The sequence below is a fragment of the Pleuronectes platessa genome, chromosome 1 (assembly GCF_947347685.1).
Source record: "Pleuronectes platessa chromosome 1, fPlePla1.1, whole genome shotgun sequence".
In the NCBI taxonomy this organism is placed as follows: domain Eukaryota; kingdom Metazoa; phylum Chordata; class Actinopteri; order Pleuronectiformes; family Pleuronectidae; genus Pleuronectes; species Pleuronectes platessa.
In genome coordinates this window covers 12,504,845-12,649,023 of record NC_070626.1, presented here as the reverse complement: position 1 = coordinate 12,649,023, position 144,179 = coordinate 12,504,845, and the positions used below count along the sequence as shown (strand labels likewise).

Here is a 144,179-nt window from a genome sequence, read left to right as displayed (position 1 = left end):
TGTCCCTACAATAATTTTTTGGGTCAAATTTACAAAATGTTTCTACCGAGACAAGAACACAACAATGACTATGCATTCTCAAATAAGCATGCTGGGCCAAAAGGTGGCGATAAAGTCTACATCAATTGATCTGTCAAATACCGGAAAAGAATGCTGTGGTCCAAGCACAAAGTACGTGGTGACAGTGTTTCCTCAGAAGCTCGGTTTTACATGTAGAGTACGGATACACAAGGAGTCTGGAGGTTTAAAAAAAAAAAAAACACTTTGGAAGGTGTTTGTAAAAATCTGTTTTAGGTACTAAAATGACATTTGCATGTGAACAAGAAGCTCAAACACAGAGGAAACCGTTTATTTGCGAAATATCCGGATTAGTATGTGCATCACATGCTTGTGCCTCCGCTGCATGACACTAAGCATGCGAGTGTGTGTGTGTATGAGTTTGTAAGAGTGTGTTTGCATTGGAACTCGTATCTGTGGCCTGCACCCTGGGTCACGCCATCGAGGATGGGATGTCACAAGACATTACATCACTCCTCATCTCCTTGAATCTCCCTCCATCCAGTTGAGGATGTGTGGGCGGCAATAATGAGGAAAGAAAATGCCACCTCTCACCAGGAACATGCCCGGGGCACAGTGATGTCTCACGATGGAGACTTGACCCCATGAAGAGTCAGCTTCTCACCTCACACACGCTTACAGTAATACAAAAGTGACTCATTTTTCAGCCGTCACTTGCATCAGATCTTTCACAGGCAGGGAATTGAAATTGCAATCCATGCAAATCTGTGACTGCTATGGTGACAGCAGGTAAACTGGTGTTTGGCACTTGTTGTCAAAGCAGGTAAGTAGGAAGAATAGAACCTTTTGTTCATGAAAGCAACCCAGAGAACACTGGGGTTGCTTTGCAATGGCTACTTGTCAAGAGATACAATGGAGCAAACTCATTGTTACACTTTCTTGTTTGAATTAAACAAAGAAAGATATAACATGTTAATAAATACCGTTAGACTTGTAGTTGGCCGATTTTGTCGCCTTTGGACTAAGGACATCAGGATTGGGTCTTCATCCATTGAGTCTGACATGTTGCAACACCTTTATTCTAATAGGCCACAGACCAGCATCTTACCTGAAGGCCAAGGTATGCTCTCTTCCAGGCTTTGAACGAGAGGGTTATGCAAGGGGAGATCACGTAGATTTTATAATTTCAATATCATTGATATTCTTTTTCTGTTTCTATGACATTTAATTTCCTGTAATAGATACATCCTCAACACACACCCTCTCGTTTGCGGAGAATCCATTGTGGGGTCGTCTTCTCACAACAGATTCTCAGAGTTTTCAACAGACTGTTTCATTCTGCTCACGGAATGACCAGTCAGGCTGGAGGACGAAACACAACATTTTAATTACAGACTTTTTATACTTTATGCGGCTTATACTCAAACTTTGCCAACTACTAAATCCAATTATATTGTTCTTTGCATAAAAGCAATTAGCACATATCCGGGTGCACCTAACCACCACATTAACCTTCATCATCTTCACCCTGTTCTGTACCAATTCTTCTTAATATTTAGCTTGATAAAATCACATCTTTGAAGAGTTCACACATAATGATTATTGATAGAACCCTGAGTCGGCCTCGATCTTGGGCTTTTCTCACTGACTTCTGAAACCAGGGTTACAAATCGTACAGTGTTAGCTATAAGGTTTGATTACATTTAAACCTGCATACATTAATTTTGGCTAAGTGGAAGCAGAAACAGATTGTAAACACAACACAGACAAAATCTAGGTTTTTTATATAACTTCTCATTCTGGTAATTCGTCACATTTAGTACATTAAAGGGTAATTTGTGACATTTCATGGACTTGATGATGATGTGTTGATCCCATTCAATTTACCTTTCTTTTACTTTTGCTAATGCAAGTCAAGTTATTCTCCAATTTTCAACAGCAATAAGAAAAGGCAATATTCATGCATTTTCAATTTGATTATTCTTTTAAAACTGCACAGAGCCCATAAAGGTAAACCCGTCGTGAAATGATTATGGGACTATGTTGAGACCGTCTATTCATTGTAATGTCTTAGCAAGTAATGATTTAATGCCCTTCAGATTTTTTACTCACAATAATATATATGGCACCGTTTTTACACATTTTAAATATATAATCTTCATTCTTTTAATCCTGTAACATTTAGAAGACATTCTCTGATTTATCTGTCATCCTGCCAACACCTGTTGCACCTGGCTCATCATCCATTGCTTTGTCAGGTGATAAGTAATGACATGGATCCTCAGGTAGATAAATACCATGCACAACTTCCTGGGTCTTGATTTATTGAATCCATAGGAGGGTGTTTAAAGTTAGTGAAAGGTTGAAATGATAGAAGTGAGGAACATTAGATGTTGAGTGAATCAAAGGGGCGCCGTTATTATGTTAACGTCAATTATAACATGGATACTGTTACGTCTGTAGCCGTCCCCTGTCCATGTTAGTGTGTATTGTGTCTCTTTGTGTCCGGTGGAAGCCTGGCAAATACTCCTCCTCCTTCCTGGCTGGTGGTGGAGACAAGGATCCTGACTGGAGCGGCATCAACCCCAAGCCTCCAATCATCATGAATCATTTAAGACTGGCAGAATAAATTCTGTCCAGCTGGTCAGCCGTGGCGGCTGTAGTTGTGTGTGAACAGCTCGCCACTTTAGCTCTGTATTTATACTACGCCTGCTGTTGTTGTGAGACACTTGTTTCTGTTGTCTGATAGTCAGCCCAGACTAGAATGATTTAATACTGTTCAGTGACACTCATAATGGTTTATTTAAGATTTGAGACATTTGGAGCTGGGAGCTATTTTTGTTTGGTGATTTGAACCTGTTGTCTGGTTTAGGTTGTTTATAAAGCTCTTGTTAAGAGTCCTATTTTTGTTACATGTTTTTTTTATTTGAAATAGCATCGATCGGTTTGTTTTTCTGTTAGTTCACTACCTGTGCTATGATTACAATCCTTAAAGCAATTATTATAATAGAATAAACTTTATATCCCAAATCCACCTCATCCCTGGCGAGCTGTGTCGTAACAGATACCATAATTCAGATTTGAAGATGTTGATGTCACTCATTTTGAATTTTTTTAAGTGAAACAAATAACTAACTGATACTGCTTCATGTGCGGCTCAGCATGTACAGCGACGGCGGGACAGTGATGCTGAGGGTGACAGTGATAGTGGTGTTAGCAGCCGTGATGACTCGTCATGTGTCAGTTTCAAGCTGATCCACACAGATTGGAAATCCAGCCTGACCTAATCTGACCCTTTAACAGGAAATGGATTTTCCATAATGAAATTCCTCTGAACTAAACCCAGGGACTGAGACTCATTGACAGGCTCGTCTGAGTGCGCTCACAGCGAGTCTTGATCCAGCCCCAGCAATCTGATCCACCCTGTCATGCTTTGAAACCCATTCCTGTAGAGATGCTTCGAAGTGTCTCACTGTTTCCTTGGTAACAGCATTGCCTGCACTGTCAGGACTGGTTGGGATGTTCATGGACCAACTCCCAAAACACATGAGAAAGCTGGAAGCACAATCTCCTTACTACTGACCAATCTGAAAGATTACTGGTTCTGGAAGGTGAACTACACTATATGGGTACTTTCTTTCATAGAACCAACAGGTGGACATGGATGTTTATAGTGACCACAATTAAAAGCCGACTGCAATTTACTATTTATTGTAAAGTGCAAGCTGAAGTTATAGATAAACAGTAACAATGACAGCATTATCCTTACTGGAAAACCCACATTCCCATATGTTAACTTAAGTCTAAACTAAAGTGTTTCAAGGTGTGAAATCTACAATAAAATACATTTTGTTAGAACTATTTACGATTTTCTCTCATGCCAAACCGGAAGAAAATTTCAACGCTTGAGTTTGGCCGCACGATCACTTGTGTTCACATATAATAGATTTTTCATTTATAGACTTCTCATACGACATGGAAAAGCTATTGTTTTCCAGCAGTTATAAAGTCATTTCCTAGTTTCTTTCTATGACTTCTACTCGACAGCTGAGTGCGAACACCACGTTTGCAAGGCAGGAGCGGAAGCCTCAGTGCTCAGTGTGTACACTGGAGGTGTACACAAAGAATATCACTACTGTCTCCAGTAGATATGGAACAACAAAATAAGATCTTTTCACAGAAAACAAATACTGTATGTAGCCTATGAAGATTTTACTGATTCGTTCAGTGACATGTTTATGATTTGCACAAATATGTAAATTAACAATGTATCTTCATTACATGAATAAAAATGTAAAATGGTCACATTTTAGTTTTGACACCTCCTAGACCCATACCACATAATTCCACCAAGTTTGGTAGTAATCCATCCAGTAGTTTTTGTGCAATACTGTAAACTAACAGACGACCAAATTGAGATGAAAACACAACCTCTGAGGTCAAAACAGTAGTTGTTGGCTGTTATTGATACAAAAGCATCACATGATTCCGCCTCTCCTCCTGACAGGAGTCATATTGTTAATTAAGGTGGATACAACAATGAAGGCAGCTATAACTGCTCCTTGTCAGGAAAATGGAGACTTACAGTAAGTTTTGTCGGCATCAGAGCAAATTACTTATGCAGAGCAGAGGGAGATAAGACAATCACATTCAACTGATCAGGGAATGTTACCATATTCATTCATGTGATCTGCTGGATCTCATCTTCTGCAGCTCTGTCTTCATCATCTGAAGCTGCTCATCCTTATTCCACTTTTTGAAGTGGCTCAGTTTCAGGCGCGGATGATAATGTGCAAGATTTATAGTGATTACTTTAAAAAGAGGAAAGAAAAAACGTGCCAAACAGGTTTCATTGCCCATTTTTGTGCGAATCATCTGTAGATGTGAGCTTGATTTTTTCACCTCCATCGATCAAACAGCAGCCCTGCAGCTGTAGAAGTGGTAATATCTGTTGATCGCAGCATCTTGTCATCCAGGGGCTGTTAGTGAGTTGGAGATGCAAGGCTTATCTAACCTCCAGAAGACATGGCAGACAGCAGCCTGTTCCACGGTCGTTGCTGCAAAACTGTCAAGCTGGTAAAAGGTTTTCCACCAAACTCATTTCCCCCATCCTACCTCACCCTTACCTCTCAACTACTTTCCCACTTCTCTTTTATGGCCTCAAAGCCAGCGGAGTGTGAAGCTGTTACAGATCCTGGATAAAGATGTTGGTCTGCATGCAGCTCGCTATCTTAATGTCATCTCTCTTTCATTCATATTTTGCCAATAACACGGAAATCAAGAAAGGATTAAGAAGAAAGCATTAACCTGCATATTCAAACTAGCTTATTGCTGTCTGTCCCCCGTCCCCCCCACCTCCCTTTTAACCTTCCAATCTATTTAACAGTATCCGATGGTCGTTCAGAGAGCGTGGTGTTTTCAGTGTTGCTGCGCCAATCATTCAACAGAAGCAACATTTCTACTGCTGCTCAGGTGGGAGTTTCAGCTGATCCAATGTCGGTCACATAAGAACTGAAAAACTACAGAGAAGATCAAGCTTTCTTGGATGGAAGGTCAAACAGCCAATAGAAAAGTCTGGGTTTCTGTGGAAGTATATAATATATATATTCATTCTCATTTTCTTCTGCTTAAAATCAAACCAGTAAGCAAAACTCAGTTTCATGGTATCAGTATTTTTCTCATACTAAATCAGTTGGTACTAAATAAATACTTTAAAACTTCTTACAGTTACTTCAAATACAACACGTTTAATTGTTTGAAATTTGTGTTTAATGATCCTTCAAATCTATAACTGAGGTTTGGTGAAGCTTAGGGAAAGTACACAAATTGTATTAAAGCTGCAATTAGCAGTATTTTAATAGTAGCAATGTGTATTGCCATTAGCAGCATCCTCCAGAGCTCTCTCCATCAGCTGGTTCTGTCCAACGCGTTTAATATGTTGAGTGTAATGACCACTGTAGCCTCTAGGGTCCACTAGCAGGGCTTTAGGATTTGGGTCATGTTATGTGTCTGCTCGATGTTCATGTGATCACAAGATGAAACTTGATCCATTTCTTCCTCCAGTGTTGACTACGAGTGGTTTCAGCGGGGGAGGGTGCAGAAAGTGCAGAGGCAACAGGAAACCAGCATAGTGATCTCCCAACCATGTATTTGTGTTTTCTGATTGGAATATCCTTCAGGAAACAGAGAAGCACTATGCTTGGCCATCGGGGATTTGGAAGGAGCGTTAAGGAGGTTGAGGAGATAGGAAGTGGGGGAAGGAGAGCCAAGAGAAGGGTTCATTTCCCGGGGAGCCATGGTAGATGCTATCAGGTTCTGACAAGTGCTCTATGAGAGAAATATTATCACCCTTTGTCTTTTGTACACAGTACTTCTTATCTATCCTCGCCTTCTTTTCTGCATCTGGAAAAGAGATGCTTTTTTGGAATTTGTATGAGCTGCATTATAAATCCGCTTACGCTGCAGCGCTGTTAGCTTTAACCGAATCACGCTGCTTTGTCGATGCATTGTTAAAATCGAATTTTTCAAAACAACTTTGAGCAAAACTGAATCTCCCTTGTGTTTGTGCGACTCTGTTCTCTCTCTGTGTCTGTCTCTTTCTCTTTCCTTTGCAATTTGTTTTGTTCCCTATGTACTCCTGCTGTCGGCCGCCTGTGTGTGTGTGTATGTGTGTGTGTGTGCGTGTGTGTGTGTGTGTGTGTGTGTGTGTGTGTGTGTGTGCATGGGAGCTATGGAGTTGCGGAAACAAGATGTGGGCGAGTGTCAGCCCGGATTACACCCAACCGGTCTCATCACTCTGGCACCAACACAACAGGAGCTTCTGACGTAATGGAAACAGTCATTCGGCCTAAGGAGGAAGACTGCAGTCATCTTCATCATTACCATGAGTCTTATGATCATAATCTTCCCACCTCAACGCTGTGGCCCCTTTAGGTCTCTTCAGAAGAATGCAATAACTCTTGACATGAAAAAAGTACAGGTTCAATTGACTAGGAGGAGGCCAACACTGAAATTTAAATCACGTTTAATGTGATATTGAATTTCTGTGAGCCGTGTCCTCGCAGAGCCTTCTACGTCTCATGTGAAACCACAGATAAACAATATACAATGCAGCTATGCCCAACTGTCACTTTTATTGCATTTTCAACTCCACTGCTGAAATATATGACGCGAGCATCAAAGAAGACGAGAAAACTATGAGGTGAATCAGCTCTTGGTTGAGCAACAGAAAAGGAACACCATAGATATCTGTCATTACCCCTGTCTGTTTGTTTGTCTATCAGCAGGATTGGACAAAAACTACTGAACAGATTTTCAAATAACTTGGAAGAAGGAGCGTGGGCCTAGAAAGAACCCATTATATATTAGAATAAACTAAATACAATCACATCTCATTTTCATGTCAAGTAGATCTATCATTATCTCTGCCAAAGAGGTTATGTTTTCCACAAAACTTTATGGAAGAATGGGACGCAGAGTCAAAAAAGAACCCATTAAATTGTTGCGCACATCTGGATGTCAGGGACCATACAAAGAGACACAAGGAAAAGTTGTCAAGTCTGACATTTTCTCCTGTCATATTGGAAGTTTTCAAAAATTGCTAGCAAGTGACAAAAGTAAATACATTCTGTGTAATATAAGATACTAGAGAAGAGCTACAAAACGAAGGGCAGTTACTCCAAAAGATGTCAAGTAAGCAATAAAGAACACGAGTTTAATTCAGTCAGTCATGGGTTTACCCTAACCCCAACCAAACTGACCTCCTCACAAATGACACAGGGAGCTTATAAAGACATGGACTAGTCTTAGATGAACACAAAGGGGGGACTGTCCTTACTACCAACATTTTTCATGTTAAGATGTGCAAACATAAATAAAATAAACCTATCTACAAAGACGTTTTATCGTTAAGCAAAGGATAAATAAACCATAAAAAGAAAGGATTTGGAGATTCAGTCTCTAATGGTGTCTTCCATTTTCTTTAAAAGGCCATCTTGCCAGGGGAGCTCAGTGAGAAAAATAACAAGATAAGTGTTAGCTAGAACTCAAAAGACCATGTGACAGATTGTTAACTCAATTGTCTGCACCCAAATTACAAACTGACTAAAGAGTGTTACATTTAAAAATAAAGGACTATGTGTTTCGTCATTATTTGTAATGTAATGTTTGGATGTAAAATATATACTAACACTGGTGCACAGCGGCTGATGTGGCCGGCATATGGATAAAGTGGTTTATCAAGGGAATGTTTAATATTCTCTTTAATATAGCAAGATGGAGCAATTTCCTTTACATTTCCAGGCAATTATTTTATAATGCAATGTGGGGTGAAAGAGGACATTGATAATCATTGTGAGATTCCAATGTTTGTTAAACGTTCCATAAAATTAAGTTTCTTTGAGTCCCGTGTACACAGTGTTGCAAATATCCCTTTTTCATAGTTTGGTATTTTAATATCATTTTTCACACACATGTATTTTGAGCTATGGGGACATAGAAAATTACATTCCAATGAAAAAAACCTGCAGGTCCACCAAACAGCACAATCAGCAACAACATGGGCCACTGGGGAGTTAGCTATCAACAACATCCTCAGCATCACTGGGAGTTCTTTCCTCTGCTGATACAGAATATATATATGGCTTGACACTGGCGATTAAAGCAAGTATTGAGCAATGCTCTCTTCCTGCTTGCTGCACCTCCTCCATAAGTGGGGGTGAAGGAGGAGGAGAGTAATGCTCAACATCAGAGTGAAGCTAACATTAGTGTCTCCGACTGTATCTCTCCTGGCCAAACATCCTGTTTCATGTGGGAACATCAAACCACAGCAGGAAAATCGTGATCTGAAAACCCTTTCATGAAATCTTGCATGAAATGACGTGTGTGTTACCTTGTGTGTTACTTAGAAGTTTGAGACATGTGGCTCGTACACAAATATTTGAATACCCTCATGCAGGCTTGCCCATGCATTTAAATCATGCACAGGTAGAAAACAGAGTTTAGATTTCAGCTTGGAGAGGAACAAAACACAGAGCTCGCAGTGGTATTTATTGCTGTGGAAGGTTTAAGCAATGGTAAGAAAGTCATTAGTATTGATTGCTCTTCTAAGGAGTCAAAGCCACTTTAACTTCAGTTGTCTTTGTTTAATTCCATTCTGTCCCCCTCAGCAGTTGGTGCTCTTTATTGTGACCTCTAATAAGTGATGTCATCAGCCATCACAGCTAGCGGTGGGACATCCCCTTTTCCCGTCATTTGCAGTTAGAGAGGAACTAGGAATGCCCTCTCCCTGGGCCCTGATTACACAGAACTAAAGCCAACCCCATGAGCAATGTAGCCTCTCTCTTCCTGTGTGTGTGTGTGTGTGTGTGTGTGTGTGTGTGTGTGTGTGTGTGTGTGTGTGTGTGTGTGTGTGTGTGTGTGCGTGTGTGTGTGTGTGTGTGTGTGAGAGAGAGAGAGAGAGAGAGGGAGCGAGATAGCTGCATACAGACACATGCACATTATTGTGTAAACCACATGAATATCTTTGCTACCTTGTCACATAAACATTCACTGTTCTGCTGCTCTAGCCACAAACACACACTCGCCCACGCACACACACCGTCCCCACATATGCCTCGCCACATACACCATCTTCCAGTCACATCCGAACCAAACTGACAAATTACATGCTTCAGCAGATGGCTTTTGTTCTCTGAATCAGGGTGAACCCCCGCTGTCAAGCACGCGAACAAACAACATACACACTGAGTCTGATTTGTTCAAGGTTCAACAGTGGAAGTGTAGTGAGCAGTCAAATTACTGTTTTCTCTAAAAAAGCATTGGTAGAAAGGGAGCTGAATGTTGTGATTTGTGATAACGTTTTACAAATGACTGTGTTTGACCAGTTGTGGTTTGGCAGCTTGTGATTTTCAGTCTGCAGCAGATCTACTGGCAGATGTGTTACAATGTGTGACCTCAATGAATGGGCTGCAATCTATTCAAGCAATCCATCATTTCTCCCAATGAAATCTGACTGTGCTCCACCCCCCACAGGTGGCCCAATGCAATATATAACAGAATGTACTGTTTTGTGCATTTACGGAGACACTAATCTACTTCTTGTTTTGTAAAGAGTAGCAGGCCAGAGGTTCAAAGCAGACAAGGAAAAGTTCCTGTGGAGTTGTTGTGACACGGAAAATAAATGCACCATGACCAGTATGAAGTGCAGTTCAGTCAACGAGGAAGTGTATTCAAATTCACAGGGTCCGATGGTCAGTGCTGGTCTCACAGACAACGTGCTCATCGATGCTGAAGAAGCATCAACAAACATGACAGTCAGTGGGCAAAGCTGAGCCACTGAGCCAGAACACTGTGCAATTTATCTGAGTCACTAAGAAGGACTCTGATGAATGGCTAATATTTTTATATTAACTAGTTAATGAATTTCTAATGAAGCTGATAACTCATCCTTGTTTGGACCATTATTTGGACTTTATAAAAACACTGTTTTGAACCAACATTCCTTCTAGGTGTAAAATAAACTGAACAATGATCTTCATCGTTTAGGAGGCTTTCACATCTACCTTGTTTAGTCTGAACCTTCGCACGTTTCAGTTTAATCCAAAACAAAAGAGCAGGTGTGAAAGCTGCCTTAGACAAAGAGGCGGTCTCCGTCCAAATCAAATTGAACCATGGCTTGTTTTTTCTCCTTTGTAAAAATCATTTTTGGGATTGTTTGGACTTTTGGACCAGTTGCAGGGAGTTGAGATATAGTTAGAATATTTTTTCTGCGGCTCTAACAATTACACATAGCTTCTAAAGAAATGATCTAGGGGCCTCATATTTCCCGTTAGAATAAAGGATTGTGCTCTAATGATCCCATCGCGTCCATTCTTCACTTCATTATCTCTGTTTCAGTCTAATGAGTATATTCAATACATTCAACATCTATTGTCCTTTTCCTTTTCTCTGGATATGCTGGCCACCAATGCACAGAAGGGGAAAACTAATACTGTTGTTTTCAATTAAAAAAATGTACAGCTACTTTACATTTGCAAGAAGACGGAGACAAAAGAAAAGAAAATATACTGTGGGTTCATTGACATCGCTTACTTTGAATACTGATTCTGTTCATCAAGACTAGAGTCACAGGTCAGATGCTCTATAACCCACTCACTCTTCCCCCCTCTTACAATCCACTCCAGATCTTGTCTGCTCTAATGGAGCCTCAACAAGCTTTATGCACGAGAGGATCCTAAGGCTTGATCGCAGAGCTTACTGTTTACATCAAGAGGTCGTAAGGTGGTGTAAGGCAGCGAAAGGAGGACATTGTTAGACTGACGGTATAGGAAAGCAAGGGGTGCCACAAAATGAAGCAGGCATTGAAATTCCCCAGATGGATTAATCTGTGTAAATGATAAAGCATGGATTAACCCCCTCATATCTTAGGCTCAAAAGACCTTGCAAAAATACACTCATGGGGCTTAAAAGATGAGATTTTCATGCAATTCTAATGAGATGGTTCCAAGCAAAGCATACAAATTAGTATAATTACAACTATATCAAGTAGGGTGTAAGGATTCTGAAATCACAATACTGTGGCGTGCACTCAGGGGTGTGTCCTCTCACCCAGTGGGTTGATGGGTAATGTTAGAGGCTTTAGCTATATATACTTCCCGTATGGGGAACATGTGGAGTTCTGAATAAACCACAGTAAACAGTACCTGCGTCTCTGCCTTTCCTTGTCTTGCCACATTGGTGACCCTGTTTTTTGGACATGTTCGAGGTAGAGGAGGATAGTGTCCCTTCCTCATCGGGGGAAGACGTATTTTCTTCCCCGGCGCCCGTGGACCGTGTCTCCACAACGACCATGGCGCCGCAGCTTCCGCGACCGACCAGCTCCGCGACCGACCAGCTCCGCGGAGCACGTTAAACTGCCGGAGTTTTGGCAGAACGACCCCGCGCCGTGGTTTCTGCACGTCGAGGCTCTTTTCCATCTGCGAGGAGTAACGGCAGACGACTCCAGGTATTTTTTGGTGGTCGCGGCTTTGGACCAGCAATCCACCCGGCGCGTGATGCAGCTCCTGCGAGCCCCGCCGCTGCGCGGAAAGTACGCCGCCCTCAAGCAGCTTCTCCTCCGGCGCTACAGCTTGTCAGCCGCGGAGAGAGCGGACAAGCTACTGTCGCTTCCCGGTTTGGGCGATGGTTCGGCAGTGGACCTGATGGACGAGATGCTGTCGTTGCTGGGCTCCGAGGATGATGGTTTCCTTTTCCCGCACATCTTTCTGCGTCAGCTCCCGCTGCAGGTGCGCGCAGCCCTCGCCAACTCTTCTTGTTTGGCGGCCGGCGACTTCCGTGGATTGGCTGAGCAGGCGGACCGGATCCTGCTGACTTCGAGGAACGTCTCCGTGCAGAGTGTGGCCGTGGAGTCCTTGCAGCCGACGTTGGAGGACGAGGTTCCGGACTTGACGGCTGCAGTTTCCACCCGCAGACAGCGCGGCCAGCTGTGTTTCTTCCATCAGCGCTTCGGCAGCAAGGCGCGCCGCTGCGTTCCTCCGTGCGCGTTCGAGGCACCGGGAAACGGAAGAGCCGGCGCTCGGTAGCAGCCGTGGGCGCTGGCGAGCAAGAGGAGCTGCTGTTCGTTCATGACTCCATATCAGGTAATGAGTTCCTGGTGGACTCCGGCTCGCAGAAGAGCCTTCTCCCTCCTGCAGCTACGGACCTCTCGGCCTGTGGCAGTGGTCCGCGTCTGACAGCGGCTAACGGTTCGGCTATAGAGACGTTTGGTACAAAGTCTGTGACTGTGTGTTTCAATGGACGCAAATTTCTGTGTGACTTTGTTGTAGCTTCCATTACGGTTCCTATTATCGGAGCAGATTTTCTGTGCACTAATGGGTTGTTAGTGGATGTAGCTAATCGCAGGCTCATTGATGCTGTGTCTTTTTCGTCTTTTCCGTGTCAGACAGGGGGACCCGGGCCGTTAACACACGCTAATTTCGCGGCGTCAAAGGATGTCTTCCAGCGCTTACTGGCGGAATTTCCTTCGCTGACAACGCCCGCATTTTCTGCCGCGGTTACTAAACACGGCGTGGAACATTTCATTCCCACTGCGGGTACGCCCGTTTTCGCACGTTCGCGTCGACTCGACATCGTGAAGTTAGCCACCGCGAAGGAGGAGTTTGCTACCATGGAGCGTTTGGGATCGTTAGGCGGTCCAACAGCCCGTGGGCTTCGCCGCTCCACATGGTGCCCAAGGCGGACGGGTCTTGGCGGCCGTGCGGTGACTTCCGCCGTTTAAATAACATCACGGCCCATGACCGTTATCCCATTCCGCATGTTCAGGATTTTTCGATTCGTTTGGCGGGCATGACAATTTTTTCTAAAATCGATTTGGTGCGAGGTTATCATCAGGTGCCTGTGCGGGCAGAGGACGTGCCCAAGACTGCAGTCATTACACCGTTTGGGCTTTTCGAGTTCCTGCGAATGCCGTTCGGCCTTAAAGGCGCAGCGCAGACGTTTCAGCGCTTGATGGACTCGGTGTTAAGTGACCTCGCGTTTGTTTTCTTCTATTTGGACGACATCTTGGTGGCCAGCCCATCGGTTGATGAGCATTTGTCGCACCTTAGGCAGGTTTTCCAGCGCCTTGATGGACATGGTCTCATTGTCAACACAGCCAAGTGCCAGTTTGGGCTGTCTGTCATAGACTTTTTGGGCCATCGCATTTCGTCGCAGGGTGCGGTTCCTTTGCCCTCGAAGGTGCATGCAGTTGCGGATTTTCCCCGTCCAGTCTCGGTCAGGTCGCTACAGGAGTTTTTGGGCATGGTAAACTTTTACAATCGTTTCTTGCCTCGTGCGGCCCAACTCCTGCAACCATTGTATGGTGCTTTGAAGCTTAAGAAAGCCAAGGACCAGGTTGACTGGACCCCTGTGAGGATCCAGGCTTTTGAGGGGGCTAAGGCTGCCCTGGCTAACGCGGCGCTTCTGGCGCACCCCGCGTCTCGGGCGCCCATCGCCCTCACGACCGATGCTTCGGATGTGGCTGTCGGTGCAGTTGTTGAACAGCGTGTTGCGGGTGCGTGGCAGCCCCTTGCATTTTTTAGCCGCGGTTTGCGAGACAGTGAGCGAAAATACAGCGTGTTTGACTGGGAACTGTTAGCGTTGTACCTGGCTACGCGTCATTTCCGTTTCCTGCTGGAAGGCCGCCCTTTCACAGCCTATGTTGACCACAAACCATTGACGTTTGCTATGGCGAAGGTGACAGAGCCATGGTCTGCTCGCCAGCAGCGCCATCTAGCGGCGATTTCCGAATTCACAACGGACATCCAACATGTGGCGGGTAAAGCGAACCCGGTGGCAGACTGCCTGTCGCGGGTGCTGGTGTGCCCTGTGCATCTTGGGGTTGATTTTTCAGCACTGGCTGCCGATCAACCTGGGGACCCGGGTATCGTTGCACTGAGAGCTGCGAGTAACGGTCTGGAGCTGGAGGAGGCAGTGGTGCAAAATGGTGGGCCTGCCCTCCTTTGCGACGTCTCCACGGGCCGCCCCCGCCCGGTGGTGCCGGTTGCTTGGCGCCGTCGGGTCTTTGATATGGTGCACTCTCTTTCTCATCCGGGTGTCCGGGCGTCGGTGAAGTTGGTGTCTTCGAAGTTTGTGTGGCCTGGCCTTCGCAAAGAGGTCAAAGAGTGGGCGGCCACATGTGTGGCGTGTCAGCGCGCAAAAGTTCACCAGCACACTAGGGCGCCCCTCGAGCCGTTTTTGATTCCAGCCAAGCGTTTTGATCATGTGCATATCGACCTGGTGGGGCCTCTTCCCCCTTCCCAGGGTTTTACACATCTCCTTACCATGGTAGATCGGACCACTAGGTGGCCAGAGGCGGTTCCTCTGTCTTCCACGACATCTGCGGACGTGGCACGCGCTTTTCTTTCAGCTTGGGTCTCACGTTTTGGTGCACCGTCTGATATCACCTCTGACAGAGGCCCGCAGTTCATTTCGGATCTCTGGTCGGCGCTAGCAAAGTCTCTGGGCACACAGGTTCACCGTACCACTGCCTACCACCCCCAGGCTAACGGCTTGTGTGAACGTTTTCACCGGTCGCTTAAGGCGTCATTGCGGGCTGCGCTCTCAGACGCGAACTGGTTGGATCGGTTGCCGTGGTTGATGCTCGGGTTGCGCTCGGCTCCTAAGGCTGACCTGGATGCCTCGCCTGCAGAGTTGGTGCTCGGTCAGCCGCTCCGCGTCCCAGGGGAGTTTCTGCCTCAGAGCTCGGCCCCCCTTCCCGTTTCCTGTTGCGCGTCCTGCGTCACAGGCCGCTTGTGCACCGGTGCCCGTGCATCATTTTTCTCCTCGGTCTTTCGTGCCAACGGATCTCGCGACCACTCGGTTTGTTTTCGTGCGTCACGATGCTCACCGGTTTCCCCTCCAGCCCCCGTATGACGGCCCGTTTAGAGTGTTAGAGGCGGGTTCTAAAAGTTTCATTCTGGACATGGGCGGGCGAAGGGAGCGCGTTTCGTTAGACAGGCTTAAGCCAGCTCATCTGTTGGCCGGCGAAGAGGTGCTACCGGCCCGGGTTCCCCGTCGTGGTCGCCCCCCTTCTAAGACCCCTGTGTTGTTTTCTCCAGTTGTGCCTCCTGATCCTGTGCCTGTTGTAAATGATGTCCCTTCTGCCTGTTCCACCCCTGCGTTTGTGGACGGGGGTCGGCGTAGCCGTTATGGTCGCCTCGTTAAACCCCCTGAGAGGTACTGACTTTTGTCCCATTTTTTTTTTCTCCCTCTGGGTGTTCGGGGGGGGGCTGTGTGGCGTGCACTCAGGGGTGTGTCCTCTCACTCAGTGGGTTGATGGGTAATGTTAGAGGCTTTAGCTATATATACTTCCCGTATGGGGAACATGTGGAGTTCTGAATAAACCACAGTAAACAGTACCTGCGTCTCTGCCTTTCCTTGTCTTGCCACAATACAAGTGATAAAGGACGATAGAACCTCGATACACCAATCCCAGCCCCCCTTGAGTGCAGCCTGGTTCACTTCTACATAATGACATTTTCTCAATCTTTATAAATGAAAAACAGATATGACAAGCTACTATACTTTATCACACTCATACATATTTGGAACAGTACCTCATATGTATTGTATGATTCACATTAGTGTTATAAAACTGCGTTAGGAGTTTGATAACTGTGTCATTATTTTGGCATCTAATGTTTACCGCTGCATAACCCATGGTCATCCCCCAGGGCTGGCAACTGACAATGTTTAGTGAGTTCAACTGTATAATCTATTTAAAGACCACAAAGCGCATTGCATGCAAACACTGGGAAAAATAATGAGCGTCCAGCGCAGTGAGAATTCTGAATAAAGAGATTGTTACATGTTCACAAATATCACTGACGTGCATGACTCTCCTCATATCAGGCAGATAGAAACTAAAAGCATTTTCTAAACCAAACTGAGAATTTTTTTACACACAGAAATGTCCACAACTCTTATAATGTCCTTGTGTTAATGTCAACTCAGATGAATTAGTTTTGAACCTGAAGCCCTGGTACAATGCAGAGGTGAAATGTACATACAGTGCTATTGATTGGTTAAGGGTTTAAATCAAGTACTTTAATATCAGGCTTCTGAGGAAGTGGTCATTCAGGAATTTGAGTGAGTGCAGGTTGAAGTTCAATTCACATTCCACAGTGCGCACACATTCATCATATTTATATGAATCCATTGTGCCGATGAATGCAGAAAACATTTGCATGCTTGGTTTACTAACCGACGGCCATTGGAATGGATTGGACCAAGTTCTGATTGATAATAAGGATTTTGCTTGATAAATGTAAGCCATTGCAATGATTGGAGAAAGCTGTTAACCCGAGTGTCGACAAACTCTAATCAAAGGCTTTAGTGTAAATGTTGACTTTACCCACTGCATTTGTCAAAGTGGTTTAGAGCTTTATAGGGAGGTCTGTTGTGTTGAAGTGTTGTGACCATATGACCACAAAAGCAACTTAGATGGCTGAATGCAAGAATTCAATTCCTCGGTTCTTCCACAACTCCATATCTTTTGGGAGGGCAGTTTTGTACATGTTGGTAAGTTCTTTCTTGGAATAACATTTCTTTAGATAATTATTACAAATGTATTTTGGTGAAACAAGTTTGTGGCCTCATGCATCACTTGTTTAAATTAAATTGCAAAGAAGTTCTTGAATGATAAATCATAATTTAGAGAGTTCCCTTCAGCTTTGCTCGCTCATACAGTGTCTAAGGAGTTGGTTTGGAGTAAGAGCCTCAGCAGGCACCTTTATTGTGATCTTACAGCCCCAACGGCACCCTGCGTTCTAGTTTGTTCTATTTATTGCAACAATACAAAAGAGCTTTAAGACCAGACCTACAATTACTATCGGTTAACAAGGGGGAGGTTACATGTTCAATGAACAAGCTAATTGCTGTTCAGTAGAGGAATGTTTCAGATCTCGTTTTATGTTCCCTGGTGTTGGCAGAAAGATGATTACCGACCAATTTAGTGACTTTTTCAAATTAGTCTCCTTTAGCTTTGAGTGAGTAAGAAAGACGACAGTAAGGGATATGTTGCGATAATGGCAATTTTCTGTTTAATGGAGGAATGAATTAGGAGTAATATTTGAGCAGTTAAAATACAGTTTTGTTATTTTCACAGTTTTTTCATCGGCGATGGGAAGAAGCTTCGCAGCAGTGAACTGACCCCAGAGCTTGAAGTGATTCTATGTTTCTTAGTGGCAAACAAACAGGACACTTAATATCCTGATCATCTGTGATACCTCGACAGGCGAGTGCTCGAATACTTGCTGTGAATGTGCTTGTGTGTGTTAACGAACAGAAGCCTATGGACACAGTCCAGGGAAAGGCCATCTGTTGCGATATCGCCTCGACTCTCGCTCCCTTTAGTAACCCCTGTTGTTTACGCTGTCACAGCTTCCTCCTCCTCCCTCTACCTCTATGACCTGACTACTGTCTGTGAAAAATAATGAAAATCCCAAGTGCTCCACACTGACATGACGGAGGGGGCTGAGAAGGATGTGATCAGATTTCAGAGGTGGAAACGAGGGATTTGTGTAAGAAGTATGAACTGCTGTATACTGATTAAAAGGAAATTGTGTAGTGTTTTTGTCAATTCTATATATCTATATAAAATCCACTGATCACGTCCTTAAGAATAAAACAGCAAATCCAGTTTCCTTTGACCGTTGCTTTCACACCCACCTTGTTTGGCCCCACACTGTGGACTTTTTAGTTTAAACCAAACCAAAATAACAGGTGTGAAATGCGCCTTTGTACCAACAGACCAACATTTTGGACTACCCAAAAGGATGGTGTGACAACTGTTTTTTGGATGGTTCAGACTTGAACATTTGCAGGTTGCAAAATGAGACGGCATGAACAATAAAGAATAAAAATAAACTGAGGCAGCTCACTGGATTGCTTGCAACAACTACGATTATATTCGTTTTGCTGGTAGGAATACCATAATAATACACTGGCAACGAAATTAACAAAGGGGACCAGTTCATTCATATTCTTCTCCATCAAAAAACTACTTTCCACTGCTCCTTAAATAAGATATTAAATGAGAGCTAATGTTTCACTGTTTTATGAATTGCATCACATTTCCATCATCATTTGTTCAGTGTTTTGGTAATCCATATAGATGCAGATACACTAACACTATGTTTCTCTGTTCACATGTGATTACTGTAACAGTTAGCTGAGGGACTCCACTGGTTCTCCATATTGAATAACAACCCCCTCTCTCAACTCCACCTACCCCAATAATACACTAACTTACACTTTGCTTTAACTCTTTGTATCAGCTTATTTGTACCTGCAATAGCAGGTCCAAGTAAAGCTCACAGGCCGGAAATTGTTCTGTAAATAACAGCAAAAAGTGCTATATTGTCACAGCAAAGTCAGAGAAGAGATTAATAACACAAGTTCATACTGTAGAACTCCATGATAATTGCTCTCAGGGGGAATTCAGCTTGGTGTACGTGTGTGCATTAGTATCGTTGTGTGCGAGAGGGAGATGGGAAAGACTATGGCTATGAATTAAATGAGGGCAGCTGCAAGTAATTCAAAACATAGCCTCATTTTTCACAGATGTTGAAATGTAATGAGCCTGTTGTAGTGAGGACATGCATATTCTCCAGCAGCAGACCTCTATAGCTTCATTCTAGCCAGGATACACCCTGCAGGTTACTACGACGGTATTAAACAGTACATTTTTCTTCTACAGTATATGCTAGGTGTAATTGTTCTGCACATGTTTGGTTTGTGAGGTACAGTTCAGCATTGTGCATGCCTGCAACACTTGAGTGAGACCACATTTGCGAAGCCAGGACATTTGGGAATTCAATTGTACAGTGGATGCGGCATTTGCTACAGATGTCTCAGGATAGAGTTATGGTACAGGCGTGGATGTCAGTGAAGGGATACAAGTACATCTACTGAATGTGTGTACAAGGCATAAGGTTGGACTCACTCCTAATGAATCCTGTCTCATGAGTGCAGTCATGCTCCCCAATGGAGGCTATTCACAGTGTGGGAAGTCTGGACTAGCTGTTCTCTGTTAAAATGGCTGTTGAACTCTGGAATCAGCAAAGAAAACATTAAGCAGCAATGGCTGTGACCCTTTTAAACTCAGTGGGAGTCTCCATTGTAAACCTGGTATGCAGTGTAGCTTTAAATTGTGCTTCAAGTTTAAATAGCTTTTTTGTAGCATGAATTCACCAGTTGGGTGAGAATATTTGCAATGATTAAAGCAAGGATTACTATATCTTTATTCATGATAGCCCACGGCCCTAAATTCAACCAGTTGACTGAGTGCCATTACATTTTGCAAAGATATTCATGCTCCTAAAAAACAGATAACCTTTTATTGCTGTTTGTTTCTTTGTTTGTTTGTTTGTCTCTCAGCATGGATTATCAAAAAGACCAGAGGAAGAATCCATTAAATTGAGGGTAGCCGGATAAATGAGCAGATTTAGGGATGGATTTTCACTTTCTTTAATATGGCGAGATAGGGCGTTAGCCATGGCAGAGTTATGCATTCTCTGAGCGCCTTTCTAATTCTATAATTATCAGCTCGTCAAATACTTGTCAAAGTTGTAACTTTCCAATTGGCCTTGGCAGTAAATGTTTGCATTACAACATGTTGCATGTCTGTACAGAAGGTATTTCTCCCTAGAGTTTTAAATGTGATAGTTCTTCAATAATCAGCATGTTTGTTTTGCCATTGTGAGCGTGTTATGATGCTCATGTAAGCATTAAACCCAAAGCACCGCTGTGCATGTCACTGACTCAACACTGAAGGAGACTCTTTGCCTTATAATTTATGTCTGTGAGGTGTTTGCAGATAAAGTGCAAGTAACATATTGCACTACCAGGTCAATATTCTCATTTAGAGATCATGAATCCAACAAAATGGTTTTTACACTTGAGTTGTAAAACATGTTGGTGTGAACACTAATTTGCAGTAAACCACAGACTGTATATAATTGTGGACAATTTTGCCTCCACTCCCTCACATCCTTAAGAAATGTGGCTTAAATATGCCGGCTATAAAAACACCCCCATCTTACACATATGGAGACACTGTGCACACAGCACGTGAGGATGGAGCCGCATACTGAGTTCCTGCGAATCAGTTTCAATCATGACGTTTCCACCTGTTCTTATAGCGTTAAATCAAACAACAAACATCAAAGTGATTCAAACTACCCAAAATCACAGAATCAATCTTTGAGATGACCCATACAGCCGTCAGCCAAGGGGAACTTTGGCTTCACTTTCCTTTTAGGTAGCAGTCATGTTGGCGATCATCGAGGACTGTGGAGAAACACAATTGCATTGCAATCATTGCATCAGCACTTAAACCTCATGGTCATTGTTTCATTGTTGAAATTTAGTGCTTTTGAAATGTTTAACCAAACTATATGCTAACTGTATCATGAACTAACTCATTTCTCTTTGTTTTTCATTTATTGCATCACCCCCTTGTCCTCAGCCATGCAGGAGTTTGAGAGAGAGAGCGGTTCCCAGCAGTAATACTGACTGATGCCACATCAGGTAACGACAGGCGCTTTGGGGGCCCCAGTACATTTTGCTGGTGTTTCCCAGCATGCTTTGTGTTGTTGTTATCTGGTGTCTGCAGCCTGCTGTGGGACTAAATAGTTCACAGAAAGGGTTGTGCTGACATAGCCATGATGCTAATGCCATACTGTAGAGAGCCTTCACAGTGCTCTGAGCTCGTTTGATTGATTATCAGCTACGTTATTTCTCATGTTGGAGCAACACACATCTACACCTGAGCAACTGTGTATGGGTGGGAGAGAGAGAGAGAGAGAGAGAGAGAGAGAGAGAGAGAGAGAGAGAGAGAGAGAGAGAGAGAGAGACTAGAAACAGCATTTTCATACCTGATAACTATGTCCACAAGAGCGTTTTGGCTCTGTATCAGTTTTAATCCTAATCCATACTAACAAGTCGGTAAATGCATAAGGACGTGACTGCTCTGATACACCTGGCTGTTAGTTGCAGATAGGTTGCAGATGGCTCAGATAATATCTTCTCTCCTACGCATGTAAGCATTCATACAACAGCTATCAGCAAAAACAACAAGTTCAGTTCTACACTGGTAGCACTTAACATTAAAGCAAAAATGCCTAGAAATGTCCCGACCAATCAGAATGAGCCGGACACTTCTAGGCACTTATCATTGAGCCTACTCTTGTGGTTAAGGATTTGCAATACTTGGGACAATTGTAAGAACATATCAGTATAGCAAAATGCCTTGAATTGTCCCACACTTGTGGTTAGGGATGTACAATACATGGGACACTTGTAGGCAAGGCTAATGCCGGTTGTTTTCTTACGGGTGGGTGTTATGTGATATGAGCCAGACAAGTTAGGGGAGGCTACGCTGTGACTTAAAAGCTACGAGCAGGGGGCGGTTGTGAGTGTTTACTTAGCTGTTTCCAAGCATCTCCATTTTCTTCCTCTCCACATTCAAATGCAGCCCCAGAGTTTTCAAAGAAGAACAGGGTGAGCAGTTTTGTCAAATTTCTCTGCTTTAGAAGTTAAAACTCCATATTAGTGTGGCCGCCAGATGTATCTGCCTGCAGCAGATTTGATTTTTTCAAATGACAATGTCGTAGTGTGGACGTCCCACATTGTGTCTTGCTATTCATTTGCAGTTCAGTGAAATTGCTAACGTTGAGCAGACAGCCCACATCAGGCAATCATTGGGTTTACTGGAGTAAATGTTACAATGACAATAACTAACTCTTTCATTCATTATTGTACTGTATTATATTTTCAAATGACTATTTATAATGTGGTCAGTAGCTGTTTGGCTTAGTTTAGCACTTAGAGTGGAACCAGGGTTTTCGGGACAGTTGAACCTATAGTCCTACTTCAGCATTCATCAATATAAAAAAATGTTTCCACGTGTGCATCACACTGAGTACATCTTTTGAGCACACTGTGACCAGATCACTGCCAGAAGGTGTCAAACGGCTTCTCAACCTGCCTCCCTATTATAACAATCAAGAAAAAGAGCCTTGTGCAGCTCTGATCACCCATTTACAGTTGTGTAGTACTGACAAATCAACCTCTCACTCCAAACTGACAGCTAATCACATCTAGGGTGAAAACAGTCGCAGTAATTGAGACAATGTTGCAGTGTGAGCAACAAGAATAGCCACTGTGATGTTAGCTGTGAAATATTCCACTCAGAAAAAGCCAGGGGTTTTCATAGAAGCAGAGCAGTTTGTCATTTGGGGCCTGACACATTGTTTTTCAAGGCTAGGCTCTCAGCACATTAAGGTTTTAAGTGTTGAGACACAGTCCCTCAAAACATCTTGGTTTTCCTGTCACAGTCAACAGCGAAGATGATAATTAGCTTAGAGCTGCAGCAGAGGAGGTAGCACATGGTAGCTGGGTGGAGACCAATCTATTTGCCATGCCTGAATTCTGAAGCTATATTTAGAATTTAAACGGGAGGCTAACAATTCTGGCAAACAACATTACATGATTATGAAACCCACTGATATTGTTGAACGCCACCAAACACTATCATGCCATTCACTGCTGTGATATCTGTCATTAAAGGATGACATACTATAAGTATTTTGTTTAAGATATTCTCATCTCTCCTCTCTCATAAATCGTATGAAAGACATCCATGCATTCATTGTGTTGCAGAGAAAGTTGCTGAAGTTAGAATGCTATATAGCAACGTAACAAAAGTTAATATTAATGATGCTTTTCATTGGTGAAACTCTTAGCCAGTGAGGAAATGTGTGGGGTGGCAGCTGCCACCAATACTAAAGTGTTATTTCATCTGAGGCGCAACCACACGTTAGGACAAAATAATTTTAAAATAAAGAAATTAAATTGTATGGGTTGCATGAAATGTACAAAAAAAAAACTCTTATGGTCTGAATGCTATTGAATGCAGCAAGATATGATCAACCTGTTATCCTCCTGGGTTCTATCCCTCCCCTAATGGCCTCTCCTTTGGCCTTGGCTTAACACACTGAATGCTGATGGCTTATTGTTCCACCAGTAGAAATACAGCATAGCCTTTGTAGTGTCAGGGTTGCACAGTCAAAGTGTATTCGTTCAATAATACTAATTTGTGCTTGATTAGGCGAGGGACGGATAAGATCTGCATTTAAAAAGCATGAAAATCATTCGCTCATTAGTCAGCAATGCAGTGACAATTCATTAAAAGCTTGAGAGTTTGCACTTTCACCACATTTTCAAATTGAAGCTCAGTGAACAGGATTGTCCACTAAATCAGAAGTACTGAATAAATACGGCACATCTTGGATTTCTGGCAACACCAATTGATCTGTTTTAACAATATAAGCACATGATCCAAATCGCATGCTGCAATTGAATTTAATTTGTGTGTCTAAATCCAGTTTTGTTAGTTTAACATGGTAAAAGAGTTGCTGCCCAGGGCTAATGGTTCTACGGGTTGTATTGAGTATTGAGTGCCCCACTCCCTTTAAAAGCCACTTGGTCCTTTGTGGATTGGTATTATTGGGGTTTGATTTGTCATGTATTACGACAGAAAGTGTTTCAGTTTAAATACTTTACATCTAGATTCGAAAGAAAACAGAGTAATGTTAAATGAAGGCACATCATTTAATGATCTGTTCATTTGGGGGCTTTTCCAAGCTTTAAGATTACTACATGCCACCCTCTTGCCACCTAATGCATATTTATTAAGCGGCACCCCTGTTTGTGTGTGGGTTTTTATCTGCAATGCAGCAGTTGGACGCAGGAGTCTGACTCTGCCAGCGACTTAAACATCCTCTGATTGATTTAGCTTTTCTCTCAATATCTAGTGAACTCATATGTGTATCATGCACTGAAAACAAGTCAGAATACAACCCACATCAACTTCTTTATTGAGGGCCCTGTTTAAGATTTCACAGCAGTGCCCCATTTTAAAGCTTTATATACTGAATGAAACTGAAACTTGTTTTTTCACTCAGATTGAATGGATCTCTTTTCAGGGGAAAATACAATCACAATGAAATTAGGCTTTAGTCTGGTTAGTTTTTTCCCACATAATAATAATAATAACTAAGGCTTGCAACTGAAAGAGTCATAAGATAGTGGGAAGGATATTATAAATATGAGACAAAATGACCATCTTTATATATTTTGCATGCTCTGTTCCTTAGGAAGATTCACAGTCCCTCAGGAAACCAGGGTTCAGTAGCATTAACATTAAGTAATGATTTTGGTCCAATGTTGCACACATGAGACAGTGAACCAGTCCTGCTGACCTGTACCTAATCCTCACACTGTCCTGTGTTTGTTGAACTTTTCCCTTTATCTACATATATTTCTCCTCTATATTATGGTAATTACCTAATAGTTCAACTGTCGAAATTTTGAGCCACACCTCTGCATGGGGTGGCATTATTGGATAGTAGGTCCAACATTCAAGTACAACTACTGTATTCAATGGATTACAATGACCTTTTGTGAAGATACCATTGTTCCCAAGCATAGTATGTGATCCTGAACTTTCCCTATAGTGCCACCATAAAGGTCACAGTTTTCACTTATCCAGGTAAAAATCCTACTAACTACTGGATGGATTACCACTACATTTTGTATGTCCCCTGAGGATGATCCCTTCACTGCAAAGGTCAATTTTGTCAGGACATTTGGTGCAAGCATTCATGTCTCCATCAGGATGATTGTAGAAACAATCCGATCCCTTCACCTTCAATCTAGCACCATCATTGAGTCAAAATTCCAATCAGCCTCGACTGTAGTGTGTTTTTCCATGCTAATTACGAAATGTTAGCATGCTAATACTAAACGATGATTGTGAAGAAGGAAAACATTATTCCTGCTCAATCATCATTGATATGTATTGTCTGTGTGGACATTTTAATATGATGCCATTAACATTTAGCTCAAAGAAGCGCTGGTTAAAGTACAGTAGAGTCACATGTAGCCACTAACATGGTGTTGATTCGCTGGTGGCAAATTGGAGGAAATTGAGAAACAGTGATGGCCATGCTCCTGAGAATTGGATTTTTCTTCCTACTACTTCATATACTATCTTCTTTGCTATGATATTTGAATAGACCCCTGGAAATGTATTCCTCAAAATGCTTCAGGTTGGAATTTACTAGAGCAAAACTTTCCGATTGTATCAGTTTGGGACAGGTTACATGGATGGGTGCAAACATTTTTAAAATCCCCCTCGTCCTAATTTACAACCATCTTTCTTCACTATACTCTAGATCCTCAGCAACAATACCAAGCTCTCTCTGGTTCACCAGCTGCTAATATGATGAAAATGTTACTCCTATTCTATAGTGCTGAAGGCAGCGTGAGTTGATGCCAGCTGTGTGTCGACGGCTGTGTGATCTGAATGCACTCCTTTTAATGTGCTCTCTCTCTCTCCCTCTTCTCAATATAAATGAAAAGATTTTTTCCTTCGAGCTGATGCTCATGTGCTAGATTTAATGCTACATCAGCCCAAAGCTATCCCTTAATGCTTCAATGGAAGAATTTCAACCACTAAAAGGCTATGTAAAGAAAGGCCATCTGCCTGTCTCATTAGTGCCAGCTATCCTGTGTTTCTGCCTCCAGAGGATAAAGGTCTGTCAGGGGAGATGGTGAAGTGACATTTCAATTCTTCTGGGTTAAGATGAAAACTTCAACTCTGGGACCATGACCTTTGTTAGACAAATGCAAATCATAGTATACAAGTTTATTATCTGCAAAAGTCACACAGCGGCTCAGCATTTGGTGTCAATCCTGCAGGTCAAAAAACAGCAGCATATGCGCATGTGTACATTGACAAATCTAGCCAGAGGACTGTGTTTTCTGCAGAGCTGTGAACCTCGCCAACAACAGATTAGGAGGGGAAATTGAATATATTGGGTATAATAATAATCACAGGACCTCGGCCAACTGAGAAGGGAACAGAGCACAAATGCAGACTGATGCAAGTAAGTATGCAAACTAACACATTTAAAAAAGACATGGTCTACATACGGAGTCCAAAGACAATTCACAAATTTACAGATGACAGCAAATTCATTTTAAGATGCTTTTTAAAACATTGTAATGACACTTTGATCAAAACTGTTCCTGCAGATCAGTGATATGAAATACAATCCCATCTCGCTTTCAGCCCTGACTCTGAAACAGCAAAGAATCCTTCTGTGGATCTCAGACTCCTCTCAGTGTTGACAAGGCACAACAACTCTCCAACAGATGGATGAGCTGCAATGTTCGATTCTTTAATCCAAATAAATAAATACAAATACAAATAATTATTGGATTTCAGCTGAAACTATCAAACACTGAAAACCAGCCTGCAGAGCCTCCAAAATTTTGTAATCTGTATGAGTAACAATGATCAGAACCTCAACGTGTAGTAACATATATGTCTTAGCTTTGATAGAGACTAGGAACAACGTGTTAAGTGTTGTGATGGATGAAATGAAATCAGTTCTGGGCACAAATCAACATTAATCAAACCTAACATGGGGTCAAACATAATGAAAGTGGGTGTACCATTTTGGCACAACGTTGGTTCCGTCACAGTTTGATTGCAGAAAAGTCCAAGGCATTCATTCTTTTATCAAACTCAGGCAGTTTTAAAATGTATCAATCTTCAAGGCGTCTGTAGGCCTTAATAACATAGATACTGTTACCAGTGTATCATCAGCATCAATGATAAAGGAGCTCTAAACAGCAAACCATGTGTCCTATCGGGGGCATACATGACACAAGATTGTACTGAGGATTGATCCCTGAGGAACTGAGGGAATGTTAGAGCATCGCAATCATCTATGGAGACGGACATTTAAACCATACTGATCGTGTTGTGGCCGTGTCATTTTCAGTCAATCCAGACGTATCAATCGTGGTAAACGAATAGCTGATATTGGTTACAAGCAGCGTGGAGCCGGCCCACACAATGAATTAATAACACAGTTTCTGTTTGGTTAAGATTTGCCAAAAAAGTTTGTTTTATAGAGATAAGTCTATAATTCTGAAGGGTTGGGAGATCTAAATTAGTCTTTTCAATAAAGGTGCATATTGCTTACACTATTGTTTGCTCAAAACAGTTGGAGCGCTTCGCATGTAGACTGAGGCCAATAGTGTCACAGAGTCAAAGCAGATGGCTGTACACTGTCAATTGGCTGAGTTGAAGAAAAAAACGGAATGTTATTTACTAATAGGTGCAGGGTTTTAGATTAGATGCTGGTGATTTTTTTAAATTAAAGAAACTTACAGTAATCAATTGAGTTTTGTTTGAAAGTCCAGCTAGTTTTCTAAAGAATAAAAACAGATTTAATTTGGTCATTTGTGATCTGGGGTCATTTGTGATCTGGGGTGTATTGAAGATATAGTGGGTAGACCTTTGCCAAATCAGAATGTTTTTGCCGAAAATGTCTTAGCACAGTTTAACTTGTTAACTAGCAAATATTCAGCTTATTTTCAAAGAGGTATTTGTCTCTAAAGGACGACTTCAATTTGACCATTCTGATTGGTCACAGTCAGAGCCAGAGAATCAGAGGAGGGAGAAGTATTTTATTTGTTGCCCAAGCTTGGGAAAGCTACGGCTGGAAAGAAGAGAGTGGCAGAAAGTTGGAGAATGAAATACACAAGCGTATCAAAGGATAGAGTATCAAACTGATATATAGAGATGGTGGATTGGGAAAGGAGTGAACCAAACAATGTGTTTTTTTTGGAGAGAAATCACTGTATTTAGTGAATCATCTGTGAAAGACAGCAATCCATTATGCACAATTGAAATCCATCTTAATATTGTCCAAACACAATTAATTTGCCCATTTACCCCAGTCTCATATCACATTAGATTTGAACTGCACCATGACAATTGATTAAATAAATCAGCATTTGCTCTGGTATCTCTGGCCAAACACACATGTGCTGCGGTAATTGGAGGAGATAATTTGGGTCCGATTGGATCACGAACAGCTGAGATTCCGGGATGCAGCTACTGTTACCCCCAGCAGGGGACGAGCAGGAGCCATACACACAGCATCCTCCATCCTCCTCCAACCCCCACTGCCTCAACACAAAACCACACACATGCACACATCTTCCAACATCCTACCACTCTCCCATGTGACAGAGAGAAAAGATAGAGAGAGTGGGGAGGGAAATGTGATTGCGCTAGAAGGCCAGACAATTAGTGGCTGTTGGAGGAACGCATGACACACATCTCAGCTGAGAGGAGAGCAAGACTGACAGAGGGAGGGAGGCAGGCTCACGCGCACCAGAGCAGAGAGATAGAGAGAGGGGGGGGGGGAGAGAGAGAGAGAGAGAGAGAGAGAGAGAGAGAGAGAGAGAGAGAGAGAGAGAGAGAGAGAGAGAGAGAGATGGGTTTAATATGTATGCTTAATCACCACGAAAGCAGGAGGAGTGGGTGAAATAATGTGGACTATCATGTGACACTCTACCTGTAATGTTTTCATTTCGTTGTGTCCGTCTTCATTTGTCCCTGTCAACCAGGAATTAAAAAGGGACTCAATTAGCCAAATGTCGCACAAGGACAAATTAAGGCAATTGTCTTCAACTGCCTCTACTCTGTTGCCATTTTGTCATGAGGTTGATTGCATTCTGTTCTTTTTCTCTTTTCAGAACAAGTGTGTATTTTTTACCACATCTGTGAATCTGTGCCACGTACATTTCACGACGCCGATGTTTCTTTTATATGCCGGAGGACGTCGTGGACTAATCTGCAGTGCCAATGAGCAATCATGTGTGGTGAGATTTCCAGTGAGAGACATAATAAGATGATGTGTGAGCGTGTTGGGAGCTCTGTTGTATGGGTGTGTGTGATGCAGATGGGAATGGTCTTGAAGAGCCTGGACATTGGCTGGCATAATACAAAGTGTGTGTGTGTGTGATTTTATTAACTATTTAGAACCTTTTCCAGCCTCAACACTGACCTTGTCGGGACCAATTTACTTAATGGGAATCAGAGCGTGGTCCTAATGAGGCAAATCTTCATATGTTAGGGCTAGGGGTAAGATGTGAATTGTGGTTAGGTTGATGTGGTTACATGGGAAGTGGTCATGATTAATGTTAGGGATAAGGTATTCTACAATGAATGGAAGTCAATGCTAAGTCCTGATAAGGACAGCTGTCCAAACATGTGTGTGTGTACTTGTAGAAATATCTTTGTGAGGACATTTTGGTGGACCCCCACTTTCTGGCCCACTTTCAATGGACCATTTGAGAGACTTGCTGGTTATAAATACCTCAATGTTAGGGTTGGAGTAAGGGGCTAGAGAATGCAATAAGATAGGAATATATGGTTGTGGGTGCAGTGTGTGTCACAGCTTACCCTCATTGGCACATTTAAGACTAAAGACACAGCTGCATTTAAAATTGTGAATAATCAGATTCGTGGGTCACTGATTAACGTTAGGGTTGGGTTACTTGTGGCAATGGTCAGAGTGGGTCGGCATTAAGTCAATGCAAATGTTGGTGTGTTCGTGTGTGTGCATGGCAGAAAATGATGACAGTGTGCTCCTCGTGCCCCTCAGGCATGCCCATGAGCCCGTGCGCAAAACTGGTTCTGGGCGCGCGTGCACGACAATTGCACACCAACCCCCCCCCCCCCTTACAAGAAAAAATGAAAGCAACAGCCCCGTAGCGTCACACTGTCCCTCAGCGCGTATCTTTGGTTTCCAAGGTTCATTTGCTCATTACATCACTCGGTGTCTATCGCAATGTGCGGGTGTCTCTGCAGATCAAACAGTTATAGCCCTATAGAATAAAGAATATATACACACGCTTATTCCGTCAGTTTCTGCACGTCCCTGCTTACCTCTCAGTCAAGGCGTCTTATGCGGGGTGAGGGGTAGGGGTGCAGAGCTCTCTCATTGAGTAAGGCGAGAGAGAGAGAGAGAGAGAGAGAGAGAGAGAGAGAGAGAGAGAGAGAGAGAGAGAGAGAGAGAGAGAGAGAGAGAGAGAGAGAGAGAGAGAGAGAGAGAGAGAGAGAGAGAGAGAGAGAGAGAGAGAGTTTTGTACAGGGGAGGGACAGACATTCTCCAGCCGGACAGCACAATCTCAGTCTGGGCAGCCTGGAACAGCCGCATCGCTGTCTGCCTCCCCATCAGCACCACCACCTCCAGTCTGTCTACATCCAATATTTGGACTAGACACCGTAACACTGTCTCCGATCAGGGTGTGCGCGCGTGTGTGCCAATCTTGGAGCAACTCAAAAGGCAGCATCTGTGCCCCCCCATCCCTATAACGCAGACAGGGAGCGCGGCAGAGGAGCGGGTGAGGCGGCGGAGGTACAGACATGGAGGAGAGTTGTGCGTGTTCGCGGAGGCAGGGCTGTGGGATGTGGTGTCTGACGGACGCGGGGAGATGCTCTGAGCTCTGGTATTAGCAGCCAGCTGCGCACCGAGCTGCTCTCCTCTCCCCTCCCTCCCTGCCTCTCCTCCCCAGCATCATCGCTGGTCTCCCTCGCACCGACCATTCGCTGAAACCGCGGGACTCGGCTCCACACGGCTCGCTGTGATCACTACACCGTTGGGCGTCCTGCTGCTGCAGCTGCACGGAGGAGATTTTACACAACCAGGTATGTGCAGCAGGCAGAGCCTCGTCCGGGCACTGGGTGCGTGTTGTGTGTGCATGCACCGTGTGTGTGGAGGCTGAGTGTTATACCGACTTCACCCTAAATCTTCTTGTTGCTTCCCTCCCCTCCCTCTGTGGCCCTGTCAAAGGATGAATGAAACGCTATTTGAGAATGATGCGGACAGATGGCATCATCTATCTAACGACCTATAGCTTAGGCGAAAAACACTCAAACCTGATTAATGCTATCTAGTCGTTTTGCTTTTTGCTCCAAAAACCAAGATTTGACACCAACACTGTCGAGCCTACAAATGTCCCATTGCTCTTATTCTCACCTTTCCCCATGCTGTTATGCAGAACGCACAACATGCACGCATGTGAGCAATGCTGTTGTTTCACACTAAGCAAAGGCGAAGAGACGTGGGTCTTGTCATGCTGGCCAAATGAACGGTAATATTTTGATGTACGAGAGCAGACAATCTGTTGTGAGGTTGGCTGGCTTCCTATACGGCTGCAGGCAGATATTTCACTGTTGGGAAATACACAGGTTGGGAGAAGGGAAGGCTGAGGATGGGCGTGAGGGCAATATGATCTGAGGATGCACACACCCTCACACGCTCATCCCCCCACTATGATGCCTCGCTGTCCTCTCAGAGCAGCAAATGCATGCTTTAAAGCACCCAGGCAGAGATGGTGCACATGTGTGTGCACGCACGGCTGCACACACACACACACAGGCATGCACACACACTCCCACATGTACACTAATCCACACTCGGCCATAATCCACACTAATGTGTTCTGAAGACATGACGTAACGCATAAGCATCTCTCATCTGTATGCATCTGTTTCTAAAGGTTTGCACAAAAAGATATTCCCCCATGTTTGACTCGGAACGACAAGAAGCTGAAAAGCCCATGCAACGTGTAGTATAGTTACCTGCAGCATAATAAACTCAAATTGGTGTGCAGGCGCTTTTCATCAGGAAAATAGAGCAGATTGAACAGTTGTGAGAAATAGGTTATTGTGCCTCCTACTGACACTCATTTCCGTTGAAGCAGAGTGGCAGAGATTGTGCAAGGGAGAGAAGCTCAGTGTTTTAGAATGCTCTGCTCATCGGATGCATTTAGGTGGTTGGGGGAAGTGGGCTTGAAATCGGTCCCTGGACATTAATGCGGGGCCTGGGGGAGTAGTGGCTCAGAGCAGAAGGAGTGGGTGTGGCTGAGGTGTTCCCCTTTTCTCTGGAGGTTTCTCCAGTCTGACTCACATGTGGGAGGGACTCTACCTCAGGACCCCAGGAGTTCCCAGATTTTGTTTTGTCATAGTAGCTGGCAACAATTGTCTGGGAGCAGTTTTCTGACCATGCAGATTGATTATGGAGGAAGTCATTTTATAAAAGGCTAGACTCTTAGCTGGTGAGTAAGTTACATATAAGACATCTCAATTGATGTAGTTGGAAGTTCAGTGCGTTGCTCAAAGGTCCTCAGGATTTTATCAGATGGAACAAGCAGCGTACATGCTTTAGGCTATGGAACATACAGTATAATAATTGCTTGAACACATGGACACAAAATGTTATTATGTACCACATCATATGTAGTAGCACAATAACCGCTTTCTAAAGTAGGGATTGAGATTACTATTATTTTATGGTGGGTAGAAGGTGTGTTTTTGTAAGCACAAACTTTGATAAATCCAGTCGTTCTATTATAAAAACCATAACTGCTGTCCACTTATCTCTCTTAAAGGTGCTACATAAGGACTTCTATTACAATGAATCTGCGTTTATTATGCTAAAAAACATCAGTAAGGGTGAACAATAGCTCAGATACCGTACACATAGATAACTCCACATGTAATCTCATTCTCACACGTGCTTGTCATGATGGCTCTGATTAAATGGAACCATTTCATTTGTGGCTCATTTGCCGCCGAGTCTCTATACACCACCATATCTTAGCAGATTCTGTGCTCAAAATGCACATGCACATGTGGGATGAGGTGGTCTAGTTATCTGTCATCCTTTTCTCCCAATTCTTGCATCATTACGCTCTAATGGGACGATACAGGCGATACCTCATGGGCATTATCAAGTCATTTGCGAACCAACTCCAGCTCTAGAAGAGGGTGAATGCTTCATTTGTCAAACCTTAACATGCAGATGTCAGGGTGTTGGCTCTGTAAAGAGAAAGGCAGCTCCCTAATTGGTAATCAGCACTCATTAAACATTAGTACTCTCTTAGTGTGATTTGTCTGGACAGAGGGCAGCCACAGAGCAGCACACTGCTGTAAACAAGTGATGTTCCAGTGTCTGCTACAGTAAACAGTGACATATTCCAGATGCCGACGGACATGATTGGGGCTGTAACTTAATTCATTTCATGCAGTACTTTGCAAAACAGAAGCAAACATGCATTAAAATAATTGGTCTGTAATGGGTGAGCCAGTCAACAAGATTAAACAGATTAAAAAGTATGTTAAAGATACTTTCCAAAATGAGCTATCATTTTTACAAATTATACTATGAATGAATATCCCCTAAACTCTTTGCATAGATATTTGAATGTTGAAGTTTTGTTAGAGGTCATATCTGGTCAGTCTCCAGCACTGCCTAACGCAGAGAAGCACAGAGCAACATAGCTTCATGTTCCAGTAACAACAGCCCATGCTTTGCATGCATCACATGCACCCCTGCAGCCCGTGCAAACAAGTTAGTTTGATCCGATAACAAGAGAAAACAAATCTCACGCTGAACAATGTAACAATGTCTTGCAGGGGCCGACATCAAACGTTCAGCTACAACAGTAGAGTTTATTTGCTGCCGCTGATCTTAATCAATTTTTTGGGAATCATCCACAATAGTCTACAAATTTATTTTGTACCCAATTGATTCATTTTCTTTAAACGGCTATTGATGTCACCCAGCTCATTTTTATTTTAATCACATGTTCATTTTAATATCACTTTCATTCTGCTCACAATGTTTTGTTATTCAAGTGATTCAAGACAAAAACATATTTTAACTTATTATCCAATTTTTTTACGTATTTATTTTGTGAATGGATTTGTTTTAAATGTATAACATTGTGCTGCTGTATGCATATTAATATTCCATTTCAGATATTTTGATCTCATTAAAAAAAATATTTATTCACATCAACAAACCATTGAGCCTGACAATTTGTTGCACTGTAAATCAATCCAGTCATAACCATTACCATGCACATAACAGCATGACTTGTCTTTCTTTAAACAAGGTACTTTTTGCTTTTTCTTTCCTCTCATAGAAAGTGTCCACCAGATAATTAAACCCTAGGACTCCTACCACATCTGATATAACTGCCATCAGTGAAGCTTCATCTTGGTTCTTAAAGTGCCCATATTCGGCTTTTCAGTGTTTTCCCGTTTCTTTAGTGTCATATAGCTTTTTGTGCAAATTAAGCAGGACTGGGCCAAAAGCTCAAATGGATCATTTCCGACAGAGGACGTAAGGAAGCATTGCAGAAAAAATACTTTATGAGGCACATCGTGTATTTTTTGAATATTACAGCATGTAAATGTGTTATAGACCCCTAATAAAAATGACTAACATGTAAATGACAAAAGGTAGGCATTCTTCAAGACCAAGACAATCATTGTCCGCGCATATACACTGCCTGATTACACCACTAAACTTCATTCACAGCAGAGCTCAAGGAAAGTTAATTCATCCACCCTTTAAAAAGACAAAAGCTCTGACTCACAGGAATACACTAATCATATAAATTAAGGCTCCACCTAAATATAACAGAACTGTCATTAATATGTTTAATAATACCTGTGTTAACCTATATTTCATGTCAAAATGGCTGCCATCCAAATGGTATTTTACATCTACCTGTTTTCAGACAGGAGTGGCAACTGTAAGTTCTCCCACCATCATTTTTCTACAAAGCTAAAATGAGTTTGAGAGAGGCCTCAGCTTGTACATGCTAAATGATCTAAGTGATTTGTACATGCTATTTGATCTAATCAGACAACACAACCTAGGTGGGGGGCTTTGAATTTAGGATTTTTGTTCAATTTATCCAAATGATGGCTGTTCGCTCTGGCATTTTCAGGGAAGTGAGGACCCACCTGCTGGTTGAAAACAGCAGTTAGCCCCTGAGTTGACCGGTCGGACAATTTGTTCTGCCATCCTGAGAGATCCATCACAGCGAACCCGTTGGCTATTCAACGCTGGCTTTGTTGTCTGTAGTGTTTTGATAAATTATAAACTTATTATTAGATAATGAAATTTGGTCTCAGTTGGACATCTGTCTATGATATGTAGAGACAAACAGCCACATTTCAATATATATTAGATTGGCACTCAAATGCAATCAAGCCGCATCAAATTGTACATAGTCATAGATATAAGTCCCCTTAAAATAACTTTGTTTCCATTTAGGTCAATGGGTTATTCGCGGGGGAAATTGCAGACAAACAAACAATGACAACATAACCTCCCGTGTAAAAAACAAACAAATATAACAAATGACAAAACAACATGAAAATTCTCTTATCCTGGTGGAGCGGGTTGATAAAACATAATTTGTCTTACCCTTACCACTAAAGGTGCCCTTCGTCAAGGCCCTCAGCTGCTAACTGATTAACACAAGTTGACTCTTGTGCTATGACATCTCTCAGTTTTCACATGCAGCTGTAAGTTCAGACGAGAGCTGAACATGTCGGTGAAAGTAGTAGACGCAATGTCAGGACATATTTCATACAATATCTGATGTGATTATTTATGGGGGGGACAGTTTCAGGTCTTGACCTATCAGTTGCAAAAGGCTTCTCTTGGCTTCATCCCAGTCTTCAAGAGAGCTGAGTCATGAACTTTCTCATACCATAAAATATACTGTAATCCCTCTTCACCTCAGCCTGTTCTCAATCCATCTCAGTCAAGTAATTTTGATAATGAGATTTGACTTATTTTCATTTGTGACTACACCAGGATAGTTTTGGGACAGATTCTAATGTAATTCATTTTATAGATTTGAAAACCATTGAGGTTAGAGTACAATCAGTAAACTGCAGCTCATTCTTTCTGAATTGTTCTATTGCAGGGGACTTTTTAGTATTAAAAATAGTAAAATGTAAATTCTTTGAACAAGCAACCTAGCCTACCACAAACCTCATTCCAATAGTCAACCTCCTGGACTCATTCCTCCACACGATGCCGGCAACCTGGTCTTAAGCTCTATTTGCTAATGCCTGGTCCGTCTATAGAGCCCTGCAATAAAAGCTAACTGTGATGCTATATATCACAGCTCATTTGAAGTGAGCATGTCTCTGTGATCATGAGACTGTAGACACATCATGTTCTAAACACCAGAACTAATGTGGAGCAGCTGTCGGATCCTCTGCACAACAAACTACCCTCTTTCGACTCAGTCGGCCACTTCCACTCTATAGAAAACCCACCTCTCAAACAACTCCAAGCTGTTAAACGTCTAATACTGTTCGATATGCCCACTTTAGTTAGTTGCACATATGGATTATCATACTTGCATGGCTGAATCAATTGCAATGAATCTAATTCGGACAATACATGTGTGACAACATATGTCACTGACTGAGTTGGCACCCACACCACACCAAAAATACCTGTTAATTATATTCCAGGACCATAATTATTGAAACAAATCGTCACGACCCTCATCAATATAATCAATTACAATTTTGTGTTAGCATTGATGATTTTAGAAAGTCTGTGTTGTGTGTTCAGTTTCTATGTTGAAAATAAATATTTGTAATAATAATAGTGATTTAACCAATGACCAAGTATTATGACCAAATATCAGGTCTTTTAACACCACCATTTTTTTATTAAGCTAAATATTTATTTATGATCAACTCACTGTTGAAGTATGACCATAGCTTTGTGTTTCCTGTTTACCATATACACTCTCTTAAGAGTATTTTGAGGCAATTAGAATAAATGTCTATCTCCTGCTGTAGATGTTGGATATAACAGTGTAGCCACTGGGTATATTGACCTTGACTGACACTTATATACATACATTAATGTATATACAGTCATAAATATATGTGCATGCAAATGGGAAATGATTTATCCACCTCCCAATCCCTGCACTGCCACACACACACACGCACACACATACAAACTAACACACAATTATCACTCTATGTCTCTCCCTTCCCCTCTCTCTGTAAGCATGTCTTGCATAGAGTTTAAGTGATGTCTAAATTTGATTGGTGACTTCAATGCCCTATGGGGTTTGCTATAAAGCCATGCACAGCTAACTGTGTTAATAATCCATATCATTAAATAATAAAACAGAAAAAAGCTGTCCTTTGTTTGAATGCTCAAATGAAGAACTGTATTTTCTTCATGTGCATCACCTGTTTCTTTTGCATTAAAATTGGAGATGACTCATTGAGAGCACTCATTGAGAGCACTCATTGAGTGCCTTTTAAGTATTTAACTCAAAGCATATACCAATAAAGTATTTCCTGTTTGCATAAATGTGAAATGAGAATCTGTGAAAAATTTAATTAAATATTCTTTTGTGTTTCAGAGAGATGTTTCGTTTCTGGAGGAAGGCGACTGGATTCAAGACTATTGCTGATTCTCTAGGGGGCCTGCAGTTTGAGTGATTGTGAGCTACTCAAGGCAAAGCACAGGTTGATTTTGGTTTGGCTCGGTACCACAGTATCCTCAGCCATCTTCTCGTTTCACTAGATGATCAAAAACAGTCCACCGGATAGTCATCCATGGTTTCTGCCCTAATCAAGACCATATCATCCTACATTGAAAAGATTTGCAAAGGAATGTTTACAAAGAAATTGGCAAACCCAATAAAGAAGAAAGAGAGAAGCGAAAATAAAGAACCTAAATCGGCCGCTGATTTGCAAGCGCACAATCTAACTTTTTCTACTACACTGAAGACTACAGTGAAAAATATTTCCAAATGCTCTTCGGCACGTAACATATCGCTTGAAGACGACGACGGAAAGAACGACTGCTCATCCTTGTCACCCACTTTCAGTTATCGTGTAGCTATAGCAAATGGACTTCCAAAAAGCTCTCCTTTTTTGAATAATAATGAAAGCATCTATCCTGAGGTTCTTTCGATTGATAGTAGTTACTCTGACTCTTTGAGTGAGATAAAACCTGTCCGGAGACTGGATGAGCATAAATCACACACAATGCCAGTAAGACGAAACAGGAAGAGCCTCATCAGTTTGGCTCCCTCTGATGGAAGTTCTGAGGGGGAAAGAGTGGAACGCTCCAGTCTACACACACTTAGGCTGGGTGCTCTACGCAAGTTAAGAAAATGGAAAAAGAGTCAGGAATGTGTCTCCTCAGACTCCGAGGTGAGCAATTGGAGAAAAACCCTGGGCATTCGGAGCAAGTCTTTGGACCGTGCTGGACGGCAGCAAAAGAGTTCAACCCTGGAGCCTGGCTCCTCCTCCACAGGTTGCATCAGTCAAACACAGGATGTCATGGAGATGATTTTTAAGGAGCTTCAAGGAATCAGCCAGATAGAGACAGAACTGTCTGAGCTGCGTGGCCATGTCAATGCTCTTAAAAGCTCAATTGATGAAATTTCCAGTAGTGTGGAAGTCGTTCAGAGTGAGATTGAGCAGCTTCGCTCAGGATTTGTCCAGTCTAGAAGAGAGACACGTGATATCCATGACTACATTAAACAAGTTAGCCACCAGGCTAATAATTCAACCCTGCGGTTTATCAATGTTCCCGAAGAAAGGCACGAAAAAACAGAGAGTCTGATATATAAATTACTAAAAGACAAAATGGGTTTCATTGATGCCCACAAAACAATCAAAATTGAACTTGCTCATAGGCTAGGGCAACAGAGAGAATGTTCAAATGCAAAACCCCGCCCTATTATTGTAATTTTTGCAACAACACAAGATAGGGATATAGTCTTGAAAAAATGCTACAAACTTAAAGGTACAGGCATTACAGTCTCTACTGATAGCTTAACTCATGATGGAAAGGAGAGAAAAGACAAAGCATTGCCTTCCTCACAAACCTACGAGAGCATGGATCTAAAGGTCTCTGGAAAGGATAAAGAGAGTGATGATTGGGACTCAATGGACAGTGATAAAGAATTGGAGGAATTAAGCAGAAATAAATATGCAATGGTGATTTCAAAGCCTGTTCACAAGAGTAAATCAGAGAAGAGGCGAACCCATGACCATAGCAGGTCAGGAGAAGAAGCAGGCTTCTCAGGAGCAGTTAATTATACTGATGACTCTTACTATGACCCAGACAAGCATGCCAAGGCTTATTTCTCTGATCTGACCCCTGGTTGGCTTTCTCAGAGTGAGTATTCAACCCCTAAACTCAGCCGCTCTGAGTCTGACTGCTCCAAACTTTGCCAGTCTTACTCAGAAGACTTTTCAGAGAGCCAGTACTTTACACGAGTCAATGGCTGCTCCTTGCTGTCCTCCTCAGATCAAGAACTGTGGCAGAGAAAACAAGAAGACATGTCTTCCTCCTGGTATGCTGGCCCTAGTGTGCCACTCAGCCAGGAAAATCCAAACTATGAACACAATGAGGTTGAGACAACAGAAACTATTGACAGTGGGGTGAGCAATGGACTTGTCTGCATGTCTGGGGACAGAAGCCACTATAGTGGCTCCCAGGTTTCTCTGCAAGGTGATCTATCACCATGGAAAGACTGGCATCATCTGGAACAAGGTGCAGACTCTGGCTTGGAAGCCTCGATAGAGGTCAGTAGTCCCTTTGACCCATCAACCATCCCTGGTTTTCCAGAGAACATCACTAAATGTCAGGAGGTTGATTTGCAATTTGAGGGAGATGAAGAATTTATGTTTGACAGAGAACCTTCTCTTCCACCAATAACCACACACATCATTCCTCACATGACAGAGCGGGAGTCTGTCAAGACATCTGCTCGCCAGACTAAAGAAGTATGTAAGGCAAAGACAAAAGAAACCACAAAAGTACTATCTAAAGATGCCCCTAAAGCTGCTGTTAAAGTGACACATAAACAAACTAAATTGGCTACTAAAGAAGAAAGCACCAAAATATTGCAAAAGGAGAGTTGTAACAAGGTAACTGCAAAGGCTATGCCTAAAGTGACCTCTAAAGCAGCACCTAAAGAGTTACCTAAAGAGATTCAGAAATCCGTAGCTAAAGAATCCACTCAAGCTCCCCCTAAAGACAGTTCTAAACAGACACCTAAAGATGCCACAAAGCCCACTGTTAAAGAATTATCTAAGGTGACATCTAAGGCAGCTTCTGGTGAGGTTGCTAAAGTAGCTCCAAAAGTAGCCCCAAAAGATAAACCCATAATGACTCCTAAAGAAAGTCCGAAAGAGTCCCCCAAAGAGAGCCCTAAAATAACCCCAATTGAGAGTCCTATTTCAACCCCTAAAGAATCCCCTAAAGATTCCCCAAAAGATTCCCCTAAAGTCATTGCTAAAGAGTTCCCACAAGTTGCATCTAAAGAAGGTCTGACAGCTGCTGCTAAAGAGGTTACCAAAGAACCTGCAAAACAACCCACAAAAGAGGCACCAAAAGAGATGCCAAAAGTCGCATCTAAGGAGATTGGCAAAGTACCCACAAAAGAAGTTTCACAAATTCCATCTAAAGAAGCCCCTAAAGTAGCCCCGAAAGAGAGTTCTAAAGTTCCCCCAATAGACACCCCTAAAGCAGCCCCAACAGAAGCCCCTAAAGTAGCCCCGAAAGAGAGTTCTAAAGTTCCCCCAATAGACACCCCTAAAGCAGCCCCAACAGAAGCCCCTAAAGTAACATCCAAAATAGCCTCTAAAGATGCCCCCAAGGTAAATTCCAAAACACTTCCCAGAGAAAAATTCCCTGAATTGGATGTGAATCATAGCTTTCACCAGACCCAGAATAAGACTTCAAGTATGTACTGCAGCCAGAGTGAGATTAGAACTGAGAAGGTTGAGGAGGTTCCAAAGTCTTGGAGCAGTAGGCTCAGCATAGATCTTAGTGAGAAATCCTTTGGTTTTGGCTTTGGCTCTTCACTGCAGAGGGCCAAATCAGCTCTGGAAGTTGTTTGGAAGACAGGTGCTCAGACTACCCCTACTCCTCCAGAGGAACCCACCAACCCCTCTTCATCATTTATGGGACGTTTCCGCACCCTGTCCACCTCCAATGCAAACAGCTCCACAGTAGACTCAGATGCCGGCACTGAACCTGTTTTCTGCAAAGCAGAGGATGAGAAAACAGGTGAAGAACCTAAAGCTGGTGAACAACCAGTAGACAATGAGACTCACTATGTTGAGGTGATGGAGCAGGTACTAGCAAACTTGGAGAACAGAACGTATGCAGATGAGACAGAGGAGACAGAAGAACCAACAGAGGAGTATGAGACCTCTCAGGACAATGATGTGTTTGACGACATTGAGGCATCTCAAGATGATGTCTGTCAGGATTTTGAGGCATCACAAGATTTTGAAGCTACAGAGGACTTCGAGGAAGGTAAAGAGGCTTGTGTTCTGGACTATGATTGCAGTTTGGATGAGCAGTATAATGAAGAGTACAATGAGGATTATGAAACACCATTCACTGTGGACACTGCTGAATATGATGCAATGGTGGAGTATGTTGATGTAGAGGAGCCGGATGAGACTGAGGACAATGATGTGACAGAGGAGATGGACGATGCTGATGAAGAGTTAGAGGAGGTAGATGAAATAATTGAGGAGGCCACTGAGGTGTCTGAAAAAGTGGAGCAACAAAAGGAGGATGAAAACAAAAATGTTGCCGACGAGAAGCCTGCAGAGGCCCCACCCAAGAAGCGTCTTCGACCCACATTCAAGGAAGCAGCACTCAGGGCCTACAGAAAGCAGATGGCTGAACTTGAGCAGCAGATCCTGGCCGGGGGTATGACTCTTTACTCCTTTTTGTTTGTCATGGTGTCACTTTGATATCTTTCTGAAATATTAACCTTTACATTGTTACTTAGATGACCGATCATATCTGTGTTTTTCTGTGGCATACATACAATATTAACTGCTCATCGAGGCAAAGACAAATATATCTTTGGTTGTGAATACTTAACATTACCAGCCAACATCTTAGCATCAGCCCATGTTTGAAAGGCTGCCTAGATGGTGGAATATTGTATTAGTTATTTGGAACTAGAACATTGTCAGCAAGGTAATTCATTTGACCCTTCAACATACAAGGGCTAATAACCGTGTTTGAAAACAACACACAAATACACAATAGCTATGGCCTGTTCCTTTTTTATTCATCCAACAGAAGCATTGTTTTGAGTCTCAATGAGAGTATAAACTCACACTTTGATTCACTTTGAGACTTGAATTGAAAACTGAAGATGGGACTTTCTTTGAGGGTGGATAGCAGTGTGGTATTGACATCGTGTTTTTATTGCCATGGTACAGCATTAGATTTTCTGTAGTAGACTGGTTCAAAGAACAAGACCATCAAAAACGTTTTCTGGCATTTTTAGAAAATTTAACACACCCTAAAACAATGGACTGTACTCTAAAAGTATCATCAGATTTTTGCAATGAATAAAAACATGATTATTTTCTAATCTTGGGTAGCATTGTGGTGGACGACATCAGAGCCCAATGTGATGACCTTTTCATTTAGACAACTACCCGGAATTTTCTAGACATTTACAAAAAAATTTTTTAATATAGCTGCGTATTGGGCCAGAACTCTCACTTAAATGTTTTAATCATAATTTATTTTGCTACAGTAATTTTCCCAAATCAAAATAATGTATAATTGATGGGACAAGTCTTACTTACATGGATTTGATTAAAAAATCAGCATAGCTGCTCAAATTGTTGAATTGATTCATTGAGGGGGACGTAGTCTTTCAACTGGAATGAAAAAAAGAGACTAGGGAATTTCCACTCTTACTTAAAATGAAAAAGCTCTTGACCTACATACGTAGCTACGGCTGCGATACTCATGGTGAAGTAGGCCCTGCAGTTCAGGGAATACAGGCTACACCTGAATATTGTAAGGCAGTGTGACAGATGTGTACACAAATGTTTTCAGTGGCCTCAAGCGCAAACATCCTGCAGAGAATAAACTCAGCACTGTTATTAAATTAAACTCTCAAATTATGGGAACTTTATCCAGATAAACGGTTGTAACAGACCAGGCTTAATAGCCTGAAAGAAACCAATAATTTAAAGGTAACATGAGATGCTAGTAGCCAAGATATAATTTACCATAAAATACACATTGCTCTCAAATTATTAGCATAGCCCCGAACATACAATATAATAAAATATAAATATTTTCATTAGGAAATCATCAGTTATTCTTGTTGAAAGGGGCAAGGGGAAGAAATGTGAGGTCGAAACAACAGCTAATATGTGCTTAAAACGTCTGTCAAGAAGTCTGAATTTTGTGACCACAATCAACTAACCCTTATTTACTCATCATACTAATACAATTATATATCTGGCTGTCCTGATTAATTTACAAAGTTTGTGCTTATGTTGATGCTGAGAGGTTATATTGTAGCTAACACTTGATAATTCTACAATTACACTTAACATCACAGTTTTTTTTTTGCTAAATCTTAAAGAGTTTATAGAAACATCAGAGATTATTTTTGTGTCATTGAAGACTGTCATTGAAAATTTATGATGTACAAACCGCCAGAGATTGTAGCACGCATATTGCAAAAAGACTGAACTGCAGATTTTTCCACAGTTTTGGAATTAAAGACTCTAGAGAAATGTTGAGGGAACTAAATGATTTAATCACAAATTAATTTAAAATTTGTATTTGACAAATGTTTCTTTAATTACAACGTTACTTCAAATTGTCTTCTTCAATTCATTATATTAAGTTAATTAAAATATTTAAGTTAGGTTAGACACAGACATGTTTAAGCCTAAACCAATGGTTTAGATTCACAGAGCAAATTAGCTTTGTGTCTATGTAGCTGATGTGTGCTACCCCTACTCGTGCTCTTGAGCATGCTGACTGGTCTTGGTGGTAGCTGTGAAGGGAGTCTCAGCAGTGCTACCACTTTTGCCAGGCCTTTCTTCAACTGGCTACAGCAGCGTCTGTATTCAGATGCTAATTCACACTCCCAAGGGCATGCTGTAACCAGGTCAGCCTTGCTTGGAATATTTATAGAGGTCTGCTGCTAGTGAAGTTTGCTGTTTTCTCCTGGGGAGGCAAAGGAGGTAGATCCTCTTTATGCCTAGTGCAACATTTCCTAAGAAAGTGTGGATATGAAAATGCTAATGCAGGGAATGAAAGATCTTTATTGTTTCAAGTGAAATCATCCAATACAAAGCACTGACTGATTCAATACAGTTGTTTTCATCTGAATGTTGTAAACAGGGAAATCCTTTTCTCCACAGTTTATGCTCACAACCCAGAGGAGCTACGGCATAGCTAACTGTAGGGCCATTCTTCAGATTGAACACACACAAACTGTTCAGGCATACCATTGACATCAATCTCAGGTGATCCAATCACAAGTGGTCAGCTCTAAGAAGGCAAATTAATCATGGCCCACATTGAACCACCAAGTATTTTTACACTTGGTGTTTCCCAGAGTATTTAATTGTGGCTAACTCCAGAAACTTTGACTTCCACATATTGTTTATTATATTTCTTTTTAATTAATGGTTTTGCATTTGCGCCGCATTGTTCTGGTCAGCTGATCTTAAAACACACACATACACACGCACACACACACACACACACACACACACCCATATACATACATACATCAGTCTCTTTCGGAATAGCTAAAAACAACATAATTTTGGTCTTTAAAAACAGAAATCATGTCCAAGATTATTTACAGATAGAGAAGGGAAGTGAGATCCAATCACATTGGGTCACAAGGGGTCACAAGGGGTCACAGGAGACAAGTGTGGAGATGAATGCTAATCGGGGGTGTAGATTGAGGTACTTAGAGATGTGATCAGATCACATGAGACTGATGTTGACACAAGGCCTGAAGAGGGCCCCTTGATTAAAGTGTTGCTAAATCGTTCTATCTTAAACTTCGTAATTTATCCCTGAACTTGCACTAGGACACATTCTTAATAATTCAGATCAAATCACAGTTTTGACTTTATCTGTACACTTCTTATCTCATCTAAATGACAATAGAAGCGAGTTTATTTGATAAGATGAGGGCACAGTAGCCATTTTAACCCAATGCAGTTTCATGCCTACGGGTTTCATGCCTACAGGTTTCATGTCTACAAGGCAGAAAACATAAATAGAACTGAATAGAACAGAATTGAACTAAATAAACCTGCCTGCCAAATGACAAAATTTGTCATTGTTGAATAAATTAGGACTGAAGAACAGTGAGTTCTAACATCACTACTGTAGTTGATGCATTTCTATAGAAGGAAATGGCCTGATCCTTTGGTATAATCATTCATCTGTTCATCAGTGAACAGACTGGTAGGCAGAGGCATTTGGGACATTCCTATCTCATTCTGTGCTACCACATTTCATAAAGTCCAAGACTGGCGGGCTTCAACCTCTCACTACAGACTTATTCTGTCATGATTTGTTTTGTCCCTGTGAGATTATTAATGATGCAAGTGGTAAATATATCCATCCATCCATTATCTATGCCAGTGTTCTTTGAGGGTCATAGGGGGAGCTGGAGCCAATCCCAGCTGACTTGGGCAAGAGGCGGTGTACACACTGGACAGATTGCCAGCATTGCAGGGCCAACAAACAGTGACAAGCAACAATTTCCCACTCACATTCACACATATGGTCTATCTGATTAACGTAACCCTAATCTGCAGTCTTTGGACTGGGGGAGGAAGCCAGAGTACCTGGATAAAACCCACATGGACACATAGAAGAACATGCAAACTCCACACAGAAAGATCCCAGGCTGAACAGTGATTTGAACCAGGAAGCTTCTTGCTGTCAGCGACTAAACATCACAACACTGTCGGGCCTTCGCTAATATATGATAACATGAAATTATTTGGGATATATGTGATTTTAATTTGATTTTAGATTTTGTATTGTTAAAGAATAACAAAGTATCCAGATCCATAAGTAGTTCTAGAAAATGTTGTGAATCTTTTCAAAATCTGTAAAATATGAGCAAGCACTGATCAACCCCTGGCATTATGAATAAATACCAACTATAAATGGGTTAGATATGAAAATCCAGCAGATCAAATAAACAAATGAATAGTCAAAATAGTACGTGGACACATTATAGACAATAGTGTCCAGTTGTTCAGAAGACTTGTCAAACAGCACATTAGTTGTTTATCAGTCTCAAATGATGCTGAATTACACCACTGAAAACAACAAATGAAGGCAGAGCTAGTCAGTGTGGTAACCAGTATCAGTAATGAATAGGTGACAGATAACATTTAAAGAAATACCCTAAGGCTATCAAGCAGACTTTATCAAAGGTGTTCGATGTGCTTGTTGCCTGGACTTACTCGAAGTGAAGTCAGGGTCCAGTGGTGTGGCTTGGCTGAGGCATGCTAGTTTACCGCAGCCAGAGATTAGCCGCTGCCAAAGAGGGGGAGCGCACAGTCCTTTAACACAAAGGCTGTAATTTTAGTGTTCCTAGCAGCCTTCACAAGTATCAAGTCATCATGGCATCCCTTCACTCGTAGTGTTTGACTGAGGAGGGGACTCACCTGTACTCAGCTAGGCTAGCTGCTGTGTTGATGTCAGTGAAGAGCTTAGCTTAACTATAGGAGTGGGAGCTTTATGGTTAATAAACATTAATACAAAAAGCCAAGCAGTAATGTGATTCCATGACAAGCAATTCTTTTTTTACTTTGCTAGAAGAAAATAACACGATAGATAACGTGTTCCTCCGGGTGGTCCCCTCCTCCTGGGGTTTGCCTGTCAGGTGACCCACACAGGTGTTTGTGTTCTCACTGACGAGCATCATGGCGGCTGTCAGGAGAAACATGTCAGTTTAAAGTTTTTGGATCAAACAGTCGGCTTTCTTTAGACAGCTTTCTGACAGAGACAACATCCTGCAGGCAGGTTGGGTGGTGAGTGAGCTAGGAGCTAATTGCTAAGAGGCTGATACTGTTGGTTTTGGAGTTACCTGACAAAGTGAAATTGTTCTTACGTGTCAGTTTGAATTGAAGAACAGTTGCAGAGTGTGATACGACGGGAGGGTTCCTCCTCCGGGCTGTTTACACTCACTGCAACTTTAATCACTCTGAAGACTGTAGCTGAGGATATAAAAAAGCAACGCATCTAATGATGACGCTGATGGATAGAGATGTTTCATGGTGGACCTTTTATAGACCCTGTCCCATCAGTGTGAATCAGGAAACCATCACAATGAGCCACTGTGAACAATATCATGTGTTTTAGTTGTGTTATTTTTATTGGAAAGTAATCTGAAATTACTTACTTTTCTATTTTTCAACCATAGAATGTAAAAAAATATCATGAATAAGTTAATGATGACAGTGTAATTAGTTACACAGTCAACTAATAGATTTCATTGTTAATTAATCTAGATCTGCGATTAAGAAACACCAGCCCGGACTATGAATAGTTATTAATAATATTAATATTAATATATAAGTAGTATTTTTGTCACGTTTAGTCAAATACAAATATGTGACTTGTTTAAGGCCAGGATTTAAATCAATATTTTTTGTTGTTCAGTCTGTAGAAGAAATCTTTGAATTGCAGATTTATAGCAACAATAAACTAAAATTCCTGCCCTGACACTAAATGTAAATATGGTGTTTTTTAAACGGTAAAACCACAGTAACCCGCAACCAGGTTCATCTGGTGAGGGCAGTCATCCATACCACCCACAAAAGACATTTTTTCATCCATGTTTATTCATGTCACCTAAGGCAAACTTTGATCAATATATTGCATGTCATGAATATTGAGCTAAAGTGCTGTTTGTCAGTCGGAAGGGATGAAAACTGGCCTCCAGACCTTTTACCACAACATTCCCCAAAATAATTTTAACTGATCTGGGGTAAATATAAACTCTCCTAAAATCGAAATATCTATATATACATTTTTTAGAAAGGAATAGAGGTTGAACAGAAAAGTAATCTGTGAAGATTGGAGATGCTGTTTACAGAATTTGTAAACGTTTTTATCGCAAACTGCGTCTTTGCTAAATGATGAATAAACAAATGATTATACATATAAAAAATCTTTAGTTGATGATGCTTACCAGAGCAGATGCAGTCTGTCTCGATCCCTGGACAGAAATAAAATACTGTACGTCACCATGGACCCCATAGTCTGTTTCCCCATTACTGCTCTGTTGTCTCTCTGCTGTGTACTCTTAGAGTAGGGTGTTCCAAACGCCTGCAGTAAAAACATAATAGATGTTAGGGTTTTCTAATTTTGATTGACTTACATTCACACCCCGGTCTGCACCTCAGTGCACTGTGAATGTAAACATGTTAATATATGGCTGTGTGTGTCGGAGGAGGGCTCAGTCCTGGTTGTACTATCAGCCACGTGCAGGCTTTTCTGCTTCAGTGAGCTCTGATCTATGCACAGTGTGACCATGTGTGTCGACACTGAAGTTCAGGATTCACTGCTGCTGTTGCTACCTTGATTATTTTGCCTGCACGCACTCGCAGAGGTTTTCTACCTATCGATTCTATTTTTGTGCTACACATATAAGGCAGGAGTGGAATGAGGTTTATATCAGCACCCTGTAGTCTATCTGTGTGAGCTTGCTGGTGGAGGAGATGGCTCTATCTGTAAAGCCGTGCTGAAAGTAGCTTAGCTGATCGCTGTCCATGGTACCCACTCTGAGCTCAGCTCCTCGCTGAGTGCTGTGTCTCAGTGTGTGTATGGAGCTTTTGGTGCCCCCTCACACACTTTAATATATTTTCACAGATATACACATGTCGTGTCTTTACGTAAATATTTTTTTTCTTCTAATTTATACAAACTAATTGTCTGTGGAGTTTCATAGTGTATGTAAGTATGATATGTGTGGTTGATGTGGTTTATGGTTAAAGTGTTTTATAAAGGAAGTGACAAGACCTGCTTCAGTGAGAAGATAGTTGCTTGGCAATAAAGCAATATAAACAAATCTCGCAACCAAAATTTGGTCGATTGCAATATAACAAAGATTCAATTTATATCGGTATATCGTTATTTATTATGAAAGCACAACACATGAAAAAGTATGACACATTGATCTAGCTCAGATTTGTAAAATATTTTGCCTATATATTAAGTGTTTATCTTTCTCTGCTCATTAAGAAGCCCTTAAATTTAGAAATAATCATTTATTGTTGTAGTTGTCAGTATTGACTGAAATATATATTTTAATATAATTTTTTGCCAAATCGTCCAGCCCGACATTTCAACTCTCACTCAAACGGCCTCTTCATTGACTGGTGGAGTCCCAGGCAATAAGAACTGAAAGTCTTTAACATGAGAGGTGAAACATATTGAAGAATCTAGCTGGCTTCGAATAGCACTTACAAAGATATACAATCGAATTGTTTTTATCTTGACTAGAATGCATCTTTAATGTTTTTAAAATATCAATGCCTCCACAAGGACCACTCATCATGAAAAGATGTGTGCTTGTGGTGAGCACTAATGGCTGTATGAAGCACTCTGGGTAATAGCATCCACCAAACACTATGGGCTTCGTTCTCAATACATGTGCAGCACCAGAATTATTGCTGTTTAATGATTATCAATTCATATTTACGTGATTGTTTTGTCAACTTTCAGGTAAACTGAGAACAAAATGAAGACGATGAATCACATTGTTGGTGTGAAAACAACTGCATGTTAACAGTGTTTCAATGTCAGTTTAATCAGATGAGCAACTTGATCTTTCTCTTGTGAACAGCTGTTTTCTGTTTCTAGCACATTAGATCATGGTTATCTCATCATTTATCACCCATGGGTCAATAGCACAGTAATTGCACCTCGGCAGTCTTGCTTATGCGGAGGGTTGGCCATTTCACAGTTCATCTCCAAAATGGCAAAATGATTTTAAGCGCTTACACTTACCTAATGTGTCTCCATAGCTAACACAGGTAATGTTACCGATCAGAGGCATTTTTTTATTATTTGTGCTGCACTGGTTTAAAGAAAGATCTTCATGTTTCATAATTTGTTGTATAACAGAGGTTACTGGTTCTACTGTGTGTACTGTTTCCCTGTGTTTATAGCCTTCCTCCCTGAGGCACATGTTGACTCTGTCTCCATTTCTGCATAATTTGTTGTCAAAAGACAGTAATAGTAGATTAGTGTCCAGAGAGCGCATAATGTCTTTGTCTTTTGGTGAGCTGCTCTTTTCTAACTCTGCACCCTCCTGTCATTTTCTCCTTTCAGACGCCAGTGCTTTGGATTCTCAGGTTTTAAGTCATTGTTTATCAGTTTTCATCTACAGTACAACCATCCAGTCACTTGTGATTTCATTGCATGTGCATATATGTTTTTGTTGTTTTTGTGTTGTGTGATTGTGCGTTCTTGTCGTATCCACCTGAACTGTCAGAGTGTGTGTCTTTTACATTGTAGACAAATAGATGTAAGTTATACAAGAGAATGTAGCATGGGTTATTTGCTGTCACTTTGTGCTGGTTGTCCTTTTATCAGTCTCTTTTCAGAAAATGATTTGTGTTTCAAAGTGGACATTTTGGCCAGTGAGGAGGGAGCATTACACAATAGGCAAATCTGGCCTGAAGCGCCAAGAGCGGCAAAACTCTCAGTCTTGAGCCCACAAATTACATTGATGTGGAGTAATTTGGTCTTTTGCCTGTGGTGCTTCCCTCCCTTCTCCCTGTGCTGCAATTCTTCCCGTCTATCATTTATCGTATCCTGAGTTGACCTCCAAATGTACTGTATTTTCCCTAAGTACATTTTCTTGCACTGTATTTTTGTTGTTTAAAAGTCCTTCTGAGTGCTTTGTGTTTAGTTGTGTGCACTCACATCGTATTCCTTGTCTTACATTAAGTGATATTTCTCTCCACAGCCTCGCAGTCTTTTGGATCCCAAAGTGCTCGGCTTGCAGACTGGAGGGTGAGTGGTGGCTCACACACTGATCTGATCAGTTTGCAATTACACAAATCCGAGCGGCTGTTGTGTGCCCCCATGCTGCGGCACATGGTGCAGAGAATTTGCAAACACACAGATTGTCTGACGTGCAGCCGCAATGAGGGATAGGATGCTTCCCGTTTTTGTGTCATACCACAGCGAGAAGGCTGATATACAAGATGCCTCATGCCTCCATGACATCTGTAAAGGAACTCGTCCCCTTGGCTGCACATATGCGATTGTTTACGAATAGTTAATTATGAAAGTGATTGGGGATTTGGGATCAGTGATGAAGCCAGCTGTTGTCATAGGTCACGAGAGTTAAGAATGGCTAATACATATATTTACCCAAGCTCATGACAAGACTATGGAGCCACCTGCAGCGTTTACTGTGCATAAATGCAGCGAGAGCAGGGGGCCTTGGCAGCTCCTCATGTTCTGTATCTTTAGGGTCATACCACTGATGTCACTGAGAGGGCTGACAGGAGAGCTTGAGCAGCTCTATCTGTGTGGAGGCATTGGGACCTGGATGTCATGTTGAGGTCATTAGGGAGGCGTTGATTGACAGTTTAGGTAATTCCATCGAGAGCTTCACAAGAAAGGAGAAGGACTGGTGGGAAAGCAGTGAGGGATTGTGCACAGGACAGTTGGAAGAAGGAGAGCGCAAGATAACCAAAAGTGTGGTGAAGACTGAGAGAATCATCTTAAAATAACTTTTTCCCGATACGTGGATTTGCATAGTTTTAGCTGCCGTTGGCCTTGACTAACGTGCAGATTACTATCTTCTGCATTCATAGTGTGTATTATAAATCCAATAGCTATGGATCTGTAAAAGCATATCTGCAGCAATACCCGTGCAAATTGAGATAACATGGATGACGGGGGAGCCTGTGGGAACGACAGAGGTTGAGAGGAGCTCCAGTGTAGATGGTCAACACCATGTGAAGTCAAGAGGAAGGGGTGAGACAGGTTAGGTAGGAGCCATGATCCATTGTGTTTACCAGCTGTGTAAATCAAGACCCCACTCTTTCACCGTAGTAATGTCTCCCCCAGTGTGGCATTATTATGTTATTAATACACCTTAAATCTGTCTGCTTCTCCAGGACTGGCAGTATTCTTTATGGTATTGACAGCATGCCGGATTTACGCCGCAAGAGGACAGTGCCGCTTGTCCGAGACCTGGTGAGTCATCCGCCCCAACAAGGTTATGTGTGATTTATGTCAACTCTATCTCAGTGACCCCAAATTAAACCACACAGAGTGAGTATGAACCTCTGCTGCAGACAACTATTTTAATTGGCAACCTGCTATAATGTGATGAAGATTGACAGTGTTTGTTTCTTATCTTAATTTCCTCAGGACCCTAATATTATTTGGGCTTTGTTATCTTTGTCTGAGTTTGAAATTTTTAATTATGACATGTTTGGTTCACTTTGTGATAGAGATGATGTTGTATACTTATGTAGACCCGATATGCAAATTAGATATATTTAAAAATATATCTAAACAACGGAAATTAATTGTGATCAAATCAAGCCAATAAGAAGTTTATATGGTGATTAAAGCAACCACTTAAGTCCCTTGCTGTGTAGTGTAGATCACTGCCTACTGGGGATATTAAATATAACCTAAGCCATAACGCTATGGCTTGATTAATTACCCTAGAGAGTTTTTAAGGCATGGCATCACAGCGATGCTTCTCCATTTGTTTTTACTGTGACATAATGTGTTGTAACATATCCCACAGAGAGGCCTGTTACAGTGCAGCCCACTTGAGCACTGTACAACGCCTTTAGTCTTTCTGATTGAGAGCAGGCTATTGTGAGACCAGTTAGTATTTCTGTCTGTATATAACTGTTTGTCTATTATGTTCTGCATAGAGTCTGTCTGTCTTGTGTCTGTTTGTTTCTCATCTTTATGTGTTTCAGCCAAAACAACGGAAATATAATCCCACTCACTAATTTAAGTCTCTTTAAAAACAAACCTCTACCTGTTGATTTAGAGTTTACTGTGAAATAATGCAAATAGCTGTTTATGCAAATTTATAATACAGCTTGATGTCATACACATAGATGCTGATGAATGTTTATACCACAGTGAACAACATGAGTTGATGCTGTATTTGTCCATATCTCTCATGAAATTAATAACCAACAATGTCTTGGTAAGTATAGGATGTCGTTTTTAATTTTCAATTTATTTGGATTTTGCGTGTATATTTACCATCCCTACATAGACCCATAACAGCTATGGGTGATATTTTTCAGTGAGTTGTCAGATTTCACCCTCGCCGATGCCTGGCCATTTTTCTCCCTTTTTTTTCCGTTGCTCGGCAGGTGTCGTAAAAATTTGCAACTTGAAATGTTGACAACTCAACCCAAAAATATATCCGAGAGACTTCATTGACTTCTGATTTAACTGTGTGAGGCTTTTAAATCATGTAAAAGTGACACTGAGAAAGCCTTTTACACTTGGGATGAAGTCACTAGTCAGCAAACAAATTGGTCCCCTTTCATGCCTCTCCTTTGTCAATGTCCCACATTTGCTTTGCGATTGCTTCCGGCCAGCAACAGCGTTTGATTGGAACGGACAGTAGGGTTCCCCCGTATACTGGTGGGATGCGAAAACAAAGAAATAAAAACCAAAAGGAATGTCGAAAATTAATTCACAAGGCACTGAACGCTATATTGTAGCCGAATAGATCATATCTGGACAGAGGGTCTTATTGTATCGCCCGCAGCAACCTCAGCAGTGCTGGTGCATGTTGATAAACTTACATCAACACTCACAGTTCATGTAGAGGTCACGATTCCTCCTACATTCTCCATGGCTTCCATGGATCTTTACCGTAGCTGGGCTGTACGGACAAGAGGGTCGTGGTAAAGACTGATCCAATATTGTCAGCTGTCCATGTCTGCATTCCTCTGTCACGTAACTTCCTCCAGTATGGGATACATGTTGATCAATTTCTGGTCACCCAGACTCAATTGAGTTTTATATGGCTAATTTACTTGTGTGTATCTGTGCGTCTGTACTTGTGCGTTACCTGTTTGTGTTTGTGCGGGTGTGTACTTCACATGTTTGAGTAAGTTATTGGATGTTTGGGCAGATTTGTGTGTGTGTGTGTGTGTGTTTGTTTTCTTTCTTCAAAGTGTGTGAGTGTGAGTCTGTGTTGTGCCGTATAGCTGGCTTCACCCATACATGAGTGTGTGTGTGTGTGTGTGTGTGTGTGTGTGTGTGTCTAGTATTTATGTTTGTGTCAAACTAATGTACAGAGCAGACAGCAGAAAATATGGTCAAAGCTTCATCCAATAGAGAAGTAAATATAAATGCCAAGCATGACTGCAGTTTAGCAACCTCCAATGCATGAGTGGATAAAGAATCATGCAACGGCTGTATAGCCTCTCTTGATGAATAGCTGAATCTTTCTAGAGCTCTATGCCCTATCAAGCAGTCCTGCATGGCAGTTGAGGCACCTATGCTCTCAGTATGGAAAATAAATACCACAAATTCCTCTGCTGTTTGTGCCTTTAACATGCGCCTCCTCCCACTCCTATGCTAATTAAATGTCTTTATTCTTTCACCCCCTGTTCACGGCCTCCTGGAAATCACAGGCTTTGGTAAGCTCACTTTCTCTGTGCACCTTGATCACCCGTTCACAAGCCATTTAACTCTATATAGATGTGTTTTCTACATGTGTACATTCATTGCGATGAATACTGCATAAAAGCGCAGAAAGGTAAAACGGATCAGTGAATTTATTCCTTTTCATCTTCTTCCCTGTCCCTCAGACCCTCACTGCTCGAAAGGCAGGCATCTCGTTCGCTCTGGTGAACCGGTCCACCCTGAATAATGAGGACCTGGTGAGTACTAACATCCCCGCATTGCCTGCACGAAAATCAGCTACTGGCTATTATCAAATCTTACAGGATAATGGAGGGTTCTTCAGGGACATGGGCTGCAGGACCAATGTTCTCATTATATGTCAGGGAGGTGTTTGGAGAAGAGGTTGCTGGAGCTGAGACGGATTTTTATTGCCGCTCTGTTTTGCTCTGGCCGTTGTACTCCAGGGCTCAGGAGCACGTTGCCAGGAAAGCAGGGTTCCAAAATGAAAATGAGATGGACTGCATTAGTCACAGGCTTTATTTCTTTAGATGTACACAGAGTTACCGCATCTGTCTGTCTGTCTGCCTGTCTGTCTGTCTATAACAACACTTTATTAAAATCGTCTTTGTAGCCGGCAATTCATTTTTCTACTGTGAGCCATGATAATGTTCACTGGTTTGAGACACAAGGGATTTTAGCTTAATAAAACAATGAATAGATAAAATGATTCTTAAACAAATAATATTTTGATGATCTTGACCCAGATAAATTCATTTTTGGATTATAGATAAACCTTCTGAAAGAGGTTTCAGCTTCTTAGCTGTTGGCAGAGCTCTGTGTTCAGAAAGGAGCTGCTCTCAGATCCGTCAGCTCACGGTTTAAATAGACACACAGTCTACGTTCACTGACTGAGGGTCTGGTCATATTTTGAGTAGGAACTAGCAGAGAATACATTACCAACGTAATTTTTTTATTTTTTATTAAAGCAGTTACATTTACTCATTACACCAGTAGACACTTATAATACACGATGAGCTTAGTCGTACACATTTCTGTGTAAACAAGGCACAAATATTACATAGAGGAGACATGGCCCTGAATTTGTCTGCACCTATTTGTGTACATTTTCAAGTCACTTAGCTTTTTCTTTCTCTTGACTTGGTGCTCATGGTGCACACGGCCAGTTGCCCTAAAGTGAGAGGGTCTTGATTGCTTACTAATAGCTGGATTTGATTAAAGGAGCTTTAGGGATGAACAGCTCATGTCCGCGATGAGGGTGAAATGATGTGATAGATGCATTGTGTTGATTGGTGTATGAAGGGAGCAGATTCTTGGGCTACAGTGGTAAGTAAGGCTTGGACTTTAGGGATAGACGTCCAGTGTTCTGATTAGGAACAAAGAGGAAAGAGTGGATAGTTGTTGGCTGAGGGGAGCTGAGTTCAGAACAAATGCAGATTGTGTAGCTTTGTTAAGTAGGACAAGCAGATGTCAGAGTTTTATCTGCTGCATTAAGTCCAGGAGAGTGCTTCCCTGTGAGGACTGCGAGTGAATGTGAACGACCATATGCGGTTGTTGAGTGCAGAGGATCCAGGCGCAGAGAGCAGAAAGGAATAAGAAAAGGACTGCGAGAAAAAGGAAGGAGATGAGCATTGAATCAGAGAAGATCAGAGCAGAGAGGGACTTGTCACCATGACCCCCTGGCCCTGATGTCCCTGATCAGGCAGCCATGTTGAACAATCCGCCCTCTGGTCCTTGGAGAGATGTTTGGATCTATTTAGAATGCGTCCTTCATTTTTTCCTCTTTTTGTCCAATTTCTGTCTTCACATTGGCTTCCATCAGCACACTCCTGTAGGTTTTTACCTCTTTCAGCTTAAAACACATGATTAAAATGACTTGCTCTGTCACTGGCGACCTATAGAACGCCTGATGTGTTTTCCTTCTGCGTCATGTTTCCCATGTATTTGCTTTTTAGAGCAGAATGGAACATTATGTGTGGGCAGACTAACGGCCTGTGTGTCCGCTCAGTATTCAGAGCTGCATGTGATCTGAGCAACACAGACTTTTAACTGTGACTGGCAACAGCAACTGGGGCCATTACCTGCTGAGACAGAAGCTGGGTCTCACTTGTGCTGAGGAAGAACAAAGCCAGGATCCGACGTAGTTCAAGGACTGTCTGGAAATAAAATGTGATGTGCTGCTGCTATTTGGCAATAAAACAATATCAATAATTATTGCCATTTAATTTCCATTAATAGCATTATATCAAAAGTTCAATTTATATGGATATAAAGCTCATTCAATGTGTAAGTACAGAGGGGATATATGATCTACTCCAGATTTATAAAATATTTAGATCTTCATCAAGGGTTTGTCATTCTCTGCTATAGATATCGACTGATGTGAAAATATTCCTCTCAATTATATATATTTTTTTATTTTTCAATAACCCCATGTGATACTTTAAGCAACTTAACATATCAGACTGGTTCTCAGCAGTACAATATATCACTGGTTTTACAATGCTTGCCTGTGCTTTCAATCCAAATACCTCCACCATGGATTTTATGATTTCCCCCTTGACAGTCTGGTTGTTGGTTGGTTTGTTTTTAAGCAAGATTACACAAAATCTAGATGGATTCACACGAAATTCGGTGAAAGGATGTTGTATCAGATCCGGACCAGTGGGCGGATCAAGAAATATTTATTTCTACTGAAGCTTTTCTAGTTTGAGGTCATCTTTTAGATTTTGCCAGACAGAAAAAAATACTGTAAATGGTCTAAATGTGATACTTCCAAGATGTGTTGTGAAATGAGGAGGATGTCAGATGACCGGAGGTTGTGAAACTGGAAAGGAGTAGAGATTGGATTTCTCCTCTGTCATGTTGGTCTCAGGCGGAAACTGCAGCTGTCAATCACTTCAAGCAGTGTCTTGCACAAAATCACCAGGGTTACCTCGCAGTGTAACACATGAGACTCACACATGCTGCACTCTTCCTAAATCTGCCGAGCTGTGTGACATATGGTGTCAGGACTGAGAATGTGGAGAAAGAGAGGTAGAGAGAAGGAAGCTGGGACATTTTCAAAGAACAGAAATAGATGTGTCAATGAAATCACCATTTAATTAGTTATACATCATTCCAAGAACTAATCGGAAATTAGTTACAATCATAACGTGACTCACTCATCTCCTGCAGGCTGTATCAGAATCAGACCGTTCAGTATTAAGTTTGGTGAGTAGAAGGCTTCCAGTCGTGACCTTAATGTAGTTGTGGCTAAATCTTCGACATCTGCTTCATCTCATCGTCCTCAGATTAAAAGAGAAATCTCTCTGCTTCCTTCTGTGTTTTATTAAAGATCCTCCAGCGTTCTGCTGCCTCTCAGTTGCGTCAGCAAACTCTTACAACGTTAGATAGCCCCGTTGTCCTGTCATCTGCTGCCTTTTAATCATCTCTGCAAGAGTGTGTGTGTGTTTGTGTGTCTCTGCCTTTCTGAGTGGGCAGCGCTGAAGTCTTAGCGGTAGAGTGCAGAGCTACTGTTCAGGTGTTAAAGCACATTGTCAACACACTGGGAGCTGACAGCCGGGAGAAGGGGGAAGGGGTGAGGAGAGGAGAGCAAGTGCCTCTTGAAGATTTATTTAGCCGCCATACATCTCCTTCTCTTTCTCTGTCACTTTCTTTCTCACTTGCTCTCTGGCTCTCTCAATCTAGATAATGCTCACTTTTAAAACCTTCTTTACAGCATCCATTGATTCTGCCTCTAAGAATTGGCAAGTCCCGCTTCTTTTTCCTGTCCTTGCGGATGGAAGGGCTGTGGCAGTAAAGCGTTCAAGTTGAAGAGGCCGTCTCTTACACAGCAGTCAGTCGAGACAGGCCCCCAGAAGAGTTTAGTTTTTTTGTCTGGAGGAGTTTTTGTCAGTAGACCACTCAATGGAAATAAAGCCTGTGGGCTAAGGATGCCGTTAATCAAAGCTTAATTAGATGTAAGTCTGATTTACTCTCTCTGTTGACGATAAGGTATTCAGGAAGGGACCAACGTAGCCCCCTACATGTTATCTCCAGGAATAACGAAATCCAGGAAATGAAGAGAGAAGCTTGAAATATGCTGCTGCACTGATGAATGATAGCTGCAAAAGCTACATAATTATCAAAATTATGGCTGGGCTGTTTTTGTGTAAACTTTACTCAACCTTTGTGTTATTATGTTGGCCATAGTGTTACTTCAGCAGTTTGAATTCAGTACTGCCATGAGTCTTACAACATGAGCTGCACCTATATGGTTTACCTCTAACCTTGATCCTTTTAGCATTGTCATTATACCAGAGTTAATATTACATGTCCACAATGCCTTCTCTTTCTTTTTCAGAAACTACATGTCTTTAAGAAGACTCTCCAGGCTCTGATCTACCCAATTTCATCCACAACACCCCATAACTTTGAGGTGTGGACGGCGACTGCACCCACCTACTGCCATGAGTGTGAGGGACTGTTGTGGGGCATCGCCCGTCAGGGCATGCGCTGCTCGGAGTGCGGCGTTAAATGTCACGAGAAATGCCAGGACCTGCTCAATGCAGATTGTTTACAAAGTAAGGAAAGAGATTGATGTGCTCATCAACACTAATAGGCACGGGCTGAGAAAATTCAAAAACTAAAAACACTGTGTGTTTGCGCACACGCGTGTGTGTGTGTGTCTGTGTGTGTGTGTGAGTGAGTGAGAGAGACACAGAGAGAAAAATACTGTCAGAGAGCAAGTATGATTTTTGGCCTTAACAGCATCTTATAGAGAACTATGTTAATTTTCATGATTTCACAGTCAGTTATGATTGATTATTTCTTCTAACAATGAATTGATACATCGAGATTGATTGAGTCTAAAACCATGTGGTTTGTCTGGGAAGGGGCTTGTGTTAAACTTCATCTATGATATTAACTCTGTAGTTTTTCCCTCCCTTGACGTTTCTGAATCATTAAATACCAACAGTACAGCTGCACTACATGGGCGTTGTTATGGGGATGTGTGTAATACATATAACATCTTTCTCTTAGACCCATTGCTTCAAGTGACATGGTGCATTTATTTCCCTCAGTCCAGTCACTTGCATTCATTACAGGCTCTAATCAGCTTTTCCAATCAAGCACACCCTCTTGTTTCAGCGTACAATAAAGGGAACAATGGACTTGCAGGCTTCAGGATGGTTCCCCCCACAGCAATTCTCACACACCTTAAGTGGATTAGCGACACTCTGGCTCTTATAAAAGTCTGTGTTATTATATCAGTTACACACTAGTAGAACAGTTCAAACTGCGATTCATCTATGTCATTTTCTGAACTCTTGGCACTGCAGATACATGACACAGATAAAGAGAATTAAGCTTCACGCCTGTCTTGTAGAGGCATTCACATGAATAAAGACGCACCCGCACCAACGTTAATACACGATTTCTCAACTTGCACACACGCTCACACAGTCAGTGTGTAAAGTCACACTGATGCACATTAGATCGGATTTTATGCTTGATGCTTTAAATTGTACAGCATAAACCTTATTTAAAAAATGGAACTGTAAGTCATATGATGGATACGCAGAACAAATGCCCTGCCACTGAGATGCATCGCCACTTTAAATGCCACTGTATTAAATATGCAGACCAGTGTGCTTAGACACTCTATCACCGTTTGCTTTCTTCAGGGGCTGTGGAGAAGAGCTCCAAGCACGGGGCGGAAGACAAGACCCACAATATCATCATGGCTATGAAGGAGCGCATGAAGATAAGGGAGAAGAACCGTCCTGAAGTGTTCGAGGTGATCCAGGAGATGTTCCAAGTCTCCAAAGAGGAGGTCACCAGCCACCTGAAGACGGCCAAGCAGGCTGTGCTCGACGGGACCTCCAAGTGGTCTGCCAAAATCAGCATCACAGGTTAACCTGATAAGACTAGATCATACAAGATACAATACTAAGATAAGATAATTCTTTATTAGTTCAACATGGGGAATTTCCCATGTTACATAAGAAAAGTGGAAAGTAAAAATAGAATCATCTTTAAGACATAATGATATAGTAATAAATAATACAGGATTGCCCGTACAGCATATTTTAATTACACAAACAGAAACTATGTATTCAATTTATCAAGTGTGTATATATATATATATATATTTATATATATATATATATATATGAAGGATATAACATCACTCACACATTTATCCATCAGCAAAACAGTGACAAATATGTTTTACCTAGTAATGGCTTAACACTGCTTCAGGTGACCCTTGACCTATGGACTATGACCGTTAACCCTTTGCTCAGTCCTCTAACCCCAAATAAGCCAAACTGTCATTACAAGTCAAGCTCATCTCAAATGATAAACACTGCTATTGTAATTAGTATTTACTTGCTATTAACCTCAAGATTGTGGTATTTAACCTCTGACATGGAACCACAAACAGCAGTGCACATTTAATTAGAAATAGAAATTGATGCGGTGGCTTCGAGAGTAGTTTGTTAATATTGCTTTGATGGCTACTGCTGGATCACCATTGTGATGGCAGTATCTAATGACACTGCTGGTCATCATATTGATTTTGAAATCAAAACACAACTTGTTATAACAATCTTCTGTCTACTTATTCACCTAGCCTAGTTCCGTTTTAACAAAGAAGTTAATCTATTTGGAACTCATTCCATGACAAGTAGTTATAATGAAAACGAGACACAGGTTGACCAATGGGAGTGCATATCGGGTTACAATAATGCTTTACCAATGTTAGATTGTTGCACAGTAAATACAAAGCACATCAGGGTCTGTAATAAAAAAGAGACTGTGCTGAGTCTTATTATAGGTTAAAAGTACTTGCTGCAGCCGAAAGAAATGTTAATGTCTTTTTCACAGCTCACTAGCATGCTAATCTGTTGTACAGACACTTTGTTGAAGTTGATATTACACATTGGCTGATGTAAACAATTTGGGCATTTACCTGTGGGCTGATGGGAAGCAGGATGTGGGACACAATCTCAGTCAATCAGGTGTTCCCTGGGTTTTCTCTGTGTGTGACTGTTCTGTTGAAGACAAGCTTATCTGCTGCTCGGTCAGGATTCAGAGAATTGTAGTGCATTCTCTTGAACTGGAATTTGTCCATTTAATTTACATACACAGTAAATGCCATCATGTATATGAAGTTGCATCAACACACATGCAGTTTGAGATGTAAAGAGGGGGCAGGTGTAAAGCCGAGCTCAACCTGCCTGCTGAGAACTGAATTTCCATCGTGGGGACATTCACAGCTACAGCAGAAACTACCTGATGACTTCTGCCTGCCACCCAAGCACAGTAAAAACTTTACTGGTGTTTTTATCGCCCACCCATGCACTGGCATTTCTTTCGGTGCTTCCAATGACCAGTCCAGAAATGACAGATGGGTCAATGTGTTTGAGGGAGAGGGAGAGAGAGGGAGAGAGAGGGAGAGAGAGAGAGGGAGAGGGAGAGGGAGAGAGAGAGAGAGAGAAAAAGGCAACAGTGCAAAAACACTAAGTCAGATCGTTTTATGTTATTGTGGGAGGTGTAAATGAAATCTGGGTTATTATGAAAGGAAAAATCAAACTTTGGCATACTGCCACAGTCTAAGTAATTAATGGCAATGACTGTAGTTAACTGACTAATCAAAAACCGTCATAAACTTGCATCTCTAACCTCAAACCTGGAATCGAGTCCGTCTCTGTGGTAACAGTGCCAGGCCCAGCTTGTTTATTGCCTGCCACTTCTTGTCAATGTCCCCGAGAGAAAAAGAAACGGAGAGAGGGCAGACAAATAGAGAGCGAGAGTCAAATCATTAGATTGGATTGAGAAGAAGAGAGGAAAAAGTAGAAAGAGGGAAACCCGGGAGAAAGAGACTTGATGTTAAGAAAGATCCAACGTTGCCTCGGACAATTTCACAGGGGTTTATTGAGTGGCCCATTTTAGACTGAAGCTTTTGATTTGTTTTTTATTTATCACTTGTTCAATAAAGACCCACTGGCATTAGCTCTGACAGTGACCATGAGACATTGTGTATCGGGTAAATTCGAAGGCCTGGCTGGAAATACAAACCCGCAGACCAGGCATTCAGTCATCGGCTATTTTAAAATCTGCTAATCATTATTTCCACTATTGTACCTGTAAATGCACCAATCACCTCACTATCAAACATGCAGTGAGGTAATATAGTGCATCAGTACACTAGTGTTTTTTGATATGTCCTGTTTTTTATTGTCTTACAATATCTCCTGACAATGTTTTGACTTACAATACATCACACTTCATGAATGCCTGGCTTGCTTGGTTAATGTTTTAATTTGGAATGATCAGAAATTATTCTCTGCACGCAAGAAGGAAGATTTGATCCGTTGATACTTTCTGATATGGTCTCTTTGTTACTCTTTATTGAAACAAGACAATCATAACTAATTTGGTTCGAGCAAGTTATTCATCTTTTCTTTCTCTTACCAGCAAAGAGCTTGATAAACGGTTCAGGTGATGACCTACAACTTAGGGGTCTAAAGTTTGAAACAGAAAACATAAATCCAGTTACATTTAATAAAGGAACAACACTGAATTGTACTTAAGAGAAGAGTGAAAGTGCAGCCGTTATTTAGTGGGATAAGTTATTGCTCAGATGGGGAATATTTCTTACTGAAAACTTACCTCATAGGGATTTTTCTGGTTTTCCACTTCTTTGTACACAGTAAATGTGAAGCATGTCCTGTAGTTATGTGAAGAATAAACATTGTCAAATGCTACTGGAAGTAGACGAGATTGGTATATGGACAGTTGTGGAGAGTTAGCATATAATGTCAGTTGTAGCCCCTCCCCCAATTCCTCAATAAAAATATGTGGGGGAGGGGGCTTCAGCCACGGCTTGGTGATCCTACAAGCACTTAGTTTGAAGCACACTGACCCCTTTATTCATTTGTCAGTGTCTTAGGCCCCTCGTTTACCACAGGAGCAATTTGATTTTCAGTGCTCCTGGAGCAGGCAGGCCGTGGCTCTTGAAACCTCTACATCCTGCCCACCTTCTCCTGTCAGCATCGGGCTCAGGGATATATATGTACCCTGAATTATTTAGACTGTTACTTATGCATATTTGATGCTCCAGTGTCCTTTTTCCCTTTTGTGGCACTGTGAAATACTACTGTCTCTCCATCTCTGCACCTTTCCCTCTCTCTGCGTATAGAAGTAAGATCCTGAATCACCGATCTTTCTTTGAGGCCAAGTCTTAGCTCAGCAGGATCATTTTAAAGTAGTGGGCACACACAGGGGTGGATGGCTACCTATAGCCAGGATGTAGAAATAGATAAATCCTAGAAAAACTGAGCATATCTCCAAAAAGATGAATAACTGCAGTTGTCATTGAACCAAAGAGCTTCTTTGTTGCCTCAGCTTTTGGCTCAAGTTGTTGTAGGCAGTGACGGTGCTTGATATTAAAATTGGAACCTGTAAGGAGCCCACACACAATCGAAGTAAATAAACCAAATTCAGGCAAGTAACTAGTAAATACTAAAATGAAAATATAGTGGTAGGTCATTCAACGGGATTTAGAAATGTATATACAACCTCACCCACCAAGCCCAGTGCTTCCTATTTTGAGTCTTCCAAAAGGAAAATTAAAATGTCATGCCACTTTGTTATAATTAAGATAAGGCCAACATATATAAATGTAAGGATTCAATATTTGTATGCACAAAAAATGTCAGATGTTTTGCCTATACAGTGCTTATATGGATATTCTCTCTCCATCTCTGTCTTGTCTCCAGTCATGAGTGCACAGGGCCTACAGGCCAAGGATAAAACTGGCTCCAGCGACCCGTACGTCACGGTCCAGGTGGGCAAGACCAAGCGCAGGACCAAGACCATCTTTGGCAACCTCAATCCAGTGTGGGATGAGAAGTTCTACTTGTGAGTGCTCTTTATTCATTTGACCTCTGTCCAACCAATAGAATCTCAAAGCATGAGTAGCTACATTCAGACAATTCTTTTTTAATGGCTCGGGGAAATAACCACTGTTATGACATGCTACTCACCAGCTGCACTCCACCGATTTTGGAGATCCAGCTGAACACATCAGCTTTATGATGGCTTCCATCCATTCAGAGAACACAAGTCTCCGCCCTGTTATTTCAACAACAACATAAATCCATCTGTACTTTAGTGCTTTGGAGGCACTTCTAATGCCTCATGACTTCTCTATTATGTTGAATGGCCCCCTCTTTAAGCTATTCTTCTTGGTCAGTGAATTGCATAGTTGCCATTTAGTCTACGGGTTCTGCTTCTGCTTCATTTGTTCATACTCTTATTTTGTTCTCAAACAGCAGCAAATAACACTGTTGAGCACATGTTTAATCAAAGAGGTTATTCAGCAAGTAGATTGTAATGAATGATTATGATGTTTGTAGAAAAGAATATAAAATGTAGCCTTTGACAACGCTCTGCAACACATGCTATGTCTGAAAAATAAATAGAAAATCAAAGCTATGTGATAGCTCAACCGAAACCTGGGTGCAGAATTAGAGTGAGTACTTATTAGAAACTGTATAGTTAAAGCTTTGAGAGGAATGTTGTTCTAAGATTTAAGCTCTTTTGGGCCACAAAAAAAAACGGTTCAAAACTGAGCATTTGACCCAGGTCTTTCTTTCCAACCCACCAGAAGATCCCTGCACATTATTTATTCATTTTTTTCTTTTCTTTAAACTGTAATCCTCTTGCTGTGTATGGGGAAAGGATCAGTGAGGGCTCGTCATGTTGACTTAACCCGAAGAGAGAGTAGCTTAATGGCATTTTATTATTCATGCAAGAACTGAGATTTTTTGCTGATATCCATAAAAGAAGCCATAAATATTTCCCAAAATATATTTTCTCGGAAATGTTAATGGCAAACAATAAAATACTGTTTATTTTTCGTTTATCTATCTTTATCGTTTATCTCAAAAAATGTAGATCCTGAATTTATGCTTCAGTATTTATTGATATTAGTTTTTGTTAGTAATTTTTGAAAACTTATACTGACATGTGTGAACTATAATAAGATTTTCTGTGTGTTTGTGTTCTATTCCAGACACAGACTAGGCTCCACACCTGTAATGAGACTCCAGGAGGGGCTATAATAAAACTTTTTCCCATTACTACAGGGATGTAGATTAATAGAGCGATACATTACTCTGTGTTTGGCAGAGAGCAAAGCCTTGGACTTGTGGTGCAGCAGCAGCAATTGCTAGCGCTGGAAAGGGATTAGTCAAAAAGAAAATACTGCAGATATTCTTTCTCTGGCTGTTGCACCCAAGATGTCATTAGAACAAAATGTAATCTGTTGGTTTTAATTCCAGAGCCCAACCGTCTGACCCTATCTAAAGCTAAGTGCTGTGGCCACCTCTGTTCTGTTTAGCAGTGTCATGTGAAATGTCCGCCAGCATATGTACTAATGTAAGAAGGGCCAAAGAGATATAGCGCTTTCAGGAATAACAAAACCCCTTCCCTGATGAGCTTAGCATACATTCGGACAGAATATAAATACAAAGATGCACGGTAAAGGTCGAGCAATGTCTTGGGGTGATTCTTCCTGCCAGCCAGGGAGCCCCTCTCCACAATCCCCTTCTAAACACGCACACCCACTCATACCCATCCATGTGCACACACTAATACACACATTCCCTTCAATTGAATCCCGGCAAGACATTTTTCTGCATATGTTACTTAGAAAAGGGACGAGATATATGTGTCTCTGACTTTACATTCATGCTTGAATTGTGCATTTGCTGCTCCACTGAATCCCCCACTCCTATGAGCTGGCACTGAATATGCTGTTGCTGTTTGTGTTGCTCATGTTGTTGTGATTGTTATGACCTGGCATAATCATCTCTCGTCCTGCAGCGAATGTCACAACGCCACTGACCGCATCAAGGTGCGTGTGTGGGACGAAGACGATGACATCAAATCACGGGTGAAGCAGCACTTTAAGCGCGAGTCAGATGATTTTCTGGGCCAGACCATCATCGAGGTTCGCACTCTCAGTGGAGAGATGGATGTTTGGTACAATCTCGGTATGTTACCCATTTTAGCTCGGTGTCTTTTGTTACAGCTTAGATACAATGATGAAATGATAGCGGAACATAATACAGCACTTATTCAGATAAAATGATGACTCATTTGGAAAAAAATGCTTTGAAATAAGACCCCTCTCTCATTGTCATGGCTAGCGATGATTACATTTTTTGTCATACACTCATGGCTGTAAAATGAACATTAGATTGATTTGCTGCTGATGAGGCTCAGTTTTGCTCAACATTAGATAAATATACAGAAACAGACTGTGGTTTCCTTCCATACTTGAAATATGAAACAGACAAAATGGAGATGTACCACCCAAAATCATGGGGGGGGGGGGGGGGGGCAGTGTATTCAGTAATTCAAGGGAGACAACTGTATGTTAAAAACCTAAAATTTCAACTATGGGATAACTTTTTGAGAAGAGACTTTGCGAGTTTGTAAGAAAATGCAGGCCTCTAAATGATGTAACTTCAACTGGGACAAGCTGCCTTCTTTCTTAAAAGATACTCTAACAGGACCTCTTCCACAGTCTGTATGTTTGTTGTTGTCAAGATTCTGCGATACCCTTTGATGATTGTATTGGTTAACAACCATACCAACATAAAGGATCCATGGGAGTATGTGCAAAAGTACGATTACGTAGTTTGAATCAGACAGATCTCTTTTTGGACGTAAGGGCCCATTTAGTACCTTATATTTGATATTAATGAAACATTTCTGTCTACAAAAAGTAGCCTCTTAAACGTTGAATATTGTCTTAACACATGCAACCATTCAAGAATCTGTTCTGAGTATAAAAAAAAAAGCCTAGGGTTATTTAATATTTTTTTAATATAAGGAGCAGTATAAAAAAATTACACATGGAGTTTGATTTTTTAAACATTATTTCAGGCACCATTTTTTGACCCTGTGATAACATTGGTAAGTCTGCAGGTTTGTCTCAGATGTGAACTCTTAACTCAGTGTTGTAGAGGAATCGTCTCAGCTTAGGATAGTTTTTAAGATTATAAACAGGGTTGTTGAATTTTAAAGTTGTGGATATTTACCAGTTGATGTTGATGCTTTAGTCTTTCCCTCTTGTATGTCACTGGTTTCACTACACAGCACGAGTTTGGCAGCATGATGGGAGCTCCCACTTCTGTTGAAGTGACTGGCGGCTGCTGTCATTGTTTGCCTCTCGAGCTAAAAGGAAGCAATCTGTGCTAATACTGACCCCTGCCCACTGCGGCTGCCCTGTGCCTTTTTAAATGTCCAAAATGAATATCTAAACAGGCCATTGCGGGTGTGGGTGTCACCCCCTCCAGCTGCTCTCCTCTCTAAGCCTCTTCATCTCCTCTTCAATCTCGGCTTTTGCACTTGCAGCACTGTCGCTTTGTCACGTTATTATGTTTCACTTGTCTGACTCTTGACCAGCTGACTGTAGAGGAACATTTCATACATTCGAAACACAGAAGATGATTTTTATATGAGCGCGCACATGGGGGGGGGGGGGGGGGGGGGGGGGGGGCAGCTGTGAAGGCACCCCAGCAGCTGTGAAGTCATTAGCTCCAGGGCCTCTTGGCATTGTGTCTCCCTGCATTTGTGTGGTTTTGTCACTCTGCGTGTATCTACTGTACATGCTTTTTAATATAATTACAGAAAATAAATTAAATTCTCCAAAAATACACCTCATTTCAGCTACTGATAATCTAGTGCAAGTGTTTTGTTGTACACACATGCGGTGAGTCAGTCATTGCTGTTGTCTTGGACATATGATGTCATACCCCATGTCTGATTAATGTAATTTCTCTTTTATGTGTTTTATATGTCATGAATATTGTCAAGGACACATTTCTAACGAGGTGGGAAGTAATATTGTAGCTTACTTTTACATTGTTCTCACGGAGTGGAGTCACTATTTATATCCTTGAACTTTTCTTCTTCTCACTGACTGTTGTAAAACCATGAGAACATTTTAAACTTGTTCCTCTTCCTCTACATTGAGAACATATTTAAACGTAACTCAGAGACAAACTAGAAATCTCTCCTTCTGAATTGTATTTGTTTAGTTGTGGTTTTTATCCTTTCGTAAACACATAAGAATATTTCTATACAAATAAAGCTTACAGTTTAATAGCTTTGTATAATGTTTTACACTAATACATTTTTTGTGGTTCTAAGGACATTAGTCAACTTTTTGCCCTCCCAAGAAGTGGCTTGTTTCATTTGAACTGATTTCCAGTTATGTTCAAAATCAGCTTGTTTGTGTTACAGATAAGAGGACAGACAAGTCTGCTGTATCTGGTGCCATCCGACTCAAGATCAGTGTGGAGATGAAGGGGGAGGAGAACGTGGTTCCTCCTCACGGCCAGTACACCTGTTTACATGAGGTAACAGTTGCAAAAGGAAACCAAAACAAAGTTACAGGGTTGTAGTTACTGATCTGCAAAAAAACGATGTTTCCAGCTGCGATATGGGTCCTTTGATATGAAACCATTCTTCACCAGCGTAACCCGTTGATCCTTATCTTTTGTGCCACTCACAGAACCTGTTCCACTACCTGACCGAGATGAAGAACAACGGGGTGGTGAAGATCCCGCAGGTGAAAGGGGAAGAGGCGTGGAAGGTCTACTTTGACGACGTGTCTCAGGAGATAGTGGATGAGTTCGCCATGAGATACGGAGTGGAGTCCATCTATCAGGCTATGACGTTAGTACCACCCTGATCTATGGCCTTTTACCTCACCAATCTGTCACTGTCTAATTTGGCGGAGTGGAGGAGAGACAGAGAGGAGAGGTGGACAGGAAGAGACGAGAAGACCAGAAAAGTAGTAAAGATGTCCCCTCAGCAGAATCAGAGCTGGGAAAACTGTTGAGCTCCCAAGTTTGATTGATTAATTGCTAGTCACTGGGAAAAACTCCTAACCTGCCTTGGTCACATTGATCATGGACCTACATAAACAGTCTCACTTCCTCATCTCTCTCTTTGTCTCTGTGAACCTCTGTGACCCTGTCCAATAATGAACGTCTCTGTCTCCCTTTGTCCCATACACACTCACACGCACTCACACAAGCACACACAAACACACACACGCACGCGTAAAGTAGGCACATGCAAGGACAAGCCAACTGTCACTCAAAAATCAATTGCATATTGATCAAGGTCAGGCAGTGTTACACTGTGCAGTGTTGATGTGTTGTTTACCCCTACAGAAGTCTGCATCATCACTATTAACTCCTAAGCTGTTGTAGACATGAACTGAACTTTGCAGCTACTCTTGTATTTTCCCCAGAGGAGGTGAGAACGCACTTGGCCGAGTGAGAGGCTCTGCAGTCTCTGCTGACTTTCTCTGCCTGGCCTCCTGGTATAAGTCTGTAGAAAGTCAGGGGAATGCGATTGGACACAGCGGGGGGATCCCTGCGAATGAGAGAGTGAGGGGGGTTGACGGCGCTTATAAAGCGCGACCGATGCAAAAATGAAAAAAAAAAAGAAATAAAACATGTCTCCCAGTGAGAAAGCGTTGACACACATATTGAAGAAACCGACAAAAACGTTGTGAATGCAATCTGTGCACAGTCCCCCCCCCCCCCCCCCCCCCCCCCCCCCCCCGCTGTGATGTGTGGAAGGCAAACTGCAGGTAGAATCCAGTAAATCGGCTATGGAGTTGAACCACAGGTCAGGTCTGAAAACGGCTTTAGATACATCTGTCTTCCAATACACTGTCCACTGTAGCTTTGCCTTATCACCATACAGCTGATATTGTCCTTAACTTTACTAAGTCTGATGCACCCCTTTGATTCATTTTATGACAACTTACCCAGAAGTCACAAAAGTTGCCTACATAATATATTTAATGGTTTACCACCTTCAGGATATGAATGTCAGCTACCCTACATATGGGCATAGTTTTAAACAGCACAATTTACCTTATATTATGCACTTATTTACCTATCTGAGTTCTAGCCGTAATAACCATTGCCCTCTTCTACAGGAAGCTGGCTGAAGTTGGGCACAAACTTAAATTGCATACACAAAGGCCAAGAGAGCTTTTTGTGATTTAGAGTTTTCTTGGTTTGGTTTTCTTTGTAGCAAGAGCCCAAGATGAATAAACCAGTTAATTTGAAATAAACAAAAGGTTTGTGTCAAAAAAACTAATAAACTTCACTGATAGACTTACTAGTGACTAATATAATGAAATGAAGTGAAGCAGCTGCATCAAAAAAGGTGAAATGCCTTCTTTCATGAGCGCCATTCTTTCTGTTATATTAAACTTCTCTTGCACATATCTGTGGAAAGATGTTCTGTTACTTTCCCCAAATGATTCTGTTCAGCGGCCCTTTGCTGGAGAGGTTTTGTTCCTCCGCCTTCTCATTAAAGGTTCAGTGTGTAGAATTTTGTGACGTCTAGTGGTGAAGTTGAATGTTGCAGCTGAACACCCCTCACCTCACCCTCCCCCTCCAAACATGGGCGAGAACCTGTGGCAGCCTTCAGTTGTTATAAAAAATCTAAAGATGTTTAGTTTGTCCAGTTTGGGCTACTGTAAAAAAAACATGGCGACTTCCATAGAGAAGACCAGCTTCATGTAGAGGGCTCATTCTTGTGTAAAGAAAACAATTTAGATGAAACACACTAGTCAAAAGATCACTTTGATTATTTTATATTCAATATCTGCCAATAGATCCCTTTCACCTAAATCGTATACACTGGACCTTTAAAAATCCTTCAGAGGTGTTTCTATTGGATTTTACGACTATCAGGTCCACAAGTGGGTTTGAGCTGTGATTGGGAACATTGTCATGTCGGAATATTGCTCTTCCTGTTAAGGTTCTTGATTCTTGGAGTCATCTCGTCATTCAGTATTTGGCACATTCATTCATCTATAAATGTTGTCTGCCTCACATCAGCACACTCCCACCTGACTCTGTCCACTCCCACTCCTCATCTGTCCACAGAAGCTCTTGCCAGTATTCATCAGACCTTCTTTCATGCCTGTTGCCAAAGTTGAATCCATCAGATTTATTTGTAATGTTTTCTCTTTGGATACCTTCGAACCACTGCTGCAACTGTGTTGACTCATGCTCCGCTTGTTTCGTATTTCATCTACATGAAGTCTCACAATCTGGTTGGGGCTTGCTTAGGGCTGCTGCACACTATAGGATAATCATGCAGACTTTAGATTTTGATTTTCCTCTTCCTACAATCACGGGGGCGTTCTCTCCTGGAGGTCACTTGATGACGACTATCTATACAAATAATCCTGAAGTGTGGGAGGTTTACAAAGTAATCTTAATGCTACGACCTCTCAAAACATGTTGCATATTTACGATTATCTGCACCGACAGAAACCCACAAAAGTGTATAGCGTATAAGCCTTCTCAGCCATGACATCATCCATAGTTTTTCCTCTTTTTTTCAAAACAGAACACACGATACCGGTCCTTCTTCGTGTGTTTCTTTTGAAGCCAGGTTCAATAATATGAGTGCTCCACACTACAGCTCAGAAGGTGGCTGTAATGTACCTAAAAGTAATTTGCGAACCACCATAAAAAATTGCATACATATAAGTCTCTGGAATCACTACTGTGAAATTGTTTCCAACATCGACGGGTGTGTGGCATGACGTTCTTGCCATTTGTCAGGTGTGTGCGCTCTGACGATTATAAAATTAATTAAATCTGTCATTTTGTCTGTGATCTCCCACGTTTTTATGTGTGCAGCAGCCCTAAGGCACTTTCGTACCATATGGAGCCTTTCTGCATCAAACACAATGGAGAAAGACCAAAACGGAGAAAGCTGGTTCACAGGAACTTTCATGATGTCGTTAATGAAATTAGTCTTAATTTGAAATCACAGGTGTTTCACGATTGCAGCTCTCACAGGTTTACTGACTTGAGTTACGTTGAGGCTGCATTTTGCAGCCTGTATTTTCAATATAACCAGTGAGTTGATTAATATTCACAAGATCGAACACTGTTAAGTTAACACACATCAGTTAATCAATCAGTCAAAGCTTTTTTATAGCACCTTAGTTAAAAGTTAGTGCACTTCAACGAGCTCCACAATTAACTAATGATCCAAGAATAGACTAAACCAAACATTTAAACAATTAAATTAAAAAAAAATAATTTTAAAAGTTATAAAAACAACTCATAAATAGAGTTAATACAAGAAATATAAGTTACTAAAGTGGGATAAAAACACTTACTCAAATATGAAGAGATAGATCAAATTCATATTTAAAGCATAGATGCAATGAAATGTATAAAAACCACAGAGGGGTCCCGTGCAGTATGATCAATTGCAAAACCTACTGCTCCATTTCCTCTCTTCATTAGCTGTCACAGATACACACAAATACACACAGAAGCTTTGTGTTACATCCCCTTATCTCTTGTTCCTTGTTTGCTTTTGACTTCTGTTGCATTTCGGATGATGAGCTAATCAGTATCTCTCTCAGCATCACTTCATCAGTCTGAGCTGAAACCCTCATATCACATCCCATCATGCACCTTTCCAGCTCTCTCTCCTCTGCAGGATGCCCTTGTTGGACAGTCCCAGTAGCTGCCTGTGCAATAACCTGCTGCTTCACTAAATCAGACACTAATTGCTCACAGACTGTGTCGACCAATTTAATGAAAATTGCCAACATATTTGTGCTTTAATGTTTGGAAATCTGACCACTTGTAATCCTGAGATGTAACAACCCTGATGGAACATAGGAACTAATGATACAATTATTTCTTTAACGTATAAAACGATTGGTTTTATGTTGTAAAGCAAAACCAAACCGATGGTTTCTAAAGCAGGTTGTTACATCAGGTTACTAAGTGTACTCTTTTTTTGATTTTTATACTTCTCTCCCATCTTTCTGGTTCCACTGATCTCAATTTGGTCCCATAGATCCTACAGCAGCTCTTTCATCTGCTCCCAAACTGGCCCTGGAGGTGGAACGTGTCACTGGGATTCTGTTGAGCTGCTGTAAAGCTGCAAACCTGTTTCAAGGATGCTTAAACACCCAACACCATTAGCCATTGCGTCCACATAAATAAAAAGTGTAGCAGTTACCACAGCAACACTATAACATAGGTGTTGTTGACATATTAAAGCCGCAAAGTGGGTCGGAGCTGAAAGTGGCAGGCTGTCGTTTCAGCGTGACAGGGTATCCCAACATGTGAAGTGTTGCATGGTCGTTTAAGTGCAGATTAGTGAAACAGTAAGCAGCCTTATTACCAGCTTTCTCAGGTGGAGTCAATGCTTCAGGCTCTGGCCTTTATTTAAACTTGGCGTTTCTCACATCTTGGCTTATTATGCCTCGCCAGGAATTTATGAACGGCCTTACCTCTCTGTTTGCTTCATCATAGAACCTTAACTCCCAGTCAGTCCTGACATGAAGGCTGCATAAATCTCTGCAGCTGCGACACTCACCCTCCTGTGTTTCCCCATCACCACGACCCATACCCCTCCCTCATCTTCCTTTATCTTCATCTGACTCACTCTATCACCACCCTCACCTCCCACTACCCCTTTTCCCCACGGCTCATCATCTTTTTCTCATTTCTCACAGCAATCTGAAGCCATTAAATAATGTGGGAGTGTCTGTGTCTTTTGTTATATGCATCCGCTGGTGAAAACCAAGGCAGGGTGACGAGAGGAGGAGAAACATCTCCCTCTTGAAAATTGGCTCAGGAGATCCAGCTCTAAAAGCGCTGTGGGGATTTAGCGGATGCCAACACCACTCTCTTCACATCACTGCCTTTGCTCGCCTAACCCCAAGTGCTCCTGGGTAATTTGGAGGCTGAAAGCAAAGTAATTAAATAGGCCTCCCGATGAGAGCATATTTGTGTGCTTGTGCGTGCTCCTTTGTGTGTGTGTGTGTGTGTGTGTATTTGAAGGAGAGCAAATCTGTAATCATTACTCCGCATAACTTGATGCATTTTCAACCACTTCATAAACCAATAAGACACTGAGCCAGATGTTCTTCTTTTCAAATCTTTGGTACACATGGTCACCTGCACTTGTGATACACACAAATATTAATGGAACAACATTTTGTTTTCATAAATCAACCTTTAATTTCTGAAATTGCAGTTGTGAACAATATAAATGTTCTCCTTCTTATTTTTTGAAGTGAAGGCTAAATGCAAAAGATTGAGCTTTTAAGAAATTCTATATTTGCAGAGCCCAGCCTATACTTTGTCTTGTTTTAAACTCCCAGGCATCTGAAGTGTAACAAGATTTTTTATCAAACTGTAGTATAAATAAATGTAGTGAATGAATGTGTATCAATATATGGACTTGATTACGTAGTTGAAAATAGCAATTAACATTGTCATGATGTTATAGCATTGTGTTCGTCTTCTGACCGTCGTCAGACAGTTTAAATCCTTGAACTGTTTGCACATCGGCTCAGTCAAACATTACCCAGACTTTGTTCTCGGTAGCTGGCAGGATAAAGACTGGTTAACGTCCGAGTTGACAGATTCAGGCATTTGCATTCACACTACAGCTCCTCCAGGTAACGTTTAGAAGAGTTGAGGTGTGCGCTGGATGTGTGAGCAGCAGTTTCACACGGTGCACAGCCTCTGTCTGGGTAAGAGACTGCTGCTCTGCCGCTGACGCTGTCGACACAGAGAGAAGTGAGCCTCTCATTCGCATGGAAGCACAGGCAGCTTCTTTCTACAAGTAGCAAAGGTTTATCCAGAAGGCTGCTAGATTTGCTGCAAGGTGCTTCTTGGAAAAAAAGATGCTTTGAAGGGGTCTGATAATTGTTCATGCAAATTAATTTGGAAAGAGCAACAGCCAATGGGGGAACTATCAACACTCACAAGACAGCCAACACTATGCCAGAACGTTAGTCACGCAACACATTTGCCCATCCAATAGTGTATGTCGCTCACTCACAACCGATGTAAAGCGGTGCCTGTGAATGAGGCAACTTTAAACACTGTAAACAATTCATTTGCCAATAAATACATAGAACACATTGATCCAGTCTGTGTGTTCTCACATAATACGTTAAATACCCACATTATAGTGCATATATAGTTGTATATGACATACTGTCCACATGCTGTATGAATGAGAAGGCAGCTGGCAGCCAGTCTGTATGTTTGCTATATATATATAGAATACATGCTGTATATATATGAATTATAATGTTGGCGGTATTCCATATGGCTTGTGAAGCAGCAGTATGAAGTCTTAAGATAAGCATATGCTCTTCACTCAGCTAGGGATCGCTGTTTGAAACAGGTCTCTTAGGCTGCAGCACTTAATTACTGAGTGCTCTATCAGCTGTGTGTGTGTTGGGGGGGGGGGGGAAGAGAGAGAGAGAGAGAGAGAGAGAGAGAGAGAGAGAGAGAGAGAGAACTCTTCCCTGACATTTCTTCTTCATTTAACTTCTCATATTTCTAATTTCTAGTTTTCCTTTTCTCTGATATTGTCCTTTCCTCTTAGCTAATAAAGCACATTGGACTGAAAATTGAAAGAGAGCGAATGTCAAATCGGAAAAATCGGAAGCGGCGATGCATGGGTTTCTTTCTCTCCCATTGTGTGTATTGCTTCAAGTCCAAGAAGTTAGAAAAGTGCTGAAGATGGGAGAAAAGGACAAAAGATGACATGTTTGCATTAGTAAAAGAACAATGTTTCAGTTCCTCCTCTTGGGAAGATGACCTGAGTAATTTTAGCACACTGCAGAATACTGAACCACCGTTTGTGGATTCACCTCAGTGGTAAAGACTTGAACTTGGAAGTGCACATACTTTTTTGTCTCAGTTGTATTTCTTAAAGAATGAAGCAAGCAACTAAGTTTAATGGCACACTGTAAAATAAATATATATCCACTCTGGATGGAGACGAACCCCGGAATCATACTCACTTACTTCATCTATTTCTTTGCAGCTTCCTTTCTGTAGTAGCATAGGTTATATAGCTGTAATTTATGACATAATTTGCTATAGATAGTCATTGAAGACACTTTTTACTAGATGAACAGGTCAGTAAACTTCCTATGGACCAGGATTAATTGTTTGGAACATAAAAAATATGCTGTCTCCTCAGAAGATGAAAGGTGAAAATAAAAAAGAGAGAAATACTGCAGTGTTTCTGCTCAGTTTTTCTTTTATAGTAGATAGATACAATACATATGGTAAGAATATTATATATATTATATACTGGAAGGGAAAGTTTCCTCAGCTATAAAACACATTTCTTTCAACACTGTAACATATCGATTTTGTGACTTTCCTAAGGGTGTATCGATTCCTTGATCGTTTTCCTTGTCTATTTCAATTTTGCGCTTGATGCTGACTCTCACATGATCTCTGTTTTCTTAATGTTTTGGTCTATTGAACCTTGGTGAAAAGATGAGGTTGCTCCAAAATGGCTGCAGCACTGCCCCTTGTGCCAGATGGAATAATAGCTGTTCTTTTTTCCTCCGCAGGCATTTCTCATGCCTGTCCGGCAAGTACATGTGTCCGGGTGTGCCAGCAGTCATGAGCAACCTGCTCGCAAATATCAATGCCTACTTCGCCCACACCACCACCACCACCACAACCACAGCCTCTGCTTCTGACAGATTCGCCGCCTCTAACTTTGGAGTAAGTGTGCTTGTTCTTGTCCTGTAATCTGACTTTTGAAAAACGGTGATTCACAGTAATACAATGCTTAAAGAAAATATGGGTTATCTATGGTCTTGTGTTAAAACATCTGTTGCTCTCTTATATCCTATTTAAGTATCAGAGGTTGCCAACCCTTTATAATTGAACTTTTAATATGCTAATGTTATTAGGCATCAAATATTATTTCCAGGCAGAAAGCCGAGCTGGCAGTATGGCTGCATCACAAAATGTTGTTCCAGGAAGTAAAAATGAATCACTGCAGGCAAAGTAATGCTTGAGTCCACGCAGTGTTATACATTTTTCACTTTTCACAATCTTAAGTTGTTGTGACACTGAACTGAATTATGTCTCTGTTTTCCTGACAGAGGGAGAAATTTGTCAAACTACTGGATCAGCTGCATAACTCACTGAGGATCGATCTCTCCAAGTATCGGGTACGTATGAGCTTTGTTACATGTGGTGCGTCTGCTGACACTGTGTTTGTCTTTGCGGGCACCGGGCGGCACGGTAACGCAGTGGTTAGCAAAAAAACTGCAGGTTCAGTTAAATCGCCCACAGGTGGGACTGTGAGGGTGGATGGTTGTCTCCATGTGTCAGCCTTGTGATGGACTGGCGACCTGTCAGGGTGTCCCCCGCAGCCACTCGATGTCAGATATGATTGGCTCCAGTTCCCCGAGACCCTCACATGATCGACTGTATAGATGACGGCTGGTTTGTCACTGTGACCTGTCACCTCCAAGTGAGGCTCTTTTCAAAGTTTTTCAGTTAAATCTCGTCTCATGTCCGTAGTAATATCCCTTTCGAGGGACTGTATTCTCACAATGTGTCTCTGGTTCACATTGTAGGGACAATGTTCCTTTTCTGGGAAAAATGCAGGTGGTTGTTTGGTTTTCTCCTTTGACAGAAGTGTTGGGATTTAAGCCACTTGCCATCTGGCTGATTTGATAGAGGCTTCCAGCTTGATTCAACTCTGTTTACAGTACACTGTGTGCTCTCTACATCTGGTGTGCAGCAACAATCCATTTACACCTGGCTGCCGATGCCGAATGTGTCACCCTCCAAATGTACTTATTGACTGGATCCTCCTCTTTTCTGGATTCAGTTCACTCTGTGTTGGGTGTATGTTTCCATTTTCATCCCACAGTCAAATCACACAGACTGCACATTGATGCCAGATGTAAAGGTGTTTTATCTCTCATGAGGATAACGATGAGGCAAAGGTCATTTTTAAATTGATGACGCTGTGGAGAATGTCATTTGGTAAGGTCACATGTGCTTCACTCATCTTAACATTAAGTAAATGCATCAAATAAATGTGTCAGAAGACCTGGTGGTTTTAAGGTGAGATCTCGAGGAAGGACATGAAAAGTATGAGATTTGTGATGTATGAGAGACAGAGACAGACAAATATCACTGCTGCTCAACAAAAACAACAAATACTGATTTGATTCAAATGCTGCCAGAGAAGCAACAGCATGGCATCCCCCCCCCCTTTTCTTCAAAAAAAGAAAAAGCTGGACTGTGTGAACATGTTTCCTCTGTCACTTGTTTTAGTTGAAGATCAAAATGACTCTGACAAGTCAGAAGTTGTGTGTTGTTTTTCTTCAGACCCAGGGCGCTTTCACAGCTTTTAACCAGCAGTCTATTCAGACACACAAATATCAATAATCCGCCTGTGGTGTTAAGCACGACCATTGGCATCTGAAGAAATAGTGCTCCTCATGGTCCAATAAATAGACCCTGTCGGGTGTCCAGCACTCACCCTGCCACAGACGTTCATTGATTTAGTGCATTCAACAGCTTGGAGTGCGCTCTGTAATTCCAGCTCTCTTTGTATAGACTGTAGCAGATTGACTTAATATTGGCTACAACTATTACATCGAACATGTTTTAAGAGACAACTATACATGCATCATGTTTTATTTAAATAAGGAGACATAATTCATAGTTTTTTATGCTATCCATATATATATATTTATTTTAAACTATTTTTATGTAAACTTACAAAACTGTACTGATTAGAGAGAGGGAGAATTCAAACTGACATAATAAGTGAAAGTTCAAATTGTATTTGTTTTGTGAATTTAAAAATGAAAAAATCTAGAATTATATTTGATTTAAAATCACATTGAGTGGGGTCCAATAGGGGTCCTTTCACTTAAATGTATATGTGACAAAGTAAGATAAATATTGCTAATATAATTTTAAATTTAGCATGAACACATATGTGTTAACAAAAACATTTAATGTATCCATGTTGGTTTTGTGCCACCCTCGCAACTGCTCAGCCTTTTAAATTCCCAAAATGAAGAGGGAAATGATTAGAAAGAACAAACAAAAACATTGTCACCCTCCCATCACCCTAAACATACAATAAAAGTTACCACTTCAACAAATGGCTGAGATGAAACAGCCCCAAAATAATGGGGAAGTGAAGAAACTGGCGTCTTGCAGCCAGACACTCATCTCTGATTGTCAGAAATGTGCCGCTCCCAGGCCAGCGAGGGTGCCGCTGTATTTTACTCTGGCAGATTGAAATCCTGACATACAGAACATAATCTTCTCGAAGAATCCCAGAAGAGTGTAATCCTGTTAGACACCGCACGCACACACACACAGACACACACAGACACACACACACACTCACACACACACAAACACACTCACTCACTCACACTCATTTGCCTCACCCTATATACGGAGATGCAGGAACATACCACAAACATGCACAGAGCTGTGGACATGCACAGAGGCTTTTATCCTCCCCCTCTCTCCCTTACTTTCGCTCTCTCTCTCTCGCTCACTCCCTCACACACACACACACACACATACAGATGAATACAGCATCCCTCGCACACACTCTCGCACATGTGCAGACATCCACTGTGCAGTTTGACCGCACTCTATCACTGACTCACACTGGGCTATGCACCAGAACAGCCAAAGACCCTCACATCCCCACCTTTCTTTCTGTTGGCGTTATACAGTGAGCTGTAAGTGAAAGATGACCCTAGACCACCGCCTCTCTAGGGAGAGGCGGTGGTCTAGTGGCAGAAACTTGGACTATGGGCAGAGAAGGTCTCTGGTTTGTCTCTGGTTCGACTCCACGGAGAGACAACAAAAGACGAACCTGGATTGATCTGTCCAAAAATCCAAGAGTCTCCCTACCCTGTCTAGTGCCCCTGAGCAAGGCACCTTACTCCCCTAACATCTGCTCCCCGAGCGCCTGTACGCGGCTGCTCACTGCTCTGTGTGTACTGCACAAGATGGGTCAAAAGCAGAGATTAAATTTCCCTACCTGCATGAGTGTGCCTTTGCATGACTGTGCATGTGTTTGGGATGAATAAATGCATCTTAATGTGACACAATGCAGCGTGTCTTTGACTGCGTGATAGCTGTAGCTCCTCTGTTCTTTGTCACGGCTTGTGTGTGAAACCACATGTGCTCATCGAGACACACCCTGATTGCAGCACATTCAGCTGGCGGCCAGCAAGTAAATAGTGAGGAAGAGAGGGGACTTGAGGGACACACAGAATGGAGTTGTATATAGACCGGGGGAGGGATAGAGAGGATTTGGAGAGCGAAGTGGATGAAACAAGCAGAGAGAGAGGGAGTAAGAGGAGAGGGGATTTGGACAAAGAGGGGGAGAGTTGAATGGACGTAGAGATGGATTTGGAAAAAGAGGAGAGGACAAACAGATAAAGAAAAACAGTGGGTACGATGGGTGGGTGCCTGAAGGAGGGAGAGGGTTAAGTGAAGGAGAGATGGCCTCTTTTATTTTCAGATGGCCTGGCTGTCTGGCGATAACACATTCACCAAGGCCAGTCACAGAACATCACATTGGCTTCACCTGCCAGCGCTGCCCTGCTGCTCTCTTGTCAAGCCTGCCACAGACCAGTGGTTCATGCACACACACACACACACACACACACACACACACACACACACACAGTTCATACTCTCACTTTCTAAAGCTGTCCGGCAGACTGAGCCTGCCACTCTTGGACAGTAATACGATTCAGATCCGGCTCCTCCGCCCGTTCACCGTAAGGGTTTTCCTATAATGACATTCTGAGGGAGATTGAGTTTGCTTTTGTAAAACAGAGGGTTCGAATCAGCAGCGAGAGAGCCCGGGTGCCGGTGTCACTCTACATTTGCTGCATATGCATTTCTTCCCCTTAAACTTTACTCTAAGGCCGTGATAAACAGCGACACCTTGTATAGCCAGGCTGTCCCAGCCGAGATTAGCAAGTTTCTCTGGGTCGGACATAAAATCTCAGTATTCAGAGCACGCTGCAAGGGATTTGAGCTGTTAGCTCAGTTTGATATGAAGTGAGGTTTGTTCTGTGAGCTCCCCTGGGAGTTGTGTACCATTATTTTAAAATGGAACTCAGAATAACATTGGTCCTTTAGCGAAAAGGTTATTTCATGCTAACAGCTGGTTTGTTTGTGTGGTGCAGGAGATTCTGCAGCCTCCTTTGCTGAGAGGAGCAGAGGGATACAGATGTTCCATACTGTAGAGCAGGATGGCATCACCCACACTGGAGTGTATTAAAGCTGATAAGGCCTCAAGTGACTAAAATTCTAGTCAAATTCCAGAGGTGTTCTCTACAGAACTGTCTACTAGAGAAACACACAACCTCAAAACCACACGGGACATTTTAGAGTCTCTGGAGGAAGAAACAGTTTTTTGCCTGCATAGTCCAGATTTAAGTCTTTGAGTTGTTTGACAGCTACTGTAATGCATATATTAGGCCTGTAATGCTGGTCGCCGCTTTTTTTCTGAAATTTCAAAAGTGACCTGCATTAATTGAGCCATGGCAAATAAAGACCGGCTACAGGGCTTAGTCCACAGAACCATGAATCTGCGATACAACTGCTGAACTAAGAGCTGTTCACCTGTTTATTTAAAGTTGAATGAATCTCAACTCGGTACGCAGAACTTCGACCTGGGAAATCAGGTGTTGCCTTGTCTTGAACGATCTGTTCCAGTTCCAGGCACCTCTGCAACAGATTTGATTTGATCTGATCTTAAGGTTTATTATTATTGAACGTATCAAATGTACAAATCACACCAAACTCAACACTGCATTTTCTCGGGCCCGTAACACACTGATGAAGTATGAAGTGTGCAGCCGATAAGATGAGCGATTGTGGAGATATGCGAGCCAGAGTCAGACAGACAGAGATTCCTAGGATTAGTAGATGATACATTTAAAACATTGAGCACAGAAGATGGTAACTTATACTTTCTTGTACTCCACCTGTTGCTTTTGACACACACCTAATTAAGTGCTGTTGCATCATATAAAGAAACATGTTGTGTCATTATCTTTAATATTACAATACATGACATCAGTACATCCCAAATTGTAACCACCATTTTTTTGTTCAGACCACCCCAGACGCTAATGCTGAACTTAGTTCACTGTGAATTTAAATTAATCCTAAAATGGCAGAGCGGGGCAGACAGGGGCGACGAGAGCAGATCCAGGGTAGGTAATGGCGTGTGACAGCTGAGACAGGCATCTTCTGATTCAGGAGGCGGACCATAGAAAGGGGGAGCATCAATCCGAGACAGAGGGAGAACAAAGGTTTGCCAGGCAAAACCCAAACTCGAGGAAAATATTTAGAACCTGATTTCTCAGGCGGTTCGGCCATAACGTATGTGCTGCATGGATACACTGAGCCCCATGAGTGGAGAGACAGAATGGGTTTTTATATTTCTGGGTTCTTGGGGAGTAGATGAGCTAGATGTTTAGTGAGGCACATAGGTCGAGGTAGAGAGACACACCTATGTGTACACGTAGACAAACCAGGGACATAAGCACTAGGAATAAGTATGTAAAGTGTTACATACATAAAGTTGAGTTGAGCAGGTTTTCCACTCTTTGGTATGTTTCAATCAAATCCTAAAATAGAAAAAAAAAAATCTTTCCAAAAAAATCCCCTGAAGTAAATGATTGTCATAAATATTCAGGTCATTCTGTTAGTTTGCAGCACCTTTGCCAGCAATGACAATGACATGCCTTTTTGGAAATGATCCTACAATCTTGGCACACTTCTGATCCAAGCTTGGCCAGGTTAGATTCGGAGCATCTCACAGTCATTTTCACGTCTTTCCAGAGATGCTCTGTTGGGTTCAGTCCAGGGTTCTCTGGAAGCCGTTCCCCTGACTTTGGGTCATTACATATTGTATGACCTCCCTCTAACCTAACCCCTGAGCTCTATTTAGCTCTGCATTAATCTTGTCTTCTATCCGGATGAATCTCCCATTTCCTGTCTCAGAAAAATATCCCCACAATATTATGCTGCCCACAACACTGTGTTTGACTGGAAGGGTGTTTTTAATGAGGTGATGCTCAGTGCCTCAACAACACATCAACTTTAACTATTGTTTATTTTCAAAACAAGAACCTATTTAATCTTGGATACCGATAGTTTCGTACATCACATGTCTCATTTAATGTTACCAGCAACAGTGACCCGTGATCAAATGACAATAACAACAATGTTAGGAGGATTTCACACAAGTTCAGCATGTGGAATGACTTCCACAATTGTGAAAATAACCCTATAGAAATCAATGGTATACAGGTCTGCCCCAGATGAGTTTATGCCTTTATCAACTTTGTCCAAGCAATTCTTAAAGAACAGTGAATTTAAATCAAGTTATAAAAGCATCGTGAGGACCAATGATGGTGTAATACAATGCACCAAAGCTCCTCAGCAGATGTCATTTTCAATGCCCATGACCTGACCTGACATTATCATCCCATACTGTAGTTCAACTGACTAACAGCACATTTCAAATTGTCCAGTTGTGGTGAAAACAAGTTGCAGTAAATGGTGTCTGACGTTAAGCAGTTATAGCCCCTCTCTGACATCTCCCAACGGCAGTGCTGATGTTGTCTCTACTTCTCGTTCAGAGATGGAAGATCGGCTTTATTAGTATGCTTCCCTGATTCTGGGCAATAAATCTTTTTCTTTTCCGTTTAGTTTTTCTGCTGATGAAGCTGGAGTTTCTCATTTCTGGTCCATCTGTATTGAGACATAAGAAAGATGTATTCAATGTATTTCCACTATTGTTAATGCTTCTACAAACACCTAACATTGCGATTAGTGTTTCTCCAGAGAAATATATATTTGTGGATTTACTATTAACATCAGAATGTTTTAAGTTGGGCCCCAGATGATTCATCATTGTTTAACCGCATTATAGAGAGAGAGAGAGGACGAATTACAATTTAAACTCTCTCCACCATTTCTCATGTTCATGCTGTTTTTAAGCTGTTTAGTTATTCCAGATGTAATGATCTGAGCACTTCACTCCAATCCAAGTTGTCAAGAACCAAATTGACTAATAGACGAGAACATTTTGCTTGTAGACGGTCATTTTTTTGAGAGGAACACACCTACCTCATTTGTTGAAACCTAATGAGTTTCAATTAGCACCTGTCTCCAAATATTACATAATAACCCATTAATGGACATGCTACATTGTGAAGTATGTTTCAATTTAAATGGGTTCAATATGATAACGAATTTTGTTTGCATTTTGAATTAATCATTTCATAAGCAAGCAGTGGATCCGAACTCCAGTGTCACTGGAATACAAAGTGGAAGTAGTGTAAACTGCGGATTGTTGTAACTGTGATTTTATTGTCATAGATAAAGATGTTGATGTTGGGAAAGCAACAAAGCTCAGATTTTTTTTACACAACTTCAGGAATATATGTTCTTTAGTTTTGTGGCTTACTTTCATTCACTAGAATCACTAATTAGCAGCACGATTGCAGTATCTGTTCTGAACCTACCTGTTTGGAATGGGCTGTTTACTTGGCCTGTAATGATGCTGGTTGCAGCTTTCTTTCTGAAACCGTAAAAGTTACCGGCAGCTATTGAGCCAGAGCAAGTAAAGACCTGCTGTGGGACTCAGTCTGCTGAACCATCGAGCTGCACAAAGAGCTGTTCAACTGTTTATTCAATGTTCAGTAAAGCTCGGCTCAGTACACACAACCGATTTCAGATTCAGTTGTGATTGCTGTTGTCATGATTGGGAACTTGATGGTTGATGAGTCCCATACACCGCTGGTACAAAGCGCACCTCGCCTCTCTTCTCAAGGTTTGTGTTGGATGTCAACATTTCACCAAATTCCACACTGCACGTCCTTGTCCCCTTAATAATACACACACGGAGTGTGAAACAGATAAGATGAACGGTTCTTGAGATATGTGAGTCAAAGACAGAGAGACAGATTTGTCTGTAACTACAAGAGAGACAATCACATTGCAGTCCTAATCTGGGTCAAAGTCACCATTCTTACTCCAAAAATGAACAGATGAAACATATTTTTAAACTGATGTAATAACAGTTCCAACAAGGTGATTCCAGGAGGTTATCAGACAGCAGCTCTCAAGGTTGCAATAGAGCTATAATAACCACAGGGACTGATGGTTTCTCTCGTGACTGAAGGCTACACCTGTGTGACGTTATTGTAAGAGAATGTCAGTGTCAGGATAGAGAGAGAGAGAGATAGAGAGAGAGAGAGCCTAATGACTGATGGCACTTCTGGGCTCCATGCTGTGATTGAGACAGGTGTCGGTACAGTAGTTGCAAGAAAATTATTTTCTTTCGCTGTAAGTGAAGGATTTATATTAAAAGGAATCTGCTGAGCGACGGGGTTCTCCAACCCCTTAAATCAAAAGAAATGACCGCAATCTCTTTGTATTGAAAAAAAATAACTTTATTGAAGTGAGGTTGTTTTTATTATGTTCCATCAGCAGCCAGATCTATTATAAGTGGTGCAACCTGTGCAAGCTGTGTGTCAAGCTTGTTTGTTGCCCGCAGGCTGTTTGGTTTACTTTATTGAGGTCTACACTTTCACCTTTAAACCAGACTTTCCATACTTATTATTCCTCTAGAGAAATATAGTGTCAGCTCTCAGTAGACCGATAAATGTCTGTCAGGCATTGGGCACAGGTTTCCCACTCTGTAGGTTGGCTGTGACCATGTCTATCATCTGCTAAATGTTTCTGCTCCTTTGAAAACTGCTCATTTTGAATCATTTATCATCCCAGTAAAACTCTCTTGGCTGCTCAGTCCTAAATGTGTCAGCTCTCTCAGTCGAGTTTTGCCTTGTTGATCTCGGACAGACCTCCTCTGCAAACGAGCTGTCAACCCCACAGGTCGCTGCGAGGATTTGGCTTGATTTCCTGAATCTCTGGTGTGCATTTATTGACAAGGCAGAGGAGGGATAGGAACCAAGAATGTTTTTTGTTTTTTTATTAGAGCACCGGGAGAGAGAAGGAGAAGTAGGATAATGTATGGGGCAGCGATGCCTTTCCTCAGGGCTGTCAGGGCTTTATATGCTCCCCGTCACGCCGTTCTGCTCCGTCTGATGACTTCATGGCCCTGAAATAGAGGTTTTCATCAGCAGAGACCTCCCTTGTCTACTAAACGATTAGACAGACAGTCATTTCGTTATGATTGCTGGGCGTTGCACTGTAATCAATTTCAATGTTTTGGCCTAAGTGATGTAATGTGGTGGTGGTGACATTAAAAGGCTGTTTTCAACAAGATGTCCTCTCTCCTCATGTTATCTTCCTCTCTCTCCCTCCCCCTCTTACTCCAGGATAATTTCCCTGCAGGAAACGCAGAGCGACTCCAAGATCTGAAGTCTACTGTCGATCTGCTAACCAGCATCACCTTCTTCAGGATGAAGGTAAAGTCTGTGTGTGTGTATGTGTACGTGAGTCAGAAAAAGTTGCAGGAGCAGGTAGTTGATTGAAGAGCAATAGAGCGTTACATTGACTTCCTACTTTTAAACTGCTATGGCTCCGGATGTAAATTTTTCCAATTCATTTTCAGAAAATCGGTTTAGAAGGAGTTTAATGCCCGGAACCAGACCGAGCAGCTTCAAGTTGATTCATGACCGCTTGATGCGGAGCCCCAAAAATATATAAGAACAAAAAAAAAAGTCAAAAGTAAAAAACTTTGTGCATTGTTATTTTAAGAGTGAGGTAACCACCGGCCTATCAACCAATGCAAATCATCCTTTTCCCAAAACATCCAAAGCAATTTCCTTTAATTTATGTTTGTTGTAAATATAGTTTTGCAATATATTGTAGTTTGTATCATGTATGTGTGTATAAAGTGTTTCATATTGTGTAGAATCCTATTGAAGTAACACTGATCTACCTGAATGTGTTTGGGACTAATAAATGCATCTTAATCTTAATCTTAATCTTAAATAGCAGACACGGTTTTCGTGGTTTTGCTAAACATTTCCATGGAAACAGTGACCTCCACCATTCAAAGATGTTACTGCTTCACTTTAGGATTATGGAGTAGTGTAGCACAACCTCTTGTCATCACAAACAAACCACCTTTTTCTAAAAACACAGTTACATCATCTGAATTTGTGGCATATGACATTGTTTCCCAATCTAGTAACCTGAGTTAAATCTACATTTGATGGTTACAACAACATTATGGCTGATAATCCAAATCCTTATTCATAAATAAAAACAGATTTTTACTCGCGGTATTACACTGTTGAGCTCTATAGGGGAGCACTCAGTTTGAGAGAAAATACAGAACACAAACATTGCAATAAATAATGTTACACAACACTGAGTATCGTGGCTTCCTGAGGTAAATGCCAATCATTAGGTTTCATCACAGAAGTGCTGTGCCATCGACTGACTGATACACCTTCAATACACAATGACCGTAAAATCTGCCACTGTTCAATTACAAACATAAAACCAGATTGATTTTTGCCATGTTTTTATACAGGTGAAATCAATTCACACTCATAATTCATGACCACCCCTCGGTCCCGCCTCCCCAACGCCATTAACCAACCAAATGATTTATTGCTTTACAATGTCTCGACAACAGGCTAATGCATCTGGGTTGTGTTTGTGTGATGTATGTTGACCTGCATACAACAGTAGGCTTCTATGCTCCTCATGCTTCCAGCTCTGTCTTGTCCCCTCTCCCCTCGCCGTCTCCCACTCCATGTAAAGCTTGACTCCATTCAGTTCTTTCAGAGGAGGGGGCAGTGTGTGTGGAGGGGGTGTAGCACTGGAGCACTGAGGCATAACTAAGATGGCAGCTGTGAGCCAAGGAATGAAAACTGTCACTATAGGTTACCAAGGCTTTCACTCTGTGTCATGCCCATGCAGGGTTTTACTGTGTATACGCATCGTTGCTCATACACAGGAGCTACAGTGACTGCTCAGTACATACAATACACTGAACATACACCTAAAGTCCCACTCTGGCCCCATGTCTGCCTGGGTATACATAATATATGTAGGTAGCTATTTTTATCCACAAATAATTTATATATTTGTAATAACATGTAATATTATATACTTACATTATCACTAGATTGAGGGATGCTACTATACATATAAATGCAGTAAAGATAAAGTAGCCTGCTCTGATTTAGATTGCTCACCTTAACTTCGGATTTTGAAAGGCTGTAGCAGTGTTTCCCAGTAACCGTCTGTCGTGGTCCGCCATATTGACATTTTTATTGCCACAGTTTCCTAATGTACAAAAACATATTCATACTTTTCATTATAACATTAGAGACCTCTAACTTTTTGATTTCCTGCTATTTTATAACTGTGTGCAGAGGGATTTGCCGCATTCTTGTGCTATCGTCCATAAAGACTTTACTGCCCACATAGACAGTCACATGTCATAGTTTCAGCTGCGGTTGTGCACGTAACTGGCAAGTGGCATGCAATGCAGTTCTCTCTCTGGCGAGTTGTCTTTCACTCACTGTCACACATTTGGAAATATAGCATTGTGAACCTTCGCTTCCTGGCTGTCAGAGAGTAGCTGTGTGCCCGTCTCTCAGAATATTTTAGCGGAGTATGACCTTCATGCGCATGCACCCCCACTACGGCCATGGATTGAATAAACACTGTGGGAAACACTCCTGTTGTTCAGTATAATCAGCTGTAAGGCCAAGGTGAACACCTAACCCTGAATCTAACACTGTATTTGTGTCTTTGCAGGTACAAGAGCTCCAGAGTCCACCGAGAGCCAGTATGGTGGTGAAGGACTGTGTGAAAGCATGCCTGGACTCGACATACAAATACATTTTTGATAACTGCCATGAACTTTACAATCAACTCCTCGACCAGGTAAAGAGCTAGCACATTCGATTCATAGATCACTGCTTCCAGGCTTTACCCAGTTCATGAATGTTTGACTTGTTTTACACTGATGAACATAAAGACTGTACAACAGCTACTTTGTTATGCACAAAGTGAACAGCTGCCAAAGCCGTGAGATCTTTATATTTCTCACAATACATCATGCACATGTAGTGATGTACACAGAAAGCACTGTGCTACCTCAGCAGTAAAGTTTTCTCAGGAGCCTACTGTAAGCTACACTGTAATTACATGGGTTTTTCCTGCCGCCCCCGAGCAGGGGTTAGCTGTACTGTGATACAAATGGTCTTGTTCAGAACAACTTGGTCTCCACCCGCAGTGTACAGCCTCTGTGACCGTGCCAGTGACTACAGAGACAGTTTTGTTTTGTAAGTCTCACACGTGCCAGCGTGACAAACTCAGCTAACTAACATCTCACAACAGTAAAATCCTATGAATAATTCCTTGCTTGGTTTCAATTTGTCTTGTATATGGAAACCATAATGTCTAGTTTAAGTATTCACAGACACATTCAGAGAAACATCTTGTATGCAAGTTAGGCTGGAGGAGGTATGATGTTGTTGTGTTTTGTTTAAATCAAGTATACAAAGGCATATGCTTCCAAACCTGACAAACACTAGGTGCTGGACAAGAGCATTTATTATTCATTTTTTCCTCACTTTTTTTTCATCATTTATTTATTTGTTATATATATGTATTACTTGGGCAGTTACATCATCTGACGAGAGAAGAAGAGCCTTTTTCCCAAAAATTTACTTACCTGATAAAATAGTTTGTGGGAGCATTTTTTATCTAAAAGAGGTCTCCTGCATGGTTCTGGTGTCACACCTCGCAAAGTTGATCCTTCTATCACACAGTCCAGATGCATGACTGTAAAAATCGGAATCTTCAGACTAGATAACAGATGTTAAATGTAGCTTCAATTAACTTGATGATGAGCATGAATTCATGTCAAAGAAAACCTAGTATTTCATACTGAACTCAGTTATTAGTTCAGGGCCACTCTACTTTTATCGAGCAACTCAAAGTGAAAATTTTTTTTTTACAATTTGTGATAGGTGCCAAAAGCTGTTATTCCCTTTCTCACCTCATGTGTTAATATGGTTTCACCTTTATCCTTTCAGAAATCTCACATCACACATTACCTTTTAGCTTTAGTGTGCTTTGTATTGATGTGTGACTGTTCCGAGAAAAGATAAATTCAATCCAGCATGACTGGAAATCAATAGGCTATATATCATAACTGACGTTTCCCCCGACAGTGAAAATGTTGCAGACTTTGCATGAAGGACTTCAACCTTCAGAGAAAGTGAGAGACTCCATGGTGAAAAGATAAAGCAGCCAAACGTTAGGCAGAACCTACCGTTACAACAAATTATATTATATTTGAGGAAGTATTACTCAGCCCTCAGTAATAGTTTGCTCATTTCAACACATAAGGATTTCCATGTGATAGTTTACATGCTTCAGCCGAACATAGTCAGGACACAGGCAGCTCTACCTAATTATCTTGTGGTTTACTCCCCAATGAGAATAGGCTCCACACCACAGAAGATAATAGACCCTTTCTTAAATCGTTGCTGTTTACACATTGATGAAGTTGTCATGTTCCTGTCCACCCCCCCATGTGGTTAAATAGTTAAAGCACTTGAACCGATGCATAGCCTTAAGCTCTACATGCCGTCCAAATAACCAACTTCTCATTAAGTCAAGCTGGCCACTTTATAATATTACATTTTGAAGCTATTGAAACTAATTGTTTACATCTCTTTGGTTATCAAGTCATTGAATAGCTTTCTCCCACTTTTATTCTTACGCCCATTGGTGTTGAGTATATCTGTAGATAGGAAAAGGGAGAGGAAAGAGGCCATCCACAATGAAGCCAATTATCTTTATGATTGTATTGATAATCATTTGTCAATAAATAATAATAAAAAGATGTCTTGCAAAAATTGCAAAAGTTACGATCAGTCAGGAGGATATATTTTATGATCAAATCCAGAACAAACAAGAACCCTAATTCTTCTTCACAACAATTTACCTCATGTTTACAATCTAGTAGACAAACTAATTAAGGTACGCACTGATGAAGACATTGGCTTACTGGAGCAGGAAGCCAATGACAACAGTAGTCAGTAAGTTAGCTAGAAAGCTAACCCTAGGCGGAAAAAATATCTGGCTATCAAATCCAAACATTGTTGCTAAATTGCTATCTTCAGGCAGCGATTGACCCACACAAACCTGAAATGATTATACCTGAATTCGATCTGAAATTATTTTAGGGACACACACTTATCCAAATAGGAATAGTTTTTCTAAGTAACAGGCAAACACAGACTTTGAAATGCACTAAATTTAGGTGAACCATGTGCTTGGGTCTGTGAAATAGAGCCCAATATCTTAAGGTTGTAATTGGGTGTAATCCACTCAAAAGCTGAATAATAGGCTTCCTGTGTTTAAACAGCCTGAGGCGTTGTAAGAAATTACCAAACCGCAAAGATAGACACGTTCACTAATTACATCTTTTTTTCCACCACAGTTTCACAGTAGACAGCCTCTCCATCAGTTTGTCCTCCGAGGCAGAAGAAAAAGACGTCAGCTTCAACCCAAAGCAAACCTCAGTGTGGCTTTAAATTATTACGTTCACGTACACTAGGTAGCCTTTGACTCAGAGGATAGAACCCATTCCAGACCCCAATTCTCCTGTTGCAAATAATGAGTGAGTGCGGCGACAGAACAGCTGACACGGTGGCCAGGCGGGCGGTGAAATCTCCCAGCCACAGCGAGGCATCTTGCATAACATGACAACACAGCTCTCTACTGCTTCTGCCTAGGCATAAAATGACTAAAAAGAGAGGGGGTTGGGCAGGAGGGAAATGTGGCTTAACGGTTTCTTAAATCCCAGCAGGAGAGAGGGGATTTTGAACTGTAAGAAGAAGGAGAAATGGAAAGAGGTCAAACGCATCATGGGGAAAGGGCAGAAGAGAAAAACGACGATCATTTTCTCCTGGCTCATCCAGTGTGAAGGAATGTGGAGCGAAGATGGTGCGCTGGATAGAAATAATCCACTTGCACCGATGAGAAAATGCACATATATTTATATATATATGCATACTTGCTGATACATTATGTAAATATGAATGCATAAATTGAAGCAATCTGGTTTGAAGAGGGAGGTTTGTGATCGCTGGCAGGTGCACAGATGCAGGAATCCACTCCGCCTGTTTGTGAGAGAGCCACAGAGGAGTGAGGAGTCAACTGCACTTGTTGTGAGCAAGCGATTCCAATTGATTTGTTAAGTGTCTCTCTCACCGACATTATCTCATTTTGCCAACAATACCCATGTGGTGGATTTAGCTGCTTTTGAAGAAGCTGTTTGTTTTCAGAGCTATGTGTCTTTAAGTGTATTTTCCATACATGTGTACAACGTACAACCGATTTTCACCGCACCCGATATTCCATCGCAGCAGCCTCTATTCTACCCACAGCTCTCTCTCTTTGGGGAATTGGTCACATTCTCAGAGCACAACCTTCCATCAGTGACTATGTTTCTGTCACATTGTGAAAATTGATGAAGAGCCAGTCGTATGCTAATGCCGATTTCTCCCACACAGGGCCTGAAAGTGCCAAACAATAAACATAAACCACCAGCTACCCTCCAGAGGAGAGATATGCTGCATGCATATTTCTGCTGGTCCCCCCCATCCCTTTGTTCCAAGGAGCAGAAGTACACTGCACTCTCAGCTCAGCACAGTTTTCAGCTCCCAATGCAACTAGCCCATGGGTGGGTTGTTGAATGTAACAAGACAGCAGGCCTCGTAATCACCTTAAAAATGTGTTTACACCTACCTGCTGTGAATACAGATAGGCAAAGAGACTCTACTGCATCCAGTTGAGTGTGGCTGGACACAACCTTCAGTGTCCTTCATACATGCGTACAGTTATGCACACACACACGCACAGAGCTACACGCACAGACAGGTTTTGCTTAGCTGACCGACCTCCTGCTGAGACATTTGTTTTATTATTCATGTGTCCAATTTAACAGAGCTTTACCTTGCTGTATACCCCACCCCACATGGCCCAGGATTCTAATCCCAGGCTTTTCCCTTTGAAGTAGGCATCACCATTCTAATTTCATAAACTCTGAGTTAGTTGCCACATTGTATTGAAGGCCTGTTTCTTCTCTATCTTTGATCTAAACTCATAAATTGCTAATTTCTTTTCAGTGGTAATCACTTGTTAATCTCTCAGTATTATGAACTTCGTGATTAATGTACCAAGCAAATATGTCTTTTCTTTCTTCTCTTGATTGATGATCACTCTGAGAAAAGCAAGGCAAGTTTATTTGTACAGCTCAGCGCAGTCAAAAGGAAAATCGAAGTTCTGTTACAAATATGGAGAAAATGTGAAAATCTATTAAAATAACATTCAAAAAGCAATAAAAACAAGGCGAGTCAAGTCTTTCACAGAAGCACTGAATAAATAAAACCATAAACCAAATAATAAGAAGACACTTAAACTGCATTTAGGCAAATCAACTTTAAAATGTAAAGATTAAAAACACGTTTCCAATTTCCAAATAGACAGGACACAAAACCTACTTGCATTTTTGATCAACAATATTATATTACTTTAGAGGGCTTTATTGCATGACTGGATATAATATATATATATTTTGATCATATTACATAAAACAAAAGATGTAGTCAGAAAGTCAAGGCAACAGGTTATCATCCTAAAAGGTTGAGCAGTTTCTGTCACATCTGCCAGACGAGGAGTTTCAGATTGTAAATTGACTTGTCAGCCCTTCTTCAGCTGGATGCACATAATGTTCAGATAATTTAATCTTCTTTTGAACACATGTGTCCATCTTAAACTGCCCCACACCTTCTTTGAGTTCTGCTTAACATGAAGCTCAGACCACCTCCCTGTCGCCTTCCTATTAGAAAGCAGCTCATCTTTCATGTATTACAACACAGCAAACATCACCTAAAACACAAATTAGAAATTCACGAATGTATTTAATATGATGATATAAGTTTTCGACCCAATTGGAAGACACCATTTCTTAGAAGCGTATTAATCTATTTATTTGACCGAGGCACACAACTTGGTACACTTCTGCATCTTTTATCCGTGGGTCGACATGATCAGCTGTCACTGAATCAGATGTAATCCGTCTCTGTGTTCCTTGTTCCTATGATATTAAAGTCAGCCGCTTCATCTGCTGCAACGTCAGTAAGACATACAACAGCATTACATGCTCTGCGTTACTAAATATTTACACCGACCAGCAGCGACATCACCAGACACAAGTTGATTATTGTAGGGATTGATTAGACTCTAAAGATTGTCCTGAGAATAAATTGATTCATGTTGCAGTTTCATTTCCCCAGTTCCCCCAACAATGTGTCCTCTGTCTGCCGCACCACAGTCAATACGCTGAAGGTTGTTAAATAATTCAACCTAACCGATTGGAGCATGTTTCATTTTTAACACAGTTTTCTATTAATCTGAACTATATTTTGCTCCAGTCGGGATTACATACCGAAATGAGAAAACTGTGTGCTATAGCCTCCTTTTGGGAGGGAGGCCCTGCAGTCATAGTTTGTATTTGCTGCTGTCAGTGTGCATAAGCGTGGGTGTGTTTGTGAAAAATCGTGTCTGCTTATGATACAGAGCTGTCAGAATGACCGAGTTCTTTACAGTATCTACACTCACTCACTTTCTGTGTGTGTGGCAGAGTGAAAGGCCCTGACAGTTACTTGCTGACTACAGATCAGTGTGGTCGCACCCAGTGTGGGGTGAACAGATGGTGGAGTCCGTAAGTGGTTTTAGAGTCGACACCTCTCACCCCGGGGCTGGAACAAGGATTTTCTGCAACACTCTTCATAGACAGATTACTGAAGAGTGATAATGTTTTTAAAATACTTAGGGTTTCAGTGCTAACTGATTTTTCAACACTCGTCATTAGTAGTGACAACTCGTTTAGATTTGAAAACAACAGGAGAACATTGAGTCCATCTGTTTCTAGTGCAACCAAATCAACTCACGATGTTTTAATTAAGAGGACAGTTAAACCATGATCTCGTGCTCACTTGATGCAGGTCTTTCATGTCGCATTATACTTTCAACCGCATGTTATGACAAACCCAGTGTCACAAAACTGCAGAAAATGGCCTCATCTTCTCAGATACACTGCATTTCTTGTGACAGCTTCACAATAAAAGCCGCTCTTCACCTCTAACAGCGAAGACTGCTATATTTGGCAACCACAGAAAATAAAAACATTGAAAGGTTGTCAGTGAGAAAATGCTCACCCTAACTGGCATTTAACTTGAGATTCTTGGAGATAATAATGTTTCAAATCTAGTTGTGGGCGGTCAGGTCTCAAATGAAGTCTGCCTGCTTCACTTGAATATTACATTTCCTTATCTTCACCCTGTGAACATCCGCCACAAGTGGAACCTCCCGCGCTACTACATTTTCAGTTCAATTTGAGGTTGTACTATGTAGCATTCAACGCCAGGGCAACACAGTGGTGCAGCAATTATTACTGTTGTGTCACATAAAGAGGATATAAATCCCATGTGCAGGTACTCTGACTTCCTCCCACAGTTCAAAGACATGTAACTCTGGTAATTATAATCTGTGTGCGTGTCTGTGGCTGAGCCCCGCCCTGTGCCAGAAAAGCAGACAGACCTGCAACTTTTTATACATCCATGACCCAAACAGCCAGCCGAGCAGAGAGATGGACACAGCAATGTAAACTGATCACCACACTTTTACAGCTTTCCACGCTTATACTCTTTGTGCTGTTATTGGCTGACTGCACACCCAAAGGTCACAGCCCAGAGACGTCCTGAGAACAGCAAAGAAAGACAAACATATGAAATCCCCGTCAGAGGGCAGGGTCCCTGCCGGAAATGCACTGTCACACACATCTACTAGGTCATGATTTAGTTAAATTACTTTTGTCCTTTTTTTAAAGGAAAGTCATCCATAATAAACTTTTATATGAACTGCAAGTGGAGTAGAAAATTGCACTTATGCATGATACGAATCTTCAATGCAATAAATAACGCCCAAATGCACTTATGAGTCTGTTTGTGCATCATCCACCTTTGACTTTCTCTCTCTGATCCCAGACAACTTTTCAGTTTCCCTTTCTGAAAACTCACAGCTAAAGCAGATGTCTTCGAACTCTCACCTTCTTTATTCACTCCTCCCCCACAGAGCCGGAAGCAAGACATTCCCCGAGAGGAGCAGGGTCCATCGATAAAGAACCTGGACTTCTGGCCAAAACTCATCACTCTCATGGTGTCTGTTATCGACGAGGACCGGACGGCCTACACCCCAGTCATAAACCAGTATGTTCCTCTTTACTGAACTATACATGCTGTTTACAAAGAATTCGATTAAATACATAAAACTGCACCCAGCGGGTTGTTAGGCCAATTTCTATGGTAATGTGATATCTCTACTCATACATAGTTGAACATTGTTTGAACTTAAAAATATTTTCTAACTTTAATTTGTAATTTTATACTCTTACATTGTTTAAAGCTAAACAAAAATGTGTGTGTTTTGAAATTAAACATAGTAGATAACAAGCAGATTGTAAGTATCGACTCTACAAAATCATCATGTTGATTAAACATTTATTTAAGTCTTTATTTATTTACTTAAAGTTTTTGTTATTGTCAATGCATTTATTCATTTAATTAGCCTATTCTTTAAGGTCAATTTGGGCTTTATTATTCAACAAAAATCATTGGATGGATAAGGGAGAGAAATCCTTAAACAAACACATCAGATCACTTTGTCGTTTGGTTTCTTTGAGAATTCAAGGTGGAAACAAATGAGCTCCTATTAATTAGAAACTATTTTATTTGTTGTAGACACATGAGGAGTTCAGTGTTGTGCATGGGAATTGTGAGGCAGCCAGAGCTTCACATCACTTTGTGTGCTGAGCCTGAGTATGAATGGATGAAAGGGGAACTCGGTGTAGCTGAATTACATAACAGATGAGAGATTTGTCTGAGAAAAAAGAAACGGGGACAGGGGGCTGGTAGTGATGTGGAGCTGAGAAAGGTGCAAAGCATTTGAGTTTGTGTCCTTCAGATGATTTAGTTGATAGAATCAAATAAATTATACAACGTAGAGAAAATGCAGCTCGGCTTAGAAGAAATAAAATGAAGCTTATTTTCCTTTCCGCCTCACTCGGGCACACACACATCCTCTAACACTTTCACATTCCCTCCTTGTTTTTCTTTTCTTCCTTCTCTTGCTGATTTATGATGCTTATTAAGACTTGTTTATGCCCTGAGCTCCCTCTCCTACACTGTCTAATGCTAGATTTGCAATATTCATGTCCATTTCCTCCACATTCCCTTGTCCAGAGTGACAGAAACGTTGATGCTTTTCCAAGATAAACCTACGATTTGAATTGGTGCCTTTTTTAAATAACTGGAGCTGGTGCCAGAGAGAAAAACATGTCAGTCTATTGCTCTGTAATGCGAATGGTTACACAGGAATCTAGCCTGGAGATATTCAAGGCAATAGACTGATCAACAGAATTCATTATTTAAATGGGAATGTAAAATTGGATGCTGCTGTTGTTTTTAAAAGTGTAGAGGATAAGAGGCTTTAGAGATTATTTCCAGAAATACCGGTAGATTGTCAACAACAAAACATCATTTATTTTATCCAAATGAAATATATTTTAAACCATCTACATGGCATGCACAGCAGCTGCAGATGTTTCATAGATTTTTTGCTATGAAGGGTTTTGATTGTCGGCCTCAGCCTACTGCATGTGGGCGTGCAAGACTGAGAACGAACGGAGGTGGAGAGATTCTGATTCTTAACTATTGGTCCGGGAGACTTTTCTCTTTCCTGCAGGATTCACTGGGAGCATAAATCCCCCCTCTTGTCTCAGTGTTTGTTCCCTTGCTCCTCTTAATAATGCATCACAGTTGGGGGCTGGTAGAGGAAAGTGTTTGTGTGTGCAGTACGTGTGTGTGGTCACTGGTGTCTGCGGGAGGGCCGTCGCTGAGCAGGTGATTGCTGCCTCAATATATGTAACGGCAGACAAATGGGTTCGTTGTTGGAAAATAAGGCGGTCGCCGGGAGAAGTAAAACATTTCCAGATAGATTGAACTTCCTCAGTACACGGTCAAGTCATCCATAAGCGTCCTCCCATCACTGTCTGAAGACACAGATAATTAAACCACTGACATCTCCCATTCAAGCTTTGACTGAAAATCCATAGGCATTCAAAATAGCAGATTACTTACCAAATAGGTTGCCGCCCTCCGACCCCTTCCTTCACTGTGTCATTTCCTCCTACACTGTTTCTCATCTTTAAGCCAGGTCCCCCAGTCCACCCCAATTCAGCCAGATTCGGAAATGCCGGGTGGGATTATTAGATTATGAGATTCACGGAGCGTGTCTTCTCGCACATCTGTTAAATCGTTTGTTAGGATATTTCTGGCCTGGGCCGAGCCATCAGACCACCCAGTCGAGCGTATCATTGTACAGAAATGAGTCTGATTGGAATCCCTTCCAATTCCACCAGGTTTCCACAGGAGATGAGCGTGGGCAAGATCAGCGCCGAGATGACGTGGAACCTCTTCGCCCAGGATATGAAGTATGCAATGGAAGGTCAGTGATGCCGCCCGTCAAACGCCTCTATCTCCTGCATGAGGCTGTGTTGAGAATGAGAGCTGAATATAAATTATATATTGGTTGATTTATTGATTAATTGATTGAATGATTGATGACAAAGGAATAATGGTCATCCCTTTACAAGAAGGTGAACTACATTCTAATCTGATGCTCTCTCCCTCCAATGCAACATCACTGGGGCACGTTGGACGTGTTAGTGCGTTGTACCTCTGTGTATCTGAGCCCTGTTTATCGGCCGGTGTCACAGTGTCGTTTATCGGCTGCGTCTGGCTGCGGTCAGCTCCACTGCCTATCGAGATTACACTTTCCTGATTTCACTCTATTGATCACGATAGATAAACTCTTACGTTTCCCTGTTCCTGTCCTTCAAGATAAACAATTCACAAGTCAATGACACAATAAGAAGTAGATGTTGCTTAGCTTTGTGTGTTTAGGTGTACGTGTGTGCGTTTCTGTATTTTGGTACACTTGTATTGCAAGTATGTTTTACCAAGTATTGTGAGAGTCACTGTTGTGTCTCTCATATAAACACAGTATGTAATGGTCCCCGTTGACATAAATATATTCCAGTGTAAATGTAAAATGCAATTGGTTGAAAAAAGGCATTGAAAAGAAAACATGGCACCTTAGGAAGGGAGGGACCTACGATCTGCTGTCTAACATGGACCAAAATAATCAATACCTCCACTACCACTAAATACTGTGTAAATCAGCATAGCAGTCATGTGGTGCCTGATCCAATAGAATTTATCTCCAAAGTGTAAGTTACATTCAGTGGTAGTGTAATCTTCAATAGATTCAAATAGAAAGTGTCAACACAAGGCACTCTAGTATTTTTTCAAAGACAGCAGAGACATGCAGTAATCAAGCAGTAAATCCCAGATCGGCTCTTCTAGCACATTGAATGTGGTTTTTGACTTCAGTCCCCACCCCCTCTTTCTCCAGCTCACCTCCCAGAAGGCAGAACAAGCCTTCAGACGGTTATTGAACTATGCTTCTCTAGGTTGGAGGCTCCTGGATCAAACCCCACAGGATAACAGGATATATGTCCGGGAGGTGCAATGCATAAGGGGATTAGTGGTACTGGGGTTGTGGATGAATGAAAAAGGGCTGTGTGTGTGTGTGTGTGGGTGCTTGTGTGTGCGTGTGTGTGCGCGCATGCCTGTGTATGTGTACAGCAAGGGAGAACCTGGGGTCATGATTTTGTTTGAATGTTTGCTATGAACTTTTACTCATCATCATGTGTCTAAACAGCCGTGAGGCTTATTGAGCTTTAATATGCAGAAATCATGCAACATGATATTCATACACTATTCTCAAGTTTACCAAAAAAGTGGAAAAGGCAGGATGTAAGAAAACACGGAAGCAATACGATTGATATTGGCATTTTTTTTAGTAAAGGTCCCATATTGTGCGAAATATTGTTACTCCTGTCCACAATGAACCATTAGCACTGCTCGACCCACAGTGTAGCTCAGTAATCCAGGACATGCGAAGCTTAATCAAAAAATCGTTAGGGTAAGCTTGAGTTGTTAACCGTGTTCGTTTAAGGACAAAAAAAACCTCAATGTAAAAACACACAGCTTGAAAATATTAAACGTAAAAAAATCTAAATTACTTGAATCTCAAACCTTGGATCATGGGATGAAATGACGTGAGAGCAGAGGGGAGGTCGAATCAGGTCATTTGTGATGAACACAAACATTTCTGGACTAAAACACACACACACACTCTAACAGGAACACATACTGCTACAATTACATATCGTTGTTACTTCTTGATAACCTTGAGGACAACATGTTGCTCAACAATAAGTCATAGCCCCATCTACCAGACCAGACTAAAGTAGCAAACACAGAAAGAAAGAAATAAGCTTATCTGAAAGCAGTTCTTGGATACAGGCTTTCCTTGGCCTCCAGGTCTCCATTGGGTTGTCACAGCCAATTCCTTGCTGAATCTCATCAACGTGCTCGGTCATTATTTCCTGACCTGCTGCCTCCCAGGGGGGGATACATGATAGGTTTATCGCTCAGGGGCATACAGGGCACCGGTGGGGGAGTAGCAGTGGCCCTAGGGTGAAGAAGATTACCATTCCCAACACAATTTTGGAAATCTGATCAAATATTTTCAACCACATATTCCACAGTATGTTACGCTCTTATCTGTTATCATCTCACCACTATAGCATTCAAACTATTGCAATCTTTTTCATATGAATCTTTCCTCGTCCCATGTTGATCCTGTGAACCACATCCATGTTGAATGATGGGTGTGAGATCCACTACTTTAATGATGACAGAAGAGGTGGAGATGGTGCTGCAGGAGAAGCTGTGCAATTGGCCTGAGGTCAGAGATGAAAATGTTTTATTCTACTGTGAGTGAGAGAAAAGGCAGAGCTTATTGGTGTGGTCCATTTTATTTATAAAGCAACAGGTCAGAGCAGGACTTCTCTCAGGGCACATTTCATATAGAGCAGCTCTAGACCGCACACTGTAATATTATTGGTGATTTATCCTCATTTACCGGGAACATTTCCACTGCTCTCCCCATACCAAATCATCTTGAGTTGCTATGGTAACCAGGTGTCAAGTGGAGACACTGCAAGCTCCCGCATCTTGATAAACTCACTGGGTGCATATACAGAGCGTATAGATTCTGTGCATGCAATAGGATTTAATGTGCGATAGTGTATAATGTGATCTGCTTTTGGCCAGAGATATCTACAGAATGCATATTGGGTATTAAACATAAAAAACGGGCCCATGCATCAGATTGTAGACAGGTGTAGATTCCTAGGTGTGGATTTGCATTTCTGCAGTGAGGTAATGAGCAACCTTATAGGAGCATTTCTGGATTTTCGGAGCTAAGATTTAAATGAAATCAGATCTTCTTTTTTTTTTCCTTTTCAATTCAATTTATGTGATTTTTACATTCAACACATTCTAGTTATGTCTTTGTGGTGTATTAACTGAAAACTAATGAAGCAGCAGTCAAAGCTATCAGCAGCCTCTGCATGACACTGGTGGTGTAATCAAGTTATTCTCAGACTCTCCCTGCTTTCGGTCATAAATTTAGATAATGCTAGTTGTAACCTCATTGCCTTGCTGTGCCCTAAAGGGAGAAACATTTAAAAATTGTGTCTTACAATGTGTGTGACATCTTTACACTATGTTTTAAACAAACCAGCGCATTTTGCACAAAATCCTATCTAGTGGCATTTTCGAAAATAAGTTGGAAGTAACCCAGAAATCTGGTTTGAGAAAATTGAATGAGCAAACTGTAAAGAACTTTTCTGATACTAAAGTGAATACACCGAAACGTGTTTAAAGCCAGAGTTATAAAGTTGTGTTATATTTACTTTGAGCGTTGACTATCAGCTGCAACATATAAGTATCTTCATGTCTCGTGCACCATGTGTGAAAGAGCAGATCTCAGGACCTTCAGGGAATTACAATGGCAATTTATTATTCTCTAGGTTTCTTTGCTGTTTAGCTAAACAGAGTAGTTTCATTTTAGTACAGTGAGATAATTTGTCTTTGCACAGTATACACGCAGTAAATCAAGAGACAGAGAGAGGAACTGAGGCTCTGTGTTTGTAGGTGTGTATATATGAATCATGATGGTAGCTGCATTGTTGAGTTTGACAGCTCATAAACCACATAATGCTGTGGTGCAAACATAAATCAAAAATAATATGCTTTACTAGATAGATTGTAAAACAACATGAAAACAGAGGGGGTGAGTCAAAACTTAGAGACTTTCCTCTTCTTGTAAAAGACAAAGAAGAGAGCCCATAGGTGATGTGTCACCTTTAACAGTTCACTCTGAGCTGTAGTCACGTTCTGCTCTTAGGCGACCTCTGGCAGCCGCACTCGTCAGGAGGGAGTCAGGTGATGGGAAGTCCACATTGGCCGAAGGTTGGTTTGGATAAATGGGTCAACCAAAACCAGGAATGTCACATATGTGAGCAGTTTCTCACCCTATATATTATCAGATATTAACATAGACCACGTCTTTCTTTTCTTCGTCGCAGTCCTTTAAGAAGAAGTAATCGCTCTTCATCGTCCATCAGCCCCAACACGATCCGCTGAGTTACACTCGCCATTCTTCTGAAGTAAACAGAGACATCAGGGAATTTGTAAATAAGCGGACCAGAAACCGGAAGACAGCCAACACCAGCATAGAAGCTCTAGCACCCTTGCACTAGCACCCTTGCACTCAAGTATATAGGTGTGTGTGTGTTAGTACATTACTATGCAGCCTCTCATTAAGCTTTACCTGATAACTGAACTCTCATCATTTTCCTACATGCCACTGTTCTGTTTTATATTCATAGTCTTTTCTTTTCTTTATTACTTGAAGGCTACATAGCAACCGTTGTTTTTTGTTTATTCAAATATTGTTTAAAGGAGCGTGAAATGTATTGGCAATTTTTTTATTTTTGCCATCTAATCAAATTAGGTATTGAGAAACGTGGAAGTTTCATTGTATGGGTATCGACTCCTGAAGTTTTGATATTGACATCCCTAATTAGTATGTATGTGCGTGTGTGTGTGTGTGTGTGTGATGATTAGCAAAGACAGCGGAAACATGCACAAATGGCAACTATACAAATGTTCGGTATACATACATTACAAATTAGACCTTGCCACATTTGTAATGTATGTATTCTGTACAAACATGAGTCCAGCAGTGTGCATATTGACTTTACGTCATATTTGCATAATGAGGCTGTAGCTGGAAGGAGTTTCTCAGTTTTCCAGGTCCAGGTTGTGCTTGTGTTCAGACTGACCTTTTTACATAAGGGGCCACAGAGAAGTGGCAGGGCGGCTGACAGAGACACCCTGAAGGAGGCGGGCTAGAATGGCCTGCTTTGTTGGTCTGTGTCTCTCCATTAGTGTGTGTGTGTGTGTGTGTGTGTGTGTGTGTGTGTGTGTATTTGTGTATGTCAGCCCATGTGTGCAACTACACATTTGCACAAGCATTCAGTTGTGCAAGTATGTAAGAGAGAATGAATGAGAATAGAAGAGGAATGGGCGTGTGTGTGTGTGTGTGTGTGTGTGTGTGTGTGCGTGTATGCGCATTACTTAATGAATTCTTTGATGCATCCTCGGCTTCCTGCTCTGAGGCTTTCAGTGCCAGTGCTGGTGCAGAAATGGATGCTGCTAATTTTAGCATCTCTGTGTGGATCTCTAAATATGTGAGAGAGAGAGAGAGACACAGAAGGAGGGAGGGAGGGAGGGAGGAAGGGAAGGAGGGAGGACACAAAAAGAGAAGACAGAGAAAAGGAGGAGGATGTAAGAGAGAGTGAATGAAGAACTCATTTTCTCATTCACTTAGTCACTGTGACCAACAATGGAACTCTGGTTGTAAGATCAGGTTTAACATAATAATGATCAAATACAATAATTATCACCATTTTCTTTGTTCCAATTATTGACAGGGTTTCATGTTTTCTTTATTTTTTGTTTTTCAGAAGCAAATGTAAAACCATTTCTTTTTTAAATTCTAAACAGTATAGATAAAGGCTTAATATTCATAATATTGCTTAGTTTTGGAAACAAAGAATCCCAGATTAAGTGGTGAAAAACTAATGTAACTTAGATAGAGTACACGCTGTATATGCAATGTATAGCTGTTTAATGGCCGTGGTCTCTGGAGCATGTCATTAAGGATCCAGTGCTCCAGCAGCCCATTAACTCATCTTCAGTCTGTTGGAACAGCTTCACTCCGCAGAATATTTTAATTGTATTTCAATTAATTTACCTCAGCAGGGGGAGTTTTGTTTTTCCACTGAAAGATGTTGTTTATAGGACTGAGGCATTGCTATAGGTTCTGTGTTGCACTGCGATTTTTAACAAGCTCCAACTGTTCGTCTCTAATGCCTCCCTTCAGATTTTCAGCGTGGCCCTTTACACTTATCTCTGATCTCTCTGATCTCAGCTAACAACTCCTGGCTTTTACACTGATGGAATCTATAGAGCATTGAGGTCCTGTTCAAGCTTTGTAGGCGATGTATTCAATTCCTACACAGATCTCATAAATCCTTAATCAATTCTCTCCATCTTTCAATGCAGAGATCCAGCTTCAGGGTCCAATAAGTCCCTGTTCTTCAGGAACTCCATGCATAATGTGTTACTCTAGTGTATTAAATATAGAAAAATAGGAAAGTAAATTCATTTATAACCTGATGAACATATATAATAGTGATATACAGTGATCAAAAATTGACTATTATTAGTGAGTCGCTAATATGGGTATATCCTAATGCTTAATGTGTAGTTAGTGTCTCAGTGGGCTGTGGTGTTATAGCAGAGCTGTGTCAGTAGGTCTTGTGTTACAGCTTAGGAAGCCCTCTGACAGAACTGGGTCGTGAGCCAAGATGAAGGACTTATGTCGCAGCGGAAACCATACAGACATTGGCTGATACCACTCTGGTCCTCCGAGTCTTCTGCTTCAAACAAATCAGTCCAACCACACGCTCCTATAGATATGTTTACCGAATGGTAACTGGAGGATGGGAAAGCTGTGGTGAACCGCCGCACTTCATCATCATATCCACGGCATTTAAATCAATGAGGCAGCGAGTGAGTTTTGACTGTCCCTGTGGGCTGAGTCAGACAGGATGACATCCCCACCAGGGACCTGGAGCCTGCTCCTCCCTCTGGACAGCCCACACTGTTTACCACCAGCGGGGCACAAAGGCACACACAAGCACACACATGCATACAAACACACACGAGGGCCCTATCTTAACAGCCTGATTGCAACGCTTCATTATGTTCGTGCCTACTGACAATCAGAGCACACTCAGAAACGCTTTTAATATGTTTTGGTAACGTATGTGCACAGACTCATTGGAATTTGAATAGGATAAGCATGGTGATTAATCATTGTCTTTTCAGCTAGTTTCATTATCTATGAAACAGCTCTGTCAATCACAGTAGCCTGTAATCAAAGTGTCTCTCCAGATGTAGAGGAGAGACCATGACTGGCCTCTCCACACATCCTGTTGTTAACCAGGAGGTAGAGAGTGGTGGTGTGCAAATGAACACTGCCACAATCCATTTGCATGATTGTATAAACACAAAATATCCATTAAAGCTAATTTATGCTGACTTTTTAAACAAAATCAAACAATGTCACCATCTTTGCCCACATGCTTTCACGTGGTAAGTATGATGTTACTTTGCCTGTGCCCAGCCTGTAGGTTCTTTCCAACTCGCAAATCCTCCACCTTAAAGATTCTGCCGTGTCCTCTGACCTTGACTGGTTAGCTACACCACACCCCACGATTTGTCTGCTTTGTCGATATCCGTAAGCTTTCAGATGACGTGCACTAATGCGGACGAAAAGAATGCAAAAACAAGAGTATCTGTCCGTTTCCATATAACCATCCAACGCTTTTTTTATCTGCGTTGGAAGACCGGCAGAGTTAAAAACATTTAAAAAAGATGTTAAAACCAGCGATTTAGAGTGTTTTTTTTTTAAATGTTTGTGTTAGCTGTGTTCAGTGTATCCATAATCTGGCACCTACAGTACATGTGTAGTTTGCAACACTTGCATCAGGAAGGTGGGTTACTGCGAGTCAGCGTTGAGTTGGTCCCACATCCCTCTTTCCAGCCAGAGACAGATGTAACGCTTAGCAAACCTGCCACCCCAGATGAATTAATAGGACGGTTTTCATATAGTCTACACACAGTCATGATGACTGATGCTGTGAATCATGAATTCGTAATGTGCATTTTTCAGGTTTTGTCTGTCTGTCAGCTTTTCTACAATCACAACAACTTACATTGTATGTTCAAATAGCTTCTTTGGGAGGATTTTTTTTATTAATTCCACATTATAACATTAAATTACACTTGGGAAAAAAGTGAAACCCCTTGTGATATTTGCAGTCAAGTGTTGTTGCGTTATTGTTGTCCTTCTCTTCAAACCTTTGCATCAGTCACAGGGTGCGGGCGGCACACGTTTCATATAAATAGACAACGCAGATTTCAAGGTCAGTAAAATAACAGATTGTAGTGCTGCTTGCTCCTGGTCTTTGTGACACCTTAAAAATAGCACAGATTCAAGCATACACAGTTCACATCCATGCACAGAATGTGAAAGGATTTTTTTATCTTCACGTGGGACCTGTGACACCACAACGAGGACACAAGAAGATATATTTGCATAAAAAGCATGAATAAATATGAACCGACTGACTTAAAAAATTAAAGATTGTCCATTTGAGAAAGTCTGACACCTAGGCTTTCAAAATAATTACTGTCATTGGAGGGAAATTCATCAATGAATGTTAAATTAATCGTATTGAGGTTCCACAGCCTGTAATTAACTTTGAGGAGGCTGTGAATGTTTAATAAAAAATTATACAAGTGTCCGTCACCTAGAGCATTTGCCTCTGGAATTATTACATTTAGAAAATTAAAGGACATCTCAGTCTGTATTTGGATTGTCACGACATGTGTATTATCGCAAGGTTTTTAAAAACGCAGCTTCCTGCAGCCTCGTTTCTCACTGACTCTCTCCTCTATTCGAACAATCACATTGGAACCAGTGAGTGGAAAATTATTTCCTTTTGCTTCCATTCAGAGCGTGCAAAGAAGCGCACTCTGTCCCTGTGTGCTTCTGATTTCTAGAGAGAGGATATGAGCTTTGTGATTTCTAAACTGAAGAGTTTTTCAAAGACGAAAGCTTTCAGGAGGGCTGTGCGCTCTGTTAACCTCTGGCACATATCCCTGTCTTCTCACTACGGATTCTGAAGGAAGCATTTCATTTCTCAATATTTGGGAGGAACATTTTTTTCAGTAAACGTGATTTAAGACGACAGCAACTACACCTCATCAATGCAACAGGGTTGAAAAAGCAGGCAATTGTCTGGGGCCCAAATCTGAGATAGGCCCCCGAGAACGGCTGACTAGGTTAGTCCACAGAAATGATAAGTTTGCGAGAGCCCCCTTGAATTGTACAATCGCCTATGTACAGGAGACTGCAACGACACCATAGTCAGGAAGATGAAGATGCTTGGTGGTTTGAACCACCCTTGACAGTGTATGAATGATGTGCAATTGAAAAAGGTCTGTGTATAGAAGAGCTGTATGTGTGTGTGAATGGGTTGATGCAACTTGTACTGCAAAGCTCTTTGAGTTGTCGATAAGACTGCAAATGTCCTATATGAGTACCGTCCAAATAACATTTACAATTTACCAATGCCTGGGGTTCACAAAGTCCTTTGAAACTCTTGTGCTCCTCACGCTTTCTTGGGGAAAATACGAGTCTTGTACAATCTCTGTATGAATAAAAGACTAACTGCAGTGTATATTCTCCTTTCTAAGGATTAAAATATTGAATTTAACATTTGAACAAATACAGGTAAATAATGTATGTTAATAACACATATGAAATATGGAATTGAGACAAGCGTTGCGTAGAAGGTGTTGCACTATTCATTGGGGTAAGCTCTTAGGGTCTTATCAGGATTAAAGCACGACAGCTAAGGTGCAATGTGTCGGAATTAAACATTTCTTTGATGTTCTTTGGATGCGTTTCCATCTGCAAGAGAATATGTTTGCCTATTTCTGATTTACTATTTAGAAACGCACCTGATGCAAATGTAAAGGAAATCTCTCACGCTTCTTCTATTTCCCTGCTCCTTCTGCTCTTTGTGGTTACCTCTTAAGAGCTCAATTTCGTCTGTCACAGTGCACACAAGCAAATAAAATAAAATGTGTTTCCGATTATCATTCTATTATCAGATGCAGTTTGCTCGCTCCCCATATATAATCTGTTGAAAGTACCTGCTAAAACCAAAACATGGATATATGCACTTTACTATAGAAAATAACATTACATGGCTAATGTGTGCAGTGAATAAAAAGCCCCCAAAATAACTGTAGTTATAGATTTTCGGGCGTTTCATGATGCTAATGTTGTAACACTAGATATGGACTGTAGGACATCCAACCAGGATTCTCTTACTGTTGTATGAACATTTTTCATTTGACCCATGTGTCGTATTTCAAACCCACCACCTCCATTGAATTATGCATTTGAATAAAAAAACAACTAGAAATTCTTCTTCACAACCAGATAGCACAATTGTGCAATTTATAAATAGTGTTGTCGTTGAGTCATATTCCATGCGACAAGTAAATTGATCTTCAGCTTTGATATCAGTAAAGTTTCCCCTTGTCCTTGTTCCTGAAGAACAAGTTGTGTGTCTGTGTCTACTGGTCATAGCAAAAGTTGTAGAAAGATTCTCGTAAAAGAAAAAAGAACTGACTGTTGTTAAGAGGTGACTCGCTGTCAAAGTCAGACACACTGCTCATCCGACCACACACCTTACTTGTCAAACAAACAAATACTGTAAAGAATACGACCTAAAACTCAGCCTCTCCTTGTTCATTTATTACAGTCTAGTCTCTTTCGTTTGCAATGTTCTCTCTCTCACTTGTCTTTGATATATATTCTGCCATATCTGTGTTGCAATGATGGTCTCCCCTACTTTTATTTCAATGACAGAACAAATGCCTCCATGATCCTCCATACTTCCAAAAATACTGCCTTATCTCTTCGCTCTCTCCTTCTTCGTATTGTCGTTGAATCATCTGCACAAATGTAGGAAAGACAATTCAGTTTACTCAGCCTTGCGGTGGCAGAATTGTTTTCTTCTTATTGCACTTTCTCCCCTTGTTTTTCCCTCTGTAACTTCATATTCCTCCCACTGTTTTAACTTTGTTGTTTTTGTTTCTTTTCCCTCATCTCTCCTTTCTTCTCTCCCTCTCTTGCACCATCACCATCCATTTCTCCTCCGGGAGATCCCATAGAAATGTTTAATTGTTTTGAAATGTCTACAGCGAGCTTGACTGAATGACTCAGCAGCCATGTCAGCCGACATGAAAGTCTTAATCCATTGCGGCTTCAGATTTTTCCCAGTCATTCAATGGCTTCCTTCCTTTTGAAGAGAGCTGGAGGCTTTTGAAAGCTGTTTTTTTTCTCATTCTTTGATAGCTCCACACTATATATAAGTCTGTTGAGATGTCAGATTTAAAGTGACCACAGCTACCTTGGTCCATTTTATGCACATCAACACTTTGCACTTTGCTCTCTGTGGGTTTCTACACTTGTGCCATGTCCAATTTTTTGCAGGAAGATTTTCAAAAAAGAAACGCATGCAACAAATTGATAACTTTATACATCAAATGTTTGATGCTGCAGTTTTGACTTACAAGTTACTGTAACCGTCTTTTCTCAGTGTGTAAGGTGCTCCAGCTCTTCTGGACAGTGGGTAACACACAGGCTTGAACTTCTCTTTATGTACAGCTCTTTATTCTTCTTCTTTCGTCCACACCAACACGGCCACAGTTTCCCAACTCAACCCTCTCTGGTTTAACAGTCGCCTCTCATTTTTCTCCTGTTGCACGAGGCTCTGTCACTTTCATACCTGTCCCCCTCTGGGAACTAATTAATCTGTGGCAAAGGTACATGTAACTGCAACTTAAACACCATAATAATTAAAGTGCTATAAATGATAATAAAAGAATAATGTACTGAAAGTAAACTTAACTCTGCCACTGCACAATAATGCTGTGGAATTATTCCTATTGAAATATATAATTCCTGAGTACTCAGGTACTAAGAATATAATTCATTGCATCCATAATTATCAATCATATTGTTTTCATTATGTTTCATTACAACTAGTCAGTCAAAGCTGAAACCTATTGGTACACAACTGGTCCTAGTCTCTCTCTCCCCTCTCCCCCATCTCTCGTCTTCACTCCACTCTTTTCCACCCATCTCCCCTCTCCTCCCCATTTTTCTCTGCTCACCCCAACTGTTCGAGGCAGATGGCCGCCCACATTGAGTCTGGTTCTGCTTGAGGTTTCTTCCAGTTAATGAGGGAGTTTTTTCTCTCAACAGTCGCCCAGGTGCTTTGTCATTGTCTGAACTGTTGGGTTATCATTTTTTATGTCTAGATCTTGTATTTAAAGTGCCTTGAGATAATGTTTATTATGATTTGGCATTTCACAAATAATATTAGTTTTTAATCAAATTATCGCGCAAACCTATCTGATTAAAATAACCCAAACTATAATGTTTACCATAACTGCTATTACATTACTATGCTGCTTGATATGTCCAGAGACACTGTTGTTTGAGAATAATCATGTTGTTAATGAATACTGTACATGCTAACATGTGTGTTTCTTTTTTTTCTTTTTTCTTTTTTCATTACAGAGCATGATAAGCATCGCCTATGCAAAAGTACGGAATATATGAATCTTCACTTCAAAGTCAAATGGTTCCATAATGAGTACGTCCGTGAACTGCCGGCTTTCAAGGGGGTTCCTCCGGAGTATTCTCTGTACGTGTCTTCTCATTTTCACACAAAATGTATTCACATGTATTTTTAGTATTTACAAAAGATACACGGTTAAGGGGAATCAATGGGAATTTAAATGATACATGAACGGGTTGCTTGTAACACCAGATGTGGTTGATAGAAACATGTTTATTGGTCACTTCTGCCACTAATTATGCCCATCCTCTCCAATCAAAATTTAAATAATTAATCAACCAAGTTATATTTATCATAATGTTTATTTACTTAAATAATATTTGCTGTCAATGAGTTAAAAATTTACAAACGTAGTGGCTCAAAGATAGATCTGTGTGGGACTCCACATGAGACTGTTCTGTAGCTCGAGTAAATATGTCATTGCTACTTGCAAGCCCTCAGGAGAAAGATATTTTAATGGTCAGGGATTTGAATGTGAAGAGGCCACACCTCAGTTCCTGTTTCAGCCTGAATCGGCACAATTGTTATGTGCATGGAAAACACACTGATCATAAACTGCTTTTCATTAGCGAACAAATTGATATAGTGAATTCATAATCACGTATTGCAAAACAAATAACCGGAATATAAATGTGTAATGCAAGCAGTGCACGCAACGCTCTGTCTCTCCCGTCCTGTCACTCTACGAATCAGATTAATGGCTCACCCTCACCATCTCCAACACTGTCACTCAAACACCATCTCTAGCAGGATTGATTTTTCCAGAGGCATACACATCATACAAAGACACAAAAACACACACACACACACACACACACACATACATACTCCAACACACACACACACACACACACACACACACACACACACAGTCTGCCTCTCGTTCTCTGCTGCCACACCCACCCGATTTATTGGCCTGCCCCCCCGTAGCAGATGCCCTTAGCGTAAGTACAAAGCAGTTTTAGGGGACATCCGTTGCTCTGAGAACAAGCTCAGGCACTATATTAAACAAAGAAATGGCAAAGTGAAACAGACAGAACAGCATTACAATTCCACTAACAAATGTACTTCCTTACCCACATAATCCGCCCCAGCCTGTCCTTTGCTGTCCTCTGTCTGGGCCTTGCAGTCCAAGTTGTCCACAAACTGAAACCTGATATCAATGCTCAAAAGAAGTGCAGCCTTGGCAAAAATCACATTTCCCTTAAACGCAATAGTTCCTCAATCATTTTCGAAAAACTAAAAGCCCCTGGCCTCTGATATGTTCTCATAAAGTAGACTCTCACTGATGTGGTTCTGCGGACGGATGAAATGTGATTTGACCACACGATGATAGAAGGTTTATCTTTTTTAGGTGGTTCGAGCCATTTGTCATTCAGTGGCTTGCTGAGAACGAGGATGTCGCCATGGATTTCTTAAACGGAGCACTGGAGAGGGACAAGAAAGATGGAGTGAGTACAGCATCAAATTATTCCTCGATGTATCTTTATATTTAACCAACACAGCCACTTAAGGCTGCTCTCTTAGTCTCTCCCTCCAAAGACTGGATTTACCAGAGTAAATGGAGTGGGGTTTTTAAAAAAAAAAACCTTCTCTCACAGTGACATCACAAGCCAAGAAAAAATGTATAAAGGAAAGAAAACATGAGGGATATTATTCACTGTGGCACAGAAATAATCAGTGCACCTTCGCACATTTCTTTGCATCTACATTTGGATTCATTAGCATTAGCGACACACTTTTGATCTTTTAAATTGAATAGTAAAAGCAATATTTATTTACAAAAGCGTTTATGAAATGTCCTCTCCAAAGTTACACCATGATGAAGGGCTTAAAGGTCTTGAGACCTGAGACAGCAGAAACATCTGTCTTTCTCTCTTTTTTTTCCCCTCTTTCTCCCCAACCCTTCATCCTTGTCCTTCTCACGTCCGCCGTCTCTAATACTGTTCCTTCTTTCCACAGTTCCAGCAAACCTCAGACCACGCCCTCTTTTCTTGTTCGGTGGTGGACGTGTTTACTCAACTAAACCAGAGTTTTGAGATTATCAAGAAGTTGGAGTGTCCGAACCCACAGGCTCTGGCTCACTTCATGTGCCGCTTTGCAAAGGTCAGCATCTTTGGAAAAGGCCCCAGCTGGGCCCTGAATACTCCTGCTGGGAGTAGTAACTCCCACTTTAAGAGTTTGACATTGATCTAACGAGACTCTTTGGTATATTAATTCCATTTGAAATCATCTTGATATTATCTTGTGACTGCTTTAAGTTTTTCAAGTTCAGGTCCAGACATTCAATAAAAGAAGAGCTGACAAGCAGTTATTATAAAATCGTCTCTCTGGCTCTCTACAGACTATCAACAAAGTTCTCCTGCAGTATGCTGCAATCATATCCAAGGACTTTCCATTACATCTGAGTAAGGAGAATGTGGTAAGTGCCCACTCAAAGTCTGCAATGTTAAAAACAAAGTATACATATTCTTTTAAATACAGATGTGCTAAGTCTAATGATGGTGTTTCCATGATAACCGTTGGTATCAGTTGGCATGGAGACCATGTGGAAAAATGTTTAAATAGACAGTCCGGCTTCTCTTAACTGAGCCCTGTCCTGATGTAAGCAATACTCTTAACTTACAGCTGCAATTATTCATTTTACAGCCCGTAGCTGATGTGGGAAAGCAATTGGTATTTACTGGGCTCGCTGGCAATTGTTTAATGTGACGGCTGACCAAACAAAGAGCCTTGTGAGCTGCATAATTATCCATGTCTTTAAAGTTGCAGTAAGCGGTAACACTTTATTTTACATTGTTGACGGTCTTATAACAGTTGTCCCAGAGAAAACGTGAAGTGATCCTTTTAGAGAGAGGACTGAAGATGATGACTGAAAGAAAAGGAATGAGAGGCAAAAGCAGATGAGCAGTTGCAGGATTACATTAAATTAAACCTTATCTGTAATTTGTTTGCCTGTCACATATACAATACCTGACACATGCCATCGCAATCTTTTACCAAGACTGTATGTTGTCAACAAACTCAATCAAACATAGAGGAGAGCTCTGGTGGTATAAGTACAGATGAGGAGCTAGAGCTGTGGTTCCCAATCTTGCAAGTCATGAGGCAAGCCAGACCACTTCTAGCACCACAGAGCAGTTTTTTTTTTCTTGTACTTTCTGAAGACACAAAATGTGTGTGCACAGGATTAATAATTCCTACCAACGGTGGCTAACAAAGACATATGGAATACTGGATCCAAATGTTTACAAAATTGCCATTGCAAAATTCTGCTATGGGCTGAGACGCACTTGACCAGTTTTTTGGACTACACAATTAATTTTTTTTGTTGTGTTTGCTTTAAGAGGTAAAGGTATATTTTACATAAAATAATAAATAAGTTGACAAATGTCACCCAAGTGGAGAACCTGTGATCTTTATGTCTCAATTTGTTTTAGTTCTGAATTTGAATATCTAATCACCCTCATACCGATGTGCCTGTAAATCATTGTGTGTTACTACAGAGGCACTATGGGTCATTATCTGCTTTCAGCTCACTCTCCTGTGGGGTGTATAATTATGATTAGTGCTATCCATTACCACTGTCATAATTTTGGGGTGTTGTATGTTTGTCAGTTGTTGTTATGCTGGGGCTGATAATGTAGATAACGTGGGACTGACTGAAAACTGTGAAGGATTACCCTCAGCCTCCATAAAAAGCCGTGTGATTAATGTCTGTCATCCGTTAAACTTTGTGTGGAGCTGAGAATCGATAATACCTGATATATTCAGTGCAGACGTTTCTCCGCCCGTTGTAGTTTGTCTCTCATTTCCCTGCTGACTGCTGCGTATGAAGCCTTGTATCTCTGTATAGATGAAGTGTCAAGGAATCAGAGCTGATGGAGTTTACTGTTCTTGCAATGTGTTTTTGCTCAAGCCCGCAGCTGTCCCAGCACAGCGCCCCTAGGAAATGTAGCATACCAGTTTTTTTAACACAAAAATGCAGTAATGTTATTCACTGTACTCCTACAGCCATGCATCCTCCTCAACAACATCCAGCAGCTCCGTGTCCAACTGGAGAAGATGTTTGAGTCCATGGGAGGAAAACAGGTCTGTGCCTACCTATGTGCATGTGCATGTGTCTGCTATGTCTGCGTCGACGTTAGAGGAAATGCACTTTCAGCTCAACTGAGTTTTCTTAAACAGAGAAGTAAAACAAAAATCTAACTTTCTGCCTTATAAACTTATGATAATGTGAGCTGCTAAGATGTGCGTCCTTCCACGGGAAGGTCAAACCACAACGTTTACAAAAAAAAAAACAGCATCCCCAGGGCTTTGAAGGATTCTCTGTGTTGCTAAAAGAACCTTCAGCAGGCGTGATGCAAATTAAGGCTCAGATCTGCTCTCCACCGAGAAATAAATGCTGTGTCATTGCCATGTGAGTGATCATTTCAGATGATGATTTCAGATGAAACTTCAGTGAAAGTGAATTGACCCCTCCGTTATGTTCTTACTAATAAAACGACTAATCAGACATGAGTTTGTTGGTATCACCTTTCTGACCCCATCCTTTGTTCCCCTTCACTGTTTCCCTCATCTCTAATCCTCCTGTGTATAACGTGTTGCCTTAACATTTTTCTTAAATATTGAGTTCCACCTTTGTAATTCCTTGTGTTGGGTGTGAGACACCGTTGAATATTTCCCCTGTTGACCTGTCAACTCTGTCAGTCTTACCTGAGAAGCAGTCACCACGGCTTCTTAGGACTTACACGCATGTTTCTCTTCCAGTATCTAATGCCTGTCTTGCCTTGCGTTTTGTCTCCTGTCGTTGTGTCTTCTGCTTCCCCCCATTTCCTTTCTGTGCTCTCTCTCTCTGTCTCCAGGAGGAGGGGGTTGTGTCCTTCTGTAAGGTGTGTGCAATAGGACTCGTCAACACCCCTTCCCGCCATTTACCAAATGATACGAATAAAACAAGCACGCCCCCTCCCCCCTGTGCCTCCCCACCACCCCTCACGCTCCCGCGCTTCTCATCCCCTGCCCCCCCCTCTAGCAGCATGTGCCACAGAGCATACGGAATCTGAATTACCCATCACCCCCCTGGACAGGCTGCTCAAGCTCACCATCCCAGGCGCTATCGGGAATAGTGGCTCAACCAACCCGATCCTATCTTTAAATCTAGCCTGCTTTATTTCTGTCTGACACTTCTCTATCCATGGTTAATTTAGAGCTGTGGTATTTATATTAATTCGTTATTACCCCCTTTTTTTGGTCCCTGACACAAAGAGTGGAGGTAGAGGCTCACCAGGTTGCTGGCTGTGGGTTTGATCATCTCTATCCATCCCCCAGGCTGCAGCCATGAAATGCTTTGGATACGATTTTTCAGGCTGTGTGTAATGAGCATCTCAAACACTTACAAATCTCTCCAGCTGTTTGTCTCTGCTGAGGTTCTGCTATTTCCTCACAGTGAGCAGATCTAGACCTGGCTCACTCCCAGGCCATTATTGTCTGAAGAATAACGGCACCACACGTCTTTAACTTAACTCCAAGAGTCAAAGTGTGAATATTCACGGTTAATGGGCAATCAGGCTTTATCTTTAGGAGCATTTTAAGTAGTTTATCCTGCATGATGGTGATGCAGCTAAAGTGAATGTGGGGTGAAAGTTGTCCGATAGTTTCCTCCCTTTGCACAGTAGCCTATTCATTACAGAATAGTTTCCTATCATTGAGGAGCTCACAGAGAGACAGTCTAATTACTAGGAGTTGTTATCATAGCATTACCAATAACAGAGATTAGCAGCAATCTCTCCCTGCGCCCACATTTATGGAATCACCACAGACGGATCTCCCCGGGGTGATATCAGACTTTATTTTGGGTGTCATCCTGTTTGATAGTATGCATTTCTCATTTTGTGAGGACGGTTTGTCAAACCTTTATTTACTTGGCACTGTGAAGAGCAAACTGTTTTTTGGAATAACCGCTCTGCCAGTGAGTAGATGCATTGTTGAATCAGGCAAAGGAAAGCAAAGCTGAGCTGCAGTTGATAGGCAGTCAGCCAGGGGAGAGTTTGTACACTCTGGAGGCCTCTGGAGGCCGGTCAATGTCCAGTGAGACAAGCTGCTATGGTGAAGCCCGAAGCTAGATCCTAGAAATAATGTTTCCTTTGCATAAAGTTCGATCGCCATAATGAAACCTTCCATCGATCAATGAGTCCTATGAATGTAGTAAATTGACCTCACATTATTGAGTGCACCTTTTGACAACTTAAACTACTTTCTCACAGTGCATATGAAAAGTGAAAGACATTAGACGTGGGATCTATTCATAGTAGCTTCATATACATTTAACCTGACATTTCAGGGGATGCATCTTCGATTGAGACTCCACTAGAGGAGAGACAGACATGGAAATGTCTGCAACGACATTTAACTAAAAGCCTCTCTGACAGGACTGCAGTCGTAGACATTTGAGTGAAGCATCAGGTACCAAACGGAGTCAGTACGGTGTTTTCTCCTCTCAGGAAATGACAGGTGCCGTGGTTTATTAGAAAGCAGGTGGAAATTCTTTATCCCAGCATTTCCATTAACTTACAGTGTTCCTGAAAAAAAACTGAAAATCTCAATTTCAGAGATTGCCAGGCTATAGATTAGAGCTCAGTCTAAAACTTTCCCCCGGACAGGGGGGCTAATAAAAGACCATGGCCTGCAGTATTTTCTGCTATCACTTGAAGAGATGTTATCCGTTACTCAAACAGCAAAATTAGATCTTTAACCTTTATGAGCAATTTTATCTGTGTCAGAAAAATCTTGCATGCTACAATCTCTTCCATTGAAGTGACAGCAGTAGGAGCAAGTGTGCGTTTGAACAAAAATACACACACTTATATAAATGTATCTCAGTCATGCAGCAGTTGGAGGCTTGTCTGCAGAATAACAACATCCATTAAAGGTTTAGTCGACACATTTGCTTCCCAGCTGAGCCAGCCGCCATTAAAATGTGTGAGATGAACGGCTCCATGGCTTCTCGGTTCTAATGTGACGAACTGTCATGCATGTGATGCGGTGCCTGGTTCCACACATCCATCTCGGGCACTGAGCCTCGGCGGCGTGTGACCTCCACCTCCATCCAAAACATCAATATTTGGACATTTGTACATGTAAATCATGCGCACTGAGACAAACAAAATGCCATCATACATGCAGGAGCTGGCACAAATACACTCACACATCACACAGCATAAATATCCAATATGCGCCCATGCATTTTCTCAGATCATGCCCCAAATCACAGACAAACACAGACATAAAACATATCCAGACATCCATCACATGCATATTTATGGCACTGCAGAAACCCAACACATACCATGCATGGGCACATAAATGCTGTTTATTACACGTGTGAATTTTATTCCTGTAAATATAAAGTCAAGGATCGACCATCGGATCATAGACACAAGACTTGATACATATATATGCGTATATATGTCAGCGCAAGTTGATGCCCTGAGATGTAACTAGCTGACAAACACCTTCTGCTGTAACATGTGTAATAGTGCACAAAAGTGTTCCCTTTCGAGAGCGCTGGATGCCTCCTTTGCTGACACCGTGTCTCATGACTCGACGAGCAGTCATCATTGTGTTGGGAGGTTAGCCAGCCATTTGTATTCAGCACGTCGCTCGGCACAGATGGCAGGCAGAATGAGAGGGAGGCCACCAGCGAGACAGGTTACTCTCCTCTGTGCCTGTCGTCCTCCTGCCCAACACCCCCCACCCCAGTTGAGGCATCCTCCAGAGAAACATAGCTCTAGTCAGCGCGGGCTAATGTATGGAGTGTAACGATGTAGTAACTGACTGTCTTTCACTGACAGCTGGACGCAGAGGCCAGTGGTCTGCTAAAGGAGCTGCAGAATAGACTCAACACGGTGCTGGATGAGCTCAGCGGAGTGTTCGGCTCCAGGTGAGTCTGTGTGTTTCTATATGAGATCATTTTAATCGAGGTTAATGTCTCTCTTCATTTTCATATTCTGTCAAAGAAATTGCACCGCAAGACTTCTTAGTTACTTAAAGACAGGCTGTAATTAACTTGAGCACTTACTGCGCCCAGTGCTTAGAGAGCTCAGCAGGCTGCTAAACAATCCCACTCAAACAAAAGACACCCCTGCTCTTTACAGTTTTCCAATGATCTAATAGGACCAGCAGTATGTCTTCCAAGTAAACAATATGGAAGACATACTGCAGACTCACATTCATGCTCGCACGCACACTTCCAAACCTCCATGTAGGAAGCATGTAGCAGAGGATCAGGAGCTGATGCTGGGCTAGTAACCGAAACACAGACATCATTATTGCCTCATTTCAACAGTACAACACACACATACGATACACACGTTGCAACCTGCAAAACAACCGCCTTCCCATACACTGGATTTATTCCAAAAATAGATATAATGTTTATATATATACTGTTTACATTTATATTACGATTACATGTTACCAAGAAGAGCCACAACCTAATACAGGTTCAAATTTCACAATATTACATTTAAACAGCTTTGAGGGTGATATGAATTGGTAGGTGCACATCACTGTGTGTCATTTGCACGTGTGTGTACGGCCATGTATACATGTGTATGCCACTGCTTGCACCTCCTCAAAAATGATCATGTTTGATGATGTTTTCCTTCAACCAGTTTCAAACCTGTGATCGAGGACTGTGTGAAGCAGATGAACCAGGAGCTGGTGCAGATGAAAGGGCCGGCCAAAGGGAGCAATCCTGCCATGGATGCAGAGTCAGTCCTCCGGCCTCTCATGGACCTTCTGGATAAAAAGTGGGTATCTATTGTTCAACATGTGACACAGAAGCAATAAGTGTGACCCTCTCTAGCAAGCACAGGTTTAGCCTCATTGCCTTTAAGTTTGATAGTTTCATCCTGATGATATGAATCATCTGTCAGTGTTGATCATCTATCATCTCTGGGTTTATCTTTATTAATTAAAACTTTTATTAATAACTCAATGAATAACTGAGGCCTCTATCCACTCCACTGTATGTCCTGTCCTCTTGAAACACAAGTACCACACATGCCTAAAACTGAAGTACCAGCTTATACATTTTTATGAGTATTTTTTATAGATCTGCAAGTTAATGAAAACAGCAGAAGCCTCTGTGCCTTGTTAAGGAGAAAAAAAACAATTATTTCCAAGTTATAGCACAGCAGAAAGTCTTTATGGGATTTTAAACCGAAAAAGTGCCTGTGGTCAAACAATCCATGGAGCTGCATTGTGTTTCTATTGAGTCAGGTATCTGTGAGACCGTAATATAACAGGTGAGAAGTAGAAATACAGCTTTCACATAAAAAATTCATCAAGACTCTACTTCTTTAAACCGGTTGCAGGAGCCAGGTTCAACTTTATTGCCATATTACGCTGTATAATTATTTTGCTTGTGTTTCTGCTGTCTGCAGCCCTGCTGCTGTGTCAACACAGTGATTCTATTTAAATGAAGAGGAGACTCTTTCTCATGCGAGGCTGTTATCTGTTTGAACGCAGACTTGTTGACACATGCGTAGGATGAAAAACCATTGACTCCTCGCTCTGTGTTGATCACTTCATCAATGATGTTTAATCCTCAGACACTGTGAAGGCTGAGGTCATCATCTATAATTATATTTCCATTTCTAGTAGGACAGTACGCGAACAAATATGTTTTTTTGCAATAGAAACAATCTCCATCTCTGGTAACATCTTCTTTATTTTAGCCCTGGTTCCGTACCTACTTTTGAGGCTTTCCTGAAAGAACAACAGTGATGACATGGCTGTCAACTATTTGTCAGAACAACATTAAGGCCAATGGAGAATTACAGCGAGTCCTCTTTATAATGGAGATACGAAATCTCCCCAACCCCCCACCCCCCGTCTCCCAGTCTTTGCGCTCACAATAGCTCAAGATTAAAGCTGCTTCTCTTTATTCTAGGAATCACAGGTGTTTCTTTCTTTACTCAAAGTTGTTATATATGATTTGTCATCGCTTTCAGCCGCGTTGGCTCAGTTTGAAGCTCGGGCTTGTTGAGAGTTGACCTGACAAATGGCCTCTCTTTTGCCGCTTTGCAGTCTGATGTTATTTGCCAAGATTTGTGAGAAGACAGTGCTGAAACGAGTCCTCAAAGAGCTCTGGAAAATCGTGCTGAACACCATCGAGAGGACCATCGTTCTCCCTCCGCTGAATGACCAGAGTGTGAGTTTGATAAATTTTTCTGTCCCTTGTCCTTTTTCTGATGCTCTTTTTATCTGTCGGACTTTTCCCTCCACCCCCGTCCTCTCTTCCACCTGTCTCTCTCTCTTTTTCTCTGTCTCCCAGTTCCTCCATCTGTCCACCTCTCTCCCTCATAACACACAAATTACTGTACAGGAGATGAAACAACACGACATCTCTAAGTCTCCACACATGATGGAGCTTTAATTCCATCATGTCAAGCTGTTGTTTTCCTAAACCTTGGTGCAAATCATAGAAATTAGTTTATGTTCTCCACATGCATCATGTTTTTTAGTTTGCTCTTATCGTCATATTCAGTTTCTCTATTTATTCTGTTATAACACCCCCCCAAAAAACTGGTGTTTCTCCAACAGCAAGGAGCTCAGATGATCTTCAGTGCTGCCAAGGACTTGGGCCAGCTGTCAAAACTGAAGGTAATTTTTCCGACATGTCCAAGTACATTGTTGCAGACAGTGTTTCCCCACACAAAGCTTACGCCACCTAACCCTATGATGTCTGAATCCAAAGTGATTATCCACTGCTCAGAATCTCTTTCCAGATAATACCGACATGCACAGGTTAAATGTGAAACATGACACTCGTAACCTATTAATCCACATTATCATCTTTTAAAAAGAAATACATGAGGATTGTATTTTAAAACATCCTCATGTAAGCCACTGTAGGCTTTGGCATTACAGTGCAGCTTAGTGCAACACAACCAGGCTGGTGTCTAATTACTGTTGTGACCAGAGGATGTTTAATCCCCCGTGTGCTCTGAGTAGTTGGACTGGATCAGTGGTTTCACTGGTTTTACTCACAGCCGCTGCGTGTCTGCACCTCACAGAGGTATTCTAACTCTGAGCCACTGGGGGTTGCAAACTGAACGTTGGTGTGTTTGTAGTCGTATTTGTGTTTTGTGCAGGATGTCCTTTGAGGCAACATCTGGATGGTATACATCAGTGCACAGATGGGTATGTCTCTGTCTCCATCCTTAAGCGCTGAAGTGGTTTATCATTCTGTCGCTTCTCTCGATCATGACAGATAATCCTCAAAACACCTAGATCCCTGTTTTTATCTAGATGCGCATGTGTATACTGTGATATTGTTTTAAACGGAAATTAATTGTGTTACTTGTTGTGTTGTTGGGCTACAATTAGTCATACTGTTTTTTTATTAATTATTATATAACATTATAAATAAATGGTTGTAACCTCATTAACTACGGTGGTTATCAGGCAAAAGGAATCACGTGTCACATCATTTTTACTGACTCTTGACCCATGTAATGGCGTGAAGTCATGGAACAGCAGAGACCTTATCGGGCTGTTTGTCTCTAACAAATGATTCTGTATGAGCCACTTATCCATCCGAGCACATATGTAAAGGAGGATGTGTAGTGTTTGGCTGCACTGCAACATTTGGGCCAGTCCTATCAGGGGCAGGCCTTCCCTCCGCAGGCTCACCCCTATGAGCCTCTCATTCATCTGGACCTGAACAAGCTTCCAACTTTGTCTCTGAGTGATCATTTGTCGTGTAACTAAGGCTGAAATCACAGCACCGCCCTTGTCTGTAGCTTACAAACAGTACACGGTGATTTTGTCAGACGATGTTCCAGGATTATATCTGAGCAGATCAGCAGCTTGGAAAAGTGACTGCTGGTTAACTCTTCATCTTAATGTGCCTCATTTCAGTCACTGTCTCAGACTTGTTCAGTTGCCTGACAACAGAAACAGAAGAACATGTAAATGAGAACAACTTTATTGGGAATCCAGCTGTGGTATAATACTGCATATGTGTGCACAGACAGTCGGGGAGAGGCAAAAATATATAAAGCGCTGAAACTGGCTGACATCAGGCAGAGCGTAAATGTGATGCAATGACGTCATGAAAATGCTTATTAGCATATTTGACCTAGTTTATTTTAACTGCTTATAATCCGCTATTTAAATTGTAAGATTTCGCTGAAATAATTCCCATTTTTTACGAGTAAATACTCCTGAAATCAATAAAAAAAATAAATTATAGGGTATTCCCACTTGCCTGCATCTTAAAGTGAGTTTGGAGCTCAGCATGACCAGAGTTTTTTGCATCCAAAAAGATCATACAATGTTTTTTATTTTATTTTCTCAAGATCAATATAGAATTGATGGTTAATTTAATCTCTTTCAAATTAATTCTGAATACAAAAGAGAGGATTGACTATTGTTACCGAAGTGCACATTTTACCAGCCTCTGCCTTTGTGGGTTTGTTGATTGAAGGTTAGCAGCCAACACCACGCTCATGTGAAGGTTTGGACTAATGTGCAGTTACATGATTCCTGAGGACTACTTTTGTATCTGAGTTTGCTTCAGTGATGTAGTGTATTGTTGTCTAGACCCTGGGAAAGGTATTTAATATAATACATCAACAACCCAGAGAATTTAAATTGGACAATAAAACAAGTTTATTAGGCAGCTGTGAGACGAAAAGCCTTGAATCTATCAAACACTACATTTAAAAATTACCGCAATTTTCTTTGTTTTGTAAAAAGTTAATGCTATATCTCAAGTATCCTGGTTCACCTGAGGTCGAGGCATTACACTAAATTCAGTGTGTGAATGTGACTTGTGTTGCTGTGTTGCCTCCTGCAGTGTGTTTGACTTGATCTGTTGTTCCTCCAGGAGCACGTAATTCGAGAGGAGGCCAGGAGTCTGACTCCACGCCAGTGTGCGGCTTTGGACCTTGTGCTTCCTACCATCAAGGTGAGTATTTTATGGATTATACTGTTGGCTGTGCAGCCAGAGAAACCTGGCTGGCTAAACTTGACCTTTTATAAAGGACAGCTGGGCTACATAAGGCACTGCAGAGCACAGATATGCAAATTGACTTAAATTTGTATTTTATAAGACGCTGTTAAATCTATCTGGAGGCTGGATTTCTGTGAGTCATATCATGTGCTTTAGGCATGGAGGGCTGAAGTGTCATTGGCCCCTTTTTCCTCTGCACTGTAAATTAGTGTGTGTACAAGCAAGGTAAGTGTAAAAGGCTCAAGTCATGAGGACTGGGAGAACATTTTCTATATATAGTAATGTTAGTATTTCAATTTCACGAGCTGGGACAGGGGTACACATTATGTCTGAAATAGAAAAAATACTGTTTGTGTATTTTTGTTTCATCTGACTGTTTGATTATTAAAACTGAAGAAGTATTCTTACACAGTCACCTCACAGATGCATATTACTTGTAACAGGTGCTGTCTGACTACCCTCATTTTCCGTGATGAGACATAATGTAGTTGAGACAAGAAATTGCCTCCGAAATTAACTTTCAATAAGCCAGAGAGAAGAAAATACCATAATAGGTTCAGGCGAACATGACAAAATGCCAGTTTAGCCCCATCTGAGAAATGTGTAATTAATATCCCAAGAATATGGAAAGAGGCCCATCGAAAATGTGAAATGCAGCACTGTTAATCTACAGCCATACGACTGTTTATTGTGAGGGGATACGAGACAATTTCAAGAAGCATGCCTCAGTTCTACGGGGACAAGGGAAGAGTTACGGTGACGTGCCACAGGGGGAACACTGCGTCATAAAGAGCCGGGAAAAACGAATTGATTCTGCTGTCTCCAAGGAAACTACCTGCAGGTTTAGATCAATCATGTCGCTGGAATTTCATCAGTATTCCAATGAGAACCGTCAATTAACAGTTGAGTAATGTCGCAGGAGAGTTGGCTGATCAAGTTGCACACACAATATTTAAATCTGTGCTTTCAAAGAGACTAAATGGGAGCCATGCTTTGAAAATAAACCAAATAACTGTGTGTGTGTGTGTGTGTGTGTGTGTGTGTACATAATACATTTTAATTATAGCACATTATACCGATTGTAAAAAAAGGTATTGCGATATCCTGTCGTTCAAAATGGTACCATACCCCATTTTTTGTACTTTTATTTTCAGTGCAACTGGCTTTGTTCACACAGACGCCAATAATCAGACTATTGACCTCATTCAGAATAATACATTATTTTGTTCATGGAGTTTATATGAGTTACTGATAGAATGATATAGAATATTACCTTGAACATATCTCAAAGCATTATGAAACAAGTCATTACGTCCACTTCATCAACACGTCCAACGTTATTCCACCAGTTTTAAATCCTCAGCCTGTAAAATGTACGATGCTGCTCTATAACAAGTTGGGGTTCTCTTTCAAATTTTGCAGAAGCCACAACTTCTTTTTTATTTTTCCACCTTGTTTCCACCCATGGCATGAGTCGTCAAGCAGTTGGTCACTGTCGTATGTCGTCGTCACAAAACTCTGTGAAAACTCCAGTTGGATTTTATAATGTGATTAAGACTTATACATGTCTACATAATGCGGCTTAAGTCAGAATAGTGTCTTAGTTTAATTATAACTGAGGCTGAATATGATCGTATGCAAATACAAGTGTTAAAATGGACCATCCACTGCTTGTTGACAAGGCATACATTTAATTTGAAATAAGGTGTTATTTACTTAATAAGCCAATAGTCAGACCGACCCCATTAAAAACTTCAATAACCCAGTTACATTGATCTAATTATTTATAATATTCCAATCATCAATGTCATGAATGTGCTAATTAAAATAAACTCACCTACATATACGAAAAACAAACAACAAAATGTTTATTAACACATAAACTACAATTGTACTGAGTGTGACATTGATCAAAATAACTGATACTAAGTGTTCCTGAAGATGAATCTCAAACACAGGATTATCCACCACCACACTTCAGTATATTATTAAAATAAACTGAACACAATGACTTGATACTTCTCCTTCAGAGGTCTGCGCTCAACTGAACACATTGTATTTAGTCAAATTGGATTTAAAAATATCATTAATGGCAACAGGCCCATTGTATAGCTTCAGTATCTGTATTGAAATATTAAGGCAGGTATGTTATTATTTTTAGACATTATTGTATTACGACAACATATAATATACAGGCTATTATTGACTGCTAGTGTTGGTGTATTTACTACATTAACCATTTTTACTTGGACTAATAAGTAACGTCAAATGCTGTGTATGTACTCTGATATTGAGTTTGAGTGCATTAAGTGATTATCCCACTGAAAATAGACATGAACCTTCAACCCTTGAAAACTAATGGCTGGGATAATGGCTAAATGCTCTGGCCCACAGAGAAGTCCATTTATCACAAACACAATAATGCACCATTTGTTCCTTTCTCTGAGCTCTGACCTGCCAGGGATTGTTGGATAAAGGCAGCTATTTAATCTTCCTCCCCAAATTGCTGGAACATAAATAGATAATACATGGGTTTGCTTCCCTTTTCACACACATGTGTCAGTCAAGAGAGGAGCGCTACCTCCCAATGGTTCACGACTAAATGAACACCCCTGGTAAGCTGTGAGGACAGAGGAGAAGATAAGACCCAAAGAAAGACAAGGAAACGAAAGTACACGGAGAGAAGGAAATTAAGAATATAAGAAAGAACGAGGTGAAGGTAAATAAGGAAAGAGGAAAAAGACAAGGAGGAAACGGAGGAAGGATGTTATTTAGGCAGGTCATTTTGCCAGAGGCAGGCTGATATTTTGAGCATGCTAGTTTTCGCTGTTGGGTTGTTTTGCTAGAGGAAGTGCAGAATCGCAGCCCAGCAGTAACATAATGGGCATATTTCAAAATAAGGAAGCACTTTCTTGACCAGTACACATTCTTATAGTGATGATAATAGGGAAGTACCCCATCTGTTATTAATAGGCTGTTTGCTTCCCTGTGGGGATGCTGGATGCAGTTTTCTTTCTGAGACTGTAAAAGTGCCACTGCTACAGAGTACATGTTCACCTGTTTATTGAAAGTTTATTAATATTTAACATATCGTGTGTCCAAAGTGTGCAAAATTTAACTATGCACTTCCTCTGGCCCTTAACTACAGATGCCGAGTGAGAAGCCGAAAATATGAACATCTCTTGAGATATGTGAGCCCCATACAGACAAACAGAGATTCACGGAATTTTTAGATGGATGCCATGAAAAGCAAAGCAGATATTCTTAAATTTCCTGAAAAAAATTGTCATTTAGTTACACAAACTGTAAATACATAAGAAGAAAAATGTGTCACTTCTCTGGGTCGCTTTAACAAATGCAGTGTACAGTTGGTTATTCTTTCACAATAAGATACAGCTTCATCATCACTCAGCTCAGTTTTGGTTTCCATGCTTACGTGTGACGGAGAGTACAAACATGCATAAGTATACCTCCAGCCCGTGAGTCACCAGCCTGCATGTCAGATTATGTTGAGTTCATGGAAGGCACGTGTCAGTCAAACTCTGTGACTCATGAGTCAGTGGTGAGGCTGAGAACTGTGCCTCCGACTGTGTCGAGTCACTGGGAAGTATTGACCTGACACCAGTCAAACAATATTTACTATCATGCATCGTCCCACGTCTGATGAAGATAATCTGTTGGCCCTTTTTCTATCCACTGTGCTTTGTATTAACTTTATTTATTTTATAGAGGCAGAAAACATATTAAACAAAGAGGAATAAAATTCATGAAGGTTGAAGTCTCTAAGGTCCTCACATCCCTCGTGTTTGTTTCCTCTGCTGGTCTCTGTGTGTGTGTTGGCTCCTCCTTGTATACATTCTGTCCATATAATCTATTTCTCGGCAAACATGAACCCGCTGTCGTGTTGGAACTCAAAAGACATTACCATCACGTCCCCAAGTCATTTCAAAGTTTACGTTTACCTTGGTAGAACGTAAATATGAGATTCTCTCTCTCACTCTCTTTATTTTATTTTTTTGCAGCAATATTTCCATGCTGGAGGAAACGGGTTGAAGAAAACTTTCCTCGAAAAGAGCCCTGACATGAAGTCCCTCAAATATGCTCTCAGCCTTTACACTCAACCTACAGATGCCTTGATCAAGAAATATATATGCACCCAAACCTCTCAAGGTAAGGATATCTCACTTTTTCGCCAAGGCCAGGTCCCATTAATGTGTGATTTCAGGGAGTGGATTCACTTCACTATTCAAAAAGTGAAGAAGGTTTTGATCAACAGCTGTTTTCTGTCCATAAAACATATCTCACATGGATCCTATGGGAGGATTATCATGAAATATTCAGAGACTGCAAAAAAACGATTGGAAAGGTTGAAACGTGGTTTTGACCTGGTACACCACGTGTGATTATACTGTACTTCAACAGCAACACTCAATTGGATCAGAGCAAACACCCCTGTTACCAGGATCCTGACTTCTGACTTCATCAGTTTCAGATCAGCGCTTTCGGGACGGTGCTGCCAAAAATCATGTAATTTGCAACCTCACACATGTGTGGGAAGATCCGTGAAAAAACTAGTGTGGGAAACTCACCTCTGAAATAACAGACTGTGATAGTGAAGGTGTTTTTCTGCTATGTACGTGAACCAAGTTTTTATACAGGGATTAACAAACTGTTGAACTGGTAGAGCATTGACAAATCTGAAACATGAAATTTGAATCCGAAAAATGTGTTGGAGAAACTTTGTAAAAAGACTGCTAAAATATTGGATAAGGAAAAACTCAAATGCTAAATAATGTTTGCAGAGATTTGAATTATTTTTCAGCTTATCGAAACATTATGCAAGGCTTCAATTTAGTTTCAATCAAGCAAAACTGTTTTTTAAATACATTTTCTAAGCCTTTTTCCAGTTGAAAAATATGGCATATTTATCCAGTTGGAGTCAGCCCAAAAGAAAGCTGCTAAAAAACAAGAAATATTGAGAAAATGATGCCAGAAGGTGTGAAAAAGGGTCAGACTGTGGATTCTATTGTCCAGCAAAACATGTTACTTTTCTAAGGCACCAGTAAGTAAACATATTCTGATTAATAATAATAAACTCTGATAAACGTAGTAGTAAGTTACAGATACTTCAAACTTGTTGTTGGTCATAGTTTCTATCACTACAATAGTCAAATATTTTGTAAATAATATATGGAAAAGTGTCTCATTACCTCCAAATCACTCCCAGCTTCTGTTTCTATTTAGAATTGATTGTAAGTAATGTTGCTTCAGCTCTGGCTGGTTCAGCCTCGGCAGTGAGACGTTTTCCCATGATTCTCTGCTCCAGTTTCTTTACACTGGGTTTATCCTGAGGAGCTCTCTGCGTCACTTTGTTTTCTTCGGGCTTATATGTGCAGTGGACATTGAAGTAATTGCATTTATCGTCGCACTTTATCAGTCATTTGTCTCTGCCACTGTAAATATATAATAATAAAAAGGAAATACAAATAAGCAAAGTTATCTGTGGCCTCTCCATCCCATGCCCTGAAGGGTTTCACTGCTCCAATGCTCCTTTGTTCTCTCCTTCATTAGAAACACATAAAAACACTGTCATGGCAAATTTACAAGATATATGTGTTGTGTAAATCTGTATAAATTCTCCGCTCTGCTTCCCCTCCTCTTCCTCTTCCTCTCTGTCATCACTGACCCACTTTTGTATTGTTCTCTCATTCATCTCTTTGTGTGGAACTTTTCTCCTTCGTCTCTCTCTCTCTCTCTCTCTCTCTCTGACGCCACAATGAGGTAGAACCTTCAGGTGTCCGCAGAGAGTGGAGAGGCCCAGTGGAGCTTCGAGCTCCTGGTTGCCTCAGTGAGTTCAGCCTTGCAGAACGATGCATAGGCAGGCGGCAGGAAATCAGAACGGCGGTGGGAAAAAGCCAGTGAGCCGGGCGGCCAGCGAGCCAATCAGCGCTGCCGCTCTCACTGACTGGCAGATGGGCATATACGCACACAATTTCTCTGTGTGCTATTTTGAGCTTTACTCGATGCGTTCCTCCTTTTCTTTCTTCCTCGCTAAATCTCTCCTCCCATCCCGTCCCACCTCCGAGTTCACACCACGTTGTCGCTCTTTATCTGAAGTGGTCTAATGTGATGTCTATAAGTGGAGGTAGTGAGGTGGTTGATGTGCCTTCGGTCAGTAAACACAGTGGGGATGTGCTGATGCTTGATGTAGCACAGTGGACACTGTCCCATGAATCACCCGCCCCTGTGCTTTGACAGCGACACATTTAGACCAACGCATGCACTGGTTTATTCCTGCCAAGAGTGCGCTCAGACGCATATATGTCTCTCTGTATGTTAGGCAGCAGACTGAGATTGTGTAGCTGCTTCATGTTTCAATGGAAATAACGTAACACCACAAATGAACACATCTTTGACCATGCAGTCATATCATATGAATATCTCACAGATTCTTTCTGGTGAAGAGATCTTCTGTTGAATCATCACTGCTCACTAGGATGAACGAAAAGCATTCTATTTCATTGAGCAATGTCAACACAAACCGACACCTACAACTCGCCTTTCTTATCTGTTCCTTTGTTTGTATTTTAATCAGTTGACCCTCCTCAATGCCACCTCAGTTTTATTTTCCTCTGCTTTCCTTTATCTTATTTCCTCTTGTTCTCATTCTTCAATCTGTCCCTTCCTGTCGTCTTCCGACCGCGGTTAATCCCTGACTTCCTCCAAAAAACATACAGAGCTTATATGTTTTTACATTTGTTATGTAACTGACGTAAGCCGGCTGTTGCATCGGCCTGTTAATTTCCCACAAGTCCGTGCCTAAATTGTGCAGCAGCAATGTTTCTTTCTGCCTCTCCTCTCCCTCGCGGGGCATCATTACTATAAATCACAAGGCTTGTTTCTTCATTACCTGCCGTAATGGGCACTGCATGTTTGGCACATATTGATTAGCAATTGGATCAACATGCTCCTTCGTCAACAACACTCGCCTGCCAGTGTTCAACATCTGTTTGTCCTGGCTGGATAACACACAAGGCTCTTTTTAGAGGCAGCTCAAACGGGCAGGACCTGCTGCATCTGGTTAAACGAGACACATGGTCAGCAATCAATTGTAATTGTTTCCTGGCAACACCATGTCCCGATATGATTGAAACCCAAAAGGGTGTTCACTTTGACCAGAGGATGACCAGATAAGAATTTAGCTGTCAAAGGTCAACTCCATCAATTTGACCTCACAGCACCTGTTTTTTACTCCGTAACTCATCCTGAATCTGGACAAACATGGACATAAACTACGAGCTGACAACCGCAAGACAGTAATTGTAGTTTTCATTTTCAAGCGACATGTCAGAATGCAGTTAAATCCCATGTTTAGTTTGTATCTCTGTTGGGACAAAAGATTTCCTCCTGGAGAAAATGATTTATTTAGTGCAAGTCCTCACACCATCCGCCTCTTTTGCGTGGTCTTCAATCCAGGCAGATTATTTCATGTTTCTTGTGTTGTTGTTTTTTCCTCTTGCTGTTCTTGCTGAGCCTGAAGCTAAAAGGAAACCCCGGCTGTGTTCACTACCGGGCTGCCATGGGTTTGAAATCGACACTCTGCTGTTCTTTTGTTTGTTTGTCTGTTTTATACACACAAAAAGAGCTGTTTATAGACCAATTTCTGGATACCTCATCTACATAGGGAAAAAAAGACACCCACGGTTTTGGATGCGGTCCTTATACCCTCTCTTTTGTTCCCATTTCCTGATCTCTCTATTTCTCTGCCTGCTTCCTCTCTGCCTCTCTGATTCATTCAAGACTCTTTCCAATTCTCCTGTTGCTGTTTTGGTGTGTGTCCAGGTCAGTCATCCAACGGATCGGTGGGGGAGGTGTCGATGCAAGTGAATCTCGTCTCTCACCCTGGCACTGGGGAGCACAAAGTCAGCGTGAAGGGTGAGCGTCTCCCCTATACCCTAACCTGCTTATTGTCTCCTCTATTCAAATGTGTTGACACCTGTGAACGTTCAAAGACCCGTCATGCTCAGCTCATGTTGGTAATCTCATTTGTGCTGTGGGGACCCCGGTCGGAAGAATTGTTATAAGACCTGGAGCTTGTTTCACAGAGAAAAATACAAACAACATAATTAGCATCTAGACTTAACTCACTGATTACATAATTCAAGTCCTTGTATGGAAAACCAAAACCACAGCTGGAGTTACACTGTAGGTTTGTTTCCTCTGTTCTGCCAGAGGCTATAAAAGAGCTCCAGCTCAGCTACATCATTTCTGATTTATAGATCTGAATCATCTGTCTTTGTATTGTGTGTATTTGTCGTAGAGCTCGTAAAGCAGCATGGCTTTATGGTTGACTGGTGGGTCCAGAGGTTGGTCCACCACTTTGGTCCAGATTGAAATATCCCATCAACTATTGGATGGATGGCAATAAAATTCGTTATAGACATTTTTGCTCCGTGAGGAGGATGCAGCCTGGTGGTTTTAATGATCCCCTGACTGCATGTTTCTCTAACTCCACAGGAGGTTGATATTAGTTGTTTTGCATATAATTGAATGTATAGCCTTAACACTTTATTTGCATATTCATGTCTACCTCAGGCTGAATTGTAATAACTTTGGTGACTTATTAACATCTCATCTAGGAACATCAGCAGGTGTGAAGTGTCATAAAAAACTAATATCTGCAACACTTCTGACAATGCCGTCAGACTCAGCTGTGTTTGATTCTATTTAGCATGGGTTAGCATGCTAGAACACTGAGCTTCGATGGTGAACATTGTTAATATTATAGCATCAGCATAGTAGCCTTGTTGTTTGGAATATGTTAGCATCAGCTCCGAGCTCCGCTGTCCCTAAACACAGACTCACAGAGCCAATAGATGAGACTTGATTCAGACTAGAGCAACTCCATTTACCAAATAATCTAGTATTACTTCAGAATCTACTAATTTTATAAATAATAATCAGAAAGAATAATGTAATTTAATTATGCACACCTTCTTATGGACATCTCACAGATACAACAACAGTCAAAAAAACAGAAAATTATCAGGACATTAATAAAACAACATATGTTAAATTAATAATAAAATAAATATAAAATTAACACGGGTAAAACAAGAGTTCAGACAGGGCAGAGTCACACAAAGTTAGCTAATATAAAAATATTTGAATGTGGAGATATCAATATCAGGGATTGGATTGTAGGAGAAAGTTCCAGTGATGAGGGCCGGCACAGCTGTAGGCTCTCGACTCCATATGGGATAAGCAGCCAGGAGGAGGTTGGAGGAGGAAGATTGTTGAGTGGAGGTGTGATGGAGGTCAGAGAGATAGGGAAGCTAAGAAGGAGACTCTTGAGCTTAATGTGATGTTTGCCAGGAAGTCAGTGTGGTTGTTTGAAGACAGAGGCGATGTGTTCGATGGAAGAGGTTCTGGTGAGGATCCAGGCAGTTGCTTTCTGGACCAATTGAATTTATGGAAAAGCTTGAGAGGAGGACGAGAAGGGAGAGAGTGGCAGTAATGAGCTTCAAATGCTTGTCTCAATCATTTGTAAATCGTTCTTCTGTGATTTCCTTTTGGGAATATGCACCACTGTTTTCTGTCCACTGCTGTAATCACACACACTTTGATTCTCATTTCCTTCAACAAAAACTAGACTAAGATGAGAACATCTCGCTCATATGAGCAGCAATAACTGTTGATCCTCCCACTGCAGTAACAACCAGCCATCAGCTGTGATCAGCCAGCAGCAGCAATGTGAAAGGGTGATTGCTAGTTAAGCTACTATGGCAACCATATATGTACAGTAAGTTTCAATGAAGGGAAAATCCATTATCACAGGATGAGGAGCTGAACCTCAGCTGTGTTGTATCTATTGTTGACATTATTCCTATTTTTGGTTTTATACATTTTTCAGAACAGCGTTAGTGTTTGACATTGGTTTTCTTTTACTTTCTTCCCCCTATGATGTTGCTGCTGATTATCGTTTCCTCTGCATTTCTCAGTTGTCGGCGTGGACAACCTCATCTGGCAGACCAACGCCATGTTCCGTCCATTTGTGGAGGTCAACGCCGTGGGACCACACCTGGCTGACAAGAAGCGCAAATTCAGCACCAAGACCAAGAATAACAATTGGTCACCAAAGTACAATGAAACATTCCAGTAGTGAGTAATCCTGCTTCCTTCCTTTTTGTTACAGAGGTGGAGAGAAGCTATATTATAGAATTATAGTACATTAAGATCAGATTTATTACACCCCATTTATCTGCATATATTCAAACCCTGTCCGCACTAATGTGTTTTTTTTGCATTACAAACTTTTTGCTCTGTATTTGGGATTCTTTTCCACATGCAGACAGCGTTGTAAGTCACGACAACCGAGGTTTTCACAATCAGCAATGGCAGCTATATACTGGTTACTAAGTTTAGTTAACACTGCTTGGTCTAAATTAAGCATTCACAGGCTTATGCCTCGCCCAACGTTACTTGGACCACAGAAGATGTTAACGCCACCTAATAGCACAGCATGCTCATTTGACCATTCGTAATTATTTTTGTGTTTTCGTCTGGGTGGAGATATTTGTAAATTGATGGTTTAGAACTGAGTGTAAAATATCTCTTTAAGAAATATCTGCAGAAGTTTAGAAAAGGCATCGGCCTACAAAATGTTGGTACATTCTGTACTGTATGCTGCCACACCTTTAATCCGGTGTTCAATAGCTATCTGCACTCTACAAAAGAGCCTGCAGAAACCTATATGCTGCATAATACCTCTAATACTTTACTGTCAAATCCCCCAATCGTTCCAAGCACTGAATCATCTGCAGTTGCCGCACTTCTTCTCTTTTTTTATTGAAACGTTTGTAAAAGGTCAAGAGACTGCTACAGCGCTGTATAAGCCTGTCCCCTGGTCTGGACTGTACTCCTAATGGTCGGGCCGAGGGAAGTGACGGAGCTAAAGGGATCCTAGAGAGTTCTAGCAACAGCAACATAATCAAAACAGGCCCATTTCCATATAGATTTACTCCGGGCTTTGTAATTTGAATTTTTAAGAAACCATTAGGTTGCAGGGGGATAATGAGAAACCAGCCATAAAAATAAAAAAAGGAGCTGTCACTGAATAAAGACTAACTTGAATAGACACATTCATTCTGTGGGCAAACATGATTGAGTTGTCCAATCACAGCCGCGCCAACAGGCTTCCCATTTTCGAAAAGTCTCAGTCAGTCACTTAAGTGAGTTGTTGTATTCAGCTATGAGCAAAGCAGTGTCCAATGAGCAGCTGGTCTGCACTGATGTCCAGTTCTGCATGACGAATCATAACAGTTTCAATAACTTTTTAATTTAATATTATATTAACATGAACTTCTCCTCTCTCATCTCCCTCTGTCATTTCCCGCAGTGTTCTGAGTAATGAACACGGTCCGGAGTACTACGAGCTGCACGTCTCAGTGAAGGACTACTGCTTCGCCCGCGAGGACCGCATCATCGGCATGACGGTCATCCAGCTCCGGGAGCTAGCAGACAAGGGCAGCTGCTCAGCCGGCTACCCCCTGATGAAAAGCATCTCCATGGACGAAACGGGTCTCACCATCATGAGGATACTCTCTCAAAGGACGACCGACGAGGTGGCCAAAGAGTTTGTGCGTCTCAAGACGGACACACGCTCGGCGGAGGAAGTGTCGTAATGAGCGAGAATGCAGTATTAAAAAGAGTTGTGTTGTCTTATGTAAGCGATAGAGGGAGAAGGAGAAGCAGCGGGAGGAGAAAGAGCAGTAGCAACAGTTGTTCTTTCAGGGTAGAGGCTGGAAACAGCAGGAGAGACAGATTGTCCAAAGAGAAGCGGAGGAGGCCCAAGTGTGGCGAGGCAGCGGGAGAAAGAGAGAGAGAGAGAGAGAGAGTTGTGTTTGTTTGTTTGTTTTTGTGCATGTGCGTAAAACATCTGTTGGAATGTTCATTTTAAAACTACAGTATGTACAAGTGTTTACTTACCGTATGCTTACTATTAAGTACTATATTCTACAAGTTATGTTAACGAGACATGAAATACCTTTTGTACAACATTTAGTCTTTTTGAACAGAGATTTGTTCCAATAAAGTGCCAAACCAGTGGAAAAAAAGAACACAACCAACGTATATGACTAATGGTGAACTTAGTATGTTTGAAATTTGCTCGATTAAGTTGTCCGGTGTAAGTCTTTTTCTGACCGTGTGGCGTTCTGATTGTTGCAAAGTCTTTCATTTTGCACCCTCGTTTCTCGGCTTCACGTTCTTCCACACAGCACTGTTGTGCATGTCCTCTTCTCGGTCATGTCTCTCCCATGATTCCACGGTGACCACCGAGCAGGGTCCTGTCCCCTTGCCTTCAAACTGTTTGTATTTTAAGTCGACCTGAAAATAGACCGTGTTTTTTTAAATGGCGATGACTGCTATGTAAACCTTCATAGGTGTTTGTAATTTTATAACCATGACAACAATGACGACAGCCTCCAGTGCTAACAGTCTTAGCAGAAAGGATGGAAACGTTTTTTTTCCTTTTCTTTGGCTTTTTCGTTCTTTGTTTTCAGCCATCGGCTTCCAGCCTTTCTGAATGACCACTGTGAACATGAGCTTTGGAAAGCAAGCTTACATGACATTGCTGACAGTTTGATATTATTGTTCCATATTTTTCCGATAACTTTGTTCCTGATAAACTGCCAAAGTTATTTTAAAATATTTGTACAAAAGCAATCCATTACATGTATGAAGATAAATATGTACATGTGATCTATTACTTTTTCAATGCTTACTGTTTGATTGTTGATAGGGTGGTACTAAGATTTTATTTTTTTTATTTCCTGTGAAGCTGTTAACAAATATGAGAGTTGCACATGTTACTTTACACATCAGTTATATCAGCTTCTGTCATCGGAATTATTTTTCTTCATAAAGGAAAGAGTCTAACATTTGGTAAATATGCAACATTCCTATGTATTGCACTGATGGCGAATTGTATGTCATGTAAATATATTTAGTGAGATATTGTACAAAAGTCTACTTTTCTTCAATGTGCATAAAGTATGTGCAAATGTGTTAAGACATCTGGGTCATTTTGAACACTTGTTCCATAAGTTTCCCTTGCACACTACAAGGCAAATATTTGCTGTTTCGGAGGATTGAAGCATCGAGTTAAGATGGCTGAAAAACTAGCATTCATTCCAACGTATTGGCTTTGAATCAAAGGAAATCATCTACGTATGTGAAGCAGTTTAACAGGGTTTGCGTGCAGCTCTCTCATGTTTAATCTTAAACAACCTTAAGGAGGTGAATACCAGTGGCAGCTGGTTAAAATGGGGGTGCGGGGGTGCATCCTGAGACAAAAAACCCTCAATAAAAATGTTAAACATAGTTTAATTATATATATAATATTTTACCTCAGCAATGCTCCTGGTTGACCCTAAGCACCTGTGAGCATTCAACACAAGTTCTTTTAAAATAATATTTGGTTAATATCTGTCTAAGTACATAATACATCTGGGTGTTTGGTGACATCCAAATGGATGTGATTGTGGGTCCTGAAACTTTTGGCAACCACGGGACCGGAGGCTGCTTTTTAATTGGTTGTTGCTGATTTTCCACGGGACTCAGCTCTTTGCCGACCAGACACTCCCACTTTTATTTACAGGTATTGATGATGTTTCTTTTTAATCTAATGTGATTGGTCGACCCTTGACGCTGTCTCAGGTACGTCCGACGTCACTGAGTTACTTCCGCTGCGAGCAGACCGGCTTCAGGAGAACTGCGGCAAATCTGGTGATTTCTCTAGAAAAGTACTTCGAAAAGAAAAAAGGAGCAACCGGATTCACAGATAAAGCAGAAAGTGATGAGGACGAGGTGACACCCGGGGCTCCTCCTGCCCATGGTATGAGAAACAGAGTTGGATGTGGTGTAAGTAATGTCTTTTATTGCTTCAGCTGTTTGTTGTTTTGGGAGAACAAAAACATCGCTCAGAAAAATGAAAACAGCATGAAAGTTGCCACAGTCACTGTTTTTGTCGAGTCTGGCTTCAGTCCGTTTGTTTAGGAATGACTGAGTGGGAGGTAAAAGGGGTTGTCCATTTAACAGAGTGTGAGTGGTTCGATTCCCAGTGTCCGCATGCACTGCTGCTCTGTCAGTGTGTGTGATACAGAAAGTGCAGCATATAGCCGCACTGAATGAATATGGGTGAATGTGACTTGGACTGTACGGTGCTTTGAGTGCGCGATAAGACTGGAAAAGCTCTTTATAATAAATTCAGTTCATTAACTGAACAGAAAGATATATTAAATGGTATTGCGTCACAGAATGTTCAGAATCCTATAGAGGTGCCTGCACATGACAGGTTCTGCCCTTTTGATACATATTTGTTTAGAGAATCGTGTACAGATCCTCCCACACGATACTGTAAGCCTGTGCACGGAAAATGAAGGCTTCGCCAAACTTTCTCTTTTTTCTGTAATTTCATGGTGTCTGAAATGAGTGTTTTCACATCAGTTCTGCTCTACTTACTGTCAGTCATTCTACACCCACTGGAGGAGAAGTACTAAAATAATCCAATAAAATCAGGCAAAATTTGAATGCCACATTTTTTTTTTTGTCCATCAGCTAAAGCTAAGAGAGTTGTTAACTTCAGCAACGATGGGAGGATGGAGCCAAAAGCATTAAAGTGGGAAGCCCAATTTAATGAGTTGAACGCAAAGAAGTCTGGCTGAATGAAATAACATTGTAATATCAGAGGTGACTGAAAGGAAAATGACCATTCAGTGAAAACTGATTATTCTAGCCACAGGCCGTCCCCTGGTCACACAGTGAACGTAATCACCCGGAACCAGGATATAAGAGCCCCAGACAAAGTAAGTCAATTTGTCAGTGTCACCTTTTTGTCTTTTCTTTGTACTTGTAGTGGACTTTGTTCAGGAGAGAGCACCTGGAAGAAAGTGAGAGACATTTCAAGACGGAGCAATAAGCCGGTGGAGAAACTATAGAATAAAGCAGAGACACAGACAGGGCCTGGACGACAAACACACGGGAGAAACTGTTTGTCCTGAGTTGAAATGCTTGTAGAGAATAATCAATTTATTTAACACAGATGTTATGATGATGAGGAGGTAGCAAAATTTACTGATTTAATTTCTTACTGTTAATGATGCATTTGCGGAATCCATGTTTGTGTAAATTGACTGTGTAATACATCTTCATTATCTGTGGGAGTGTAAATTCTAGTTTTATCATAGACAGCACAGATAACGACAATATCCTGGTGTCTATGTTAATCTTTGTATTTTTTCTGGTTGAATGAAGAACGGGACAAATGATCCATTAAATCACATTACGAGGTAATCGACATGATAACATTTACTAAGCTAATATAACTGACACTGTATAAAAGATGTGGATCACTGCCCTCTCTAAAATGAAGAGAATAACCTTGTGGTTGACAAAAGGGTCACAAATCAAGCTGTGTCTCAGGTGGAAAAGCGGGGCGCCCTCTAGTTAGAGGGTTGGCGGTTTGATCCCTGTCTCCTCCACCTGTGAGGGTCCTTGGGCAAGATACTCAACCTAAAATGGCCTCTGAAGGTTGTGCCAGTAGTGTATGAGTGATGTGTGATAGAGGATGTGCTGCAGATAGATGCATGAACGCATATCTTGTGCACAATTCATCTTAACGTCCTCAGACTTGGCATGTGTACACGATTGATTTTTAAAAGTTGTGAACTTGGGTATGAAGATTGTGTGGGTTGCTTAACAGACCTCTGAAATAACCAACATGCAATGTATAAAACCTAATCACAGTTTGAGTAAAGCATCCAAACCTATTAAAAACCACAGACATGAAAGGTATTACATTACATTACATTACATTTCATTTAGCTGATGCTTTTATCCAAAGCAACTGACATTAAGTGCATTCAACAATGTCCAGAACAACAAGAATCTTGACCGCAGATGAACCAGGTAGGATGAACACAAAGTCTTCTAACTTCCCTCCGCACCATAGGCTATTGTTTATAAAAAGCTCTGCAAACAACGTCCAGCACACAAACAATACAAAGTGTCAGTATTTTGTAGAACTGAAAACTGTGCTTTGATAGTAACTGGTGTAACAGTGTGAGTTCAGTGAGGCAGCAACATTATCAACTTTGTTCTGAATGGAGAAAAAAAACTACACCCTACAGATGCAATCCCCAATTACATCTAAAACAGTGTGTAGAGTTGATTCATTTCCCATTATTTTCTTTTCCTGAGCCAGTTCTGTCAGTCAGGCCAGCTTGTTTCCCCCCCGTGTAGTCAGGGAGTGTGAAAGCAGGAAGTAATAACAGGGCCACGTGCATAATGTAGCAGGGGGAAGGAGACACTGTCACATTCTCATGGACTCCCAGAAGAAACTGAAAACAGAGGAGGAAAAAAAACTGGACTCGTCCCTCTGTGGAGCTGCCAAGATGCGAAATTACATCAAGTCTGACTGCCACAACCTTGACCTCTCATTTGCATTCTGTCAACTCCTCCAGGAATGTTTAGCCATCATGCGCAGCACATCTCAAAAGGATAGTGGGCAAATTATAAAGGTCTGACGATTAAAAAGTAAAATGACGGCCGTGCTGTTAACCTCATGGGTGTGCACAGACGTCAAGCAGCCGACCTATAGCGGCTGATTTCTCTCTCAAATGATATTTACGGGACTAAATGACTAAGATAAAGCCCAGAGGAGTTCCCATCGGCAGCTAGTTGAGCATATGACAGGCCGATGAAAACAGCGATTAAGCTCAACAACATTACAGCCACATTATCTAGAAGTTATGGGGCACATCAACATCTGTGTGATAATATATGTATGAGCTCTCGTGTATGAGGAACCAGCTAAAAGGACACGATGCACTCGGCCTGGACTTTCCTTTGTCCTTCAAATCATGGAGATGTTTACTCTTCAGGGGAAGATTGATGGAGTCCACCTCAGGAAAAGGATTACTCATTCATTCCTGGACCTTTTTTGTATCCTTATTTTTATATTTATATTATAAGCAGGGTGTTTGACATGAGGGGCGGCATGGTGATACTGTGGTTAGCACCAGAACAGGTTTGAATCCAGGATGTGAATGTTTGTCTCTATATGTTGTGATATGCTGGTGACCCGTCCATGGTGCACCCCGCCTCCTGCCCAATGTCATTTTTGGTTCAATTTTTGCCCATTCATCCAGAAGAGCATGTGTGAGGTCAGACATTGATGTTTGACGAGAGGGCCTGGCTCGCCATCTCCTTTCTAGTTCATCCCAAAGTTGTTTGAGGAAGTTGAGGTCAGGGCTCTGTGCGGTCCAGTCCAGTTCGTCCACACCAAACTCACCAAACCATGCCTTTATCAACCTTGCTTTGTGCACTGGGGCAGAGTCATGCTGGGGCAGAAAAGGGCCTCCCCCAAACTGGAAGCATAGAATTGTCCAAAATGTCTTGATAAGCTGAAGCATTAAGATTTCCCTTTACCTCAACTAAGGGAGTTGGTCCAACCAATGGCAATGGGACTGAAAGAAACCCCTCAATTCGATGATTAAGAAGTGTGTCCCTTTACTTTTTTCCATATCGTGTATATGTAGGAGAGAGAAGCCTCTTACAATTTCATTGTACCTGAGTGTGATGACAATAAAGATCAGGAATCTTTTAAAGTTAATAATTTCATAACTGTATGTATTCAGCCACAACATACATTGCTGGATGTTTATCTTGTCAAACACAGGTATAGCCAGTAACATTTATAAATATATCTCAGTGGCACACTTCAATGAAAGGGGGATGTTGTTACTGTCACCGCTTCATAACTGGTGCAGCAAATGAGCAGAGTTGGGTGGATGTAAGCCGAAGCTCCTCTGGACTCCTCCTCCTTGGAAGTGGATTCCACTCACGCAGTTTCCAGAGTAAGTGTGACAAGTTTCCATCTCTCCACCCAACTTCATCTCCCCATGGCCTTCCTCTTCCCTCTGCTTCACTGCTGCCTGTTCTCTTCTCACTGCTATTGTAAATCACCTGTGCCGTGTGTGTGTGTCTGTGTGTGTGTGTGTTAGTGTCTGTGAACTAGGTACAGACAGTGCTGTAAGAAAGATAACACCTACATGTGGATGTACAGTTCCTATGTTGTATTGCTCATGACCTATAATCGTATAATGATCTATAAAGTATGTGATTATATGTGTGTGTGGGTGTGTGTACAGTTGCCCTGCCCTCTCTCACTTATAAGTGTAATTACAGCTCTGTGTGTCTCTGGGCAGGGGGAGCCTGCTCCTCCTCCTGCTGTTAATCACAGGGAAAGCAGGTCCACAGCCACATTGCAAAAGAGCCGACCATTACAGTTTTTCAGAATTGTTAACACACGTTTTTCAAAACAATAACGGCTTTCTCAAAACTGCACACAGACAACTGAAAACCTCACACACAAAATGCTAAACCTGACACTCCCTTTGCAAGAAGACTCTTTGCCATCAAATCTCTTAACTGTTCACAAAATGGAACTCGTGTTTTCATTTGGTACACACAGCCATATTTTCAATGACACACACGCCATTCATTGAGTACACACAATTAAGCATTTGCTGAACACTACCAAGCATTTACAGCACACTGAAGTGCAAAATTGAAAACACAATCATTGAAATGTAACACACCATTGAATGACATTGACTCAGTCTCAGTGTACGCCTACTTTTTTCATAGTCAAACATAAAACAGTACACAAATATGCAGCAAAAAAAGTTTATTTCGGTACACACAGAGAAAAGGAAACCGGCCTGCTCAACCCCCCCCCCCCCCCTTCACAAAAATGAATTAGGCATCATCACCTCCTCCTCCTCCTTCTCATCCTCCTCCTCTTCCTCCTCCTCCTCCCACTCTTACCCCTCTCCTTCTCTGGTTGTCGATATTTTCCAAGTTCTCCATTGTTTATCAAACAAAACCGAGGCTCAAGGCATTTTTATGCTGAAGTCCTGATTGCAAATTGCTCAACAAAACCTGAATGTTTAGAGATTTGAGTATTTGTGTGTTGTAGGTTGATGCTTTGCAATTTTACTTGAGAAGTGTGTGCAACAACTGAACATTGTGTGTAGTGTTTTGACAACAGGGTGATGTGTAATTGACATCAGAGTGTAAAGAAGGAAAGTCAGAGTCTAATGCAGATAAGGGAGTGTGAGGTAGTGCTGAATTGGGTCGAGCGATTGGTACATGAAGTGAAGGTTTTGCAAATTGTGCAGAACCTTTTTGAGCGCTAAATAACGGACCACCAGAGGCACGAGGTGCGATCTCACAGTCATTAGACACAGCGGGAGATTTCTGCAGCGACCTCTGTAGCGGCGTGCAGGACGGCAGCCCTGGCGTTTCCAACCCTGATGGATGAGATGTTGGAGTGAACCCTGACAAGGAGCAGTCAACCGTCAGCGTGTAGTGGGCACAAACAATGCTGTGATTGCTTCTGCTGGTTGACAGTTTTATAACAAACACACATGACAGGG

General features: G+C 41.4%; 1 protein-coding gene across 1 annotated transcript; it reads left to right on the top strand.

Moving 5' to 3' along the window:
* The first annotated feature begins 37,897 nt into the window (after positions 1–37,897).
* On the top strand, positions 37,898–136,361 carry LOC128439663 (protein unc-13 homolog C). The gene is made up of 32 exons (XM_053422039.1): positions 37,898–42,029; positions 50,472–50,494; positions 51,112–51,158; positions 52,277–52,355; positions 54,788–54,793; positions 54,965–55,036; positions 59,143–59,362; positions 60,467–60,694; positions 64,568–64,709; positions 66,678–66,847; positions 69,108–69,223; positions 69,379–69,542; positions 77,275–77,431; positions 77,818–77,886; positions 87,088–87,177; positions 89,492–89,620; positions 96,893–97,026; positions 99,237–99,322; positions 111,593–111,719; positions 113,008–113,104; positions 113,616–113,759; positions 113,998–114,075; positions 115,668–115,745; positions 119,504–119,592; positions 120,326–120,463; positions 121,746–121,873; positions 122,269–122,321; positions 124,552–124,632; positions 128,700–128,847; positions 132,520–132,612; positions 134,679–134,838; positions 136,076–136,361. The coding sequence occupies exons 1-32, from the start codon at positions 37,898–37,900 to the stop codon at positions 136,359–136,361; spliced, it is 7,764 nt and encodes a 2,587-aa protein (XP_053278014.1).
* The last annotated feature ends 7,818 nt before the right edge of the window (positions 136,362–144,179 follow it).

Excerpts from the sequence above, each read along its gene's own strand:
- LOC128439663 (XM_053422039.1), top strand. The coding sequence starts at position 37,898 with ATGGTTTCTGCCCTAATCAAGACCATATCATCCTACATTGAAAAGATT. Across the intron at positions 69,543-77,274 it reads TCCATCTATCAGGCTATGAC|GCATTTCTCATGCCTGTCCG; the intron begins GTTAGTACCACC and ends TTTCCTCCGCAG. Across the intron at positions 113,760-113,997 it reads TCATGTGCCGCTTTGCAAAG|ACTATCAACAAAGTTCTCCT; the intron begins GTCAGCATCTTT and ends GGCTCTCTACAG.